Source organism: Blennius ocellaris (genome assembly GCF_963422515.1).
Source record: "Blennius ocellaris genome assembly, chromosome: 22".
NCBI classification, from domain to species: domain Eukaryota; kingdom Metazoa; phylum Chordata; class Actinopteri; order Blenniiformes; family Blenniidae; genus Blennius; species Blennius ocellaris.
Genome location: NC_137671.1, coordinates 13,954,219 through 14,098,397, shown reverse-complemented (window position 1 = coordinate 14,098,397; position 144,179 = coordinate 13,954,219). Strand labels below are relative to the sequence as shown.

At 41.9% G+C, this 144,179-nt stretch overlaps 2 protein-coding genes across 2 annotated transcripts in view; one reads left to right on the top strand and one right to left on the bottom strand.

Moving 5' to 3' along the window:
* ano2b (anoctamin 2b) overlaps window positions 1-52,109 on the top strand; it is a gene marked incomplete at both ends in the record, with an annotated part of 52,691 nt that extends 582 nt beyond the window's left edge. The window contains 26 exons of the mRNA XM_080518697.1: window positions 6,691-6,893; window positions 8,612-8,653; window positions 10,120-10,473; window positions 20,273-20,371; window positions 21,051-21,202; window positions 21,774-21,828; window positions 21,916-21,967; window positions 24,432-24,487; window positions 25,578-25,625; window positions 26,695-26,759; window positions 28,026-28,160; window positions 28,674-28,831; window positions 29,850-29,932; window positions 30,853-30,939; window positions 31,802-31,885; window positions 34,950-35,024; window positions 35,116-35,317; window positions 36,072-36,183; window positions 36,275-36,332; window positions 36,408-36,508; window positions 38,266-38,408; window positions 41,532-41,684; window positions 43,169-43,221; window positions 43,689-43,867; window positions 51,276-51,381; window positions 51,741-52,109. Of these exons, the coding sequence (XP_080374823.1) occupies window positions 6,691-6,893; window positions 8,612-8,653; window positions 10,120-10,473; window positions 20,273-20,371; window positions 21,051-21,202; window positions 21,774-21,828; window positions 21,916-21,967; window positions 24,432-24,487; window positions 25,578-25,625; window positions 26,695-26,759; window positions 28,026-28,160; window positions 28,674-28,831; window positions 29,850-29,932; window positions 30,853-30,939; window positions 31,802-31,885; window positions 34,950-35,024; window positions 35,116-35,317; window positions 36,072-36,183; window positions 36,275-36,332; window positions 36,408-36,508; window positions 38,266-38,408; window positions 41,532-41,684; window positions 43,169-43,221; window positions 43,689-43,867; window positions 51,276-51,381; window positions 51,741-52,109 (3,224 nt within the window). The remainder of the gene's footprint in view (window positions 1-6,690; window positions 6,894-8,611; window positions 8,654-10,119; window positions 10,474-20,272; window positions 20,372-21,050; window positions 21,203-21,773; window positions 21,829-21,915; window positions 21,968-24,431; window positions 24,488-25,577; window positions 25,626-26,694; window positions 26,760-28,025; window positions 28,161-28,673; window positions 28,832-29,849; window positions 29,933-30,852; window positions 30,940-31,801; window positions 31,886-34,949; window positions 35,025-35,115; window positions 35,318-36,071; window positions 36,184-36,274; window positions 36,333-36,407; window positions 36,509-38,265; window positions 38,409-41,531; window positions 41,685-43,168; window positions 43,222-43,688; window positions 43,868-51,275; window positions 51,382-51,740) is intronic.
* A 36,916-nt stretch (window positions 52,110-89,025) lies between these two features.
* ntf3 (neurotrophin 3) lies at window positions 89,026-121,562 on the bottom strand. Its single transcript, XM_080518017.1, has 2 exons — window positions 121,444-121,562; window positions 89,026-90,674 (listed from the first exon to the last, which is right to left on the bottom strand). The coding sequence occupies exons 1-2, from the start codon at window positions 121,459-121,461 to the stop codon at window positions 89,784-89,786; spliced, it is 909 nt and encodes a 302-aa protein (XP_080374143.1). The 5' UTR covers window positions 121,462-121,562; the 3' UTR covers window positions 89,026-89,783.
* Window positions 121,563-144,179: the final 22,617 nt, after the last annotated feature.

Below are 144,179 nucleotides of genomic sequence, written 5' to 3'. Positions count from 1 at the left end.
TAATACATTTTCAACTCATTATGTAATAATGTCACGTTTTGTTATAATGTGCTACATTTTTTAATAAAACATTGTTGCATTTTGTAATAACTTGTTGCATCAACAACAACAGTTATTACAAAATTACTTTTTTATTTTTAAGAAAATGCAATAATTCTGTGCATTATGTTTTAAATCATCAAAATTGATGCCTTTATTAGAAAAGCCATCAGACTAACGTTTAGCGTTCCAGCTCGATTAGGATTTATTTTTAAAAACAAAATTAGTAGAGTGTTTTATTGCTCAGGCCTCAAAAGGAATTGTTCATTTTAATGGAGAATGTTTTTCACAAGCTGGACAACAAAACGTCACAACACATCAAAACGTCACAACACAACAACGAAATGTCACAACACAACAACAAAATGTCACAACACAACAACAAAACGTTAAAACATAACAATAAAACGTCACAACACAACAACAAAATGTCACAATGTAGGGATTTATTACCTCATATGGATCACTATTTATGTTATGATTGGCTATCGATAATGATTAATAATTATCAAAGATAGTTATTAATAATGTTATTGAAATTTAATCTGATCTGTATCAGAACCTCGGAGCACCACCTGTCATAACAGGAAATGATAGCCAACTCAGTTCTATCAGTCTCATAAAATATACTAAACAGTTAATCAGGAATTTGAATTAATAGTTAAATTAATTACAATTACCAGAATTAACAGTAAAGCTTGAAGGATTTTGGAGTTCTTGACACAGAAGAGGTCGACATTTCATTCACCTTTGTGCTCATTAATAAAACAGCAAGTATGATTCCAAAAATATATTTATTAACAATGAAAACAAATAAAACACAGATTCTAACTACCTATGTACAGCTGTGTGTGTGTGTGTGTGTGTGTGTGTGTGTGTGTGTGTGTGTGTGTGTGTGTGTGTGTGTGTGTGTGTGTGTGTGTGTGTGTGTGTGTGTGTGTGTGTGTGTGTGTGTGTGTGTGTGTGTGGAGAGAAAGAGAGAGAGAGAGAGTTGGAGGGAGTGTGTGTGTGAGACGTGTGATGGAACTACAAAACAAGATGGCGGATCACAAGAAACTACATTCCAAATGGAGGTTATCAGAGAGCAGGAAGTCTGTCCTGGGTCTCCACCATGTGCTGGGAACAATAGAAGCTAGCCATAGCATCTGCTTCTGGTGTGTCTCTGCTTAAGGACCATTTCTAGAATGAGTTTATGTGAATGAGACTTGCTCTGTAAAACATCAGGAGTCATCAGATGGTGTTCGGTTATGGTGTGTTGTTGTCTTTGATGTGATATGTGTAGGGTTGCGAGTTAACAAGTTAGTAAAGCAAAGATTAGCATGGAGACCCTGTGTCTGTGGCAGAGCTAACGTTGGTCTACAGGTTGATAACTGCTCCTAATATCATTATCAAAAGAACGCAGTCACTGTAACAGAATCAACACATCTTCATGAAACAGTTCTATCATAGCATCAGGTTTAACTAATCTCAGGTAATGCCCAGTTGTTACCACTTCCTTGAAGGAGTTCAGTTGTTGTCCTTGCTGGAGGGAAGCTGGTGTCTTCTCCTGTAGTTAGCACCTCCTGCTAACTGTGGTTGCTGGTTCTGCAGGCTGAGGAGAAAAAGATGAAGTTGATGTTTCAGGAGTTGTCCTTCTTTGCAGCTCCTGGTTGTCCCTTTGTTCAGACTGAGGAGCTGGTCACTCAGGTCTGTGATGGTTTTCCTGCTCGGAGGAAAACACAAAGAAGTTCTGTGAGGCGTCGTTTCCCTGGTCCCGTCCTGGAGGAACCGGTTGGTTTCCCTGGAGAGCAGACTCTGGGTGCTGGTCTCTGGATCAGGGGAAGGTCTGACCCTCGTGGTCAGGTCAGCAGAGGAGTCGAAGAGTGAAGGCCTCTGGTGCTAGCTGTGTGCTAATGCTGGGTGAGTTGAGCTGCTGGGAAGCAGCTCTTCAGCAACTCACCTCCTCGGAGTCTTCGTTGCAAGAGAGAGATGGAGGCTGGCTGAATGCCTTTTGTTCCACGTGTGGATTCAGAGGTGTCAAAACCTGAGAGCTTCAACCAATCAGTGACTGGCTGATTGCATGGGGGGGAAGAGTCTTGTGAGCAGAAAGGGGGGAGGAAGGTCCTGCGAAAGCCCCCCCACCCTCGGTGTGAAAGACAATCACATTCCTGGGTCAGAATTCATATGTCATGACTGTGTAGCACGACAAACGAAAATTGTCTTTCCCCAGAAATGAACAAACTTTCTGTGGTCCTGTGAGATCCCAACAACAACACAACAACAAAATGTTAAAACACAACAATAAAACATCACAACACAACAACAAAACGTCAACGTTCGATAATCTCAACAAACAGATCGAAACACGATTTCAAAGAGTTTTTGAAACTATTTCTGCGACTTGTAACGCGATTACACACAATATGAACATGAAAGCAGACGAGCCGTCGGGGAAAAAAATCTTTGCAGCTGTATGGCACAGGAGTAATTTGGCCTCGGCACGGGCTAATGACACGAAGCCGAATGAGACGGGGGTTCTGGCACCAGCTTCCGTACAATCAGTGGCGACAGCGTGTGATAAAAGCATCAGCATGTGAGTCTTTGTGCTGCGCCGCTGCCCATTAGCCGTCCCCTCCAAGATGCCCTTTGTCTCCGCCGGTAGAAATTAGTGTGAGAATCCAGTGTGTTGATCTTCATCTTACACAACCGCCGACAGGCTCGGAGAACAGTGTTCATAGGAGGAAGTCATGCGGCACTATACAGATGTCATTGTTTCACAACGTATGACACATTTACATCCATCTCACGCTTGTATGCTGGAGCCGCGGTCGTCTACTTCCACTATCTACACTGTACTGCCAGAAGTATGAGCTCAACTGTACAAACCATGGGATTCAGGTTTTCAAATCACGTGTTATGACTACAGCCATATGACGTCACTCTCAAGACAATCTGGATCATTTTATTTATTTGTATGAATATATGTTGGTAAATATGTTTGTGTTATTGTGCAAATACAGTGGTACTGCAGTGTTTGTATATGAGTGAATCAATTGAGGCTTTTTAGTGTAAATATAAACACATTGACGAGTGGGCGTGAAATGTTTGACCCTTACATGTTGGACAGCGTGTTTCATATTTACTCTGCATGTCTGTCTATCTATCTATCTATCTATCTATCTATCTATCTATCTATCTATCTATCTATCTATCTATCTATCTATCTATCTATCTATCTATCTATCTATCCTTCTATCTATCTATCTATCTATCTATCTATCTATCTATCTATCTATCTATCTATCTATCTATCTATCTATCTATCTATCTATCTATCTATCTATCTATCTATCTATCTATCTATCTATCTATCTATCTATCTATCTATCTATCCATCCATCTATCTATCTATCTATCTATCTATCTATCCTTCTATCTATCTCTCTGTATCTCTATCTCTCTATCTCTCTATCTCTCTATCTCTATCTCTCTCTGTCTGTCTGTCTATCTATCTATCTATCTATCTATCTATCTATCTATCTATCTATCTATCTCTCTCTCTCTCTCTCTCTCTCTCTCTCTCTCTCTCTCTCTCTCTCTCTCTATCTATCTATCTATCTATCTATCTATCTATCTATCTATCTATCTATCTATCTATCTATCTATCTATCTATCTATCTATCTATCTATCTATCCATATCTCTCTGTCTCTCTCTCTCTATCTATCCATCTCTCTCTCTCTGTCTCTCTCTCTCTCTCTCTCTCTCTCTCTCTCTCTCTCTCTCTCTCTCTCTCTCTCTCTCTCTCTCTCTCTGGAGGCAGGTTCCTAGTTTTCACTGATGCCCTGCTTTATATTGATACGAGGGGGATTTTCTCAGTCGTTCGTCCTCCTCCCACACTCACACTGGCGACCTTCCAGTAGCTGGCCGGCCTCCCTCACCCTCTCACCCTCTCACCCTCTCACCTCCGGGCCAACGCGCCGCTGGAGAGCGAGCAGCAAGGAGAGCGAGCAGCAAGGAGAGCGAGCAACGCTCACAAACTGTTGCTGCCGGGTGATTGGTGCTGATTGCCCTGGTGCTCAAAATCACAGAAAAGGTTTTTCCTGCTCTTGACCCGGCTGACGGATCTCATTGGGGGGAGAGAGAGAGAGAGAGAGAGAGAGAGAGAGAGAGAGAGAGAGAGAGAGAGAGAGAGAGAGAGAGAGAGAGAGAGAGAGAGAGAGAGAGAGAGAGAGAGAGAGAGAGAGAGAGAGAGAGAGAGAGAGAGAGAGAGAGAGAGAGAGAGAGAGCTGTCCATGGTACTGAAATGAGAGCGCAGCACGTGGCCTGGTGCGTTACTATGGCTACAGCTGTCTGTATCCCTAAAATAACCACACACACACACACACACACACACACACACACACACACACACACACACACATGCAGAGAATAACCTTTTTACAACAAAAAAACAGCAATCTGTTGCGCCTCCTGGCAGCGGTCAGTCTGATAGAGATGGAGATTATTTGCTTTGTCACCTCTGCTCTTTACACACACACACACACACACACACACACACACACACACACACACACACACACACACACACACACACACACACACACACAGACCCAAACACTTCATTCATATGCATGAAAAAGACCAAATTGACACCATTTCTGGCTGTTTTTTTTTTTGTTGTTTTGTTTTAATTATTATTACGAAAAAGAAAATGGTGTTTGGTTTCCTTGTGTTCTTTGTGCTCTGAGAAGTTGGTTCCCGGCCTTCTTGAATGACTTGACTGACACATGCATCAATTTGCGCAGCGGGAGACAAAGCTTCGACAGGCCACTTTGCATATTTGTGGTTTCAAGCAACACGGCGTACCGACTTGAAACATTGATCCTCGCAGCCAAGAGAGCACGGGAATACTTCAGAAGTAATAATACATTCAGAAGGAAGAGAAGCTGATGCAAGACACATTTATTTTTCTTTTTATTTATTTGCACAATCGTACACAGTTATCGCGGACCCTGTGTGGTGCCAGAAAACAAATGTACAGGTAGTCCTCGGTACTACTACTAACAAAAGATAGATGTTTGATGTATTCTTATCATTTAGACATGAGCTCTGCAACCTTTATCACCAAAAGAGACATTTTTAGGATTTCTTTGCAGCAAATAAAATTTGTCTGGAGCCACGAAACATGTTGATCATCTGAAATGAAGAAGAAACTAAATATTGACAGAAAATGTTCATTACAAACTAAAAACTGATGTTGGATCCGTGACATTTAAAAGCTACAATATTAATATATTTCATGACTTTGAAGCCAATTTTTCCTGCAGATCTTTCTCTCTTAAGCCATTTTAATTATCTGAGCTACGTTTGCGTTTTAGCTATTTTCTAATGCTAACAGCTCTAGCTATACCAGCGGTTTTAACCATTTTGAACAGGTTTGAGTTATTCTACCATCACGATTTTAACGATTTGTTTTGTTTGTTTGCTCAGTGTTTGCTCTGCACTGAAAGCAAAGATATATTTTATAGTATGTACTGGTTTTATGCTGCTCTATCTCCTGATATTAGTCTATGTTTTCTATGACTCTACTAGCCTGATTTTATCTCTATTGCTCAAATACTGGTCTCATTCAGAGTTTCTTTGCCTGATACTGACCTAAACTGGTCTGATTCTAGTTTGTGTTGGTCTATGCTTGTCTTATACTTCTCTGATACTGGTCTATGTTGGTCTGATACTGGTCTATGTTGGTCTGATACTGGTCTATGTTGGTCTGATACTGGTCTATGTTGGTCTGATACTGGTCTATGTTGGTCTCATACTGGTCTATGTTGGTCTTATACTGGTTTATATAGGTTTGATACTGGTCTATGTTGGTCTCATACTGGTCTATGTTGGTCTCATACTGGTCTATGTTGGTCTTATACTGGTTTATATAGGTTTGATACTGGTCTATGTTGGTCTCATACTGGTCTATGTTGGTCTCATACTGGTCTATGTTGGTCTCATACTGGTCTATGTTGGTCTTATACTGGTTTATATAGGTTTGATACTGGTCTATGTTGGTCTGATACTGGTCTATGTAGGTCTGATACTGGTTTAATTATGCAAACAAGTTGTGTTTTGTTCCCTAAAGAGTGAGTTTCATAAGAATGTTCCTTTCGTCCTGCTGCTTCCCACAGTCGATGCTAAATGATTAGCCTCATGCGTAGAAGTTGGTAGAAGTTAGTAGAAGTTGGTGGAAGTTAGTAGAAGTTGGTAGATGTTAGTGGAAGTTGGTAGAAGTTTGTAGAAGTTGGTAGAAGCTGGTAGAAGTTAGTAGAAGTTATTAGAAGCTGGTAGAAGTTGGTAGAAGTTAGTAGAAGTTAGTAGAAGTTAGTAGAAGTTGGTAGAAGTTAGTAGAAGTTGGTAGAAGTTAGTAGAAGTTGGGAGAAGTTGGTTTGACAACACGGGACAAGATGTGAAAATAAACGGAATCGATGCAGCTGAATCATCCGAGGAGCTCAAACGTCTCCGTGTTCCACTACTCATTTCTGCGTCCTGGAGGGATTTCCTCAAAGTACAAACTGTGCTCCCTGTGAGATGAATCACTTCACTCACTGCGGGAAGGAGACTCATACGTTCTGATTTACAGTGTAATGTTCAACACCTTCCTGAAACGACTGTCTTCCAGAGCCATGGTCCACCGGCGCAGGCTTCAGGCGAGTGGCCACAGCGCTCAGCGAGTCCTCCTCCATCCACAGCGACAACCTGTACCACCTGACCCGGGACCTGTCCGGCATGGGGATGGACGCCGTGTGCTACAGCGTCCTGCAGCCTGAACCGGAGCCGTACCGGGGGGAGTGGTGGCATGAGGAGTCACAGAGTCTGCTACAGGCGCCGACAGGACCACAGAAAGTAGGTCCTAACCCTAGCGACCCCCCCCCCCCCCACCCCCCCCCACCCCCCCCCTACCCTCGCCCCACTGCTGAGGACCATGACTTCTGGATATGTGACGGTTCAGGCACAAGCGAGCCGCTTGTTAGAGCGAGAAAGTTAATTGTGTGATATTTCCAGGGCGTGTGCGACGCGTTTCATTAGGTTGCATCACTTCATGAGTTTGCAGAACGCCTCATTAGAATGTTGTTGAATGTGAGTCTGTGCATAACAATGAGGATAAAGAAAGATGTTTATTGTTGAGGGTTTTTTTTTTTTTTTTCAAATTAAAAGCCTTTGAGCTAAGTTGAGTCCAGATGAGGATGATGTGAGTGGAGGTTAGAGGTTTGAGTTGAAAATGAAGCCTGGAAGCTCCACCTTTATTCTCCCCCATTAGAATATTGGGTCCTAGGAGCTGCATTCAGAATCTGCTGTGTCTGTGTGAGCTGGACTGGCTCCGCCCACACATGCCCATCTACGGGAAGAGGAGGAAGTACTTCCTCTCGTGGTGCCATGTGCCAGAGCAGAGCTGCCCGACTGTGGGAGGAGTCAAAGGGGAGGAGCCTACCTTGATTGTGATTGGCTAAACCCCTGATGACATCATATAGGGTTTGATTTCTGATTGGCTGGTTGGAGCAACACACTTTTTAAAACCTGGAACAAGCTATCTATCTATCTATCTATCTATCTATCTATCTATCTGTCTATCTATCTATCTATCTATCTATCTATCTATCTATCTATCTATCTCTAAACTTGTGTAATGAAACTTTTTTCTCGTTGAAACAAAGACTTGACTTTTGCTCCAAAACCTCTCAGTGACACGTCTAGAAGAAAAAGATACAGATGGATGTGATTCTTTGAAAAGTCTTTTTGCAGGCTGCATGAGTGAATTGCTGTACACTGTAAAATATACACACCTCACCTGAGTGCTGTTTGGACTGGACATGAGTTAAAAAATAAATAAATAAACAAATAAATAAATATATTTATATGATTTGGTTTATAATAATAAGAATAAGAATAATAGTAATAGTTATTTAGTTTTATATATTTTATATTTTACATTTTTATTATTCTTTGTTTAAAAAGAATGCATGGGTTTTATATAACGGTTTTCAAGACACTCAAAGACACTTTACATTGCACACACATATATATATATATATATATATATATATATATATATATATAGTTGAGGCTGAGCAGATTATTGTGCGCAGTCATTTTTTACAGTGTGGCGCGCTCCGTGCCAAAAGCGCCGGCGGTGCGCAGGCTGCAGCCTCCACATCACACTGTGGGAGAGAGAGAGGGAGGGAGGGAGAGAGAGAGAGAGAGAGAGAGAGAGAGAGAGCGAGAGAGAGAGAGAGAGAGAGAGAGAGCGAGAGAGAGAGAGAGAGGACCTCCAGCATGTGATCGGACTCCTCCATCACATCCACAGACATGAAACCTGCAGCTGAGTCCACTGTGGACGGAGCTCACTGACCTCAGGGGTCTGGGGTTTTTTTTTTTGTTTTGTTTTTTTTATTTTCCGTGGGAAGGATGATGATGATGATGATGAGGATGGGGATGAAGGCGGTGATGGTGATGACTCCGGCTCCCTGCGAAAAGCGCCAACTTTCACTCTTGCTCTCTTTCTTTTTCTTCTTCTTCTTCTTCTTCTCTGTGGGTCTGTGAAGCGCAACACCATGCAGCTCTCCCCGAGTGACGACAAGATCCCAGTAAGTACCAGAGTCTCTCCTCTTCTCTCAGTCTGTCACACTGATGGAGGGAATATCTACATTTCATCATTTTGTTTGAAGCACATCCTCTCTAGAGTTAAACACATTTCAGTTCCGGGGCAATACCAAGTCCCAATTTCATCTTCAGAGAGTCTGACCGGTAAAAATATTGACATAATAACCTTTAAATCTGTATTTTCACAACACCCAACTATTTAAAACGACTGCAATCTCAACACATTGTCAATTCTAGGGAAATATTCTGGTACAAAATACACTGAAATGTTAAAAAAAGAAAATCTTTCATGGCAGTATCACTGATCTCTTAGGTCTCAATGGTGCATTTTGTTGAAGAGAATTGTTAAAAATGTAAATTTTCCTTTGGAATTTCTACAATTTTCTGGGTGCTTTGGCCCAATTGGAGCCTCTTGTGGTCCAGTTTTTGACCCATGAGCCTTATGCTGGGTTCACGAATGCACCTCTTGATATTACAGCCGTGACTTTAACCAAATAAGGAAAATTCTCGCAGGAAAATTGAGTTTAATTGAACACACACATCCAAGCACAGCTCTCTATTTTATTTTGCAAATGTGTCACAAATGGCCGCAACTGATTTACATTTTCCCAAAACTTTCGCCGTATCATGTCACTAAAAGGGCAGGAAATCATTTAAATTATTATTATTTTTGAAAACCCGTTGAAGGAATGTTTCTATTTACCATTAAAATACTATCTTTTAATAGCTACAGAGAAAATTCCTTCATACATACAGTTTAAACCCATAAGAAGAGATGCTACCACTATACTAAAACTCCTCTGAAAGCAATGTAGTTTTGAGGTTGGTTCCACTAGAGGGTGCTGTTGGTGGTTTTTGTAATGATACATGCACTCAGTGGAAAAATACATGATAATGTTGCATGATTAAATTTTGAATGAGATTAATCACAGGGTTGTTGTAGATTAATTTGGATTAATCACAATTAAATATACTTTTTTAATCTAGATTAAAATGTTCATGATTTCATGTTTCGACAGACTCAAGAAAGAAGAGAATATAAATAATTATTTTATTTCATACACTAGCGTGTTCATTAAACACCTTTAACGGTCCTAAAACTGTGGCGGCGGCCATTACTGTTATTGTCTATCTGCTGAGCACGTGCATGAATCTGTGATCATAGATCTATCAGAGACGAAACCCGTCTTCCTCGTAAGTGTAGAAACTCCCATCATGCACTTGTGTCCTCTGTTTAGTCTCCCTCTCTCTCTCCTGCGGGTCTAAATAAAGAGTGAAGCAGATGACGGCCCACTCTGCTGCTCAAGGTTCTCACTTCACTGAGGTTTTTTTTTTATTTTTTTATTTGAGAACCTGCCAAAAGCCACTTGTGTTCGCTGACGCTGCAGTCGATGTTTAAGTCCATTGAAGCGGTGGTTGCGTAACTCCTCCGCCGCTCTACCCCCGGCAGGTCGTCGGCCCGGCCTCCGGCCCTCACGCCGGCGGCGAAGGTCTTTACTTCAGCGACGGCCGGCGGAAAGTGGACTACGTCTTGGTGTTCCACCAGCGGCGCCACGGCTCCGTACGGTCCCCCGCCAGCACCTCGGGGTCGCACGACCGGCTGTCCATCGTGTCCAACGGCAACTTCCCCCCGGTGGCGGCGGCGGCGGGGGACGCGGCGAGCGTCGGCGAGGTCTTCATGGAGTTGGGCAGCGCCGCCGACAGTGACACCGCGGAGCCCGCCGACCACGAGATGCATCTGATCAGGCAGGAGTTCGAAGCCAACCTGCGGGAGGCGGGGCTGGAGGTGGAGCGCGACGTGGAGGTGAGGCCGCCTCGTCCACGCCGTCTACCGCCGGCTGGTGCCGACGCTCAGACGACGGTAAACAAAGTTATAACAGGAGCTATCGGAGGTTTCTGACCTCCGCCAACGGTCGACATGAACTCCAAGAAATGACATTTTTGTACTCGTTTATTTAGTTTGGTGATTTTATTTCATAATTTAAACAAATAGATGATAAAACAATGTTGTTACCTTGGCGTTGGCTGGAGGGATGGAGGGAAGGTGGAGTTGATGGAGGGATAGAGTGAAGGTGGAGTTGGATGGAGGGAAGGTGGAGTTGATGGAGGGATAGAGTGAAGGTGGAGTTGGATGGTGGGATGGAGGGAAGGTGGAGTTGATGGAGGGATAGAGTGAAGGTGGAGTTGGATGGTGGGATAGAGTGAAGGTGGAGTTGGCTGGAGGGATGGAGGGAAGGTGGAGTTGATGGAGGGATAGAGTGAAGGTGGAGTTGGATGGTGGGATGGAGGGCAGGTGGAGTTGATGGAGTGATAGAGTGAAGGTGAAGTTGATGGAGGGCAGGTGGAGTTGATGGAGGGATAGAGTGAAGGTGAAGTTGATGGAGGGCAGGTGGAGTTGATGGAGTGATAGAGTGAAGGTGAAGTTGATGGAGGGATAGAGTGGAGGTGGAGTTGGATGGAGGGAATAAGGATTTGATGGAGGGATGGAGGGAAGGTGGAATTGGATGGAGTGTGATGGAGGGATGGAGGGAAGGTGGAGTTGGATGGAGTGAAGGTGGAGTTGGATGGAGGGAAGGTGGAGTTGATGGAGGGATGGGGGAGGTGGAGTTGGATGGAGGGATGAAGGGAAGGCGCTAGTGGATGCTTGTTCCTCTTTCAGCACAAACTGGACTAAAACCGACCGTTTTGTGTCAGAATCATGTTTGAGTCACTTGGTTCACATGAAGTCAATGTTTCACTCTTACATACTCTTCAATTTTAATACTTTTTAAAAGTTTCGCGACCCAGAAGTAAAAATGTACTTTTGTTGATCCTGGTACTAAACAACATTTTGTCTCTTCTTTCGAGAATGTCATCAAGTGTCATCGTTCTAATGCTGTCAGATGTCAAACGGGTGAATTCTGCTCCAAACAGTAAAGGTTCCTCAGATAGTTGATCGAGGGACTGATGTTCCCGTTTCCTCCACGAGGGCGTTCCTCTGACGGTTCACACTGTTTCCACACACTGGATTCAAAAGAGAAGGAAAAAAAAGAACCTGTAGTCCTGTAGACCTCATGTACTGCGTTTTGAAGACAAACCGTGACACAGGAAGTGACGCTACGCAGCGCGGGGCTATTTACGGCGAGTGCCCACAGGAGCTAGGAGGAAGGAAGGAAGGAAGGGAGGGAGGAGGGGAGGAAGGGAGGGAGGAGAGAGAGGCTGGAGAAGAAGGCATCTTTTCCCCCATGTACTTCAGAAAGTATCTCCATTTCTATTCCATCCATCCATCCATCAAACTGATGATCATTCCATCCATCAATCCATCCAGCCATCAATCCATCTAAACTGTTGATCCATCTGTCCATCCATCCATCCATCAAACTGACGATCATCCCATCCATCCATCCATCAATCCATTAAACTGTTGATCCATCCATCCATCTGTCCATCCATCAAACTGTTGATCCATCCAACCATCCATCCATCTGTCCATCCATCAAACTGACGATCAATCCATCATCCATCCATCAAACTGTTGATCCATCCAACCATTAAACTGTTGATCCATCCATCCATCTGTCCATCCATCAAACTGTTGATCCATCCAACCATCCATCCATCTGTCCATCCATCAAACTGACGATCAATCCATCATCCATCCATCAAACTGTTGATCCATCCAACCATCCATCCATCCATCCATCGTCCATCCATCCGCCAAACTGATGATCATTCCCTCCATCCATCCATCCATCCATCAAACTGACGATCATTCCATCCATCCATCCATCGATCAAACTGTTGATCCATCCAACCATCCATCCATCCATCCTCCATCCATCCATCAAACTGACGATCATTCCCTCCATCCATCCATCCATCCATCAAACTGTTGATCCATCCAACCATCCACCCATGCATCTATCGCCCATCCATCCATCAAACTGTTGATCCATCCATCCATCCATCAAAATGTTGATCCATCCAACCATCCATCCATCACAGTGAACCAATGATCAGTAAATAAATGTCAAACAGGAACACTCAGTATCAGTGAAATAAAAACGTTGAATTATTCAGTATTTTTAATAAAAATACTGAATAATTCAACCAAAAAAGAAAAAGAAAAAAAACAAACTGCAACCAAATTCTCCTCGAAGTGCTTTTCAACCGTTTCTGTGCCAGAAACCAGAAACGGCTCGTATCCCACGGCAACACTCGCCAAAATGCAGAAATTGGTTCAAGCTGCACCAAACCTGAACAGCGGAGAGAGAAAAAAATACAAATAAAAAGTAAAAGTGTGATGAGTCACTGAGCCTCGTTCCTTCATCCAGAGAGGAAACCTTTCACTGCCAACTTGGACGGATCTGCACTAAAATAAAATACAAACACTGGGGAGTTTCTGGCACCGTCACACATTTGTTCAGGAACAATCTTTTTTTTTTTTTTTTTTTTGAAGCGTGAGGACAATTCAAATTTCTTTTTTCACTCTCTACTGCAGACTTTTCATCTTGAGCCTGTAAAAGCTCGGGGTATGGGAATTAAACCCATAAATAGCATGTCAAGGAAAAACTTTTCCTCCCTTCTTTTCTTATTTAAGGAAATATGTGCTTTTTTTTTTTTTTTTGCATTTTGGGGGTAAAAAATCCAGAAACACTATAAGATTTTTGCTTTAATTTAAAAGAGAACACACAAAAAGTCTATATTCCATCCATTCAATGTAGATTATGACACCCTGATTGACTTTTATTTTGGTAATTCAGCAATTTGTTAATATTATGGCAGCATTACTCAAATACAAGAAGGCTGTTTTGTGGATTTTATCCCATTTGAAAGACTTTTGAAGCCTTAAATTGGTGTGTTTGGCCTTTTTTTGAAGTTAGTTTCCAGTTGGAGGCCGTGGCGTCCATTGACGTTAAACCACACGCCACACACGAATGAGAAACCTACTTCACAACCGTGACCCTTAGTTGTATTTAACAACTTTTGACTCACATCAACATCCCGGATGTGAAAAATATACACCTTATTTGTTTTGTGTGTCTATAAATATGTATTTTATCGGTATTAACGAGTATCTATATTATTATTATATCTATCGAATAAACGCTTCGGGGAAATTCAACTCATTTTGATCGTAACGTGGATTTTGTACGCTTTTTCAGGTTATTAGCCGCATAATGGCGTTTATTTCCACTGTCAAATTTCAGCATTTCGTCGAAAAACAACCCAAAAAAAAAAAAAAAGAAAAGTCTATTTGCTGCAGCCAAATGCAGCTGCCGGGTCTGAATCCATTTACTGATTTAGCCCAAAACGGTTAATTTTGTTTTGACATGTGCAAATTGCGTTCACTCCGATTGTGTTACGTAGCAACCGGCATGTGTGTGTGTGTGTGTGTGTGTGTGTGTGTGTGTGTGTGTGTGAGTGTGTGTGTGGCTGGCAGCCAGTTGGCGGTGCGCCGGGTCTGCAGGCCAGTATTAATCAGATTGTTGACAGTGTGGCCATGGAGCCTAAGCCAGAATGAGATTAGCTGACTGACTGATGGATTCTTATCGAGGGGAATCCAATCCGCCGAGTGCGGAGCAGGAATGCCTACGTCCCAATGAGCCCCGTTTCAATATGGCGGCGGGTCGCCGTAAGCGAGGAGGTCGAAGGGAGTTGCCGGCGTAGAGAGGGAACTAGCGCTTAATCCCTCGCGCGTAATCCAAATGACGAAAACCAAAATCTTATCGGTTGCAGATGATTCAAATTGATGTTTCTGGATGCTACGCTAAACGAGCTAACGGGTGACCGCCGGCGGCGACTGATCCTCTAATTTGAAATGAGTAAACGTTGCATCACGGGGACGGCGCTCTGGCCGGTGGTGTCGCGGCGGGATTAAACCGGACAGACGCTGCTTTTTATGTAATTCGGTGGCGAAACGCCGCCAACTGCTGTTTATGTTGCTTTTAATCTGGATTTGATGGAAGAATGAGCCTCGTCACTGCTGCTTCACTGGAATAACACTGGAGCAAATAAAGTCACATTCCACTTGGTCATCCATCCATCCATCCATCTTCCATCCATCCATCTTCCATCCATCATCCACCATCCATCCATCCATCATCCATCCATCCATCATCCATCTAGCCATTAAGCTGTTGATCCATCCATGCATCATCCATCCATCCACCCATTAAGATATCGATCCATCCATCATCCATCCATCCACCATCCAATAAACTGTTCATCCATCCATACATCCATCCTTTAAACTGTTGATCCATCTATCATCCATCCATCCATCCATCATCCATCCATCCAATAAACTGTTCATCCATCCATCCATTCATCCAATACACTGTTGACCCATCCATCCATTAGGCTGTTGATTCAGCCATCCGTCCATTTATTTATCCATCCTTCCATTCATTCATCCAATAAACTGTTGATCCATCCATCCATCATCCATCCGTAAAGTGGTGTAATGGTATTTGACTTTATCAATATTTTATATTAAAGATAATTGATAATTTCTTGGTCAATCTGACAGGAAAACTGTATATCCATCCATCCATCCATCATCCATCATCCATCCATCTGCTCATTGTATTTGCAAACATAATGAAACACATGAATAGTCATGTGCACACGTCTAAATATCCAATAAATTAATATAACCAGGAAACCAATGCTTGTCTGAAATGAGGTCAATGTTAAAACACGTCTCCAAAAAAAAAAAAAAAATTAAAAATGTAGAAAATGAGAGTAAAAATACACTCAAAATCTGTGAAAGTGCTGAAAGTTTTCCTCTGACGCTCGAAACTTTGTGTATTGCACCTCGATGTAGAAATATAGGACACAAGAGAGAGACGTGTGACAAAACCAGTGTTTTTCATCTCGTTCAGATCCGTCGAATCCCGACGGCGGCGGGATGAAAGAGTGTTAGAGCTCTGACACTCACACACCTTCGCCTCAGTCAGACGGTGTGTGTTTGTGGTGGAAGCGAGTCGTACTTGTTGACTTGCGTCTGAGGATTACGGCGCTGACCTCTGACCTCTGATCTCTGAGGGACATCCTCTTACAGAGCACTATTAATTAAATCAGAGTAATTAAAAAAAAAAGAAAAAAGGTGGAGCTGGGACTTTGAGAGGCCTTCTCTCGTTTGGGGACTTTTAAAACAGAATGAGCAAGATTACGTCTGGAAACTCCTAAAAAAAAAAAAAAAACCCAACTAAAACATATAATCTCTCCACTAAGGAAGCGTATTGCATTCACCTGAAAAAAATAAACATTGATTCTGTTTTTCTGAATTAGTGAGATAATTGCCTCATAATTATGAGAAAAAACAAACAAACTGTGGCTTTGTTTTTATGAGAATGTTTTTTTGAAAAAATTAAATCGGTTCGGTGTTTCTGGATTAATGGGATAATTTCCTCATAATTATGAGAAAAAATTTAATAATAAAGTAATGTGGCTTTGTTTTTATGAATTTATGAGATGTTTTTTGGAAAAATAAAAATCGGTTCTGTTTTTCTGAATTAATGATGAGCCTAATTATGAGAAAAAACATAAGATTAAAAAAAGGTGGCTTTGTTTTTATGAAATTATGAGATAAATTTTTTTAATGCAAATCAGTTGTTTTTATGAATTAATGAGATAAATAACTCAGAATTATGAGATACTTATCTTGTACTTTCTCATACGGAATAACAGAACCGATTTTTCGGAAAACCATTATCTCATGAATTCAGAAACACAGCCAAATATTTTTACTGAGTAATTTTTTCTCATAGATATCTCATTAATTCAGAAAAATAGAGTCCTTTTCTTTCCGCTTCTGTAGTCGGCTGCTGTTTGACAGATGTCATGATAAAAAGTCTTTTTGGAGGTCAGTGCAGACAGGATTCCCCTTTACAGCCTACGTGATAGCGTAGCCACATGCTAGCAATGTTTTTACATTTCTAAACAAGGCGACTCAATTCTTTTCTGAAGCCTACGTGTAGTGCACGGGTGTCAAACAGCTCAGTTTTAACTTGCGTGGGCCGGTGTGGCAAAATACTACCATAATAACCTTTTCTGTAGCATATGGTATATCTGGTATACCGGATCCAAATTACTACAATATCAACATAAACTTAATTTTAATGGCGCAAAATACAGTGAAATGTCCCAAAAAATCTTCTCCTATAACTGTTATTATTGCATAATGGGTGTTTTTTTACGAACTGACCCTGACGGCGTGGCTTAGCGGCGAATGCTAGTTAGCCGACGCCTCGGCTCTCTGTGTGGTGATTTTTTTTTTTTTTTTTTGCTTATTTATTCTGAGCCAAAGAATCCACCAAGATGTGAATTAATTTCTGCGTTTCCTGCTGATCGCACCTCGATAACCGCCCCGCCCTCCCACCCGAATACGCCCCCCGGCTGCGGCCTAGTTACCCCCCCTACTGAGATAAAGAGCTAATTGGAAATCCCTCCACTAATTAACCTTCTCTAGGCTAAAAAAAGGTCTTTATATCTTCAGATTTTTGATGGAAGAACAAGAGGAGGAAGAGAAGACGGCAGGAAGGAGTGCGAGGGAGGTGATTAATGGTGATTAAGAAGGTGAAATTCTGGGATGGGGGGGGGGGGAGAAAATGGCTACAGGAAAGACAAAAGCGCTGTGAACGGTGATCCATCGCTCGTTTTAAATTTTTAATCCAGTCAGCGATGATTCAGGGTCATAAATGAACCTGTTGGAGGATTAAAGATTACGTTTATTCATTCGGTCCCATGAAATACTGAAATATTTTGGCTGTTTCTCTATGGTGGTTTCTATTTTCTCCACGTACTCTGGCTTTAGGTTCAGCTTTAATTTCCACCTCTAACTTGTCTCTCTGCTTCAGCTCCGTGATGGATTAGTGATGTCTGCCAGCCCATTTTGCTTCTGCACACATGAAGAAATGCCGCGTTTCCGATTTATTTGCAAAGATATTCCCAATTTCCTGCCGAAATCGAGGCAAATGTGAACGCATCCGATGTTTTATTTTGGTAATCCGACATCTTTGTAAGGAGGTGGAATCATTAAGAGATTATTTTCTGGTTTTAATTTATCTCTCAAAAATACAACTGTGGTTTTAATGCATTTCTGTTTCCTTTATTCCAATAATTAATTGAATCTGGAGTATTTCAAGTTGTTTTTTAAGGCATTGATGGAGCTTTATTGAATGTATGTGTTTGGTTCTAGAGAGATATTTTATGTTACACATGGCGGGATACTTTAAAGATTATGACATTTTAATATGACAAAATTTTAATTTTAACATATTTGATTCTGTGCTTTAAAGTAGTTTAAAGTTTAAAGTGTCTTTAGTTTTGTAAATCACAATATGGTACAGGTTTATTATACGACAACAACGCAGGCAGGGTTGCCAGATCTCATTGTAAAATGTTCAGGGGAGGGTGTCATCAACAAACAACTCCAATAAGAAAAAACAACAAAAAACTAATAAATATTGGAGTAACAGGATCTTTCGGTAGAGTTTAAGCCACAAAGTTTATTTTTCCTAATCAAGACCTACATTCAGCATTTTGCTTCTGAGTCTCTGAAACAAGTCTCTGTCATCTCGTTTATGTTTTACTTGCAGATTTATTTGCTTATCTTTCTTGTTCTATTGTCAAATGTATTCCTTGTTGATTAATTTTTGATAAAAGTGTCACCCGATGATTGTGACGTAAAAAAAGGTTCGGATAAAGAGGTGCCAAGGTCACTTATACACACTTTAAGAGGGGGTGAAGAGAAGTGTGTGTGTGTGTGTGTGTGTGTGTGTGTGTGTGTGTGTGTGTGTGTGTGTGTGTGTGTGTGTGTGTGTGTGTGTGTGTGTGTGTGTGTGTGTGTGTGTGTGTGTGTGTGTGTGTGTGTGTGTGTGTGTGTCTGTGGGACAAAAGGACGGAGTGGAAGCGAGCGACGGAGACGAGAATGAAACATAAGAGGAGATAAAGACTTGACAGTCGGTGAGTCGGCCAGTCAGTCAATCAGTCGGTGAAACAGTGTATGGCAGCGGCAGAAGGTACGGTAATATGTGGGGTGGGGGGGTGAGTGAGTGAGAGATCTCGGGAGAGTAGGAGTCGAGAGAGGAGAAAGGGAATCGTCTCAGGTTTCCTTCATTCGCCGTGCCCCCACCCACCCCCCCACCCACCACCTCCTCCGATGGGGGGTCTGGGGGAGGGTAGGGTTACCTGGCTGCCGTCCCCCGCTGCCTCGGCTGTCTTTCATTTCTGCTTCCCAGAGGAGCTGCGGTGTTGGTTTTATTCTATTTTTTTTTTTTTTTTTAGAGAAGGAGAGCTTTCGCTCCGGTTAAATTTTGTGTCCCTTTCGCACCAGTACGCTCTATTAAAGCCGGCAATCATCATCATCATCATCAAAAAAAAAACCTGCTAATGCATCTTAATATTAATGCAATAATTACAGTGTGGGCACTGGACCGTGATTCATTAGCAGGACAAGCTAGATGAGTCACAGTCTCATCTTACATATGATAAATACATTAAGTCTGTTTGGTGGAATTGTTGAAGACAAAAAAAACAACAACAAAAAAACAGTGGATGTGACAGGAACAGGCTGCACCAACAACAACAAAAGGAGGAAGCAGCTCCAGGCTTCGCTTCAGGAACACATTTATCTTTTATAAACGCCAGATTCCCGCCTCGCCAAAGTGTTCCAGTGGGTCACAGCGATTGGCGGCACCCGGTGATAGTAGTTTATACCTTCAGAGGGGGGGGGATTGTGTTCACGTGACACTGGTGTACGTGAAGTTTTTAAACCGACTCCCAAAAATAGTTCCTTCTGCTCTCCCGCTTGTAAACAAAAATGGCCGACGCAGTCGTATTCTAGTTTTATCCTCCATATTTTGTTTATTTATGTGCAATTCATCCATTTTCAAATGTTCATATACACAGACACATTATTTGAAGTATATATCATACACTTGTACAGCTATAATATGATATGATGTGTAGACATATGAGTGTTTAACTTAAACCCTTTCAGTTTGTAAAATTGTCAATCTTTGGAAGAAAAATTGATCTTGCTCATTTTATTTTGTTGAACACTGACCGAAGAAATATTAATAATAAGAAAATACAAAAATGTACACACAAAGATATACAAAAAATAGATCATCTATGTATGTATCTCATATTTCTGATTAGCATGTCTGAATCGGGGAAGAAGAAAAACTTCACACAAAAACAATCCAACCCCTTTTCCAATATTTAGTATTTATATATTATAATTATTTTTCTGTATTAGAAAAAACTGTTATATATTCATATCGGTAGTTTAATGGTGGAGACTCCTGATCACATCTGATTTCTCATCAGTCCACTAGAATGTCGGGTTCATTACAAAAACAAGCAACAGCGCCCTCCCGTGGCCCGGCAGACCCATTGGCCTCATGACTGGTAGTTTTATTTTGACAGTCACCGCCTTGTGCTCCCACCGTTTATAACTTAGCTGTCCTCGTGTGGCTTCACTGTAAAAACAACTAATGGAGGGTGAAATTTAACGCACTTGATGCAGGATCTTTTTTTCTTTTTTCACAGATGCACTGAACCGATTGGACGATGAAATCATGACCTCAGGAACTTTGCGTCTTGTGTTTCAGTTGAAGCCCCACGGCCCCAGCTTCACCCGGCTCCACGCCCCCTGGCCGGTTCTGTGTCGAGAGGCCGAGTTCCTGAAGATTAAAGTTCCTACCAAGACGGTGAGACGTCAGGATCAGGACCATTTTTCTTTTTTTCCTTTGACATCGCCTGAAAGTCGTCGTATTTCAAGCTGCTGCGTCGAGCACGGACCACAGGAATCACCCTTCAGGGGGGAACCCGTCAAAGATGTCGCTGCAATTTGACCGCTACTTGGTTGATGTGGCAGGGCGAGGCAGTTATATATATCTGAAGACATTACTGTGGCGTGGGGGGGGCCCCCTAGTGGCCAGTTGACAAGCTCACAATTCATTATTTAAAGGGGTCATATTATGCAAAATTCCCTCTGTCTGATCATCGTCTCCACACCTGGAACGACACCCCAGAAGTAAAGAAAGTGTCTCTCTCTTTTAAAAAGTGTGTTGCTCCAACCAGCCAATCAGAAATCAAACCCTATATAGTGTCATCGGGGGTTCAGCCAATCACAATCAAGGTAGGCTCCTCCCCCTTTTGATTCCTCCCACAATCACACAGCTCTGCTCTGGCACATGGCACCATGAGAGGAAGTACGTCCTCCTCTTCCCATAGATGGGCGTATGTGGGCGGAGCCAGTCCAGCTCACACAGACACAGCAGATTCTGAATGCAAGTCCTAGGATTCGATATTTTAATGGAGGAGAATCAAACTTTGGATAAGGAGTGTGTGTCCTCGGGGCTGATTCTGTGCTCCTGGTTGTTCCAGAGCTACGAACTGAAGGAGGAAAGTGGTTTCGGGTCCAGCATGAGCACCGTGTGGAGGAAACTGAACCAGCCCTTCCAGCCCAAAGTGTCCAACCAGGACCACGGCAGCACCAAACTCCTCTCGCACTGCTTCTCCAGAGACAAACTCCACCTGTGAGACGCACACAGACACCGACACCCTCGGTTACAGAGAACACTTCTCTTCCTGAGCCCACACGCCAGCGATGCCACATGCTGAACACATGATGGACATGCTGAACAGTGGAGTCAGGAAGATTTTACGCCGAGTCATGCTACATGCTACATGCTACATGCAAAAGAGTTTCTGAGCTCATACACCAGCGATGTTACATGCTAAACACGTGTTAAACAGTGGATCCAGGAAGATTTTACTCTGTTGCTACATGCTACATGCAAAAGAGTTTCTGAGCTCATACACCAGTGATGCTACATGCTAAACACGTGTTAAAGAGTGGATTCAGTGGATTCAGGAAGATTTTACTGAGCTGTGCTACACGCTACATGCCACACACTACATGCTAAAGTGTTGCTGAGCTCACACACCAGCAAATGCCAAACATTTATGAATTACTCAGTACTCGGTATCAGCAAGTAGCTAAGTACCCGTGTGTTTTAAAAACTGCTATCGCCTCATCTCTAATTTAAATATTTGTCTTACTTTATAATATTAAAGTGTTTTGACTGCCGACTGTGTGTCTTTCAGGTACAACATCACATCTAAAGACACTTTCTTCGACAACGCAACCCGAGGCCGAATAGTAAGGGTTGTTTTTCCTCTCAGTCCGTTCGTGTGGGTTTGTTTTTTTCTTTACTTTCCGTCTCACGCACCTCTAAATGTTCGGCAGGTGTACGAGATCCTGAGGCGGACGGTGTGCGTCCGGACCTGCCAAACCATCGGTGAGCAACCCCCCCCCCCCCCCCCGACTCCACTGCGACGAGTCTGCTCCGTATCGACTCGCTCAGTGATTAAAGGGATTAAAGTCAGCAAACTAAATCGGGATCCCACATCCTCGCTGACGGAAATCAATGGCTGTTGAGTTTGAGACATGTGTGACGGCGAGCAGCAGAGACCTGCAGCAACACCTCGACTGCTTCACAGCGATAAGTTATTATGTAATTTCCATTGAATCCAAATAGGAAGTAGTTTAACTGCGTGACACGGTGAGATAATATAAACGGTAAATCCACACGCGGAGGCTCGTTTGGTTTCGCGGAGGGAGGATGAAGGGATGATTGTGATGTCCGTCTGCTGGGTTTGATGAATGGAAGTAATTGTAACCAGGAATTCAATGGTTGGATAATTAATTCAACACCTGATTTACTTGCGAATCAGTGGAGCTTCCAAATAACGACGATCTTTCAGGTATCAGTGCTTAACTGATAACTAAACTGAATTTAATTAACTGGAGTTAATTTTCACTCACTACATTTCAACGCAAATATTTGGATTTTTCTTCTTATTACCTTCTTCAAACTATCTACTTCTTTGTTTTTACATCCATGACAGCTAAAGGGGCTAAAAATGATTGTATAGATAATAAATGTGTGTTTAGCATTCATTGTGAAGGTGGCAGTTTTATTTTTCTCACATTTATGTGTCATTAGCCATCTTTTCTGTGTTAGCTAGCACAGATAAATAATGTGATGTTTTATATTAACAAAAAACTAATAATTAAAGATTGATAGTGAAATTATTATTATTATTATTATTATTATTATTATTATTATTATCTTATTTATATAATATGTATTTTGTATTGAATTTTTTTAATTTTTATATTATCATTTCAACCTTTATTGATAGTGTCTGCAAAAAGCATGTCCCTCCATTCCAGCCCTGGTTTCTATTTTATATTCCCCTGTTGGGAAATCAAATTAAATTTAAAATTTTTTTTAAAGCCCCTTTAAGATTAAAAAAAAAAAAAAAAAATGGTGCAAATGGTGCAAAATACAGTTAAAAAATAAAAGTCTCCTATAACTTTGATAGCAACGAGGTTATATATTTCAAATAAATATACATACATAAAGACCCTGTAAATCACGCATGATTCCACGGCTTGTTAATAAAGGCAGTTCAGCCTTGTTTACGACTGTTTTGAGGTCAATGGCGCCGTTTGCTTGTGAGGATTAATTGACATGCAGACGACGGCGGCTGCCTCACGACGCCGCTTCGGTTTCCGGCCGTCGCCATATGTCCGCTTGGCGCCGTGGCGACGGCAGAAGGCCTCGGCCGGCGGGGACGGGCGGAGCTTCAGGGGAGGAAGGAAGGAAGAGCTGCGTCTCTTTACCCTCTATTCTTTCTTTTTCCTCTTTATTCTTGGTGAAGAAGTTCTGTCAAGCACGCACACACACACACACACACACACACACACACACACACACACACACACACACACACACACACACACACACACACACACACACACACACACACACACACACACACACTCTGTTGCTCTCCTCTACAAGTGGGTCATACATCCTGGGTCAGGCTGAGATGAAGCGACGGGCCTCTGGGAGTGTGTGTGTGTGAGAGTGTGTGTGTGTGTGTGTGTGTGTGTGTGTGTGTGTGTGTGTGTGTGTTGGTCATAGCATTCATTTATAGCACAGCTAATCACTGCACAGCGCGCTTTGACTCGCCTGATATTTAATTGATTACCGACTTTGATGAACGAGCCAGGTCATCTGATGAGTGAGTGTCCGGCCTGACATTCACCCGTTGAACCCCCCCCCCCCCACATACACACACACACACTGAAAAAAAATGTAAAAAAAACCTCGCAGTTTCGATGCGCGTAACACATGAGTTTCCGACCCTCATCCATATCTGATCAAATGAAAAATTACGAGTGTTTTTTTTTTTTTTTTCCACGCTGGAGGAAAGATAAACAACAGAAGGTGCTCTTCTTTTAACCGTTGAGCACTTTTATTTCACACCGCCTCCTGGAAGCGTTGCGGTGTGAACCTCGGTCCTCGCTCGTCTGTAGACGCCAGTCGAACCCCAGAACGCCGCCAGCTTTGTTTGCATGCTTGGTTTCATTCAGAATCAGACAATAAGCAAAAAAAACAAAAGATGAAGAGGAATAACTCCATTTGTGTTTTCCAAACACGTCACCCTTCATGGAGGATTCGGTTTCCCCCGTTCATGCTTCTTTTTTTGTAACGTGTCAATCTAATCTTTACAACCTCAGAGCAGACAAAGCCTCATGCCCCCCACGGGATGCCCGGGGCCCCCCCCGGGATGCCCGGGGCCACCCCCAGGCAGGCAGGAACCCCAGGTTTGGGAACCTCTGCAGTAGTTGATATGATGCGGGAGGAGAAACGCCTCCCGACTCCAACCTGCTCTCTCTCTCTCCCGCAGGCATCAGCACCTTGATCGCGAAAGGCGTGTACGATGCCGCCTTCCCTCTTCACGACGTAAGTTTGGCTCCGACACCCAGCCGGTCCTCGTTTCTGCTTCGTTTCTCCTTCAGTCCACATTTAAAATTCTCTTTTTTAAAGGGGTCATATTCTGCAAAATTCACTTTCTGAAAGGTAATAATGGTCTCTACACCTGGAACGAAGAGAAGAAAGTGCGTCTCCTCTCTCCACGGCTTGTTCCAAGTTTTAAAAAGTGTGTTGCTCCAACCAGCCAATCAGAAATCAAACCCTATATAGTGTCATCGGGGGTTTAGCCAATCACAATCAAGATAGGCTGCTCCCCCTTTGACTCCTCCCACAATCAGGCAGCTCTGCTCTGGCACATGGCACCACGAGAGGAAGTACTTCCTCCTCTTCCCAGAGATGGGCGTGTGTGGGGGCGGAGCCAGTCCAGCTCACACAGACATAGCAGATTCTTGAATGTAGCTCCAAGGATCCAATATTCTTTAAAATGTAAAAAAAAAAAAAAATGTCTTTTAACTTTTTTCCCTTTTCTTTTTTTTCTTCTCATTTCTGCTTTTTCTTTTCTCTTAATGATATGATCCAATATTCAAATGGAGGAAAACCAACGAGACCAAGAGGAAGAGTTACCTGGATAATATGACCTCTTTAAAGTACTCTCTCTTTCTTTTCTCCTCGGGCAAATTCACCCATCTTCATCAGAAACATGTTCTGGTAGATGTGGATGATGAGGTTATTTGTCCGAAAAGAAGAAACGAGAAAATACTTATAAACAAAGTAAAGGCATAATTCCGGTGGGGAACAGAAAGTGTACCCTTCTTCAACATACAAACGTGCTGAATTAATCATACTAGCTAAACTGTCAACATGTCGGCCATATTGGACAGGGCAAACACCGAACAGGGGACAAATACACACAATAAATCTGTACATGGTATATTTATTTGACAGGTTGGTGAACAAAATCCAGCAGAATGGGGAAAATATCTCCATTAATCTCATCTGGAATAGAAGATTTATGTTTAAGATTTAATTAAAAAAAAGTGAACAGACTATGCTTCTCGATCTTAAACCTTTAAATCTAAGTATGTGTGTTGAAGTGACGTCGTCTTGTTTCACTGCTCAGGGAGACTTCAGGGTCGTCGGACACCTCGAGGAGAGGAACGACAGACAGGTACACCTCTCTCTCTCTCTCTCTCTCTCTCTCTCTCTGTCGGCCTCAGGAAAAAAACATTTAAATAATAAAATGCTGGAGTTCAGGCATGCGGCGCTCAGCTACATCAGAAGGTGACCTTTAATGGCGTAAAGACAGAAAGGCCCGGCGGCGGCGAGTCGACGGCACCAGACATTTTAAAGTGAAGCAGCCTCGTTCCTCGTTGTTCTAAACGCTGGAGGTTTCGTCTCCTTCCTCTCGCTTCCAGACTCTTCCATCTGGCCGACGCCGTCACAGATTGGAGTTGAACTTCAGTAAACATTTGGTGGGAAGAAAAACAAAAACATTGATTGATTCACTTTTTAAATGAGGCAGCAAACAAACGAAAACTGTAGAAACGCTGGAAGTAGAAAATCTGTTTCAATATGACGTATAAGTATATATATATTTTATGTCGGTTTTACTTATGATCTTCACACTTTTTAAAAACTTTTTTACACTGTTGTATACAACAAGAAAAAAAACAATCACAAATAATTGTTAAAATCTATGAGTGCTCTGTTTGATACAATCTAAAAAAATAATAAGAAAAGACAATAAACAAGTAAAAACTATGCATTTAAAAAGAAATCTTATCCCTTTTAACTCTTCATTTTGTAGTATTCCTATAATGAATACAATCACTATATAATGTAATACACAATTAAATACAATTACATGTCGTACACATATGTAATTATAAATACATACAAACTCAAACGTGTGAATATATTGCACTATTATTTCTTATTTTGAACTATTTGTGTTAATTTGCACTATGATAGGCGCAGCTCTCCAACGTCGTCGTATATAATATAGTATAATATAATATAATATAATATAATGATCTTAAAGGCTTTCTATTTCTATTTCTCTACACATACACGTGCATATATCCCACATAAAGATACAAATCCATGATTTTAACTAGTTATATATTGTGTGTGTGTGTGTGTGTGTGTGTGTGTGTGTGTGTGTGTGTGTGTGTGTGTGTGTGTGTGTGTGTGTGTGTGTGTGTGTGTGTGTGTGTGTGTGTGTGTTCTTCCACCAGGTGCTACACGAGGAGTGGGCCCGATACTCGGCGTTCTACAAGTACCAGCCCATTGATCTCGTCAGGTGACGCCACCAGTTGCTCAAACTCCCAGGATGCAAGCGGAGCTTTTGGCGGCGACGTTTACCGTATTCTCCGGACTATAAGCCGCAACTTTTCCCCAAAAAGCTTTGAACCCCGCGGCTTTTAACACGACGCGGCTAATTTCTGTATTTTCACGGGTTAACGGGCTTCCTGCCGCCAGATTCTACTTCCTCGTGTAGATTCCTGCTGTTTTTCGTCTCTGCTTCTCCAAAGCTCCATCAGCTGACTGCCGTCAATGATGCGTTCAGGTGCGTCGCGTAAACTAGAGCGCTGGACTCCGTGGCTGAGGGATCTTCCTCCTCAGAATCACAATCGGCAAATAACCGATATCGTCACGTGCAACTTTTTTGTTTAACTTTGCAGGTGCGGCTTATATTCAGGTGCTCTATAGTGCGGAAAACACGGTATTTGTAACTGAAACTTGCCGTTTGAACACATGGGGTTATATTTGTGCCAAAATTCTGAGCGAGCGATGGGAAAATTTGAGCGCCAAAGAATTAATTGTGCAAGCACACTAATAGCATTTTGAGGAAATATTTAAATTGCGCAAAGAAAAACTTGACATTGCGCGCATGTTGTAATCCAGGATCATTATCTTTAGTTTTCCTCATTTCTGTTTTCCCTCGCAGTTTGTTTTTCCCTCTTCTTCTTCTTCTTCGTTGGTTATGAGGCACTTCCAGAATCCGAAGTAACCAATCAGAATTCAACGCCCGCCCCGAATTTCTGTGATTGGTGGACAACCGTGTCTGTCACATTTGGGCGTTGCACATTTTGAGCGAGCAGAGGAAGAATCTGAGCGCAGAAAGGATTTTTGAGTGCGCAATGTCAAGTTTTTCTTTGCGCAATTTAAATATTTCCTCAAAATGCTTTTAGTGCGCTTGCACAATGAATTTTTTGGTGCTCAAATTTTCCCATCGCTCGCTCAGAATTTTGGCACAAATATAAGCCCATGATGAACGCTTTGTTTTTCTGCCTTTGGCACGCGTCACACGGTGTCTCCTGACGTCTCAGGTCCTGTCAGTCCACGTTTGGATCTCAGCATTCACGTCGCAGCTCGCTAAGAGGCGGATTGAAGCAGTAAATAGAGCATTAACTCTGTTCCTAATCTATTCCGGGATCAAACCCCGCTGTTGGGATTCTCACACCTGTGTTGCGTGTCGCTTAATTCTACCGCTCTCTCGTGTGTTTCGCCACTGCAGTGACACCACCCCCGTTAAAGCCCGACCTCTGACCTCTGACCCATACAGGAAGTACTTCGGGGAGAAGATCGGCCTGTACTTCGCGTGGCTCGGCGTTTACACCCAGCTGCTCATACCCGCCTCCATCGTGGGGATCATTGTGTTTGGCTACGGCGTGGCTACCGTGGATACTAACATACCGAGGTAAACAACAACAGAGCATTTATTTAGCAGCACCTTCTGGCTCAGTGCCAAATGTCCCCAGGTTGAGTGCAAGCCGTTTAAGGATCGAATAGAAAATATTCATATGTACAAGAGTTAATGGTGAAAAAATGAAATAGACCAAAGCACAACAAATACTGTTTACAGAGTCTTATCGCCACAGGATAGGATTCTAAAACTTAAAAAAAAAAAGGAGATCACTGTCCGTTGCCGTGGAGACGCTCCCCGCTCAGTGCTTCGCGCAGTGACGTAGCGCCGTGACAGGCTAGTTAGCGCCACTATGAGCTAGCGGCTGTCATGCCAACTCGGTTCCGTAAACAAATGAGGCGTTGGCGAAGGTCTGCGCTCTACTGAGTGTAGCTCTAGTATTCTTTATGGGTTTTTTGTGTTTTTTTGGAGTAATGCTTCTGCTATTGCTATATAAATAAACGCTTAAATGTTTTCCGATCCCTCCTTTCTTCCCCGGCGCACCGTCGACGTTCAACACGCCTCCAGTCTGGAAATGTGCGACGAGCGCTTCAACTTCACCATGTGTCCCCTGTGTGACGGCGCCTGCGACTGGCGCCTCAGCACCGCCTGCGGCACGGCGCGGGCCTCGCACCTCTTCGACAACCCCGCCACCGTCTTCTTCGCCATCTTCATGTCGCTCTGGGGTGAGAGGAGGCGCCTCGATTTTATATGAGGGAATTGGAATTTGACACATCGAGAACAAACAAAAAATGAAAAAAATCTGAGGGTTTTTTGTTTTTGCTCAATTTTATGCAAGGTCAGCATTAATAAGCTAAATAGTCCTACATTTGAAAATTCAAGGTTTACATACAGGAAGTAATAATATAGTAGATTTCATATAATAAAAAAGATGAATAAAACAAATATGTGATTTCATGGTTAATGTTGTATATTTACAGGGTAAAACATGTTTTGTTTCGTATTTTAATATTAGAGGGGAGTTTTCTTTTTTCTTTTATTATTTATTTATTTATTTATTTATTTATTTATTTATTTATTTATTTATTTATAAACTGAATTGAAATTGTTACATGATTTTAAATAACTGCTATGATTTATTTTTCAGGCATGTGACATTTTGTGCAATCACATAAATATCCAATATCTCTATACACACACACACATCCAAAAATGTATACACCATTTGATGTTAAAAAATAAATAAATAAATAAATTATATCTTGTGAAAATATATGTTCTACAAACAATATATAATCTATGTTTAATTAGACCCACACATATAAATATCAACACACATACATGTCTCATATATCTGATTAGCATGCCTGAAAAGGGGTAAGAAGAAATTAAATATATATGTATATGTACACTTAAGTAAAGAGAATAAATATGTTGAGGTCGATTGGCTTTTTTTTTTTAAACATTTCAAATACACTGGGGATTATTGAGGTTAAAGGTTTAATATACATATAAAAATATAATTCTTTTATTGTTATTTATCACCTTTGAACGACAAACTAAGCACATTTATTGTTAGAAATAAAGTCCCTTATAACCAGATATGAAAAAAATAAAGTCACAAAGTAAATAAAGCTATTTATTTTTAGTGAGTTTATTTCATTTTGCTGGTAGAGTTTTTGAGTATATTTGATGATTTTCAAGTGAAAGTGTAGCTAAAAGGTTGTTTTTGTGTTTGTGTAGCTGTGTTGTTCCTGGAGCACTGGAAGCGCCGTCAGATCAGCCTGAGCTTCAGCTGGGATCTGACGGGAATCGAGGAAGACGAGGTTCGTCTTGAAAACCACACTCAGAGTCGAAAGGATTGGATTTTTCAAAATAAAAGTGCCAAATTCCGCGCTGAGGTTTTAGTACGACTCGTGGACAAAACAGAAGACTGAGAGATGATTGACGAAGCAGTGGAAGTTAAGATCACTCACTGCTTGTTAACCCTTTAATATCTTACATTTTGTTTGATGTTTTAATTTGAAATAAACTCCACAATTACACGACAATGTTTTCAAGTGAAAACAGAAAAGTTTGGTTGATATGAAAATGCAAGTTTTTGAAAACGGCGGTGGAACTTTTTGACGACTTTTTCGCTTGAAACTGTCGCGTAAACGACGTGTCAAATAACTCATTTACTCAAACAACGAACTGAATCTTCAAAGTAGAATTAAAGTCTTTAAGTCCAACTTGATCTCCAAAACCAAAAAAACAAACCTGGAGTCTTTAAATTAGACTATTTGAAGTATATAGTATAAATAATAATAATAATATTGCTAACATTATCTTATAATAATAATAATAATAATAATACATTTTATTTATAAGGCACTTTACACTCGTCAAACAAATCCAAAAATGCTCCAATAAAAATATATTTAGAAATTGATTAGAAAATGGATACTATAAATCAAAAAACCTACAAATCTGCTATAAGACACAAGTACAAATAAACTCTTCTGGCTGAACACTAAGGCTCTTTAAAAAAACAAACAAACAACAAAAACAGACTTATGACTGTTTAAAACGGCATAATGTCAAAATTTTACCTTTACATTAAAATGTTGTTTACTTGTTTACCTTGCTCCCGCAAATGTTTTCATAATATCCACACCTTTCTTTGTACTAACACAAGAGTTTTTAAACCAGTAAATCTTCATTATGTAGAAATAAAGACACTTGGTCTGCCTCCCTTGCCTCCCAGGAACACCCCCGGCCAAAGTACGAGACCGTCCTCCTCCAGAAGAGACAGCGGAAGCAGAAGAACAAGAAAAAGAAGAAAAAGAACGAGGTGGGACGGATTAGAAAAGCTACTGTTTGAAATGCCCGTGAGGTATCCCCCCCCCCCCCCCCCCCCCGATCTTCCTCACAGAGATGCTTCCCGACAACCAGGCTCCTCATGTCAGACGTCGTCCAGCGACGGGGGACTGATCTAGATTCTCTGCAGAGTCTCTCAGTAAACTGGGTCAGTCGTATCGAGTCCTGCTGGCCCACATAAAGTACAGATACATAAAGTACAGATACATAAAGTAGATCTGCAGCGGTGACAGATGGAGAGTCGGGTTCTAATTCACATGATACGAGATCAAAGCTTCACACTCCCACCGGCCCTTTAAGAACCTGATTATTGGTTTAAAAAAAAAACAACAACAACCAATTAATACATTTTTACATTTCACTGTATTTTGCACCACAACGTCTGTTTAAAATTGGATTCTGGTCGTTTTCTGCGATAATTGTGAAATTTTTATCACGCGTAGTCTGCGCCACGACAAAGAAAAACGTTAAAGGTCCCGTATTATATCGTTTTTCAATCATTTAATTGGTCTTAAAGGTCCAACAACATTATTTTGAAATTGTGTTTCCCTAAAATCCAGCATTTCGAGCTCGACCGACAGCAGACTATTTCCGTGTCTGTACCTTTAAATGCTAATGAGCTCTGTTTGGCCCCGCCTCCTCCTTGTCTGTTTTCCCCGTGTTTGAGGTGATAAAGTAGTTTTATAGGGTAGAGCTCAGATACCTGGGGGAGGGAGAAAAAGAGAATATCCACTGCCAGAAAGAGCGGTTACTTCCCCTCGTGACATCATCAGGGGGAGAAATCTCTGATTCACCTGTGTTGAGCAAGTGTGTAAAATCTACCGTCTGTCTTGCAGCCAGAGAAGCAGGAGGACGGGACAGTGACAGGGAAGGACAGATGGAGGCAGAAACTCCTGTCTGCCATGGCGGCAGGAATACCGGTAACCCCTCCTCACCTCCACCTCCTCCCTCGTTCCTCCTCCTCCTTTCCTTCCTCCTCTCTATCCTCTCCTCTGGTTTCCTCCTGCAGGCTGCCGTCTATCTGTCCTTTCTCCTCCTGTCCCCTCCTCTGGCTTCTTCAGTCTCGACTCCTCAGGTATTTTTAATTTTCACACATCTGAGAGTCGTGCTCAGTTTTCCAAGTCTTCCGGTTGCTTGTATTTCCTGTCCAGTCCAAACTTTTATTTTGTATTGACGTGGAAGTGTTGAATCGTTCTCTGAAAGGCCTGAAGCACAGGATTACTATTTCAACAACCTACCTTCAGGGCGGTTAAACTAACTTTTCTGACACGTCGGGCTTTAAAAATAAAACCTTAAAAGTCATTGGGGTCGTTAGACTCCGCCCTCACGGTCTGTAATTATACCGACGATCAACACCGACGAGCTTTTGGCTCTGAATTTTGTTCTATTGGCAGATTTTTACTGTTAAATTTAAGATCGCAGTATTTTATTTTGACAATTTTGTTCTATTGGCACATTTCCTTTTCTTGATTATTTTAAGGGCAAAGTACCTTGAAATAAAAAAAAAATTCTCAATGTGAGACTGCGGAACACACACACACACACACACACACACACACACACACACACACACACACACACACACACTACACACACACACACACACACTGGGAGTTGGGTTGGTGATTTAATAGAAGTGAAAATGTCGGGTTTTTCCTCAGTGGACGTAATAAAGCCAAATATAACACCTGACCCATTTACTGCCTCTCTCTGAAGGCTGTCTCCACCACACACACACCCCCACACACACACGCGTGTGTGTGTGTATGTGTGTTTGTGTGCGTGTGTGTGCTAATAGACGATGCAGGAAATCCAGAATTGATCTTGCTTACTTTTACACTATTAGGTTAGTTCATTTGCATGAGATTCACTCAATTTTTACGGGTTTAATTAAAAAAATACACCAATAAACACTTAATTTCGTGCTTTTCTGTGGTAAAGACATGAAGCTAAATGGACACACAGACATTTTTATATTTTATATTTTATATTTCCCACCACAATGAGCTTCAAGATCTTTGAAAACTATAAATGTTTTTTTTCTTTTCTAAAGGTCCCAGCAACCTACAGATACATAAATATTGAAAAAACGTCATGCAGAATACATAAATGGGGTTTATTGAGTTTATTTGCTTTATTCAAAACGTCTTCCTAGCGGGACCTGGCGATTATTCTGGGCCGAGCGGCAGTTTTTAACAGTCATCGTCACAAAAGATCGTTGTTTTTAAGGAATTTCCGTTCATATTTACCTCCCAGGAGCTCGTCTGGACCACAATACTGAACTGGTTTCGGGTCTTAGGAGGTGAAAGTTCATCCTTTTTTTTTTTTGCATGGATTTGTGTGGTTTTAAAGCTGGCTGCACCATGCAGTGCTGTCCACTAGATGGCGGTGTTGTACTAACGGTGAAGTGCAGCTCAGAGGTGCAAGTTTTTCAGTTCCACACATTGAAGGTAATTTTCTCCCTCTGAACCCAAAATTATGCCGAAATACTTCTGCTTTGATTCCACATTTTTAATAAACAGTTGGCAGAATTTGATCCTGTAATCATTTTCTACATCTTCTGCCAATAAAGCGGAAAAAAGCCATTTTAACCGAAAACATGGATAATGAAGTCCGTCGACAACGGTTCAAGTGAAAACGCAAAACTTTTGTTGTGTCTTTGTTTGTCCGTTTACGCCACAACGGTGCCCCGAGCCACTGGCAATGCAACTTTTCGAAAACGGTACAACTCCATCTCCGCAGGATTAAGCTAAACGTACCGCTATGAAAACAGGGAAAACGCAACATTTCGGAAACGCTCTGACTATCTCAGTGGAAAGTGGGAAAATGCACATTTTTAAAAAGGGTCCTTTTCCATCACCATAGAAACAGGGAAATATCAACTTTTCAAATATGTTCCTTCTCCGGCTCTGTAGAAGCTGGGAAAACGTAACTTTTTGAAAACATTCCGACTCAGTCTCCATGGAAACTGGGAAAATTTTACTTTTAGAAAATTCTCCGACTCAGTCTCCATGGAAACTGAAAATTAAACTTTTCTAAAATTCTCCGTCTCTATGGAAATGGGAATAATGCAACTTTTAGAAAATGTTCCAAGTTAGTCTCCTAGAGAACCTGGAAAACGCAAGTTTCCGATAATGTTCCGACACCATTTCTGTGGAATATGGGAAAACGCAACTTTTCAATAATGTTCCAACTCAGTCTCCATGGAAAATGCAACTTTTTGAAAACGCTCCAATTCCATCTCTGTAGAGACAGGGGAAACACAAGTTTCTGAAAATGTTGCGACACCATTTCTGTGGAAAATCCAACTTTTTGAAAATGCCCCGATTCCATCCCCATAGACAACTCCATCGTGTTTCTGCCGATTCCATGTAAACGGACATCGTTTTCAAAATGTCAAAACGTGAAATATTTCAAAAGCTTGGCGGCTCAATAGCCTTTAGCAAGCGCCTCCTGTCTGCGGTTGAAGATGTAAGATCTTTTGTTTTGTGTGAGTTTTGAGTAAAAACACCAAATACTTGCTATTCTAGGTGTGGAGGGCTTGTAGAGCTGGGAGTAATAGAGCTGTGCAAACACTGAGGCCTCGGAGTCCATAGGTTGTGCCGTCGTGTCTTTTCTTAGACGAGACAGAAAATGTTCCCATGTTCCTTCCTGGGAAACGAGCTTAATGGATTTAGCCGTGGCTCGTCTGTGTGTTTGAGATTCTATGGAATGAAAACATTTGTTCTCCAAGTTCAGGCTGATGAGCGGAGCTATTGAGCGCCTGGATATCTCTGGATTCTCTCTTCTTCTTTTTTTTTTACATTAGACAGGAGGAAAAGGAACCCGTCCAGTGTTTTTCATTGAAATGTCGTTGGGTTTTTTTTCCTCACTGTCTTTTGTCGTTCCTCCACGGGAGGTCCGCTGGTTTAAAAAAGAAAAGAAAAGACAAGAAAGAAAAGCATTTGTACGAGCGACTGGCAACGTTCCCTCTCCTCCCGGCAGGCCGCCATCGAGAAGCTGACCTGGAAAGACCGTCTTCCTGGATACTTCATCAACGTGTCCTCCATCCTCTTCATGGCGAGTTTAGAAAAGAAACACGCATGTCCTCCGTGAACGATTGAGTATTACTGACGTCCCCCTCCTCTTCATCCTCCTCTTCCTTGTCCAGTTCGGTCTGACGTTCTCGGCGGTGTTCGGCGTCATCGTCTACCGCATCACGGTGTCGGCCCTGATGGCGATGAGCCCCGACCCCGAGACCAAGTCCAACGTCCGGGTGACGGTGACGGCCACCGCCGTCATCATCAACCTGGTGGTCATCCTCATCCTGGACGAGATCTACGGCGCCGTGGCGCTCTGGCTGACCGAGCTCGGTAGGGGGGTCTCCGCTTCCATTCTCTGCCTTTTCAACCTACTTCCTGTGCAGCGACCGCTCAAATAAAAGCACAACTTACAGTCGATATGTCTGTTCAGAACTGCAGATATCCCCTCTGATGCCTCGTATCTTGTACTTATTATTTTACTGTTTTTATGCGCTGTTTTGAAAAGTTTAAGAAATTATTATTATTATTATTATTATTATAATAATATGATGCTCACCAAATGCAAATGTAAGATGCACAGGAAATTAATGGACAATTTAAATGTATTATAATAATAATAATAATAATAATAATAATTATTATTATTATTATTATTATTATTTATTATTATTATTAATGATTTTGAAGAGAAAACAAAATTGTGAGGGGAAACATACCACCTCTTTATTTTTATATTTTTGTGGCCCAAAAGAAAGACAAAACAAATAATAAAATATAATAATAATAATAATAATAATAATAATAATAATGATAATAATAATAATAAGCACACTAGATATGAATGAATTGACTATTTCAATAAATTATTATTATTATTATTATTATTGTTGTTGTTGTTATTGTTATTATTGTTGTTGTTATATAAAGCTAATATGGAAAAAGTCAGTTTTTGCATTTTTGCACCCTGTGTGGCATATATATATATATCGTACATATATATGTACATCACATTGAATTCTAATTCAAAAATCCTCTCTTGTCTCGTCAAACTTCCACGTCTTCTATGATTATTATCGTTCTCCAGAAATTCCCAAAACGGAAACCAACTTTGAGGAGCGTCTCATCCTGAAGGCCTTCCTCCTGAAGTTCATGAACGCCTACGCTCCCATCTTCTACGTGGCTTTCTTCAAGGGCAGGTAACTTGTCCTTTCAAAACAAAAGTGGCATTCGCTGCATCCCCCTCATTGCATTAAACAAACTCCATTTTCTCTGCTTGCGGTCCTGCAGGTTTGCGGGTCGACCAGGGAACTACGTGTACGTCTTCAACGATTACCGAATGGAGGAGGTTCGTCTCGGGAAGCGACCGTTTCGTTTGGACACCGTCGACGGCGTGACTGACGGTTGTTGTTGTCGCCCGTAGTGTGCGCCGGGCGGCTGCCTCATCGAGCTCTGCATCCAGCTCAGCATCATCATGCTGGGGAAGCAGCTGATCCAGAACAACATCTTCGAGATCGGCATCCCGTAAGTGCTGGGACGAGTCTCCGCCGCTCGATCGCCCACGAGCTCCGAGTCCGTCTCGCCTCGCAACTCGACTTTCACCTGCAAAGTCCCCCAGAAAGGGGCAAGAGTTCAGCTCCGTTTATAACATCCGTCACACGTCAGAAGGGGGGCCTTCGGGCGCCGTTTGACCCCCCGTGACCTCATCAAACGCTCGCTAGCTGTTCACGTCCACCCGCCTTAAAGCGGCGTCCACACCTGGGCAAGAGGAGCCGTTAACCTGGGTTCACGCTCCGGGGGCCAGGCGGCTCTTTTATCTGAGGTCGACAGAGACGGTACCTGACCCCTCAGAGGTCCTCGTCTCACCAGCGTCTCGTAAAGAATGCGAAGGACGAGTGACCATAAATCACTTCATTATCTCAGTGTGACTTTCAGTAAATAAGGTCGGAGGTCGTCTCACCGCCTCGCTCACCGTCACCGTCCTTCTACTTTGAATAAAGTCACTCGTTTCTTGACGTCCTTTCAATGTTCCTCCGTCAGTCTGGAAAAGTTCCTGGAACGACGCCCCAGAAGAGAAGAAAGTGTGTCCTCTCTCTCTCTCTCTCTTTTAAAAAGTGTGTTGCTCCAACCAGCCAATCAGAGATCAAACCCTATATAGTGTCATTGGGGGTTTAGCCAATCACAATCAAGGTAGGCTCCTCCTCCTTTGACTCCTCCCACAATCAGACAGCTCTGCTCTGGCACATGGCGCCACGAGAGGAAGTACTTCCTCCTCTTCCCATAGATGGTCATGTGTGGGCGGAGCACAGACACAGACACAGCAGATTCTGCATGCAGCTCCTTGGATCCGATGTTCTAATGGAGGAGAATCAACCTTGAGGACGAGGTTTCTGGCCCAACGGGACCAGCAGGAGGCGCTAATCCTGAGTTTGTCCGGTCAGGACCTTGACGGGAAACGTCTCCAGCAGAGCGCCGCCATTTAGGGAGAAACTTCCACATGTGTATTTTCAGCTTTACACCCCTGAGAGAAGCTCCACTTTATTCTGTTTGGGATTTTTTTTTCTCATTTGCTTCAGAGACGAGACGAGATGAGATGAGATAAACATGTTTGGGGCCTCAACAAACAAACAATAAAATGCAACGCATATTTAAAATGCACTTAAGACAAGTACGGACATGAAGAAAATGTTAAACAGAAATAAGAAACGCTAGCCGATCAAAATGAAAATGTACATACAATTTAATAAAATTTGAATTAAATAAAAATGAATAAATTCAAATTGAAATTAAATAAAATATAGGGAGCTGGTGGCTTTTGAATAGTTTTCCTTTGAGATATGAGAGGAAATCTAACATGGCTCTTTTACTGAAATATAAAAACGATTGCCGTGAAAAGGAGTAGTTTCTCATTCTTTAAATGAGAATGTTTGAGGATGGATGGATGGATGGATGGATGGATGGATGGATGGATGGATGGAAGGGTGGAAGGATGGATGGAAGGATAGATGGATGGATGGATGGATAGATGGGTGGAGGATGGATGGATGGAGGATGGATGGATGGAAGGATTGATGGAGGGATGGAGGATGGATGGATGGAAGGATAGATGGATGGAAGGATAGATGGATGGAAGATGGATGGATGGATGGAAGGATAGATGGATGGATGGATGGAGGATGGATGGATGGAAGGATAGATGGATGGAGGATGGATGGATGGAAGGATGGATGGATGACCACAGTGTCCCACTCACCGCAGCCTGGTTTTATTTGTCCTCCCAGGAAGCTGAAGAAGTTGGTGCGGGCGATCAAGGACAAAGGCTCGGCCCAGAAGGAGAGCGAGGACGAGCGCCCCCCCCAGCAGTGGAACCTGGACTACGCTCTGGCCCCCTTCGACGGCCTCACGCCCGAATACATGGAGATGAGTGAGTCTGCTGGGAACAAAAACACACCGGCGTGCCGTTAAACGCTCCTGCGTGTCACCATTTACATCAGCTGTAGCACGTTAGGGCTCTACTGTAGGGAGCAGCTGTAGGGAGCAGCTGTGCAACAGCGCCCCCTCTGGCCCCTCATGTCATGACATGTTGGGCAGAAAGGATCTAATCTGTGTGGTTTATTTTTTAATATATAACAGAAACATGATGCTCCGGGTCTGTGGAAAAAAGTACAAACTAATCAGAAGTAAGACACATTATCCATGTTTGTATGTCCTGGAGACACGACCGTAATCCTGCAGCTTTAATACAATGATATTGAACTTTAGTCTAACCTCAGACTACAGAAGAACTATTTACTACGGCGGCGGTGCACCGGTGCAGCAGCAGGGCCTCAGAAAAATTGCATTTTTGATCATTTTGGATCTTTTTTTTTAAATATTGGAAACAACCAGCAGTAAACAATGGAAAAAGGTCAAATAAGTTCATAATTGTTTTCATTTTTTTAATCCTTCTTACAGTCAAATCACACACACAAACAGACAAAAAAGGGTCAAACTAGGAATAAATTAATAATAAAAAAGTTTTCATTCAAAAATAAAAAATTTTAATAATAATAATAAACAGTCTTCTAATTCACATTTTGACCCAAAATGAGCAGAAAAGAAGATATTGTGTCAGAGGCTGTTTCTTTTTTTTTTTTACTCTTTCTTTTTTCACAGCTGGTTTTGACCTTTCAGATTATATAATCACATTTCCCCCCCGACAGCTACAATAAATTAGGAGTCCTGGTATTGTTGGGTGTTTTCCAGTTCAGTAGAATAGGTCTTTATACGAGCACACAGACAACAAACGAGGCTTTTTTTTAAGTGTGATGTAAGAGTTGAAGTTATTGCGGCGTCCAAAAGGGCACAGAGAAATAAAAGAGGAAAAAAAACTAAACATTGACTGAAGACAGTTTGAGAATAAATGCAACCTTTTTTTTTAAAATCCTAGTTGGAATCAGGATCACAGAGACTCGAGACTTTTTCCGTCGGGCGTGAAAATTAAAGTAATGTAGCTGTAATATAAAAACACTGAAGCAGATGGGTTTGTATTTTTTTTTTATCTGTGTTTGGGGATTTTTCTTTGAACGTTACAGCATCGACTCAAACACAAGACAAAATGGAGCTGATCTAATGCAGGGCAACATCCAGGGCCGGAGCCATAAAATTAAAATTAAAATTGAAACTCGGGGCCGCACGTGAATCAAAAAGGTGTTTCCAATGGAAAGGAGTCGATATATCAGCAGGCAGGTGATATAATGCAGCAGCCTCGTGTTTCTGACTGTTTCCAGGTGGCTGAAGGAATCCAAGAGCTTTAGAGATGTGCTCTTAAAAAAAAAAAAAAAAAAAAAACTGCATCTGTATGTTTGTTCAACCAGCGAAACAGAGAAAGTTTCAAAAACTTCACAGGTGTTTTTTTGGGGGTTTTTTTTGTGGGTTTGGAGTGGGTGAGGATGGAGGGAGGCGCATGGAGGGATGAGGGAAGGAGGGATGGAGAGATGAAGGGAAGGAGGGATGGAGGGATGACCAGGGTGACGTCGAAGGAGAGGAAAGAGAGTGAATGGATGTCGCTGCAGGGCAACGAGAGGAATGTTAAAAATGCTCTCTGCATGCAAATACACACACACACACACACACACACACACACACACACACACACACACACACACACACACACACACACACACACACACACACACATACACACACACACAGTTGTAGGATTGTTAAAACGTTTATTATTGATTCGGTGCTTGTCTGTACCTGTACAGTTCATTTGTCAACTATAGTTCCTGCACTCTGTGTGTGTGTGTGTGTGTGTGTGTGTGTGTGTGTGTGTGTGTATGTGTGTGTGTGTGTGTGTGTGTGTGTGTGTGTGTGTGTGTTCCTGAGTCGAACCCGTCAACCTCAGCTCAGGTAGATACTCTAACTTGCCCTCTAGCGCTCGCCGGCCCCGCCGTCGTATTTCCTTCCCGGCCGCTCATTGTCTCCGGACGACGTCTCGAGGCGAAGCCGTCAGTCTCGCGCTCGCTGGAAGTCCCCGTTCCCACACTGCTAAAGTTCCCACACTGCTAAAGTTCCCACACTGCTAAAGTTCCCACACTGCTAAAGTTCCCAAAAAGCTAAAGTTGCTTCTTCACCTTCCTCCTGAGGTGAAATGAAGGTGATTCACAAGACATTCTCATCGCTCTGCTGTCGTCCCTGTTTGACTCTCTGAGGTTAAAAAAACTCAACTCAAGGTGATGATGATGATGATGATGATGATGATGATGATGATGATGATGATGATGATGATGATGATGATGATGATGATGATGATGATGATGATGATGATGATGATGATGGCGACCCGTTGAGCTCAAACAGACGTTGCTTTGTGAAAGTAAATTGAAAAATAACACCGGACCTGAGACCTCAAAACTTTGCTTGTCGCGTTTCCACGACAACATTGCTCAGAGCCACCGGGGGAAAAAAACACCACTTTTCGAAAACGGCTTCCAAAAGAGGTACGTTTTTCAAAAAAGGCTCCGACTCCGAAAATGCAACTTTTTTCCGAAAATGCTGCAAGTTCAACTTCTTTTAAATGGTCGAATACACAACTTTCTTTCTATCTATCTATCTATCTATCTATCTATCTATCTATCTATCTATCTATCTATCTATCTATCTATCTATCTATCTATCTATCTATCTATCTATCTATCTATCTATCTATCTATCTATCTATCTATCTATCTATCTATCTATTTGTTTGTTTGTTTGTTTGTTTATTTTTATTTTTATTTTGTATTTGTTTAATCCATTTTCATTTATTTATTTTTATCCATTTTGTTTATTTATTTATCTATTTATCAATTTATCCATTTATATTTATCATTCATTCATTCATTTTTTGCTTCAAGTTCTGTTGGTGGCTCATTTGCTTCCCTCAAGGTACAAGCGGAATTTAGGAATTTGGTGTGTGTGTGTGCGTGTGTGTGGGCGGGGGGGGGGGGTTACTTTCTACAGGTTCCTGCAATACTATGTATTGTGCTTCATGACCTTAGTGTGTACCCTGTGTTCTCTGCAGTCATCCAGTTTGGTTTCGTGTCGCTGTTCGTGGCGTCCTTCCCTCTGGCGCCGCTCTTCGCCCTCCTCAACAACGTCATCGAGATCCGGCTGGACGCCAAGAAGTTTGTGACGGAGCTCCGCCGGCCGGTCGCCATACGAGCCAAAGACATCGGTGAGCGCTCCCGGTGGAGACGCTCGGCCGTGACTCACTTATTGCTCTGAGATTCACGTTCCAGCGACACGAAGCCGGATCTTCTTTTATTTTAATTTGAACAAAGTGCCCTCGGTTCAATAAACATGGCGCCCTTTCTAATGCCGCTGTGATGAAGCCAGCAAATCTAAGACTATTCTAAACATGTCGGGACATGAAGCCTCTGATTAAATTATCCCGTTGTTGCTGGAACCTCGCGTCTCGTCGCTGTTTGCCTTTGAAGGGAAACTCTCGTCTCTTTCTTTGCGTTCCCGGGTTTTACTCGTCGACGTCTGAACGGCTTTAGTGGAGTTCAAAGGTCGTGCTGCGGGTGAGATGAACCATAATCTGCGGCTCCGGGAGGCTTTCTGGAAACTTCAAAACCCCCACGTCAAAACCCGTCTGGGTAACGTCAGTACTTCTACCGCTGTAGATCTATTTGCTGAATTCCGTTAAAGGTTTGTATACGTATGTACCAGGGCCTGCATGAGCCTCCAATCCGGCCAAACCGCCGAGCAAATGTCAGAAACTTCAAAGAGAAGAGATTTTTAAACAAAGCGGACCAACTCTGAGACGTTGCCATAGCAACCTCGTTGATATCAAACCGGCCGCACGCAGCAGCAATGGGAGAAGCTTCCGGGACGTTTCACTGTGTTTTACACCAGAAAGTTGAATTAAAATTGGCTTCATGTTGAGATTGTAGTCATTTTTTTAGGGGGTAGAAAATGTTTGGTTTTGTTTATAGACATTTTCATCACGTACACTCCGCGCCACGGCAGAGGAAAAAAGAAGAAGTTTAAATTCAAAGGTTATCGTGGCTGCATGTGGAACTAAAAAAAAACACCAAAACTTTATTTGTTTGTTTGTTTGTTTGTTTATTTATGTATTTACTTACTTATTTGTGTTTTATTTATGTATTAATTTATTTACCATCAATCTACTAAAAGAACTAAACAAAAAACCAGAGCAATATGTATTTATTTATGTATTTATTTATCAATTATTTAACATGATATTAATTTAAGTTATTAACTTTTTATTGTCTCTTTTCCTTTCTTCATTTTTTAGTTGTATGGTCGAAATCAAGTTTAATTTATTATTATTTATTATTATTTATGACATACTGAATTGAGAGAAAATCAAGCCACGAGTGTGACTAACACACACACACACAAACACACACACACACACCCTCATTATTATTGACTATAATAAAAAAGTACAAAAGATTTCATCACATCCTAACCCCAGTATAGATATATAGATATAGATTCTCAGTCGACGATAAACATTCACTTTGATTCTTAATGTCGGAGCTTCATCACATTTCTGTCGATCGTAACGCGACTTCATTTCGATTATTTCCAACGCCCTCGCAGACTTTTTAAAACTAAATTGTCGTGACGACTGATCCTTCGTCGTTCTGCGTTTCCTCTCACGTTTGCTTTTCTCTGCTTGTCGTGCAGGAATCTGGTACAACATCCTGAGCGGAATGGGAAAATTCTCCGTCATCATCAATGTAAGTGTTCAGATAGAAGACTATTTAAGGGGGGAAAAAAACTGCTTTCTTTAAAGAAATTAAATTTATTCAACCTTAATATAATGTCGTGTTTTGTACCTCACGATCCTTTTTTTCGACACAGTACCAACATCCCTATTTTTGATTATTCTAACATTTTCAGCGTGTAATCCAGATTCCCAACTGTTATGCATTGATTTCACACGTTCCAATTTGGAGTACCAGAGTCTCTAATCTAGAATCTTAACTCCCGGAAAGCTCTGCTTGGGATCTGTACTTGGCGAGCCGACCAAAGCCTCCTCCAACGTTTACTTTTAATACGAACCAGATTTGTGGCGGATTTGAAAACAAGCAGCAGGAGTTGTTTTTTTTCCCTCTCTCTTACAATAATTGACGGGGGGATTGGAGCTGAGCCGAGGGCCTTCAGGTGAATTTATATGGAATGTTGAACGTGTTTCTCTGCGGAGGCCTTCGTCATCTCCTTCACGTCGGACTTCATCCCGCGGCTGGTCTACCAGTACGTCTACAGCCAGACGGGCACCATGCACGGCTTCATCGACCACACGCTCTCCTACTTCAACGTGTCCAACTTCAAATCCGGCACGGCGCCCAACAGCTCGGAGCAAGGCGACATCAACTTCTGCAGGTAAAGAAACAAACAAAACAAAAAAACACTTCTTTTTCAAAGCTGGACACGAAAGTGACGCTTCTGTTTTGGCTCATTGAGCTAATGGTCGTTTTCTCTAATCTGATTAAAACCAACAGATGTGTTCCGAGGCCGTTTTATGATCGGAATAGGAGGAAAATCAAAAAAATTCGAGGCGGTAGAAAAGAGGAATTTGTCTGTTTTGACCTTGACAGAGAAAAACAACATGCTTAGAGAAAGTCAATATAATACTACAATATGTGTATTATTTAACTTCATGAAGGAGCATATAGTTACACCTGTACAGCAACGCATCATCTGTATAAAGAGTAGCAGTGTAGTACAGTATATAGTATCATCTGCATAGAACAGCATTTAGTAACATATATATTCAAGTATCGTCTGCGTAAAATATAATGTAAGTGACATCCAGTTATTATGTAACCTGTAGTAACAGAATAGAATAGAAATTTAGTTATAGAGCGCAGACGTGTGTCACAAGGTACTTAATGGCACAAAAACTGAAGAAAATAAATAAATAAATAAATAAAACAGACATAAGATCATTAAAGTTATGGAAGCAAGACAAACAAACATAGTTATACAAAAAAGTTTTTAAAAAAAGAAAGTATTTGCAAAAACAGCACTTAAAACAGAAAAAATAAATAAATCAGAGATAAGCTCATTAAAGATATAGAATCAATAAAAACAAACATATTTATCCAAAAAAGTAAAAACACAAAGTATTGTCCAAAGGCTACATAAAACAGTATAGAGTATAGTACATATGGAGTAGTGTACTAGCGTACTGACTAGTTTATACATTAGTACTAAACACATTTTCCCGCCGTGTGTCATGAGCCCAGTGCGCCGCCGTGTCGTCCGCGGGAGGAAAAGGTCGCGGAGGCTGGCGCCCGCCGACGGCCGGGGCTGACCTGCCGTTACGTAAGACAGCGAGGAATGACAGACGGCAGAATGCAGCCTTTGTCTCGGCCGCTCGGCGGCGTGAAATCGGGCGGCCGAGTCGCCAGTGAGGGTCTGTTGTGTCGGCGGCGTGTGCAGGCGGCGTGTTCGCCGGCCAATACGTCGACGGTGCCCGAGGCGAATTATTTAGCTCCGTGTCAAAAAGCAGGGGTCGTTTATGACTGTACTTCTGACCCAGAGAGAGAGAGAGAGAGAGAGAGAGAGAGAGAGAGCATTTGCTTTGAAAGATGGATCCATGTGTTGTTTGAAAATATACCTGATATTATTTTTGTTTTTCCTAAAGTCAGACTGTCATTTCAAGTAAACGTGCCTCAAGAAGAGTCTTAATAAGAATCCCTATTCACTTTCACCACTAGGGGGCTCTCTATTCACTAGCTTTTTAAAATCATTATAATGTTTCACCACTAGGGGGCTCTCTATTCACTAGCTTTTTAAAATCATTATAATGTTTCACCACTAGGGGGCTCTATATTCACTGGCTTTTTAAAATCATTATAATGTTTCGCCACTAGGGGGCTCTATTCACTGGCTTTATAAAAGTAGAATAACTTTCCCCACTAGAGGGCGTCTCTCAATCATAAAAAAAGGCAAAATTGTTATAATCTGGTTTATAAACGCTGTATTTAAATGTTTAAAAGTTAACTTTCGGTGAAATTGAATAATAATGAAAAAGAGATTTGTCACCAGCCGCCGCTAAAATACATATATGTATTTTACCAACTTTTCGCAAGAACAATTAACTGGAATTACATAAAAATAATTTTCCAGAAAAGTTTCGTCTTTATGCAGCAATATTCTAAAAACGATAGCGAAATGTGAAGCGTCCTAATAGATACCAGTCAGAAGGTCGTGTTCCTTTATTTATTGGATTGGATTGTGACGGATGAGAGGATGTGGAAGTACAGAGAGAGAGAGAGAGAGAGAGGGGGAGGGGGGGAGGGGGGGTGGAGGTGCTGCAGTCGGACGGATGAGTCGATGGTTGACGAGACAGAATCCAACCACTTGAGCTTGTGAATCTTTAGTGGCGTTTAAAAGCAGCAGTGGTTCAGTGTTTCTGCGTCTCTCGACGTCTCAGGAGACACATGTGACTTCAGACATCGCCGGTTTACAGAATAGTAATCATAATCGACGGTATTTATTAGAAGTAGACGTAAATGGTACTAAATCTAAAAGCCAGCAGCACAGGCCATTGGAGTATAATCTTATAAATCACTACTTTAAATGTCGCTGCAGATTTTCTTGAGGAAATGAATAAATCGCCTCTTTAGACACTATAATTTGTATAATCGCCACCAAATGAGGCCATTACTCAAATGTTATTTTTCTGTCTCTACCAGCAATCTGATGAGAGAAACTTCATTTTCGCTCTTTACGAAGCTGGATGTTATTTTGAAAAATTAAAAAAACAAAACACTAAAAATACCTCGATGTTGCCTCGCGGAGGAACGTCACTCCCATAAACAGACATTCCTCCTTTGCACTGTTGAAGTAGCTGCTGTTTGTTTGTTTGATTTGGAGCGGCGAGACTCTGCAGTAATTCAGAAGTCATTTAAAATTAAATAAATAAATAAAATATGTCAATTAGACCGAGTTTGAGCTCATATGCAAAGATTTTCAATTCAGATTAGAGTTCAGTTTTATTATCCTGAAGCCAAAGACTCTTTTTGAATTATATCCATATAGATGTTATTTTATTTTATTTTATTTTATTATATTTTATTTTATTTTATTTTATTTTATTTTTATTTTTTTTTTATTTTTTTTTATTTTATTTTATTTTATTTTATTTTATTTTATTTTATTTTATTTTGTCTTGTCTATTTATTTATTTATTTATTTAGATTTTTATTTACTTTTATATTTATATTTATATTCATTCATTCATTTTTATGGTTTTTTTTCTTTTTTATGTACAAAAAAAACCTGAAAAGGAAACAAACTGATTTTTTTTTTAAAAACAACGAACATCCACATAAGTAATGCAGAGATCATAAGACTCACGTTAACATTTTCGAGGATTTATTTGTTCCTTTATTATATTGAAAACATTTATTTATTAACCCAAAGACGTACATGAGTCTGTCTGACTGAAACTTTTAATAAATCAAACCTTGACATTTTATTTTTTATTCTTCCTTTACTAAAAGTCTTTGTTTCCACGGAAACGGCAGAAACACTGAAAACAACGGGCGTTTTCATGCGAGTCGATGGTTTTGGCTGTTTTCGTGATGAAACCACACACACGTACCACACCAAATAAAAAAACAAAAAAAAAAACATTAGAATGCGGTTTAAAAACCAACAATATGAGCGAAACCACAAACTCTGGCGGTCCGTTGTGAACGTTTCCCGACAGGAAACTGGCCGTCCTCCCGACGTCAAGCGGCGACCCGGCAGTTATGCTATGGCTTGTTATAGGAGTTATGTCATGGCTTGTTATGTAATGTGTAATTGCTGGTTTCCTCCCGGCGCATCAATGGAAATACTTCAGTTTTCCACTTTGTTGTGGTCGGTTTGACCGCAAGCGTCTCAGAAATGTCACGTATGAGACTGAATGGACTGAATGAACGACTGCAGCATAAAACCTCACATGTGTACTGTGTTCTCACACAGGGGTGCATTTAGAATTGTTTAGAATTCCTGTTAATACTTTCTTCTCATGTTTTCAGTAACCGTGAGCGTTAAAACGGTGTGAAATTAGCGAGCATTAACACAAATGCGTCTCTGAGCCGAACCTGCTGAACCTTCAGCAGCGTCTCGGTCAACTTTTGTACGGAAACTCCATTCATCTTCACGTCTTCTGCGATATTCCAGGGAAAATGTATAAACATCCAGCATGATTTGAGCTATTTCATTATGAAATACTGAGAGGGAAATGTACAGCCCAGGAGGAGTTGAACCATTCATTTAATTTAATTTAATTTAATTGCAATTACATTAAATCTAATTAAATTGAAATACAATATTTAATATCATATAATAATATAATAAAATGTGTGAAAGTGCTTAAAATATTGAATTAAAAAAATCCCGTCTCTCTCAAAATGGTAATTACAGCCTGTAAAGTGAAAAAGAGTAGATGATAAAATATATAATAGAAGTACAAAGAAGGTGGACATCAAGATCTTCAGTACTTGTTTAGAATGTTTGTATTTTCGGAGACGATATGAAGAAAAAGTCTGATGTATTTTGAGGTACGATAGTATTAGAAATAGTTTTTAGAAATCTAAGATTGATCTCAGAATCATTCAAACGGGAAATATTTAGCTGTTTAATTTGATTATATACGTCTTAAAGTCTGTATTGTTCATTGTAGCCTGTGGTTTTTCTGCGTCACGCCACCAAGGCCTCGTTTTATATGCCAACATTTTCAAAACCACGTCCGTTTCTGCGGAAACGCTGAAAAACGTTTTCACGTTGGGCCACTAGGGGGTGTTTGTTTGCATTTGTGTTGAAACCACACAGAAAACAATGAGCTATAAACAACTTGGACATTTGAGATGTCCAAGTTGGATTGTTATTATGGTGACTGTCAAAATAAAAGTTTGTGCTTGTGCGAATCAACTACTTACGCATTTCCCAAACGTTCCACCTTGGGAGCTTTTTTTTTTTTCACTCTCTTATATTTTGGGAACTATTTTCCAAAAGTTGTGCTATCGGTCGCTTCAGTCAGTTTAAAAGAGGGATTAGTGGCTTCAAGGGGTTTTGGGTTCAAAGTAAAATGCGAAATGAGAATAAAACAGGTTGAAGAGAAAGTGGAAGATAAAAACACGCGAGCGCAACACCTGACTGTTGTTTCATATGTGTGTGTGTGTGTGTGTGTGTGTGTGTGTGTGTGTGTGTGTGTGTGTGTGTGTGTGTGTGTGTGTGTGTGTGTGTGTGTGTGTGTGTGTGTGTGTGTGTGTGTGTGTGTGTGTGTGTGTGTGTGTGTGTGTGTGTGTGTGTGTGTGTTTTCTTTGAAGGGTGGGAATGATGTGACCCCTCATAGTCTGTCAATTTATTTCTTGGTCCCCAGAGGCAGTGCGTTGGCAGGAGGGTCGGTCCACTACAACACACACACACACACACACACACACAGACACACACACACACACACACACACACACACACTATAATCTCTCTGCGAGGCCTCATGACAGAATATTGAGTTTATTGCTGCAACGTTCTAACCAAACATGGAGCGACTCCAAAATACACAGAGTGATAACTAAATGTGTGACTCCACCTCAGGGAGCGACTGACACCACAGGAGGGAAGGCTTCTGCTGCGGTCCGACCCGCAACAAAACAAAACAAAAATAAAACAACTACTGGATGAACAAAAGATGAATAGATGGGGAGAGAGAGAGAGAGAGAGAGAGAGAGAGCGAGAGAGACAGAGAGAGAGAGAGAGAGAGAAGAGGCGACTCTCACGGGCAACATTCCTCAATCATGACTGTATAAGGAGAAGCAGCTAGACATCATAAGACTCTGCTAACACACACACACACACACACACGTCTCTGTTGTTTCTATACTGTGGAGGTCAGAGACGACTCGTTCCATCTACTTGAGCATCACAGGGATTTACTGTGTTCATGTCAAAGCCTCCGTGTGTCCTTTAATGTGAATCGTTTGATCTGAACCGTCTCGTTTGTGCTTCAAGAGGCTGAGAGAGTCTGAGATGAAAGAACCTCTCAAAATGTAACGACGACCCAAAATGTAGCGACTCAAAATGCAACGACTCAAAATGTAACGACAACTCAAAATGCAACGACTCAAAATGTAACGACGACTCAAAATGTAGCGACTCGAATTATAACAATGACTCGAAATCTAACAACGACTCAAAATGTAGCGACTCAAAATGCAACGACTCAAAATGTAACAACGACTCAAAATGTAGCGACTCAAAATGTAACAATGATTCAAAATGTAGCAACTCCAAATGTAACAATGACCCAAAATGTAACAACAACTCAAAATGTTGCGACTCAAAATGAAACGACTCAAAATGTAACAACAACTCAAAATGTAGCGACTCAAAATGTAACGACGACTCAAAATGTAACGACGACTCATTGCATGTAAACAATTAAAAAACATTTTCTTTTGCACAGTTTAGTCTGTTGTATCTTTCATTATTTTGTGTTTATTTTTGTGTTTTGTGGTTTTTTTTTCTACTTTTTTATGTTTTCTGTATGTTCTTGTTTAAAATGGACCTGTCTGCAATAAATATTATATATTAATATGTATGAGGCTGTATCTGACGATTATAAGCACAGAAAAGATGAACTCAATTAAAACGGCAAACATTATTTACAGGGAGGAGTTTTGTCCACAGGAAGGACATTTGAATCATTTCGTCTCTTTTCTGAACAGTTTTGCTTGTTTTTTCTTCCATTTTTTTTTTTTTGCTGTTTAGCTCCCTTTTAGAAACTCGTCATTTTAGCATTGTTTTTCTTATTTTAGTTCCTGTGCTTTTTGTTGAAGCATTTCTTTTAATCCAAGAGATAAAGGTCATTTTGAAAATGACCCTGTTGTTTGAATAAAATTAAGATAAAAAGTCTATTTCTTCCTTTGATTGTCGTCGACTGAATCCTGTCCTTTGACGTTTTCCATATGTTGAATGATTGAGCACATCCAAGTGGCTGGACCGTCACTAAACTGTAAAGTGGAGCGTAAAGCAGCTCAGGACCTCTTTAGGTTAAGTAGGAAGGAACAGCTTGCGCTGATCTTTTTGCTGTATTTGGCTTTGCAGCAGGAGGTTCTGGAAATATAATAGTGAAGTTGATGATCTGAACCTTTTAAAGCTCTGGTCTCCGGGGAACTCCAGCACCCTCCATACATCTTATTTTATGATCACGTCTGTTGGCACGGGATTATTAGGAGGTCACATTACCGCTGCGTGCTTTTCATTTTTCACAATAAACTGTCAAGAAAATGTGGCTTTTCCTGCAGACCTCGCAGCATTAAGACAACTCATTAATGCGTGTGCATTATGAGTGCATTACACTGTGTTTGCTACTATTTTTCAATGGTAAATGGATTTATATAGGACCAAAATCTGCCACTTTTTACATTTTTAAGTGAAAATAGAAAACGTTCTTGGCGTTTTAAGTACCTGTTTCCATGGCAACGTTGCTCAGAGCCACTGGGAACGAAACTTTTTTGAAGCTACTGCTTCTGCACACGAGTTTCACTGCCTTTTTTGTTGTAATGGAAGCATTTTACTGGCGGTGTGACTCTTCATCGCCACCAACACCAGTGGAATGTTAATAAATCAGGCCCGTTACAGAGACGAACGGTCCTCCTGTAGATAAAGTGTCAGATAAATACTTGGTAAATGTGTGTTTTCTCACCGGACAGCCTCAGATAAAGCACTTCTTCAAATCGACCGTGCGGTTCAGGCTTTCTAACGTGAAACATGTGTGTTTTGTCGCCAGGTATAAAGACTACAGGGAGCCGCCCTGGTCCGGAGAGGCCTACCAGTTCTCTAAACAGTACTGGTGCGTTCTGGCCGCCAGGCTGGCCTTCGTCATCCTCTTCCAGGTGAGCCCACCCGCCTCTTCTTCAATCTGCGTCTCGCATTTCAAACTAACTTGTGTTACAGAAACACACATTGTCCGTTGACTCGTTACATTTTGAGTCATTATATTTTAAGTCGTTACATTTTGAGTCGTTACATAAACGTAGTAGTAATTTATAACATTATCATAAAAGTTCACATGGAACACGTTATAAATATAACCTACAGTAAAATCATTACTGTTAACATCACCAATAGCCGTTAAAACTCAACACCTGGATTCCTAAAATTCATTCAAAGTATTAAAATATTTTGAAATGAAGATAGACTCAGCTGGACTTGCCTAATTCCGTGCCGGGTTTGGATCCCCTCCCTCGTGCAGAACCTGGTGATGTTCCTCAGCCTCATGGTGGCCTGGGTGATCCCCGACGTTCCCAAGACCATCGTGGAGCAGCTGAAGCGGGAGAAGAAGCTGCTGGTGGAGGTTTTCCTGCAGGAGGAGAAGGATAAGTTCCAGCTCATCCAGAGCCTCTTCGCCAAGGATCCGGCCCGCCGCCCGAGCGGCCGGCCCCTCCCGCCCGGCCAGGGCCTCGCCGCCCCGGGCCGCTACAGTACTCTACCGTCGGCCCCCCCCCCGGCGGCGTCGGGCGACGGGGGGCCGAGGACACGCTGCAGGGCCGCCAGCTTCAGCCAGTTCGGCAGGAAGACGCCCGGGAGCGAAAACGACAGCTCAAAACACACGGCGGTGTGACTCAGGTGTACGATGAGGGTAGGGGTGTGGGGGGGTGTGGGTGTGGGGGTGTGGGGGGGGGGGGGTGTCTCAGGACTGCGGGTCGCCCCGTGTTTGTCGTTGGCGTGTGTGACACAGTCGTGCTGCGATTAAAACGACTTCACTGCTCCCAGTGTGGTTCGGTCTCATGTCGAATGAGTGTGTGTGCGCGTATGTGTGTGTGTGCGTGTGCGTGTGTGTGCGTGCGTGTGCGTGTGTGTGTGTGTCTGTGTGTGTGTGTTCTGTCACGCCGACTGTTTACCCGATAAAGTGTTTTCATTTGTACTTTTTTTTGTAAAGATAATTGATTTATTGAGGCGCAGTCGCTTCATAGCGTAGAGAAGCAATAATGAGCATATTAGGCTGAAGACTAATCTCCCAGGAACCTCCAGGGGGCGACAGAGATGGGAGGACGAGCTCCAGACTGTCGGATGGACTTCCTGCTTTTTATTTATTTATTTTTGGCTCTTTATGTTTTGTTTGTTTTTTGTTTACATATTTGTAGCAGCTACAACATTTCATATTTTCTGTACTTTGTAGAAGAATCAGGAATTTACTTTGAAGCATTTTCAGGCTAAAATCTTGTGTTTTCAACACTGAAGACAGCTGCTGGTCACTGTTTCTCCTCACCTTGGATGAATGGACTGAAGACATATCACCCAATCTAGTCAGAGGTAGAACGACACGATTTGATGATCTGGACAGCAAAACAAAACAAAAAAAAAAGCACTTTTTGTTTTTGCAAATTGTTTAGTCTACTCAGTGAAAGCTTCATGAGCTTTAATATTTTAGAATAGTCCTGCAAGTAAGTGACACTCTGGGATGAGGCTGGATTCATGTTGATTTATTTGGATAGTTGCAGCATATAAACGAACGAACACATGACGTCGTCCGACCGTTTGCTGTTTAAGTTCACCTTAAAGGGGTCATGTTATGTGAAATTCACTTTATAAAGGCACTAATCGTTGGAACGACGCCCCAGGAGTGAAGAAAGTGTGTCCTCCCTCTCTCTCTTTTAAAAAGTGTGTTGCTCCAACCAGCCAATCAGAAATCAAACCCTATAAAATGTCATCAGGGGTTTAGCCAATCACAATCAAGGTAGGCTCCTCCCCCTTTGGCTCCTCCCACAATCAGGCAGCTCTAGAGGAAGTACTTCCTCCTCTTCCCATAGATGGGCGTGCGTGGGCGGAGCCAGTCCAGCTCACACAGACACAGCAGATTCTGAAAGCAGCTCCTAGGATCCAATATTCCAATGGAGGAGAATCAAACTTTGAATACGAGGTTTCCGGCCGGACGGGATCAAGAGGAGGAGGTGAAACGCTGGATAATGTGACCCCTTTGAAGACAAACCCATTTAATTAGATTCTACATGTCAAAGTCAAACATAAAAGTGAACTTCAGTCATTTCCTGTGCGAGAACTTGTCGCTGCGGCGACGCCGTAGCTGATGTCGGCGTTCGTAGCTGAGGGAGTTTCCGTAGGCGAGAAGAGACACGTTAGCCTGTGTGATGATGTCTTAGCGCACATTAAGTTTGACTTCAGTTCCCTGGATGTTTCCAGGCTCATAGCGAGGAAGAGTCGTAGAGTCGTGACGCCGTCGACCCAAACCGGACGCCGTCTTCAACTGTCGTTTCTTCTCGTTCTTCTTCTTCTTCTTCTTCTTGCCAATAAGCTGGAAACTCAGTGTCGTTTCAGAGGCCTTGTTCCTTCTCTCCATCGCCGTCACTCCAGCGACAGACTGTTAAACTCTACATGTTTCATATTGACTTCAGCAACTTGTTGGTAAAGTTGTGTTTGTTATGCCGGCTGTCGTTTCAGGAGAGAAGAGCTCATCTTATCACAGTGTACAAACTACAAAATACAGACTCGTTAGATGGATTATAAAAACATTTTTACGCCTTGTGTGTGGTCTGTTTTGATTTCACTCAGCTAATCTTAAGTTTCCATATAGATTTTGTTGCAATGGAAATGGAAATAAACACGTGAAGCTGCTAGACAGTAACTCAGGCAACTTGCAGGTCCTTGTTATTTGGTACGTGACGAGATCAGAGGGCAAAAACAAACCTGTGTGAGGGTTTGATTTGTTTTACCTGGAGGGTTTCTGGCATCCCGGGAAGAAAAAAAAAAAAAGAAAAGGTGAAGAGGTTGAAGGATTCTTGTGTTTTTGTTCCACCTCAGCTCTACGGGTAGATTTTTTTTTTTTTTTTTTTTTTAAACACAGAAGCAAAGCGAAGTCAAAGGTTCAGAAGTTTTGTTTTCTGTTGGCAGATTCTTCTGGAAAGTCAATTTATATTATAAAGTTAACATAGAACTGACTGTCCTTCAGTTTCGTAGTCAAGACCACTTAACCCGAGACGGCGTCAAGACCAGAACATCCCAAAACCAAGACTTTAAGGGGACGAGAGCGAGTCAAATTCAAGACTTTAAGGGGCCAAGCAAGACCAAGCCTTGAAGGGGCCGGGACTGAGTGAAGACAAAGACAAGGAGTAGAAGACCATGAGCCGGGACAATGCCAGGACAAAGACCAGAGCGTCCAAGACCAACAATTAAAGAAGCCAAGGCTGAGTGAAGACCAAGACACAACCAAGACTGTAAGGGGCCAGAACAAATATCCAAACCAAGACTTTAGGGGTTGAGACCAATTCAAGATCAGAGCGTCCCAAGACCAAGACTTTAAGGGGCCAAGACGGAGTGCAGACCAAGACTAGACCAAGACTGTAAGGAGCCAAGACTAAGACAGGAATACCACTCTACTGAGTCAAGTTCAAGACCAGAACATCCCAAGACCAAGATCTTGAAAAAGCCTTGACACCAAGTCGGTGTCAAGGCTTGCCAGAAAGCCACTGGGATTCCAGTTTATTCTGTTTTTACTTGGATCCACAAACTTCTTATTGCAGGTCTGTATCGAGTAATAACGGAATAAAACTCACAAAGTTTTAAAGTGGAAGAGGATGTTTGAGGTTCAAATGTCAGAAATCTTGATTATTTTAAAACAGAATCTGAAATTTGGTTCTTAATCACAGTGTGAAAGGGTTCCGCTTCCTGTAAGCGTCAACAAGCAGTCAAAGTACTTTTCAGGAGCTGGGAGGACTTTTTCCTCCAAACCCTTCACCTGAGATGAGTCCACCCCCCCTCACGGTAAGGTTTCGTAACAGCGGAATCGTCCAATGAAAGGAATGTGCTTTTTGAAAGAACGGTCTTCATCCCTCCTGTTAATTCCCAGAAATTCCCAAACTCCGCGCCAAGGAGCACCGAGGGAAGAAGCTTCACGTGAACCCGCTAAACTCCGGCCTTTCTAAACGAGAGAAATCATGCAGACAATTTACCATTTCTGTTTTGCGTGACGCTGCATTGGAACAATGTGGGGGGATAAAAACCCAAAACAAACCACAACGTAATTGAGTCAAAACATCACTGATCTTGTTCTGAATTTAAATCTCAAAAAGAAATCCCAGGGGGCTCACTTCGTGTCGCCTGGCGGGTTAAAAGTCAACGTGTTTCTTGCGGAGCAGCAGCAGCAGTTTGACTTCACACGTATCGGCGACGACCGTGTGCGTTTAATCACAAGCTGCTTACACGGCGGCAACATCGAGATTAAGCAGCACCAGATGCTGAGCAGCCGGCGGCGCTTGGTGTGTTCATTGTGTACCGACAGAACGGCCGTGGCACGCCGGACTGCACATTCCTCACATTTAGATTCGTTTATACTCAAACGTATTGGCCTTTGAAGGAAAAAGAGAAAATAGTCTACCTGCTATTTGAGACAAAAATAAAATTTAAAAAATCGTGTGATCTGATGGTGATGTAATAGCAGAACTGGTGAATTTCCTGTCAACTTCTCTAAATCCAGATTTTAACCTTTTTTTATATATATATATATATATTCATCAATCAGATTTGTCTCGTCTGATCTGCAGGATGTGTGCGGGCTTTCAAAGAGGATTACAAAAGCCCAGTCGATGTACGTTAAATCCTGCACTTGGGACCAGTGGCACATAAATATTTGGATTTTCCTGAGGCTTAACATGAGATATACTCAGACTGTAAGCTGATAGTCGATATCACGACAGCACGACGGGACAAGATTTACTTCTGGTAAAACAACGCCGTGATACACATATATGATGTTCATAATGTGGCTTCATCGAACCCTAACCCATCGAACCTAACCCAAGTTCTGATCATATTAGAGAAGTGAAATCTCCCAAAATGATATTCTCTATTTGTCAAAGACTTCTGAATTTGGAATGAAATTGATATTATTTGAAAAAGGTCCGTGGCAAATCCAATACATGTAGAACACAGTAGAGTACAATAAATGAAGATACAGTACTATGTGATGTATAATTTATACACAGAACAATAAACTAAGAAAAAGGAAAAAAATGATGCAGAGGAATTGAGGAAAATTCAATATGGGCACCCAAACGGGGGTAAATCCACTGAGATGGAGGCATCTGAAAGGAAACCGATGCAGCAGCCATGTTGAGTCACAGATGATGTCAGATTGCTCCTTCGCCATCGGTCACAGGACGTTTGATTTACGTTGCAGGACTGAGATCGTCCCTGGATGTTAATGCGTTCATAAATTCAGTAGACAAATCAAAGTTTTGATGGACAGATCAAAAAAAATCCTGAAATGTCGAATATCATGAATGAAATAGTTTGTGAATGAAGTTGTACAATCTGTGGTTAATGTTTTGGATTCTACTTTAACAGATTAAACAGATAGTTTTTGTTTGTTTGTTTGTCTTGTGCATGATTATATAGCTCTTGTGGTTTTCTCTATAAATCCCGGTTGTTCTCGCTCACATTGAAAAAAAAGAACAGTTCCCATGGCATCATATGGTTTGGTACAGATGTGTACACGTTTCCTGCCTCTGGCTAATTCCTGGCCTGTCCTGATTTGTCTCGACGCTCTAGTAACTTCTACTTCAGATAAACTGAGCGACGAATCAACACGTCGGAATAGATGAAACTGAGTAAATGAATTGTGACGTTTGCCAACAAACAAGTGAAAAATAATCCCGGCAGTCTGAGTCTGGAAACTCAAAATAATAATAATAAGAAGAAGAAGAACGCCACAAATACTTTTGATTCATGGAGTGGCGAGGTATGCAGACATTGGCGTTTTTCAACTGACAACACATAAATCCCAGTGTAGCTGGTTCTAAATCACGGCGTTGGGGGTCTGGAGAGTTGGCAGATTGAAGCTGGACGGCGATCGGCGCCATCTTTGATTGTGGTTCAAGCTCAGCAGGGTTACGTCAGGCAGTGTGAAGGTTTACAGACACCTGGTATCCAACAAAGTTGCATAATTTCTAACTTCTTAAAAATTCTAAGAGCTTTCACCATCCGTGGATGCTTGTGTCTGATATAAAAACAGCATTTTAAACAAAAAAATTTTTTTGTTAAATTCCTTTTTACCTAAAAAAATGTTTGGATCAGAGAAAACCATTTCACTCAAAATCATGCATCAGGATTTCATAAATAGCAGGGACAAAGATGTTTCGCACAGGTGTTATCATTTTCCAACAAAAAAATAGCATGCGGTTTTTATTCATCAAAAGTCTGGTTTTGTTCAAAAGAACAAAACCAGACTTTTTCTTTTTCTTTGTTGTTGCAGAAAAGCAGCATTAATGCAATTTCAACATGGATGGAAATGAGGATCTTGAGAGTGTTAATGTTGTCAGACAGAGGCTGCAGAAGGAAAGAGAGACGTGATCGTGATCCTGTATGTCCTCAGGCTCCACTATACCTCGAACTGAAAGTCACATACATCTCATTTTTCTCCTTATGACACACTGGAAACTCCTGTTCCTCAGATCCTCTACAGGACAGTGTATAGTAAGACCTCAAAATTGCTGGCAAAAAAAATTGGGGGGGGGGGGTGGGGGGGGGGGGTAGAGGTAAATGTATAGAAAGACCTCAAAATCGAGAAATAAAAATGTTATTTTGAAAAAAAATGGAGGTAAGGAAGACAATGAAAACCTCCGCTCCCTAGTTGTCTAGTGGTTAGGATTCGGCGCTCTCACCGCCGCGGCCCGGGTTCCCGGTCAGGGAAAACCTTCTAGTTAGTTTGAGAAACCTTGAGGTAAAGCTATAGTAAGAACTCCCAATGGAAGAAAAAAAAAACATTTTGAAAAGAAGTGAGGTAAGGCTATAGTAAGAACTCCAAATTGCAAAAAAAAAATGTATTACAAAAAAATTTAGTCAAGATTGTAGTAAGACGATGGTAAATGTTTCTCCAGGTCCCTGGTTGTCTAGTGGTTAGGATTCGGCGCTCTCACCGCCGCGGCCCGGGTTCGATTCCCGGTCAGGGAATACACATTTAGTTAACCACTGCAACTGATAAAGTATATCTACTCACAATAGTTTATAAGATCAGTGTCCATGAAAAGCTGAGGTCGGGCTATAGTAAGACCTTCAAATGGCTGAAAAAAAATAAAAAAAGTTTGGGGAAAAGTTGCTAAGCTCCTCGGTGGCAAGGCACCGGGAGTGGATGAGATTCACCCAGAGTTCCTTTGGTTTCTGGATGTGCAGGGACTGCCGTGGCTGACTCGTCTCTGCAACATCGCGTGGCGGGCGGGGACATTACCTCTGGACTGGCAGACCGGGGTGGTGGTCCCTCTCTTCAAGAAGGGGGATCGGAGGGTGTGTTCCAACTACAGAGGGATCACACTCCTCAGCCTCCCCGGGAAACTCTACTCCAAGGTACTGGAGAGGAGGGTCCGGCCGTTAGTCGAACCTCGGATCCAAGAGGAACAATGCGGTTTACGTCCTGGTGGTGGAACACTGGACCAGCTCTATACCCTCCACCAGGTTCTCCTGATGGTGGAACACTGGACCAGCTCTATACCCTCCACCAGGTTCTCCTGATGGTGGAACACTGGACCAGCTCTATACCCTCCACCAGGTGCTTGAGGGTTCATGGGAGTTCGCCCAACCAGTCCACATGTGTTTTGTGGATCTGGAGAAGGCATTCGACCGCGTCCCTCGAGATGTCCTGTGGGGGGTGCTCCGGGAGTATGGAGTCCGGGGTCCCTTGTTAAGGGCTGTTCGGTCCTTGTATTCCCGGAGCAGGAGCTTGGTTCGCATTGCCGGCAGTAAGTCGGACCTGTTCCCAGTGCACGTTGGCCTCCGGCAGGTGTGTCCTTTATCACCAATAAGCAGCAGAAAATGGATGGATGGATGGATGGATGGATGGGGAAAAGAATACAAGGAAGTGTAGAGAAAGACTTCAAAATAGTTCAAAAGAAATTGTTTGCAAAAAAGAAATTATCTCAAAGCATTTACCAAAAAATAAAAAGTATCTTCAAACAAATAGAGCCAATGCTATAGGAAGACATCGAAAAGTGTTCCTCCAACTCCCTGATTGTCTAGTGGTTAGGATTCAGCGCTCTCACCGCTGAGGCCCGGGTTCGATTCCCGGTCAGGGAAGACCTTCTAGTTAGTTTGAAAAACATTGAGATAAATCTATAGTAAGAACTCCCAACGGAAGAAAAAAAAAACATTTTGAAAAGAAGTGAGGTAAGAACTCCAAATTGCAAAAAAAAAAAAAAAAAAAAAAAGTATTACAAAAAAATTGAGTTAAGACTGTATTAAGACGATGGTAGATGTTACTCCACCTCCCTGGTTGTCTAGTGGTTAGGATTCGGCGCTCTCACTGCCGCGGCCCAGGTTCAATTCCCGGTCAGGGAATACACATTTAAAGAATTGCCCAGAGTAATTCATAAAGTGTATCCGGGTTGGATTCCTGGTCAGGGAAGACTTCCAAGGTATTATGAAAGAAAAAGAGGTAAAGCTATAGTGAGAACTCCCAATGGAAAATAACTTATTTTGAAAAGAAATGAGGTAAGGCTATAGTATCGCCTCCAACTCCCTGGTTGTCTAGTGGTTAGGATAGTAAGCTATAGTAAGAACTCCCAGTGGGGAAAAAAACATTTTGAAAAGAAGTGAGGTAAGGCTATAGTAAGAACTCCAAATTGCCAAAAAAAAATGTATTACAAAAAAATTGAGTCAAGACTGTAGTAAGACGATGGTAAATGTTTCTCCAGGTCACTGGTTGTCTAGTGGTTAGGATTCGGCGCTCTCACTGCCGTGGCCCGGGTTCGATTCCCGGTCAGGGAATAGACATTTAATTAACCACTGCAACTTATAAAGTATATCTACTCACAATAGTTTATAAGATCAGGGTCCATGAAAAATTGAGGTCGGGCTATAGTAAGACCTCCGAATTGCAAAAAAATAAAATGTAGCTTAAAAAAAATTGAGCCAAGGCTATAGGAAGACAACAAAAAGTGTTCCTTCAACTCCCTGGTTGTCTAGTGTAGTGTTTTTCAACCACTGTGCCGCGGCACACTGGTGTTCTGCGAGATATAGTCAGGTGTGCCGTGGGAAATTGTCCAATTTCACATTTTTTTCTAAAAATCATTTCCTCTCACAGCCGCTGTCAGCTGAGAGAGTAGTGTGTGCAGAGTAATCATGTATAAATACTCTTCACCACTAGATGGCAGCACAGAACGTTGCCGGTAAAATCGAAACTGAAAGAGTCAGTGTGGTTAATCTCCACCACCTGCTCCCATCTTATATCAAAGTACTGTGTCAGTGACTGATGGAGAAGTTTGTGAAAAGGAAGAATGTGAACCAGGAGCTCAGCTCTTCATCCATCAGGTCCAGGTTTCACACTGAGGGAGTAAAAATAAAAAAAAGAAATTGGGAAATACTTTTTTCTGTAACTAGTTGATTCCTGTTGATAAAGCATTGATGAGAATGACTTTATATTGTTAATAGAGGCCACAGACTTTCACATTTTAACATTTCCGGGTGGTGGTGTGCCTCCAGATTTTTCCAAAGAAAAAAGTGTGCCTTGGCTCAAAAAAGGTTGAAAAACACTGATCTAGAGCCTTGGCACTGTCACTGACACAGTACTTTGGTACAAGATGGTAGCAGCCGCAGGTGGTGGTGATAAACCAGACTGACGTCTGTTAAGTTTCGATTTCAACGGCAACGTTCTGTGCTGCCATCTATTGGCGAAGAGTATTAATACATGATTACTCTGCAACACAAATGTTTTTTTAGAAAAAAAATGTGAAATTGGATAATTTCCCACGGTACACCTGACTATATCTCGCGGAACGCCAGTGTGCTGCGACACAGTGGTTGAAAAACACTGTGCTAGAGAAACACATCAGGGGTGGGGGGATAGATGTGTTTAGCAGCCATACCACAGCAAGAGTCACAACACATTTGAAACACACACAACACGGCCAACCCCCCACCCCGGGTCAAAATGTGTATAAATGTGAATAATGAAGCAGAGGGAAGCTGAAAATATCTCCCAAAATCATCAAATTACAAATGAGACATTTCCATGTTGTCAAACAAAATTGGCTTTTATTTACATGCTTGAGTAACAGAAAACAAACAACAGGCTCCCAGAAAATGGCGTCTCTGGTTCACCATCGTGAAGCTCTTCTCTTCTTCTGTTGTTTTGCTTTCTTCTCTTGTCTTCTGGTCACAAACTTCTTTCCTTGCCCCAAATCTGAAAAACAAAATGTGTTTTGTGTTAAACAATGCTGGTTAAACAGCCTATCAACCAAGGTTAGTGCAGCTCTCCAATTAACTAGATATAAAATAAAGCCCATCCAACCGATTCAGTCACTTTCCAATGATGAATAACAGCTTGTCTTGTCATTGAGGTGCTTACTTGGATTATTGTTGGGCTGGTTCTTTTCCGTCGGGTTGGAGGAGCAGTCAGAGGTCGTGACCTTGGTCTCCTCTTTATTAGGTTGTGGTGATCTTTAATAAGCAAGAAGGAAAATTGTTAGCTTCAGTTCAGTTAGTCTTTTTTCTTAAAATACTAAAACTCCTCAGACTGGTAGAGTTTGGACAAATACCTGTTGACGGAGGCTGAAGGTTGTTGTGAGACATGTTGTGCCGGGGCCTGGTCCTGCTTGTTCAGGTCAGACTGACTATATTTGGACCAATATTTGCACCCGGGCCAGGTGATGCTGGCAAGTAGTGGCTCAATATAGTCAAATTCATAAGAGCTGCAGCTGTCGCACTCCTCCAGGGGTTTGCTGTAAGAGTTCATATTGGACGATTAACAATCATTACACTGAACAGCTTGCCAAAGCACAATGATGTTGAATATTTGTAACACTTAGCAGCTATTTCATTGGTCTGTTTGTTTAAAAAGACTCAGAATCATCAGAGATAATGTTTGGACAAAATACCTGTTGACAGTCTCTGCAATGTCCAACTCCTCCAGGTGCTTTTCGTCATTTGAAGTCTTTTCTTCAGTGAAGGTGATGCTGGAGAAAAGAGGTTGAACATACTCATATTCGAAAGAACTGCAATTGTTGCACTCCACCACATGGTTGCTGTTGGACCTGGTGATGCTAGCAAGAAGTGGCTCAATATATTCGTCCTCCTCAGAGCTGCAATCATCAGAAAGATAAACATTACAGGTCATTACACTCAACAGCTTGCAAAAGCACAATGATGTTAAATATGTGTAACACTTAGCATCCAACTCATCATTGGGTCTGTTTTAAAAGACCAAATCATCAGAAAAAGGGAGTTGTGACAAATACCTGTTGACAGTCTCTGCAATGTCCAACTCCTCCAGGTGCTTTGCGTCATTTGAAGTCTTTTCTTCAGTGAAGGTGATGCTGGCAAAAAGAGGCTGAATATATTCCTCTTCCTCAGAGCTGCAATCGTCACACTCCACCACATGGTTGCTGTAAGAGTTCACAGTGGAAGATAAACAATCATTACACTGAACAGCTTGCAAAAGCACAATTATGTTAAATACATGTACCATTGAGCAGTTATTTCATTTGGTGGTGTGTTTAAAAAGACTCAAAATCATCAGAGATAAAGTTTGGACAAAATACCTGTTGACAGTCTCTGCATGGGCTAACTCCTCCAGGTCCTTTTCATTGGTTGAAGTCTTTTCTTCACTGAAGGTGATGCTGGACAAAAGAGGCTGAATATACTCATATTCGTAAGAGCTGCAATTCTCGTACTCCACCACCTGGTTGCTGTTGGACCTGGTGATGCTGGCAAGCAGTGGCTCAATATATTCATCCTCTTCAGAGCTGCAATCATCAGATAGAGAAACATTACAGGTCATTACACTCAACAGCTTGTAAAAGCACAATGATGTTGAATATGTGTAACACTCAGCAGCTACTGTATTGGTCTGTTTGTTTTAAAAGACCAAATCATCAGAGAAAGGAAGTTTTGACAAATACCTGTTGACAGACTCTGCAAGGTCCAACTCCTCCAGGTGCTTTTCGTTGGTTGAAGACTTTTCTTCAGTGAAGGTGATGCTGGAGAAAAGTGGCTGAATATATTCCTCTTCATCAGAGCTGCAATCGTCACACTCCACCACGTGTTTGCTGCAAGAGTTCACAATGGAAGATAAACAATCATTACACAGCTTGCAAAAGCACAATGATGTTGAACATTTGTAACACTTAGCATCTATTGTATTGGTCTGTTTGTTTAAAAGACTCAAAATCATCAGAGAGATGACGTGAGGACAAATACCTGTTGACAGACTCTGCAAGGTCCAACTCCTCCAGGTGGTTTTCTTCAGGTGAAGCCTTCACTTCTGGAAAGAAACCTTCTTGCACCAAGGGAAACCCATGGCTTGTTCTTTCCTTGCCATTTTCCACCTCTTCATGCAGGTCCTTCAGCCCTTTTTCCAGACCACTGATTTTCTCCCGCTTGTCATTCAGATTTTTGAAGTACATCGCTGCAACTCCCCTCACCTCTGCCGCGAGGGACTGTCTGTTAATTGTGGGAGCGCCACTAATGTACTGTAAAACACAAGCAAAGACCATCATTAGACCTGCTCAATTTAATTTTTGCCTCAGTTACCGTAGAAAACGTTATTATGGTCTTCAATCTTCCTGTCATTTCATTTACATCCAAAATTACGTGGTTCTACTAGAATTACTTGTATTTAACAACAACTTACATTCAAAATCTGGACCACTCCGTGAAGCACACTCCCCTCTCCGGTCTCCATCTCTGGAAGCTGTGGTGGGACCGTCAAGTTGTTCATCGTGTTGTCACGACAATCTGCAGCAAATATATAGAATAAAATATTGTCAATTTTTCACACAAAATTGACAATTGGTTAGGTCACCAAATGTACTTTTTTGCATTCAACTCACAGTTTTGACGGAAATAGAGAATGTTGTCTGAAATCAAATCCTTGAGAAGAATCTCGCAGTGAATGAAGTCTTTCAGAGAATCGCTGTCGCGTGTGTCACAATCGCTGGAGAATGAAGAACTGGAAATCGAACTGGAACCTGGAGAGAAACAAGTGACTGCCAACGCTGAACGAAGCTGATCCGGACTGAAAGGAAAAGGCCAAATGGGTTCTATATATCTGCTGTCTGTCCTTTGATGTGTCCTTTGAGGGCCTCAAGGGGCGGGGCCTCGTGAAGGAGGAGCCTCGTGGAGGATATCAAAGGACCTTTTATCACTTTGATCTTCTCCAGTTTTTTAAAGAGCCATTTATGACACATCAAAGGACAGACAGCAGATATATAGAACCCATTTGGCCTTTTCCTTTCAGTCCGGATCAGCTTCGTTCAGCGTTGGCAGTCACTTGTTTCTCTCCAGGTTCCAGTTCGATTTCCAGTTCTTCATTCTCCAGCGATTGTGACACACGCGACAGCGATTCTCTGAAAGACTTCATTCACTGCGAGATTCTTCTCAAGGATTTGATTTCAGACAACATTCTCTATTTCCGTCAAAACTGTGAGTTGAATGCAAAAAAGTACATTTGGTGACCTAACCAATTGTCAATTTTGTGTGAAAAATTGACAATATTTTATTCTATATATTTGCTGCAGATTGTCGTGACAACACGATGAACAACTTGACGGTCCCACCACAGCTTCCAGAGATGGAGACCGGAGAGGGGAATGTGCTTCACGGAGTGGTCCAGATTTTGAATGTAAGTTGTTGTTAAATACAAGTAATTCTAGTAGAACCACGTAATTTTGGATGTAAATGAAATGAGAGGAAGATTGAAGACCATAATAACGTTTTCTACGGTAACTGAGGCAAAAATTTAATTGAGCAGGTCTAATGATGGTCTTTGCTTGTGTTTTACAGTACATTAGTGGCGCTCCCACTATTAACAGACAGTCCCTCGCGGCGGAGGTGATGGGAGTTGCAGCGCTGTTCTTCAAAAATCTGAATGACCAGCAGGAGAAAATCGGTGCTCTGGAAAAAGCGCTGAAGGACCTGCATGAAGAGGTGGAAAATGGCAAGGAAAGAACAAGCCATGGGTTTCCCTCGGTGCAAGAAGATTTCTTTCCAGAAGTGAAGGCTTCACCTGAAGAAAACCACCTGGAGGAGTTGGACCTTGCAGAGTCTGTCAACAGGTATTTGTCCTCACGTCATCTCTCTGATGATTTTGAGTCTTTTAAACAAACAGACCAATACAATAGATGCTAAGTGTTACAAATGTTCAACATCATTGTGCTTTTGCAAGCTGTGTAATGATTGTTTATCTTCCACTGTGAACTCTTGCAGCAAACACGTGGTGGAGTGTGACGATTGCAGCTCTGATGAAGAGGAATATATTCAGCCACTTTTCTCCAGCATCACCTTCATTGAAGAAAAGCCTTCAACCAACGAAAAGCACCTGGAGGAGTTGGACCTTGCAGAGTCTGTCAACAGGTATTTGTCAAAACTTCCTTTCTCTGATGATTTGGTCTTTTAAAACAAACAGACCAATACAGTAGCTGCTGAATGTTACAAATATTCAACATCATTGTGATTTTACAAGCTGTTGAGTGTAATGACCTGTAATGTTTCTCTATCTGATGATTGCAGCTCTGAAGAGGATGACTATATTGAGCCACTGCTTGCCAGCATCACCAGGTCCAACAGCAACCAGGTGGTGGAGTACGAGAATTGCAGCTCTTACGAATATGAGTATATTCAGCCTCTTTTGTCCAGCATCACCTTCAGTGAAGAAAAGACTTCAACCAATGAAAAGGACCTGGAGGAGTTAGCCCATGCAGAGACTGTCAACAGGTATTTTGTCCAAACTTTATCTCTGATGATTTTGAGTCTTTTTAAATACACCACCAAATGAAATAACTGCTCAATGTTACACATATTTAACATAATTGTGCTTTGGCAAGCTGTTCAGTGTAATGATTGTTTATCTTCCACCACTGTGAACTCTTACAGCAACCATGTGGTGGAGTGTGACGATTGCAGCTCTGAGGAAGAGGAATATATTCAGCCTCTTTTTGCCAGCATCACCTTCACTGAAGAAAAGACTTCAAATGACGCAAAGCACCTGGAGGAGTTGGACATTGCAGAGACTGTCAACAGGTATTTGTCACAACTCCCTTTTTCTGATGATTTGGTCTTTTAAAACAGACCCAATGATGAGTTGGATGCTTAGTGTTACACATATTTAACATCATTGTGCTTTTACAAGCTGTTCAGTGTAATGACCTGTAATGTTTATCTTTCTGATGATTGCAGCTCTGAGGAGGACGAATATATTGAGCCACTTCTTGCTAGCATCACCAGGTCCAACAGCAACCATGTGGTGGAGTGCAACAATTGCAGTTCTTTCGAATATGAGTATGTTCAACCTCTTTTCTCCAGCATCACCTTCACTGAAGAAAAGACTTCAAATGACGAAAAGCACCTGGAGGAGTTGGACATTGCAGAGACTGTCAACAGGTATTTTGTCCAAACATTATCTCTGATGATTCTGAGTCTTTTTAAACAAACAGACCAATGAAATAGCTGCTAAGTGTTACAAATATTCAACATCATTGTGCTTTGGCAAGCTGTTCAGTGTAATGATTGTTAATCGTCCAATATGAACTCTTACAGCAAACCCCTGGAGGAGTGCGACAGCTGCAGCTCTTATGAATTTGACTATATTGAGCCACTACTTGCCAGCATCACCTGGCCCGGGTGCAAATATTGGTCCAAATATAGTCAGTCTGACCTGAACAAGCAGGACCAGGCCCCGGCACAACATGTCTCACAACAACCTTCAGCCTCCGTCAACAGGTATTTGTCCAAACTCTACCAGTCTGAGGAGTTTTAGTATTTTAAGAAAAAAGACTAACTGAACTGAAACAAACAATTTTCCTTCTTGCTTATTAAAGATCACCACAACCTAGTAAAGAGGAGACCAAGGTCACGACCTCTGACTGCTCCTCCAACCCGACGGAAAAGAACCAGCCCAACAATAATCCAAGTAAGCACCTCAATGACAAGACAAGCTGTTATTCATCATTGGAAAGTGACTGAGTCGGTTGGATGGGATTTATTTTGTATCTAGTTAATTGGAGAGCTGCACTAACCTTGGTTGATAGGCTGTTTAACCAGCATTGTTTAACACAAAACACATTTTGTTTTTCAGATTTGGGGCAAGGAAAGAAGTTTGTGACGAGAAGACAAGAGAAGAAAGCAAAACAACAGAAGAAGAGAAGAGCTTCACGATGGTGAACCAGAGACGCCATTTTCTGGGAGCCTGTTGTTTGTTTTCTGTTACTCAAGCATGTAAATAAAAGCCAATTTTGTTTGACAACATGGAAATGTCTCATTTGTAATTTGATGATTTTGGGAGATATTTTCAGCTTCCCTCTGCTTCATTATTCACATTTATACACATTTTGACCCGGGGTGGGGGGTGGGGGGGGGGGGGGGGGGGGGTTGGCCGTGTTGTGTGTGTTTCAAATGTGATGTGACTCTTGCTGTGGTGTAGCTGTTAAACACATCTACCCCCCCACGCCTGATGTGTTTCTCTAGCACAGTGTTTTTCAACCACTGTGTCGCAGCACACTGGCATTCCGCGAGATATAGTCAGGTGTACCGTGGGAAATTATCCAATTTCACATTTTTTTTCTAAAAAAACATTTGTGTTGCAGCGTAATCATGTATTAATACTCTTCACCAATAGATGGCAGCACAGAACGTTGCTGTTGAAATCAAAACTGAAAGAGTCAGTGTGGTTAATCTCCACCACCTGCTCCCATCTTATATCAAAGTACTGTGTCAGTGACAGTGATGGAGAAGTTTTTGAAAAGGAAGAATCTAACCAGGATCTCAGCTCTTCATCCATCAGGTCCAGGTTTCACACTGAGTGAGTCAAAATAAAAAAAAGAAATTGGGAAATACTTTTTTTCTGTATTTATTTGATTCCTGTTGATAAAGCATTGATGAGAATGACTTTATATTGTTAATAGAGGCCACAGAGTTTAACATTTTAACATTTTCGGGTGGTGGTGTGCCTCGAGATTTTTCCAAAGAAAAAAGTGTGCCTTGGCTCAAAAAAGGTTGAAAAACATTGGTCTAGTGGTTAGGATTTGGCGCTCTCACTGCCGAGGCCCGGGTTCAATTCCCGGTCAGGGCATAAAACTTTAAAGAAGTACCCACAGCAATTAATAAAGTATCTCCAAACTGCAAAAAAAAATAGAGGTAAGGTATAGTAAGACCTCAAAATCCAGAACACCAATGTTGTGGTGAAAAAAATTGAGTTGAGACCTGCAAATTATTTTGAAAAGAAGTGAGGTAAGGCTACAGTAATAACTCTAAATTGCCAAAAAAAATTCTTGCAAAAAAAGAGTTAAGACTGTAGTAAGGCGATGGTAAACATTCCTCCAACTCCCTGGTTGTCTAGTGGTTAGGATTCGGCGCTCTCACCGCCGCGGCCCGGGTTCGATTCCCGGTCAGGGAACTCACTCTTTACTCAAACTTGTTTAAAAGGTCAGTGTAAATGAAAAATTGTGGTAAAGTCATTGTAAGACCTCCAACAACTTTCGTAACCATCAATAGTTGAAGCTCAGGTCTTGTGACTTTCAAGTCTTTGTCTTTCAAACCTCCAGATCTTTGATCCCTTTAAAGGCTTAATTTGACGTGCATGTGCACAACAACAGGATTCATCACTCTTGGCCTGGCTCACTGAATCCACTCTTGCACATGTGAGCAGGGAGAACAAATCCGTTTTCAATCCATGCCTCAGATTTCCTGGAAAAGTTGTGCCACGCTACAAATGTTTGGCAACACACACACACACACACACACACACACACACACACACACACACACACACACACACACACACACACAGGTAGGCGCTAGTTTGAATTCAAGCAAGAATCAAATATCTGCATATTTTTATTTTGGGTCGACGTCGCGTCTAAATCCTGGTGAGAAGTCGGTCGCCGGCGCCACCTAGGGCAGACTCCTCGTCCAACACCTTCCTCTGGAACGCCTGCCGGAGAGACGAGGAGGAGGAGGAGGAGGGTTGACTTCCGTTTGCATGTTTTCAAATGTCTCAATCCGAAACTCGTTTAACATGTCCGGTCAGCTTGAACTGGCTGAAGAGTTAAAAATCTGACAGCGTTTCTGTCAATTTATTAATTATTGACCTTGTGCACCGGTACGGTTTGATCTATGGCCTCACCCTGAATGCGCGCAGCCTCGTCAGCCGGTCCTGCAGCGCCCCCTCCTGGGTGGAGGTCACCTCGGCGACGTGAGTCCTCCACCGCCGCTCCTTCTCCTGAAACACCAAAAAAATACATAAATAGATAGATAAAATCACCAGGTAACGGAGACCATAGTGGAGAGTTTGAAAAGTGTCGACCCATGAAATTCTTCTTGAGACATAAAAAAAAACAAAAACAAACATCAGTTAAACTTCACAGCTGCAGCGTCGGACATGGAGGGGGAAAAAAAAGAAAAGAAAAAAAGGAAGTTGACTCAGAAAACACCCACAACCCTTCACACCTAATCCTCAATATCTTAAAGCTCAGCAGGATCGTTTTGAAGGTTCCAAAGTTTCCCCCTCCCCCGATATGATAACACAACAGTGTGTTCGTTCTCCAGGGGCGAACGAACGCGCGAGCGTGCGTGTGTGTGTGTGTGTGTGTGTGTGTGTGTGTGTGTGTGTGTGTGTGTGTGTGTGTGTGTGTGTGTGTGTGTGTGTGTGTGTGTGTGTGTGTGTGTGTGTGTGTGTTGTGTGTGTGTGTGTGTGTGTGTGTGTGTGTGTGTGTGTGTGAGAGAGAGATTTTTGAGGTTTGTGTATGAAAGACATGAGATACATGTGAGACGGCCAAGGTCAGTGAACAGCGCCTGTCATCAATTAACATTTCTGTTATGATGTGTGTGTGTGTGTGTGTGTGTGTGTGTGTGTGTGTGTGTGTGTGTGTGTGTGTGTGTGTGTGTGTGTGTGTGTGTGTGTGTGTGTGTGTGTGTGTGTGTGTGTGTGTGGGGAGCTGTAATGTGTCGAGGAAGTTGAAGCGTTTACTTTAAAGTCAGTCAGTCTAAAGAGGAAGACTTGCTGACATGTGGAGTGAAGGTGAAAGCATTTAAAGCATTACCCCCTCGATTACATGAGCATGCACACGCACACACACACACGCACACACACACACACTTTTTCAGGCAAACAAGCAGGTCTTTCTTCCCAAAAAGGCCTTGAACTGAGTGTTTGTGTCTTTTGACTGATTAGACTGGTCATTCCTGGCATGTGTGTGTGTGTGTGTGTGTGTGTGTGTGTGTGTGTGTGTGTGTGTGTGTGTGTGTGTGTGTGTGTGTGTGTGTGTGTGTGTGTGTGTGTGTGTGTGTGTGTGTGTGTGTGTGTGTGTGTGTGTGAGAAAGCCACGAGGAGCAGTAAACTCACGCTCACACTTTTGTCATCGTTGACAAATTGATAAATTGGGCTAATTATTGTCTGTCTGTTACCTCCTCGCACACTCTGGCGGCCATTTTCCATCTGGCCTGCTGCGTGTGTGTGTGTGTGTGTGTGTGTGTGTGTGTGTGTGTGTGTGTGTGTGTGTGTGTGTGTGTGTGTGTGTGTGTGTGTGTGTGTGTGTGTGTGTGTGTGTGTGTGTGTGTGTGTGTGTGTGTGTGTGTGTGTGTGTGTGAGAAAGCCACGAGGAGCAGTAAACTCACGCTCACACTTTTGTCATCGTTGACAAATTGATAAATTGGGCTAATTATTGTCTGTCTGTTACCTCCTCGCACACTCTGGCGGCCATTTTCCATCTGGCCTGCTGCGTGTGTGTGTGTGTGTGTGTGTGTGTGTGTGTGTGTGTGTGTGTGTGTGTGTGTGTGTGTGTGTGTGTGTGTGTGTGTGTGTGTGTGTGTGTGTGTGTGTGTGTGTGTGTGTGTGTGTATGCCTTTGCATGAAATCCCCGGAAACTCATACATGTTCACATGAGTTGAGGTGGGAGACAGTAGATGCACACGTGACTAGAAGCTCCGCCACATAAAAGGACATTTATCACTAAATGTGTGTTTCTTCACCTTCTTGCACTCGTCCATCTCTCTCAGTCGCTCTCTTTCCTGCTGCTCCCTCTCCAACCGCCGGCGGACCTGAGACCAACACAGTACATACCGACATGACACATCACATCGTGGAGTGATATTGTCCTCCTCCTCCTCCTCCACCTCCTCCTCCTCCTCCTCTCACCCTCTCCTCCTTTTTGTCTCTCCAGTCGTCCTCCAAAGCTTCTTCTTCTGTCCTTTCCTCCGTCGCTTCTTGGGAATTCCCCAGAAATGCATAGTCCTCCTCTTTACATAAACCTCTCATGGACTGAGAAGGGGACAGTACAGTGGTTAGATCACCATCCAGCTGTTCACCATCCAGCTGTGGGCCTCATGCTTCTAATTCAGACACACAATCGCATGGAAATGTGTTGCATGTGCAACTCTTCCTCCCAATACAGACTTTGCGATCGTCTTTTCCTCCCTCTTTAACCCAAAATGTTGAGTTTGTGAAGGAAGGTACCGTTTTATTTTATGTTTGTATTGAAACGTGAGATTTCTTGATGAGAATCTTCTCGTTCACTGAAGGTTTAAAGGTGATCGTTTTTTCTTCTTGTTCTATTTAACACGTTTCTCTCTTTGCCTCCACCGCTCTGCTCCACATGTGCTTCACACCCCTTGCCGATAATCGCCCTCTCTCATGAAACGCTTCATTTCCGATCGTTCAAAGGGTCGGTTTTTTTTATCGTTTGCCAGATTCTAAGATGTTTACAAATCAAAGTGCCTCTCAGGCCCCGACATGACAACACGAGATCAGGATACAGTCATTTCCTCGACTATTTAGAGGTTTGCCTTTATTTGGGTCAACTTTGACAATCATTGCTCTCAAATGGCTCCTGATGGTATCGCCTTTATAAATAGGCACAGTTTCGGAGAATCAGATGTTTTCTTGCGATTCGAGCAAACTCAAATATGATCATCTTCGGGTATACGTCCTTTCCCACATGACTAAAACTGCCTTCCCCCACAAAGTATTACTGTGACTCATGCTGGTTAAGATAGGAAAACTCCTCCCCCCCCTCCCTTAAGCGTTCTTTCGCTTGTTTTCCGCATGCTGACATCCAGGGTGACTGTTCAAGTCGGAACGGCCGCAAAGCGGGGAAAACCTGGCCACCGTTCGCCGGGCGACTCGGGCGGTCGACCGACGGTCCAACGAGTTTGAACGATGACACGCGTTTTGACGGCGCCGCCTCTGGAGTCACCAGATCTCCCTTCCAAAAACACAGATTTTACAGATGTGGAACAAATGCGCCGCGGAAATCGAGGCCCGACTTCTGTTGCCTTTTTTCGACGGGGGCTTGTCTCAGAAAAACAATTTAGTTCTGGCCAACGGTATTCTCAGGGAATCATATGCCGGGTCAATCGGCGGCGAGAGATAAATATACCAGTGAGAAGACGCTACTGAAGTGGTTTTGGCGTCGGCCCCTTTTCTTGTTTGTCGAGAACTTTTCTGAAGACGCACCTTCGACATGGGAATTCCCTGAAACCTCTTCTCATGGGCCATCGTCATCCAGGACTGGTTTGCTGTTCGTAACACAGAGATACTGATCATTCAGCTCATGATTTCTCACATTTCTCTATGAAAATGACATTTTGGGGAGTTGAGAGGTATATAGAGGTAAAGCTATAGTAAGAACTCCCAATGGAAAAAAAATATTTTGAAAAGAAATGAGGTAAGGCTATAGTATCACCTCCAAATTGCAAAAAAAAAAAAAAAATATTGCAAGTCAAGACTGTAGTAAGACGATAGTAAATGTTTCTCCAGCTCCCTGGTTATACAGAATACACATTTAATCAACCACAGCAACTGATAAAGTATATCTACTCAAAATAGTTAATAAGATCAGTGTCCATGAAAAATTGAGGTAAGACCTCCGAATTGCAAAAAAATAAAATGTAGCTTAAAACAAATAGAGCCAAGGCTATAGGAAGACAACGAAAAGTGTTCCTTCAGCTCCCTGGTTGTCTAGTGGTTAGGATTCGGCGCTCTCACCGCCGCGGCCCGGGTTCGATTCCCGGTCAGGGAACTCACTCTTTACTCAAACTTGTTTAAAAGGTCAGTGTAAATGAAAAATTGAGGTAAAGTCATTGTAAGATTCCCAACAACTTTCGGAACCATCAATAGTCGAAGCTCAGGTCTTGTGATTTTCAAGTCTTTGTCTTTCAAACCTCCAGATCTTTGATCCCTTTAAAGGCTTAATTTGACGTGCATGTGCACGACAACAGGATTAATCACTCTTGGCCTGGCTTGCTGTTCGTAACACAGAGATACTGATCATTCAGCTTACGATTTCTCACATTTCTCTATGAAAATGACATTTTGGGGAGTCGAGTGCAAAACAGAGAGGAGAGGAAAAAGAAAAGTGAATTACTTACCTGGAGTTTTTCACAAATCGTCACCCAACTAGTCTTGTCTTTTTCCTCTTTGGCGAGTGGATCAATACGTGTATCCGCGTTCTGATGGCTTCATGACCGCCGCTGCGTACGTTCTGAGCTCCTGATGGGTTATAGAGGATCGTGCACAGTGACGGCATGCGGCTGCCGCGCAAGTCATTTCCACAGTGAAGTGACAGAAGTGTCACCGTCTTACTAATAAAAAGTCAAGCAGCCGGAAGAGAATAAATGATAGTTTTGACACTTTTTGAAAAAAAGAAAATAGACCTGTCGTGGTGACATTACTTCATCTCAAGCCGCAGAGAACTTGGTTTGGGTAAAAAATTTAAATAAAACATCAGGAAAAGTAGCTGTGACTTGAGGGAAATATTTGCACATTCAGTTGTTTCTCAGTTTGGATCAGAGTTTTGACACGTCGGTACGAACAACTGGCTTAATTGTTCAATTTATCAGTGTCAGCTGCTGCTGCCGTGCCCGTCTTGTCTATCCATCACTTATTAAAAGGTTTGAAGTGAAACTATTATGGACTGTATCTTTGAAAAAAAGTGACTTTACTGCAGGTAGCGCTGTGAAGATTCTTTCTTTTTTTTTTTTAATTGACGTACAACCTCCCGCTTGCCGGTGTTTTCCCAACCTGGAATCAGTGAAGATCGTGGTGTCGTCTCAGCTTATTAACGCCAGCGGGCCGCTAATAGGGAGCCTGTCAGCCTCGGCAGCAGCCGGGTGACGGATGCACCCGGCAGACGCTCCCTCTCTGTTGACATCACTCTATCACCATGTTGCCAGATTGTTGCTGCAACTGAATCTGTCTGTCTGAATCCACTGTTTCCTGCAGTGACACGTAATCCAATGAAAGCAAAGTCAGGATCTTTTGGGAGTTTGATTGGTTGTTATGGCGCTAAAGTTTATTTTCTCAGGGTTTCAAAATTAATGGACGGTTAAACAATGTTTAATTTATTGGCTTCACGAGCCTTTTCAGTCAACGTCCTTTGGTCCAGAGTTAATAAGAGACCAAAGTTAATAACAGTGACAGCTGTGAGATGAATGCCTTTTAAAAAAAAAAATATATATATATATTTGGATATGAGTTGAACCAGTGTTTGATATTTATACATCACGTGTTGTATAAAGACTCACTTGTATATACAAACTCAGTGTAAATGATGTAACGTTCAGGTTGCACGGCGGCGTCACGGTTCTCACTCTGCTCACGCTGAGACCATTTAATCACAAAAGACATGAATGTTGGGTTTTTTTCTATTCAGCTTGATTGATCGCATTAAATGAGAAAATAATCTGCGTGTTTTTTTTAGCATGTAAATGAAAAATAGCATTCTCCAGAGCCACATTAAGATTTTCACTGACGATCTGACTAAATAGAACAGGACAAACTGAGACGTTTCGATGATGGAACATTTAATGGATCTTTTCATCACTTAAATTAAAGCAGGTTTATCGCACTGGTTTTGTTTGCGTGTACCACAAAGTATTTCCGTCTGTCTTTGTGGACAGTGTGTGATTGCTCCGAGGCGCAGCATATTCATCTGGTCACTCGATTGCCGGAGTCTATTTTAATCGGTGGTTAATCTGGAAACCAAGTCGTCTCCTGCAGGCACTGCAACCATTCGTCTGCGAACTATGGCTTTGTGACGCTTTGCGCTCGTTGCGGAAACACACATGCTGCAGAGATGAAAGCCAGACCAGGACGTTTTCACCGAGTCACAGTCAAAACATTCGATTTGTAAATTCTGCTTCGTGACGCTTCGTTCAACAACGTAACATGTGGTTCATGTGCAGGAAGCGGCTGCTTTGGGGTTCATCTGGGTACAACAAGTAACCGCCATCACAGAACGTCTTAGAATGTAAAATAGGCTTACAAGCAGAAGGGGAACTTGTGGCGCCCACATGAGGCGACGCACTTGTTTTACTTATCGCACAACACAATAACACACAGCTGCTGTTCGTTCCGCACCCTGGGAACCTTTGACCTTTGACCTTTGGGTCCCTGACCATCTCCAACACCCTGTTATCACTCATCACGCCCCCGCCTAACAGGAAACGGGTCCGACCATCAAAGCCTTCCTCCTGCGGCACGGGGGGAATTTGTGAAAACACGGCAAAGTAGACACTGCGCGGATTATTTGCGTGCAATGATTAATGAGGGGGGGGGATTCATCGTCATCCCACAGCGTCGCCACACTTCTCACTTCGCAGAAAAGGAAATCGGGAAACGGACCATATTTGGCTTGTGAATTTCATTAATACCCCCACGGACGCGTCCGTGCCTCAGTAATCCATTTTTAATTGCACATGGTCTTATTTTAGACAATTCATTGACAGACAGTTGTTGTTGTCTTCTGGTTTCTAAACAGTATTTATGGGTACAATGTGACCCAACTTAGTAAGACTGAAGCTTTATTGTGTATTTTATGGTGTATTTCCACTCAGTCACATCCTTTAGCTTATCCCTCTGGGATCATAAAACATCTGGAATAATCCATCCAAGAAGTACCAGTGAGTACTTGCAGAATGCACCCAAAGATTAGACTTATCGTAGGATGTCTCTGAAAAAAAAGTCTGAGAAATTAGGATATTTCCTAAGTGGTACAAAAAAAAAAAGAGTTTGATTGGTTTCTTTATTTAATAGAGGATCAATATCATGGTCAATATCAGTTAATCTCTTCTATGTTCTCTCAAGTGAAGAAATAAAGCGCTAATTAACTTCGTCTGATGAAATACAACATAATACATAAAGGTTTCCAGTAATGTGCTCATGCTCATACGCCTTCAAGCTTAAAAAACACACACACACACACACACACACACACACACACACACACACACACACACACACACACACACACACACACACACACACACACACACACACACACACACACACACACACACACACACACACAATTTTGACTTCACATATAATCTGACAAGGTAACTGCTCACAACAAACCTGAATCCTACAAATCCTCTGCAACTCTATGAGACTTAAGTCCCGTTTGAACAATAATCAGTTTCAAATGAAAATGCTAAACTTTGTCTTTGGGTGTCATATTGAGGTAAAGGCCGTTGGGACTGATTTGAATTCAAAGTATTATACTTTACAGTCGTGACACAATCCCCCATTTAGCACCACATCCCCTTTCAATCTTCTGAAGTGAACTCAGATGTGGTGGGTCTCGTTGACCTGGAGTGACTCTGATCTGAAGCTCTTGTTGAGAGCATGGCGTGCGTTTTTAAACTCTTCATCGAGAACTCATGTTCAGCCAAAAAAAAAAAAGTTTAACTGCTCTTAATCACCAATTCGCTCACGAAGGCACCAGAGCCTCAAAGGGTCGTCGTCCGAAAACTCACTGTAATGCCTCGATAACTTTTTTTTTTTTTTCTCCCGACATTAATGTGTGTTTGTGGGTGGATATCTTAGTGAGTTTATTGTTGGAAACGAACAAAAACAACAAGATAATTCAGTTTGTGAGCCTGTCGATATGTGTTTTGCTGAGCGTCGTCCAAATCCCTGCAGAAAGAAAATACGACACAAAACTATTTGTGCCAAATATACGTGTGCGTGGCTCCATTTCAGAGTGCAATACATTGAGAATTTATAATTGGTGCTTCAGTGCGTTCGGGCTTGTGTTCGCTGCATATTTGAACACGTCGAGTTTGTTTGGCAGGAAACCGACATTTCCAGGAGGCCAGTATTAAGAAGAGAACCTCAGGACAGTTAAAGCACCCAAGGGATGTGTGATTTATGGAATGCAACAAGTCAGCCAGCAGAATATGGTGAAGATAATGTTTTATTTTAAGATTAAAAGAAATAGACTGTAGTTCCATGTTGTACATTGGTTCATGGAGAGACGCCGTAACTCTTACAACCAAAATCAACAAGAAACAAACGTGTGGTATTGTCAGATATATTAAGATTGTCTCACTCCACCTGAGGCGGCAACAAAACAAGAGTTATAAAAAACTATTAGAGATACAAGAACAGCAGCTCAATTCTTCCTTACCTGGATAATGTTATGAGTAGACAATTGCAATTTTCAACTCTAAGGCCTGGTTTATATGACATTATTGACAATAAAATGTGTAGTTTTGAGTGTTTTCATTTCAGAAAAGTTTAGCATTTATATAACAACATTTTGAAAACAATGTTACAACCGAGTTACTCTTCTCCTCACACACTAAACACATTTCAATGCTTTGAGGTTTAACATTCATTAATTTTCTTTTAATATATTCTTCATTTTGATATTTTTTTTACTTAGTAGTTAGATAAATAGTGAACCACAGATTCACCCGTTCATAACAAGAAGCCTGCTGAAGTAAGGCTGACGAGTCCATGGAGGCAAAAAAACGAGGTCAAAGGAGGATCCGAAGCCCCGAGGGCGAGGAAGAACTGCAAATGGAAATACAATGTGGTTTACTTCTAAATATAAATGTCCATTTTTAAACTCGTAAAACTTATAGTGTTATACATTCAGATAAAATAAAGTTATAAAAAAAAAAAAAAGTTTACAATCGCACATGATCAAGCGTGGATATCTTTGAAGCAACATGATGTGTTAAAGCATAAAACGTAAAAATATGTTTGCCTTTCTGATTAAAAAAAAAAAAAAGAAAAAAGATTTATTTTCTTATTTTAAAATTCCAAATACTTTAATACGGAAGAGTATCAGGGCCAATTTTGAGAAAAAAAATTATAGAAAGTGAAAAAAAAAAAAAATCTTGCACTTCTGAGGGAAAAAAAAGTCGAATTTTCTTTTTTCATAATACACTTTTAAAAAAGAAAGTCTAAATAGCTTCTACAGAATGCACTGCCGGCACTTTGATGAAGTGGTGAATCAGTGCAGGACGATGAGGAGCTCTGTGTTGCCCCTTACTGACTCCTTATGGAGTACCAGGGGCACGGATCCCTGAGGCTCATAGGCAATTTCTAATATGTCATTTCTAACATCAGATGTTGTCAGATGGCTTGTAGCCATTTCCACAAACAGCAACGCAGTTGTGCTTCATCTGCATACATCTTTACAATCACTTGGAGTATGTCGGCCTCCGAGAAGGCTGGTTCCTCAAAATATAAATCACCCCGAGCGATGGTTTGTTTGGTAGACGAGCTCTGTGATTAATGAGAACCGCCGCTCATTCGGAGCCCTGAAAACGTTCCTTAGGGCCCAAAACCGTCGCAGCCAAGCTGTGAGAGAATCCAGCGAGGTAGTATTTAGACTCCCCGGGTTGTGACTCCACTTGAAGGCGGACTAAAATAACAATAAGTCAGAGAGTTATGGGAAGAAGGTCTCTGTCCATTTCGCTGAACGCCGGGGCTCCAATTTCCTACCTTGAGAGGGTGACGCAACATGGGAACGAGGTCAGCCCAGGAGAACTCTGCACGCTTGCTGCTTAGCAAGTTTTTTGTTGTGTTTTTTTTAGCTATGACGATTTTAAGATAACAAGCACACGCACAAAAAGAAATAAATAAAATCTGACTCTACGTGAGAGTTAAAAATACCCAAAACACAACGAGGAACATAAAGAAACGACCCCTGGAAGAATAAGTTATAGTATGTAATGCAATTTATTATGGCAATTTGAGACCAAGTGCTCCATCAGAGAGGAATGTTATGAAAACAGATCAATTAATCAAGAGAAAAAAGCAGGTATTTCATGTTTTCTTAATCTGTTGACTTAGTTTTTTATCGTTTTGTACACTTTCCCCTTTAACTACACGATCATAACGACCTTCACCCAACATCCACATCTCATTGTCTACCATTTGTCCAGTGCATCAGAATGCGTTAGCGTATGCCGATGACACCCTTTTTATAACTAACCCAAAAACACATTAATTCGCCCGATTTTTGCTTGTGAAAAACCTGCATCATCGTGTCCCGAAAACAGAGCGGCGCTCAGAAGACCAACCTTATAAATGGCATGAATGGCCTGCCTCGTGTTTTAAGTTTGAACGCTGTTGTTCCTGCCTGCGGCGCCGGACCTTTTATAATGAGATTAACTAAATCAAATGATAAAACTATGACATCTGGCTTATTTGTTGTTGTTTTTTTCATCCTATAAATGAGAAGTCTTCTGATGTTCACAGATGACACTGCAAGCTTCTGTATTTTGTGTTTTGTTTGTTTTGTTTTTCCAAGAGCAAAACTCGATAAACGCATCTCTTGATTGATTAAAAAAAAATAAAAAAATTTAAATTTAAAATTACAGATACATAAATAAATAATAAAATAATAATATTAATAAAAAATTTATAAATACATTTATAGATACATGGATGATAACAAAATAATAAATAAATAAATAAATAAATAAATAAATAAATAAATAAATAAATAAATAAATAAATAAATAAATAAATAAATAAATAAATAAATAAATAAATAAATCAGTGAAGCACATTTTGAGTAATATGAACTAAACTCTTATCACACACATTTTTGTGAAACTTCTTAGCATTTTTAGCATTCAATTCAATTAAAAAGAGAAAATTAATATCAGTTGAATCTGGCGCCAAAGTCTCTGCTGAACAATGTGACCCAGACTGTTTATTTTTTTCCCTTGATTGATCAACATTTCTTTTTATATTTTTCCCGGAAAAGTTGCAGCCACATGTTTGCAATCAAACTGAGAATATTGTGGGTAATTAACATTCAGTGAAAGTTCAAAGTTCAGAGTTATGGTTTACCCCCGTCCTGTGGGGTCCTGGCTCAGAGAAAAACAAGAACATACGGGATTCTGGACCGAAACACTCCTGAATATTCATGTTGTACCAGACGTAAGGGTTCAGGCGGTTCTGCTGATGAACTAAAACTACTAAAATAGAAACCTGTCAGATGGATTTGGTCCCCGGGGACGGACTGAAAGGCTCGGGGGGGGGGGGGGGGGGGGGGGACGAGAGAGAGGAACATTTCTTTTAATTCCTTCTTTGTCATCCTCTCCGGACGAATCACAATCAGAGCTAGGACATGTTTTGGCACGAGCGGCGCAGTAGACATCTTTTCATCGCTGTGGAGTCAGATCCGGCGGCGTGACCGATCGCTTGTCAGGATCTCCGAGCGCACCGCGGGCTGGAAGCTAGTCTGCTCCCAGCGCTGACATGGCGGCGACCTTCGTGAACCGCTGCATCGACCTGACATCCATCCGACCGGGGATGATTGAAGTTCACCTCGGCGACTCTGACCTTATTTGGACACTTTTGGATTCGGTTCTCAGGAACTGCAGTTTGTCCTTCGTCGTAAATATGCTGGATGGAGACGTCAGGAAAAGCCTGTTCCACTGAAAACGACTCCGATAAAGTTGTCTTGTGATTTTTCTTTGTAATATCTCTGACCATGATCTGAGACATTGACCTATGTCAGACTGCTGAGGAAGCACTTTAATATGTTTAGGTACTTCATCATTTGTCTTTATTTTACCATCTTGTTTTTTTGTTTTTTTTATGTTTGTAAACTCGTGTGGTCTTACGTGTGACGACGGAATGGAAAACAGCCTTGTGCTAAAATCCGGTACACGTACTTACGGTAACCCGGTGAACTTAAGAGGCACTTTCCCGTCCAAATAGACAAATAAATCTCTGTGAAGTCGACGGAAATGTCCGATTAAAACACTTCCTTGTTCCAGAGAGGATCGTGGTGACGTGGAGAAACGATCAGGTCATTGGATCTCCATCCTACTGTGAGTTTTCAATTAATTTGGAAATCCCTTTTGGGACGGCTACGGCTTTTTACAGAGAGGAATGGTTTAGTTTTTTTAATAAAGACCCCCCCCCCCCCCCCGCCCCCTTCCAGCTATGGTATATTCCTGTTGTTGATCCAGATATGATGTAGCTGCTGGGAGAGGAAATGAAGATGAATGTTGGGGCCTTAAGTTCCCTTCCTTTCTAGTAGAATTACTGTGCCGTAGTGGCTGGAGAGCAAAGAAATACATTCCGACTATAAACTCTGTGAACCAAATCTCAAAATGATTATAAACCTTTTTTATATTTTCTCAAAAAACAAACAAAACCCCACAGTAACTAGTAGATATTCTTCACTGAACATGACCTTTGATTTGCACTCGTCATGTTCAGATTTCAAGGTTTGTGAAAGAGAAAAAAAAAGTCATCCCGGGTTGTTGTTGTTGTTGTTTCGGAGTTGATTGCTGGAGTTCGACCTGACGGCTCAGACCTCCAACACAAAGGCAGTGTCTGGGACGTAAACCTGAGAGACGCCGCCGCCGCGGTGTGAAACCCTCGTATTTTTCTAAAAACATGGACATCCTCGTCCACACACACACACACACACACACACACACACACACACGCACGCACGCATGCACACACACACACACACACGCACACAGTGGAGGCCCAGTGGGTGGTCGACGCTGCGTTTAACTCCAGATGTTCCTCCTGCAGGTCAGCTTCAGCTGCACATCGGGACATTTTTACCTGCCAATCATCTCAGTTAACTGCATCTCCTCGTTTCCTCCACTTCCTCCTTCTTCACCTCTGATCCTGCTGTGTGTGTGTGTGTGTGTGTGTGTGCGTGTGTGTGTGTGCTCGGCCACAGGCCTCCATGTGGGGCGGCTCCTCTCAACCGCTGCCAAAGTCAATCTCCAACATGCCGAAGCTGAAAAATCCCTTAAGACTTTGAGTGTTTTTGAACGCGCCGGTGATCAAACTCCTGCCAACTCGTTGGCTTTGTCTTTGGTTGGCGCCGCCATCAGCTGCTTCCTGATAGGCCCTCCCATCGCCTTTCCTATACACTTTTCCTTAAGGAAAGGTGTGAGGAGGCTTCCTAAAGGAGTTAAGAAAAGGGACTGTTAGGAGACAGGAGGGACTGTTAGGAGACAGGAGGGACTATTAGGAGACAGGAGGGACTATTAGGAGACAGGAGGGGCTGTTAGGAGATATAAGGGACTGTTTGGAGACAGGAGGGACTGTTAGGAGACAGGAGGGACTGTTAAGAGATAGGAGGGACTGTTAGGAGGTAGGAGGGACTTTTAGGAGACAGGAGTCACTGTTAGGAGACAGGAGGAACTATTAGGAGACAGGAGGGGTTGTTAAGAGACAGGAGGGACTGTTAGGAGACAGGAGGGACTGTTGGGAGGCAGGAGGGGCTGTTAGGAGACAGGAGGGGCTGTTAGGAGATAGGAGGGACTGTTGGGAGACAGGAGGGGCTGTTAGGAGACAGGAGGGGCTGCTAGGAGATAGGAGGGACTGTTGGGAGACAGGAGGGACTGTTGGGAGACAGGAGGGGCTGTTAGGAGACAGGAGGGGCTGTTAGGAGATAGAAGGGACTGTTAGGAGACAGGAGGGACTGTCAAGAGATAGGAGGGACTGTTAGGAGGTAGGAGGGACTTTTAGGAGACAGGAGTCACTGTTAGGAGACAGGAGGAACTATTAGGAGACAGGAGGGGCTGTTTAGAGACAGGAGGGACTGTTAGGAGACAGGAGGGGCTGTTTGGAGACAGGAGGGGCTGTTAGGAGACAGGAGGGACTGTTGGGCGACAGGAGGGGCTGTTGGGAGATAGGAGGGAGTGTTAGGAGACATGGGGGGCTGCTAAGAGACAATAGGGACTGTTAGGAGGCAGGATGGACTGTTAGGAGACAGGAGGGACTGTTAAGAGATAGGAGGGACTGTTAGGAGGTAGGAGGGACTTTTAGGAGACAGGAGTCACTGTTAGGAGACAGGAGGAACTATTAGGAGACAGGAGGGGCTGTTAAGAGACAGGAGGGACTGTTAGGAGACAGCAGGGACCGTTAGGCGACAACAGGGACTGTTAGGAGACAACAGGGACTGTTAGGAGACAGGAGGGACTGTTAGAAGACAGGAGTCACTGTTAGGAGGTAGGAGGAACTATTAGGAGACAGGAGGGGCTGTTAAGAGACAGGGGGACTGTTAGGAGATAGGAGGGACTGTTATGAGACAGGAGGTACTGTTAGGAGACATGAGTCACTGTTAGGAGACAGGAGGGACTGTTCAGAGACAGGAGGGACTGTTAGGAGACAGGAGGGACTGTTGGGAGACAGCAGGGACTGTTAAGAGACATGAGTCACTGTTAGGAGACAGCAGGGACTGATAGGAGACAGGAGGGACTGTTAGGAGACAGGAGTCACTGTTGGGAGACAGCAGGGACTGTTAAGAGACAACAGGGACTGTTAGGCGACAACAGGGCCTGTTTGGAGACAGGAGGGACTGTTAGGAGACAGCAGGGACTGTTAGGCGACAACAGGGACTGTTAGGAGACAGGAGGGACTGTTAGGACACACCTGTTCTCATGTCTCAGTTCGTGGCATTAATGTCGAGGCTCCTGTTTCCTGGTCGTCCGACGGCTCCCGTTGTAATTCCCACTAAAGTAGGTCAAATACTTCTTCTTCTTTTTTTCTTTTTTGCACCGCGGGAGCAAAACAAGCTTCTGATATTTACGATAAAGCGTCACTATAGATCTTCTGTTGCAGGCTCAGTAATCTAATTGTTTCCTTGACTTCTGATTCCTCAGCCCAGATAGTGACCTTAAACCCAAATCTAATTCTTCCATTTTGAAGTGAGACAAATGACTGCTGTCGTTTATTTCCACATGTGCAGAATGGCTTCATAGTTCAGATTTTTCACAGAACATACCTATTTTTGGCCGTGCGTGGCGCCGGGCCTCCCCCAGGACCATATTAGGACGTGCATCTCGACAGAAAGCTATTTTTCATATTGAGGATCCTTTCAAAAAGCTAAATTCAGTGGAATGCCCGGCGCTGGACGGACTGGGTACGACCCGGCCGACTAAAGCGCAGTCCTAATCCCCCGGAGAGTCGGTGCTTATGGCGTGAGAGGACGTAATATGTGTCGGACGGCGCTCCCGCACTTTGTGAAAATCCTTGATCCTGGGAAGCTTTGAGAAATGAGATTAGTCTCTTGTAGTTGAAAACGGGTGGGACGGCTTTTCTGTGTTTAACCTGCTGGTTAGAGCCTCGCGTTAAACAGAATGTAGAATCAATAAGGGCGTCACAGGAACTGCATATTAAAGTACTGGTAACAGAAATGAGCTCCAAACATGTGAGCACAATGCACGGCTGTGTAATTAAAAAAAAAAAAAAAAAAACCTTAACAAATGGCAGCACGATGCCTCGTCTCAGTGTTTCCGCACGATTTTATAAGAATTAAAATGGTTTTAAACGCGCCGACCTGATCTGGCTCCTCGTAGCGAATCACAAGACGGAACCGCAGGAGTCACATTAACAATCGGGATATTTTTATCTCCTCAACCTTGAGTTATTTGAAGCCGTATTATCAGTTTATCCCTCCAACGCTCCAATCAGAAACATTTCCATTAGAATTAATACAGAAAGAATGTGAAGTGGAGATGGTGGCGATTAAAGGGCAGCCAGAGAGTCTCGGTCCCGAAAGGCAGAGCGCCGCCCAGCCTTGGGCTCGTTTCACAATTACAATGTAGACCAGGGGTGGCCAACCCTGATGTAGACCTTATTTCTACTTCCTCCCAAAGCAATTGGTGACATGAATGAATGAAACAATGAACAGTGTCTGGAGCTGCGAAGCTCTAAGGGCCTGTTTCTTACATGAAGTCATCACTTGCCTCGTCATTCATATACCTGTACTTTAAGTTGTACAACTCCATGTAAACTGTGCAGTTTGGATTATCGCTCCTGTAATCTGCTGTGTCAGCATTGAGTACTTCCACCTGTGCATCATCCCCCCTCAATCTGTGTGCACAGCAAAAACCTGTGTTATGTAATAACGGTGCAATATGAAGTAATACACTTTTTACTTATTACGTAATCAAGCCGTATTTTGTAATAAAATTCTTGAACGCATTTTCTGATCAACTTTGCCGAATTTTATAGCAACAGTTATTAGAAAATGTAGGTTAAATGATTAAATGCACTCGGTGGCAGTGACAAGAAGAGAAAATACAAATGTCTGGTGGAAATAATGGCTTTTAACTTAAAAAAATCTGATTTAGTTCCTGCGTTCTACCACCGTTTTCAGGACGGGAGGAAAAGCGAACTGACATAGAATTTTAGGCCAACTTAATTCATTTTTTCTTCATTATTAAACATAGAATCATGTTATAGAACATAGATAAAGGGAAAACTTTATCACATAATGCGCCAAATTATTACATTTTCTTTTTCAAAAAAAGTGGAACAGCCATAACTTGGAATATGTTACCGATTATTACGAAATGCGTTCAAGACTTAGGAAAACACAACCTTTTAGAAAATGGCTGCCGAGATGAATTTTTTTTTTGACAACGCTCCATGGAAACGGCGGGGAAAACGCACCCTTCCTGAAGCGCTGCCACACCTTCACATTTTTCTCACTTTGACTTGGCGAACTGATTATATTTTGATTTTCTTTTTTTTCCTGGTTTTTGAAAAGAGCAACAAGAACAAATGCCTGCTGGAGCGATGCGGGAGGATTTCTTAATGAACCCAAGGAAAGTACGTTTTCTGTGTCCGTCCCCTCTTTATCGTCACAACAGAAGCTCCTGTCGTTGCGCGGAGACGTTTCCTTTCCTTTCGACTCTGGACTTTTCCCTTCGGATGGAAGCGAACCTGCAGTGGAAGGTGCTGTTGAAGACGACTGCTGAGCTCGTCACAGAGTGGAAGATTACCGCCTCAAATCCCGGCTCTGCATGTGTGGACATCCCCTTAAGTCTGCAGTAGAACCCCCCCCCCCCCCCCCCCCCCCCCCCGGGTCGTTAGAAGCGTTGCCTGTGGGGTGGGGAGGCGGAGGCGGCTCAGGCCTGCCCGGGGGGGCGTCGGGGTCACTGGGACTCAGAAAGGTGACGGTTAATCGCCGGAGCGCTAATTCATGCTGTCACCTTTTTGTTTAAGGGATCTGGTGAGAGATAATCATACGGGGGGGTGTGAGGGGGATATGTGTGTGTGTGTGGGGGGGGGGGGGGGGGGGGGGGGACCTTCCGCCGGTCGCTACGGTGACATTGACCCATTACATTCAGCTTAAAGTCAGAGGGACAAGAGGCTCGACGATCCGGTTTGTTTAGAAGCAAAAGGACGTATAAATGAACCCAGAATGTCGACGGCCAGAGGATGGAGATTAAATATTCCTTGTCTCCGGCGCCCAGAGGGGAAAGGTTAAAGGTTGGCCTCGTTTGTGAACCGAATTTATTCAAAGGTATTTATTATTCTGGCGACACGAGGATCTATCTGCGATGCGATGGCCCTTTATACGGCATTTCTGCACAACATAAAAAGTTATTGGGGGTGGAGCGACTGGGATTGGGTCAGAAATGCTGAATCGGGCTGATAATGACGGGCGGCGCCTCGGTTCAGTCCGCGGCAGAAAGAGCGGTTCACGAGGTTCGCTGTCATAATATCGAAGGCGCGGATTGGACGCATATAGAAACTCATAAAAGTTTCATCGAGGCTTTATATAGACTGCACGCTGCGGTTCGGACGTCACAAGAACAACCGAGACGCTTCTGAGGAAGTGAAGTTCCTCTTTACGCAGCAGGAGCGTAACGTTTAGCTCCATAGCACCGCGTCTCCAGGACGACGCACAGCGTTTATCTACCCCGCTCGCTGTGCGTCGCCACGCGCTCTGAGTGTCACACTGCAGATTGTTTGCCACTTATCAAGATGTTAAAACATTTTTCGACATGATGGACGATTTGGCTTGTTTTGGAAGTTATGTACTTATTTTAATTTGTTGCATTTACAGTATAATCTTACATGTATGTTTTTAAAAAGTCTTTCTTGTCAAGTAAAATGTACTTGCCGCATGGGGCAGATTGTTTCTTTTTCAGGTAGTTTCCTTGTTAAATGTGTTTATATCTTATATGTGTGCCATTTTGGTCTTACTTTTGTCCTTCTCATTAAAAAGGAGTCATATCATCACTTTTTTGTAGCTCTTCCTCTTGGTCTGTTTGGTCTAAAAACCTTGTGTTCAAAGTTTCCAGCGTCTCCTTAATTAGATTTGGATCTATTTTGAAACAATAAAGAACTTTGTGACCCAGAATTAAGATCCTGAGTTTCCTTGTAAATTTACCCCCCCCTCCCTCCACAACTTAAATTGCTGTGACTAATATGTGATATTAAGTGTGAAATGCTGATAACCATCGGGGAGATTGGACCCAGAGTTCATCCTGCAGGAGCGTTGTTGCACACAGTGGGATCCGTTGTAGGAAAGCTTGCTGCCTCTTCTGTGCTTTTGTCCTGCAGATAATTGATTTATTTTATTTTTTTTGTCGTCGAATCGGAACGATAGTTTGTTCAGAGTGAGAAACGACGAGTGTCGTGACTCTTTCAGAGTCGCTGCAGTAACAATCCAACTGGGCGTGTGAAACAAAACCTTTCCTATCTTTTGACGAGTTCACCAGGTTCCACCGCAGCTGGAAACCTGGACGATGCAGGTAAATAAGATGGATGGAGAGAATTTGTCATTTGTAGCTTTATATTACTGACACTCAATCACAAACCCATTGCAGGTTCACATGAGTGACACGCGTTCATCAACGCTCTCCCAAACATTTGAGTGTAAAATATACCATCGCGTGGTTTTAACCAGTATGTTGGCGATAAAGAGAAATCACTTGCATAACCTGAAGCCATGATGTTATTAAGTCTAATTTGATCGTAATATTTGTTTTGCCTTATAAATATATACATTTTGTGAGAGATATACAAAAATGTGAAAAAAGTTATAATGACATTTTTAAAAAAATCTATTAAATTCAATTAAATTATATTTAATAATCAAGAATATCAATTGTTTGTTGCCTCTGGTTGAAAAAAATATTATTTAATTTATTAAAATATTATATTTTGTGATAATGTCATTTTTATGCTAAAGTTTTAACAACAAAGACATATATATATATATATATATATATATATATATATATATATATATATATATATATATATATACAAGCAATCCAAATCATTTGGCAGCTTTTTGCTCATTTCTCCTTTAAATGCCTCTGCAGATATGGACAAATATGACATAGACGTGAAGATATAGATATTCTCATGAAAATGTGACCTTTGGCTCTGTCGTTCGCTTTAAATGTGAATCCACCAATGAAATGCTCCCAGCATTAAGAAATAAAAGTTGTTGTTTTTTTGTTTTGTTTTTTTATTAAAAGGAAGAAACAAAAAACAGCTCACGATACCGATGTGTGAGTAAAAACTTGGTGAACAGCGTCAACGTGGTCGGTGGTTAAAAAAAAACAACAAACATTCTCAGTCACTGCCAGCAGGTTCCACAAGAAGCAATTTGGACTTGAGGAGGAACGAATCGACTCGCCGTGCGTCAACATCTTGGAAGTCGTGTCAACTCGTGAGAGCGCAGTGTGAACGTAAAACGTTTGGTCACGAATGTCAGAAATTGAGTGTTTTGGTCCTCGGATGTCTGAACGACTTGGATCTGTAGTAACTGTGAGTCACTACGTCTCCATCCCTCTGCTCTGCAGCCACACAAGTCAAGGCACATGTAAAGTCTCACTGTGAAGCACCTTTTTGTTTTTGCAGCCCGGCTCAGTACTACTGTCTCAAAATGAGTTCGTAGCTCATTTCTTTCCTTTTTTTATAGACTTTTTTTTTTCCTTTTTGAAGACTTCTTTCAATAAATAACAACAAATATATTCATACGTCATATATAGATAGATAAACATGTATAAACTACATGCATTTCATATAATTTAAATAATTTATATGTACACACATGTATTCCCCTCTTCAGTGAGTTCTTTTGGTAACAGCAGTGGCGCCGCGGCCTGTGGATATTGCAGCACATTAATGTGAAACACGGTTGAGACGGACCCATGAGAGCATGGAGGGCGTCACGTAATCCTTTGGCGCCGTGACCGGGGCAGAAAATCCCGTGCAGGAAGGGAGTAATTCCAATCGAGTAGTCCACAAGCGGCGGTTTTCCTTTTACGTCCTGTGACGTTTCCTGGACAAGGCGCACACGCAGGACGTGTCGATGCGTATCCACCTCCAGCCCACCGTGTTGCGGATCTGCGTCAGCGCCCGGACGTACGTCTGCGTCGTCTTGCACTGCGAGTTCCAGTTCTTGTCGTCGATGCCCCTGCAGCCGCCCTTGAAGGGCCGCGGGGTCCGACAGCGCGTTTCATAAAAGTACTGCTTGATGTCCTGCGTGGCACTGGTTTTGATTTTGGCCAGGACGGCGACGGGGTTGCCCCGGGTGTCCACCGCTTGGGTTTTGTCCGTCACCCACTCGCTCTCGCTGTCGCAGACCGAGTACTCCCCCCGGTAGCTCCGGTGCTCGGCGAAGCGCTTCTTCCGCGTCTTGTTTCCCGCCGCCGCCGCCACCACCCCTCCGTCCGGTCCGCCGCTGACGAAGTCGTCGGCCAGGTAGAGCGGCGGCGGCTGCAGCGGTAGCCGGTCGCTCAGCAGCACCCGGGGCGAGTTGTACCGCTTGTGCTGCCTGAGGAGGTCCGTGTCCAACAGCATCACCTGCTGGTCCACCACGCCGCCGCTGCTGCTGCCGCCGCCACTACGGCCCTCCACCCCCCACTGCTCCGCGTCGCCCCGCTCCTCCAAAGGGAAGTTGGCGCTCGGCAGAGGCGGTAGCGTGTCCCGCGGCCCCGGGTCCCGGCCGCTGCCCTGGTGGCTGTGGTTCCCCCGGGTCTTCCCCCTCGTCAGGTCGGCCTGGAGCAGCTGGATAATGAGAGAGTTCAAAGGGTCGGGACTTTGCTGTTGCCCCTGACGCCCGCTGTCCATGTTGGTCGCCTGGATACCATAGAGGTACACGAGGACCATCACATACAGCAGGATGGACATCACTAGATTCACCTGTAAGATCTGCAAAGACAAAGAGAGACATGTTCGTTAGACTTCTGGTCTTCGGACAATTGAGGTTTAGGCTTAATGCTCGTGGCTCGTTGATGCTACGGATACGCATGAAAGCTACTTCCTGTAATTTGCAATAGAAAAATATCTGAATCACAAACTGATATCAATTATATTTTGCCCATGAATACTTATTAAATAAGTCCAGTCTGTCCGCTTCCTCTCATAGCTTCTCACCCGGCCGCACTGCTTCCAGACGTGTAATTCTATATATATAATTCTACGTAATTCAGCCGTCACCTGTTGCCAGGGTAAAGGAATCTGCCTGAAGCCTTTTACATTCAATGCTGCAGGTGTCGAACGCACTGCTGCTTCAACCAATCAGATTTTGAGTTGGTCACTCTGCTGCAAGAATATAGTTGTGTTTTGTCAACCGACAATAGCTGAAGGAGAAAAGAAAGAGATTTGGTTGCAGATTTATTGGCGTTTTCCAGGAGGTCTTTGAATGCACCGCTACTACAAGGTCACTATAAGTTTCACTGCAGGATTCTGAACAATATTATTTACAAGACAGAACGGATTTCAAGGCCCTGCACAGTATCTGTGATGCTCTTTATACTACATTTCTGCATAATAACAAGGCTTTTTTAAAGTTTGTGAGGGGTGATTGATGTTTTTGCTTGAAGATAAACCACAGGTTATCGTCCCCAGCAGTGACATGGTGAGATAAATAGTAAATGGGCCTCTTGCACCTGTTTTGAAGCATGATTCATTACATCCAGTCACTCAAACACGAATCCGTGCAAGGCGATATGTTTTGAAATCGGTTGATTGATCATTCCCGAAGACACTTTTGACAGGCGGACATAAGGAATGATCGCACCTCCAACGTCGAGGACGCGACCCACTCTGCCGTTGTATCAGTAGAGTAACTTTTACCTTATGTGCAAAACTGCTACATGAATTGACTTACCGGGAAAATATTCCCAAAATCCAACATGAAAACAGGATACAGACAATAGTGAATCGTAATGTCTTGATTTAAAAGAGCATGGTATTCCTTCTCAGTCTAACCCGGGAAGAAACAGACATCCATTATGACATTTTTGACATCCCAAGAAAGACGTCTTGGTTCAGATTTATAGGATTCAGTTTGTACTGTGTCAGACTCGAACCCTGTGGAGTCGGAGACACGACGGCCTCCCAGGCTTTGTGGGAATCCTTCGGTTCACTTTCCTCTCAACAATGTAAATAACAGCAGTTTGTGCCTGTGTGTGCGTGTCTTCCGCTGAACAGACACACACACACACACACACGGGTAATGGGAACCGGCATGCCGCGGCACGAACGACATACCACGCTTCCATAAAACAGACATCATTCTGCTCTGGGAGGAACGTGGAGAAAGAGTGCAAAGAGACGGTGATGTTACAGGAAACAATGGATCACGATACTAAATCTGACAGTTCCCTAGAAGGATACGACATGTAGAGTCAATAGACTTTATGAAGCTGGTAGAATCTGCCACTCTTGTTAGGAAAGCCTTGCCACACATTGAAATGGATTCTATTGCGTAACCGCAGTGTACCGACATTGTTGGCTAATTGTAGAGGTACTTAAAAGTCAACATGTTCTGCTTTATGTTTTACTGTCAGGCGAGGCTTCCCAGCGGCCAAAGGGCTCGTCTGCAAGAAAGGACTGGAACCATTTTCTCAGAGATGCAATGAATTCATCAGGAACTTTCCTTTTAACGCTTCAATTGCATTGTGCATTACTTTTACTTCACCGCCGCCACGTTAAGCGTGCAAGTTCAAAGCAGAAGAAGCTCGAGTACTTTTCCAGCTTCCTGAGGATATGTCCTCAGCTCAGATGTCCTGAGCGAATCCAAGCACTTGTGGAAAAGTCAACGCAACAAATGGCACCACAATGCGACCATCGCCTCATTTACACGTTTTCGCGGTCCGTTTTTGCCGCAAGGATGGTCTGAACCCGAGAAAATGCAACTTTTTGAAAGCGACTGCCAAGGTCATCTTCCACGGGATAGAGCTTTAAAATTAGGGGTTTTTTTGTGTTGCTACGTGGACTAGCAAGCGAGCTACAAATGTTTTTGTGGATTTTCTAGCATGGATATTTAGCAGGAGCAGGAGACCTCCCCAAGATGGCGGCGCTGTAGGCACGTCACAGGCGGCGCCCTGAGGAATCTAGTGTTTCGTATCTATGGTGGAATTGTTCAAAATAACTCCCGCCTCTAAAGTGCTGCTTGAGCGCCACATCTGTAGTGAACAGTTCTTCTGCACACGTGCAAGTCGACGGACAATAACAATATAATTGTATACAATATATACACTAGCCGTATTAACAATCAAACTTGTTCGTCTGTCCACTTGAATGTCCGTGTACTCACATAGTATATTTATATATTCATAGTATATTGTTCTCTGCACGTGCGTGTGATTTCACACAAAAAACAACAGCACTTACTAGTGGCTTAACATGATAACTACATTATTTTCAGCGTTTCGGCCCATTATATCTTTTTCTCCAAACTGCCGACGCTACCTTACAGTAAACCCTGGGCGCACCCAATCATCTGCTCAAGTTTAAACCAGTCCCGGCGTCTTGGCTTTCAGCGTTACTTTTTGGAATGAGTGCAAAAAAAAAAAAAAAAACCCCTGTGGTGATTATTTGCAAATCTAGCAAGTGAGACAGAGTAACATCATGTCAGAGATTCTTTCAGTGGCAGATGTTTCATCTCTGCATACCTTCTCTCAGTTATCCCAGGGTCAGGATGTGCTGCAGGGAAGTGCTGCTGAATCCTACTCACCCCCCACAAAAAATGCTCTTTATGTTGATTTTCTTTTTTTTCCGGTCCCTCGAGGAACCGCTAACCCTCGTCTCAAATCCTCATCTTTAGCTGCCGCAGCTTCATTGTATTCATTCTCTTATTAACAACAATAAAAAGCGCTTTTCTTGAGATGACTTGCAAGGACAACTGGCAGCTCTCTTATGTCTGCAGGGTTCCTTATGTTTTCGTAACGTCAAGACCAGGAAAAGAAAAAAACTAAAATTCAGATAGCTAACCTGGCTTTGCTCTTGCTTTTAAACTTTTGTGACGCGACGATCAACTCGGTAAGAAATCAATGAAACTGACGACGCAATGCTTCTCGAAGTGCAATAACTCAGAAAAACAACGATAAACATTAACTTGTATCCAAACCACGCTGTTTACGGAAGTAAATACGGACGCCATGCCGGTCAGCGCCCGGGTTGCCAGATGTGACTCACTGTTTCCAGCCAATACAACGTAAAACCCACACACCTCAATAAAAACCAGCCTGAATCTCAGCCTGTGTAGGAATCGTGTTAAAATCATAAAACTATTATATGTATGATAAAGATCACGCTATGAACACACAAATACAGGAAATAAAGAAAGTTAAAAGGTAAGAGAGTTTGGCTCCGCAATTGGGGGATAGACGCCATATCTGGCAACACGGGACAGCGTGTAGATTAATTTTCAAGTGGTTGTTAAATACGAGCGACAGAATCTCGACATGAGGAGGAGAGAAGGAGGAGAATGAGGAAAAAAGAGAGCAGAGCCATTAACAGCTTTTATTCTGGCGGAGCCGCTTCCCCCGGTGCTTTTCCGTGACGTCAGTCACACGTCGATGGCGAAGCAGTCGCATTTAGAAAATGGATTCAAGTGAAATTGTGTTTGCAAAACAGTGGCGCTCGGAGCTACACGATTTTTTGAGAAACGTTCCGTCGCTACGGAAACGGGTGGGAAAACGCAAGTTTTTGAAAATGCGCCATCTCCATGAAAACGGGGGAAAATACAACTTTTAGAAAAAGCGTCAACACAATACCTCCCTGAAGTGTTGCCTCCAAGTAGTTTAGCGTATTTATTCTTTTTTTTTTTTTGTTTTACCATGTTTGCACCAAGAGGAAAGACGTTTTTAAGTCCCACTCATGCAGTAGCTATTGGAGTTTTGTGTGGTACGTGAAAAGAGCCAAGTTTTTATTTTTCTCCCCATGGAGGCAAAGTGAAGACAGTCTCCTGGATAAACACACTTCACATTACTGATTATGCTGCCAGACCCCAACACTTCAAACTCAACAAGTGTGGAAATGAAGACCTTCCAAGGAGAGCAACTGGAGCAGCCACGGATAATAAAGTGCAGCTTTTGGACGTCGGTATCGATTTGGTCTGATGTCAACGAAACAAAAACCAAAAGTCCCTGCGGGAATAGAAGAGAATTCCAAATTCAGATTAGAGAATAAAAAAATTAAACGAAGAGGAAATATTGTTGAAACAAAGACCGAAGCTGTGCAAAGGTGCACAATGCATGATGTCTCCCATAACTGAACCGAGAAACTACAAAGGTTATTGCCACAATATGCAGGAGGAAGGAGAAATGTGTGATTTTAAGCATTACAATTTTAGTTTTTGTTATTTAACCACACAGAGGAGGATGAAGCACATGTTTCTGTAATTTATCATCAGTCTGACACATTAACACTAATTATTGAGCTTTTTTTTTTAGTACTCCAACTGCTCCTCTGTGCTTTACATATTTACCCTATTTACATCCTGGATCCTGCATCCTTTCCCGTCTAGGAAATATTTGTGAGGAAGTAGTAATTTTCGTAAAACCTTTTAACTAATGAGTAATATAATTTAATTTACCATAAAGAACACGATTAAACACATTTGATCTACTTTCCAGAAGGAGAAGTAGAGTCAGATGTTTTCTTTTTTTTAAATATACATAAAAACAGCGGAAATTCAACTATTTACGTGTATAAACAAGCAAGCATCAGAACATATTTATAGACAACATGTTGACACATTTACTGTGTGACACACTAAAGGGAGGGAAGGAAAACTAACACATTAAATATAGATAGCGTGTACACACATGTAGTACATAAATATTGTATTAGCATACATGTGCATCAGCATGTGCTTCCACATACACACAGTTTAAGCACATTATATTAAGCTTGAGACGTCATTTTTCATGGAATCAATAAACAGAAGTGAGTGAAATCCAGATGAAAACAAAACACAAGTACAAGTGAATCAGAGAAAATTAATCGTACGCTGTGTTTCCTTAAAAGTAGAAAAAAAATCACATCTACTTGAATTTGATGGCAAAACAAAAATGTTGGCAAACTTTTTGCAAAGGAAAAATCTTCATTAACACTTTATCCAACCCGCTGATGCACCACCCACACAAACAAGTTACAATATTCTCATGAAACCTCCTAAATTCTCATAAACATTAAACAATGACGAGAATAATTTATGGATTTTTGAGCCTGAAGCTGGCGATACATGGGACGATGCATTCAGGTGCATCACGTTACTCCGAACTTTCTTTCTTTTTCTTTTTAATCTGGAGATTGAGATTCTTCATTGCTTGTTTTAATGCATTTCTTTCAAAGCTTTAATATATTTCTTTAATAAAGCTTATAAAAGATATAGTCTCTAGATGTAGACTATTGAGCGCATTATAATCAAATGCGCTCAATAGTCTGGAAATTACGGTATACTTTTTTAAATGTCATTTGCATAAACTTTTTTTTTTAGATGCAAAAACAATTGATGCTTTATCAAAATACCAATTTTGTTAAACATAAGAGGTGGATGCTGTGTTCAGAGTAAAGTAATGCAGTCAGCATTCTTGGTCAATAGTTAATAGTTTCAAGGAACAGATTCAAGTCATTGAAAGTCAAAAACGACAGTTATTGGATGTGTGATGTGTTACAAGAGTGAAATATCACCATTTTCTATGTTGAGCGTCGACTTTTATTGTCTGACCTGCATTCAGCGAAGCGCACATTTTACCCGGGCCGCCTGTCTGCGGCTCACTTCACTCCATACAAAGTGTGTTTCTGTGTTTCACGTCCATTTTAAATGAAAGTGTCCCAAAACTGAACCTTAAAAACGTCGAGGAAGCAGGGCTGACCACTTTCTCCTCACGAGTCTGGAAATAGGAACCGAAACGGTTTCTGCAGCGATGAACAAGAAAGATTCATGTTGGCTGCTCGGATTTCTTCCTCTACAGTCTCTCATCACTGCATTAGGATTAAAGAAATAAACATTGATTATGTTAAACCTTGGGCACATTACTAAAAAATGTGCAAATGTGAATGCACTTCTCATTTCTAATCAAAAAGTAAAACTAGAGCTACACTTGGTAGAGTGCAAGCCTTCGTCAATACCACATTTGTTTTGCGGGATCGAGTTACCATCGCTAGCATGATAGCTCATATCGATATTAACTACAGCCACATGTGGCTCCACAGCTAACTTATGACACACAATACAAAGACATGCCATTTGTGTGAATATGTGTGTGTCTATTATTACAGTATCATGGCTACCTGTCCAGGGTGTATCCTGTATTTTTTTCTTTTTTTTTTACGAAATATCAGCTGGGATATTTATGCAATTAGTGAGCGTCAACTTCCTGCACCCAATCAGACCCCATTAGAAACAGGAAATTGGTTGAGTTTCCACCAAATTTTTCTTGGGAAACCCCCCCCCCAAAAAAGCATCCCTATGTATTTCCAAGTAAGCTCACAATTTCATGGCAGAATTAAATTGTCTGATTTTCTCCTCAATTAACAGACATTTTTCTTGTCGCCAAAACAAAGACTCTGCGTCAGAGTGTGTTGGTTACCTTTCGGAGTAGGTTTTATGAGATATGAGTAATGAACTGTGAATTTACTGTAAATTATTGAAGGAGCGGGTCGAGACACGAAGAAGCATCTGAGGCCTCGGGGAGTTTTCAGAGGATTCCTCACATATCACAGGTCATTAGACGAACCGTGGCCCCCGTTTTCAGGACAGAAGAACCCTGGTCCATTTCCAGCCTGCTGCCGTCAGGGAGGAGGCTGTTGTCCGGTTAAACCGATGTTTCCCCACTCAAACGGCGGACCAGCAGTAAATATGAGTAAATAAGAAGTTCACCATGAGCCTCTTGAGTGCGGCGCTTCACACTTAAATGCATAATTGCTCAAAGAAAATGTATTTTTCATGTGACATTTCAGACTCTTCTGTGCTGGACGGTGGACGTTTGGGGCTTTTGGTGCCCCGTGTGAGACACTACTCACTTAAAACGACTGTTGGCTAAATGCTTGTAAAACTGGAGATCATTATTCACAGGAAGTCCTGCTGCCAGAAAATAAAAATGAGTTTTTCATAACTTTGCTGGTTTGTTTCAGGCACATCCACACATCACAGGTGGATTTCTTGCTGTTGAATAAAGCTTTTGCATCTAAATGTATTCAATTTAGTGCAGTAGTGGTAAGCACGGTCATCTCCCAGTAAGAACAGCTCCGGTTCAAGTCCCATCTGGGGATTTCTGTATTTTCTCGGGGTACTTTTCTCTTCTGAAAATGGTTTCAAAATGGCTTAAAGTTTTAGTTATAGTACCTGACACCAGGTATCTTTCTAGAAACGACTGGACCCCGGCCGATTCACATTTCTTTGTTCGGTGGCAGACAAAGAAATCATCATCTTTGACTGTAATGATGTTTAAGATAAATTTAATGCTGCTGTTTTTCAAATTAATCCTGCTACATGAAAGAAGTATCTTTACTATATTTCTCTAAATGTAGAATTTTAAAGAGGACCATGCAGCATGCTCCAAAAATGTACTTGCGCTACACGGTTGCTCTGTACTGCATGAATTTTACAGGGATTAAAAGACACAATATAAATTTGATTAGATCAGATCAGATGAGATATTTCTTATTAAGTACCTTATCTGAGGAATTCCAAACAAAGCTGAGAGTAAACCCCGAAAATCCATGTTAAAACACAATATTCCTTTCCATCGCAGCTTCAGACAGATTCTGAACCGTTCATGTCCACAACAATATTGAACATTTGTCTCGTCCTCGGGGACAGAGGGTGATATTTACCACCAAACTTCCTCTAATAAAACTATCTAAATTAAGTTGTATCATTGCAGCCGCTGCATTAATTGACCCTAACCTTTGACGCTGCCACTGTCATACGTGTCACACTAATACACACAAATTAAATTCTGAGCAGATATAGCAGATGTAACTTTACCTCATTACTTCCCTACTTGGCTGAGCTGCTGCTGAACACACACATTAGGAAATTATCTTGTGATTTATGTTATATATTGTGACTAATTTCCCTATTGGGGCAATAAAAGTGTTCTAATACAACAGATAAGAAACCGTCTAATATTAATTAATTGCACTCTTTCTATATTAGAGATTTAAAAAAATAAATAAATAAAATAAAAATTGTATATATATATATATCGTTGAATAATCATTGAAACTAAGGATGTCAAACAAAAGGACGAATTTAAGGTGTTGGAAAAGTTTTTAGCTGAATTTTCATTTGCAATGATATATTTGTTTTTTTTTTATTATTATCATTTTGAATAAATATTTCCCCCCCAAAAAAGCCAGTGTAAGTTTAATTATTTTGTGAATTATTATGTATAAAAAGGCGCAGAGAGCAGCAGCCTGGCACACGTCAGCTGTGCTCCTCCAACCTCTGACTGAACACTTAACCCCACTTGGCATCGCCGCGGTAACCACAAGTGTCAACAAGCCAACCGGGGCGGAAACACAAGCCAATCCCGCCGATAATCTCATTGTGTCATCGCTGCCATTTGACACAGAATAAAGTCCGAATAAAGTCACCGCGAGGTGTGAATGAGCGGATATGGCTCAGCGATGGCGAAAACCAGACTTGGACCTGGCGTCTTCCTGTCGGTACAAATAGCAGGAGGAGTTTTAGTAATGCTGTTTCGGGTTGACGTGCTTCGTGCACTCGTGCAACGCGTATTCCTGGAAACCCGGATTTGATGCAAACGCACCCCCCCGGGTTAAATCCCTGGGTGCCGAATGGGTTGGCTCTGTCCTGAGAAAACATGCAGACTCAAGAGATCCGTGCAATCAAGGCTCGTTCGGATCATATTTCTACCACTTTTCTCTATCTGCTGGCATCAGTCGCTCCCCGGTGAATCACAGATCATCCAGCGTTTATCTTCACAGCGCTGCGGCGCCGCCAAGCAACCAAACCCCCCGCCCTCCGGTCACAAGACACGACCTTAATAATTCGGACAATTCGGGGTCAATTATAAAAGACTACAAGCGGGCGGAGGTTTGGGGGAACTGTGTGTCCACATGAAAACTCGATTAAGAAAAAAGGAGGATTAGATTTAGACAGATTTAGATAAAGATTTTTTGAGAGAAAACGTTTGTCGTCTCGCCGCCTCTCGAGGCGGTTCTGTTCTGTCTTTTTCTTTTTAATCTGGTTTAAAGTGCTCCCAAGAGCCTATTACTAAACAACAAAACAGTATTATCTAACGAAAGATCGACTCCATTCGTCTAAAAAAACAAAACCCAAGTTAGAGAAGTTACCAAACCCGTTGGCCGTGACGTGTGTGAAAGACCTAATCATTCCCTGACTAAACCGACGTGGGTTGGTTGCCAGGATCCTCCTTTCACCTGCTCGCCACGCTCGCCGGGGCCGCTAATCCTGCTGCTGCCGTAATAAGCAGAAAGGGGGCGGGGCCTCAAGGTAAGTGCAGGGGGAGCAGGTGTGAGGGTACGTTACACGAATGTGCCTGTCGCGTGCAATCTGCCACAGGGGGGGGTGTAAAAAGCTACGGACTCGTGCCCTCTGAGCTTTTAACACCCGGGGGATTGATGCGGATCATCAGCTTCTGGCAGCAGCGTCTCAGCAGGAGCAGGAGTTTTTTCTTTTCCTTGACTGTGTTTGTAGACCATGTGGGGAGTAAAACTTTGGAAATACAAATCAAACAAAACTATTCAGATTTCAACTGTTGTATAAACATCAATATAGAGAGAGTCGGTCTACATTTTATATCAGATCTCCGTATGCTTTATTTATTTTATTGCTGTGAAATATATTTAATAGTGTCGTATAGATGATTGCCAAACGCAAAATGTAACAGTTCATTGTGTAGAATATTAATTGTAAATGAGATGGGATTAAATAGGTTTTCTTCTCCCCGCTGCCTTTCCTGCTTTTGCTTCATGTTAAATGTATGTTGAAATGGAAAGCTTTTACCTGAAATAATTAAATAGTTAAAGAGGCAATCCCATTTTAAAAGACGCCAAATGAAGGAGTTGCAGCAACCATAAAACAGGAATTTATAACGCTGTAGCGCCGCTTTACGCAATAAGTTTTCAACTCATCATGTAATAACGTCGCCTTTTGTAATAACATTCTTGAACACATTTTCAAATAAACTTTGCTGCATTTTGTAGTAACTTGTCACATATTGCAACAGTTAACAACAAAATTAAGGTATTCCATTTTTTTTATGTAAAAATTTTGAGTATTGTGTTTTTTTTTATTTACTAGAGAGTATACATAGATGTATACAAATATGAAAATAGCTATAAATTAAATTAAATTAAACATTTGAATATAGGCTATTGAAGACAGGAAACTCACTGTGAGGAAAGGAAACAGTGTCAAAAACTTGATGTTAGTAAGAAAAGATGAGAAAAAGACTGAGATTCTATCAAAAATGGAAGGAAATGTGCAGCAAAACCCAGATTTTCACTATATTTGAAAACCAACATCTTATTAATATTATATTTAATAGGAGAGCAGGTTAATGCTGTTTTAATATTAATAATAACTTAGTTTCTAACATAATTGACTGCTTTTTCTGCAATTAATTAAAACATAATAAATAATAATAATAGTGCCTGCTTTGCTGTTCATTTTCAAAAAGAATACAATAGTAGATTTTGATTTTAAAAAAAATACAAGACTGGTAATACAAGTAATACAAGAAAATCTGGAATTCAACTAATAATCACTCCATATTATGATGCGTTTATAATTATTTGCACGAGTTTCCATCTAAACATGTGAGCAAAATCAGATCTGCTTTGCTGAGATTATAGAAGATATTTATCCGAGTCGTTTTGTGTTGTTCACCACTTAAGTATTCTGCATTTGATCCCACTTTTACGTGATTTACAAACAAATTCAATGTCAGACAAGAACTCTTCAATACAAATGATTCAATTATCTGTGATATAATTCACGGGTTTTCAATCTAGCAGTATGCAACTGCTAGATTTAAAAAGAGAGAGAGAGAGAGAGAGAGAGAAAGAGTCACAGGAGTACTTAAGCTTTGTCCGGATTGGTTAAGTACACTTAAGGTCAGCGTGTTGGTGACCCTGGATTTCTGGGTAACTGATTAAACTTGAGTTTTGGCCGTGAGGACACTGCCTCTACACTAAGTAGGGATTAACTCCTGCATGTGGAAAGTGCAGACAAAGCTGCATAAAAAAAATATATATCTAAAAAAAAAAAATATATATATATATAACAGAAGGAACGAACACAAACCAAGCAGTCTGATACGAGGACCAAATCAAACGTGTTGACCTGTCCTCACCACCTGCACTCGTCAAACTGTATAAAGTTCCACTGTTGTCGTCTGCGTCTGGTTTTTCCACGGTGGACGCTGCCGGTGGCCGGCGTTCAGGTGATCCACTGACTCCGTTACACAACCGACCCATTCAGCAGAGCAATCTGATTAGTGGCGGCGGTTCCAACGCGGCACTTGAGGTCTTCAGAAGCGGAAGATTTTAAACATTCGGGAAGGAATTTTCACAATTTTTCATGAGAAAAACATTTTCAGGGCTTTCAGGTGGTTAAGCGATATTTGATCAATGATATAATTTGGTTCATAATATAAAATAAACTACCAGACTCCCTCATGGTGCAAATAGAGCTGTTGCCATTGATTGGAATCAGATGTGTTGGAGCATAGAGACATCCAAAACCAAGAAATGTAAAATAAAAAGCAGAAATCTCTTCCATCGGCTCAAGCAGGGATTTCACTCGCTTTGACAGGTTTGGCTGCTGGTTTTATTTTGCAGAAAACAAAGAGCCAGTATAGATCGGTGTGTGTTCACTAATTAAAAATTGAGTGGCAGATTTAATAGCCAAAGCCAGAAATTGTCCAGTAATGGCAGGAAGCCTCAGGAGGATATTACAGATGATGAACGACTTTATTGAAAGAGTGAAGGTTTGGCTTCAAAGTAAAGTTTTTCTTGGGGGGGGGGGGGGGGGGGGGAAACAACAAGCCGTCTTTGTGTTTTCATCACCTGAATAGATAAGATAAGATAAGATAATCACTTTATTCATCCCCGAAGGGAAATTGATTTGTTGCAGCAATCTGGTACCTAGGAATATTATAAAATACAATAGAATAGAATTGATTGAGGTGATTGACGAATTTTCTCGGCTGGAACGCGAAACGTGTTCATTTGGTGTTGTAGTGCGTTTCATAGCGACAGTGCTCATCAGTCAACAACAGAAAAATTAAAATTATCAAACGCAGTTAACATATTAAAACACATAAAACACATTCAAACAACACACCTGTCTCTCCGTGTTTTCTTTTTGTTCATAGATCACAAAAAACACTAAGACCGCAGCCAAACTGTCATACAAATAGCAAACCATTAATCTATTGAATCACAAAATACACATGGGAGCTGCAACCTCCCAAAACACAGATTAAGTCATTAAAGAGATGACATTCAGGCGAGAAAAAGTTCTGTGTTGCTTTTCATCCCCTTAACGTCGAGTTTTGACCCCAACATTCAGAAGCTGAACCGACGCTGCCTGGTTATTTCTGATTGCAGCCCAGCCCCGGAATCTGAATATGAGTCGAGTTGAGGTGGAGAAATGGCGTGAGGCGAACGCTTCAGGCCTCAAGTTTATCACACCCCCCCCCAAAAAAACCCAGAAAACTCTGAACCACAACCACGCCAGAGTGGGACGGTGGCGAGAAGGTCTTGCCGTGCAACAACGTGCCAAACCAGCAAATAATCCCCCCCCCCCCCCCAGGAGGGGATTTTCACCCCGGCGAAGTCTGAGTATTAATACTGTCCAGTGGAGTCCAGATGTTACGGCATGGCGGGGCCCGGCGCCAGAGAGCTCCCGTCCCGTCCCGCCAGGATGGACCGACGGCAAGTCGTGAACCGCAGGAGGAAAGTCAAAATAACAGAAAAGGCTGATCGAGAAAAAAAAAATGAAGAATTCCATTTCTAATCAGAAGTCCTCTTTAAAACAACGTCATGACTCAACTGTTCACTGTGTGGTCCCGAACAGAGTGGAAACTGGCAACAGGCCAGAAAAACTGTTTTATCCATCTTAGATTAAAAACTAAAAACGCACACAAAGAAGAGAAAGTTAGACTTTTGAGTTGGACGGAAGCGGCGCCGGAGCGAGATTCATCTCTGTGGATCAGCAGAGATAAAGACCACGAGAGGGTTTGCTGCTTTTCCACCGATAACGAAATTCCTGTCATGTGCTAATATCGCAAGGCGTTTGATTTGACAGATAGTCAAGGGGTGCCGGTTCGGGAAAACAGCATTAAGTAGAAGGCAGGTCTGTCTTAAGTACCACACTTTGTGCTTCAGTGAGACTTCCTGTTGCAAATACAGCAAATAAACGTCACTGGTTGTGAGACCCTGCGATGCGCCGAGGCCGCTAAGACAGCGCTGATACCCTCCACCGTCCTCCACCTCCCACCTCGCTCTCTCTCTTTTCAACCCCCCCGGGGGGCATTAGGGTAAACGAAAGGGAAGGGCTGAATTCCTATCATAACACGGAATTAGTGTCTGGCTGCCTCCCAGCCAGGTGAGTCACCTGTGCTGAGAGAAGTGCCGCGTCAAGAGAGTGAAAGTGGCGTTCAGGTGGAAAGAGAGAGAGAGGGAGAGAGAGAGAGAGAGAGAGAGAGAGAGAGAGAGAGAGAGAGAGAGAGAGAGAGAGAGAGAGAGAGAGAGAGAGAGAGAGGCTCAGCACCACGATGTGAAAGGAGTCGGATGTCTGAACCAGTTGTTTGTGGATCCTGCATGACTGTAATTACATGCATAGCTACAGGTACAAATTCCTCCAACCTGAACTAACAACAACCCCCCCCCAAAAAAAACGGGTAATTCCAAGTAAAGCGCAATCAAACAGCTTCCCGGGCGTGACGTGAGAGCGAGGCCTGTGATGAGTCACATAAATGTGTTGTAAACAAAAACCAGGGTGTTTTAGTCATGTTCTCGTGGCCACGTGTGCCGAGGGCCTCAGACATTACCTTGTATTATTCAGGGCTGCAAGAGGCGACCGTCATACTGAGAATTGCCGCCAGCGACGAGCGGCGTGCTAAAGAAGGTTTTAAAGTTTGAGCAGGATCAGTAGCGTCGTCGTGCTTAAGGCGCCCGCAGACTCCCGAAAGAACAGCAAGAGGCGGCTCGTGACGTCAAAAAATATTTTTCAGCAGGAGTTTATACTATGAGAAGAAGCTGTCCAACTGGCAGGCCACGCCCCCTCACCACAGGCCACGCCCCCTCACGGCAGATACATTTCTGTATCTTTTCAACTGCGCAGATTATTTCCCCGAGTCTAATGTTTTCAGACACACATTTCTCTGAACTGTTTCAGCATTGAAAGAGAAGGTTTGCCTCCGAGCTGACAGCTTTGAGTGGTGCATTCAGGTGCATCACGTAAATCTGCCCACCCACATGTTAAGAAGCTGCAGGGCTCATATATAGTAATGTTTAAAATATGACTGATACAATCAGTAGCGAGCTGGAATAGTGCATGAGCAGCACACTTTTCTAGTTGGTTTCTAATGCTTCGGCCCGGACGGTTGGCACAGCCGCACAATTTTTTTTAAATGGTGTCATTTTGTTCGGCAGGACCTCGGAGTGCCGAATTTTCTTTATCCTTTGGGAACTGAGTCGGGGCTTTAAGGACCCGTTTACGTCACATTTTCAAGTAAAAACGTAAAGAAAATGTTCTCCTTTTGTTTTCACAACTTTGCTCAAAGTCACTGAAAATGCAACTTTTTGAAAACGGCTCCCGAGGTGGAACTGTTTGGAAAATACTCAGTGTTGTGGCAGATGGACAATAACAATGTCCATACAGCAAGTTCATATACATGGCAGTTTTTTAGATGAGTCATTAGTATCATATAACCAATGTCCATGTACTCACATCGTTAATATTTACAGTGTGTTGTTCTCTGCGGATGTGTGTGTGCTTTCATTTAAAACACATTTTTTTAAAACAAGCAACAACACCAACTAGTGATCGAACATGAAAACTACATTGTTTTGATGTGTGAACGTTGCTGATGGTGGAAAAGAGCTGTAAATTATTTATTTATTTATTTTTATTAATTTGAAGCCTTAAAGCCACGGAGGGATTTCTCTTCAGTTTTCTATTGTCTTCATTTGTGGAGACAGCGGGGGGTCCTGGCAGGAATCCAGACCTCAAAGCTGGTTTTTGTCTGTCAGCGCATGAATCCATTATGCGGAACACGTCGTAAAATATGACGCCCTAATAAAGGTTGTTACCGTCACCGTTACAAACATGCAGGCAAGAGCTAAACCACCCTAATGGGATTTTACCCAAGTAACCTCAGTAAAAATTGAGGTCTTCATGTGTTTTAGAACGCAAGGACGTATAGAGGAGTACATTTAAAACAAAAATCCAAAATAAAAGTGTGAAATACATAAAAATTCAGGTAAATCATTGTAGTATGATAATAGGACCTTTTTTTCAGTGAGGTCAGTTCTATGATTATATTAATGTATAATATAAAAACAAATGCAAAATGCACCACTATGTGTTGATTTATTAAGACCTACTTTATATCCTGATATTATGCACAGCCTTTGTTTTTCTATTTCTTATCTATATGGCCATGCTTGCACATAAACATCTATGTCGTGTATGAATATACATACATATATGTATTATTATATACAGTATATACCTCAAGTCTTTTAGAAAGTGCAGCAATAAGACTTTAAACCTTTAAAGTTTTATTTTTTCATGTGAATTAATCAGAACTCTTTTCAAATTAACGAAGAATGAAACAGTTTTTGTCCTTTTTCGTTAGAGGAAAGTTGCGCGTTTTGAAAATGATGTCGTTTTCATGTGGGGGCCACTAGTGGGTGCTGTCGTCTGAGAGAACGTTCGTACAGACGACCAAGTTGGATTGTTATTATGGGTGAATTATCTATAGACTGGCACCAAAAAAACAAAACTCAACAAGTTTTCACTTGATATTTCATTAATTTGACATTAAAAGTCAAATTGATGCAAATATTTGATGAATTATGTCGATGCTTGATGATTAATTGACAGAAAATATATCATATAATTGCAGCCCTGAAGCTCTAAAAACACTGTTTGCCGTATTTGCCACTCCTGTTTTCTTAACATTCTATCTGTATTCAGCGCTTTGCCAAGAACGTTCAGGCTACTTGAAATCTGTGATGACAAGTTGCGAGGAAAGTGGCTTCAGAAGCAGGTTCGCGCCGCCGAAGCGTGTTTTGGTTTGTCGGAAGCCTCCGGAAAAAAGAAAAAAGGAGGGAAAACCATCCGGTGAGCGAAAGCAGCTGCTCGGTTTGTTGGTCTGCGGGATAAACGAGTGCAAGCGGTTGTTGACACACTCCTGCTCAGTGAAAAGAGAGAGAGAGAGAGAGAGAGAGAGAGAGAGAGAGGTAGAGAGGGAACAAGAAAGCCTCTATCCGTCTCCCTCCTACACAACGAGCCATCCAGACACAACAGTGTTGGATTTCTGTGGCTTTCCTTAAAGAGCAAAGACAAAAAAAAGGGCTTTTTTTCACTGCTGTGATGCAGAATCCATTGTGTCCTACATCTTGACAAGAGCCACTCTGACTGGGTAGGAACTGTGTGATCGGCCCGGCGAGGAGCGGCGTGGCGGCGGACGGATGGTGTGAGAGGGACGGGAAGAGGGAGAGGGTTACGAAAACCAAATCAGACGCAGAGATCAGGGGAGCTAATCCGGTGTCAGGCCTAATAGAATCACAGACACAGGAATAGACTGCAGGGCTCAACAGCGGCTTTGACCTTGCCTCCACGCGCGCGCGTGTGTGTGGTGGGAGTTTCTCCCGGATTATCGGTTTGAGATAGATCTCTAACAAAATGGGCAAGCCTGGTATTAAAGGCCAAACTGCAGGCCTCCCGGGTAAACTAGGAAGTGTGTAACGTTGACTGTTTATTTTGTTGTCAGACACTAAGGGTTCATCCACATGACGAAAAAAAACAAACGATCTTTTTTTCTCCCCAGCCTTCTTCAAAAAACCTCCGTCTACACCTCACTATGAACTGGGCTCAACACGAGGTTTCAGGGCGTGTAGTACACCTGCCACACCTTTAGGGGCGCTGTGACTCACCAAACACACCAAAAATGCAGAAGAAGACAGAGCACATAGACATTTACAAGTCAATGCCTGCTCATAAACCTCTATATATTTCTAGTTCTATAGGTCTATGGCCCTGCTCCTCCTGCTGCTAGCGTTAGTAGCTTCTAGTACACGGATGAACTGATTGGTCCTTCCACCGTATTATAATACGCACTCTTATTAAAGCTAAATAATGACACTCCCTAGAAATGGAAAACATGGGTGCACCTTTGTGTTATTCAAAAAAATAAGAAAACTTTAAACATGAAGTGAACATGTCAAGAATATATATATATATATATATCATATTGTTCTCTGCATGCATGTGTGTGTGGTTTTATTACAAAAACAGCCAACAGCGCCCCCTCGAGACCTGGCATGGTAACTGCATCATTTTCAGTCTGTCTGCCGTCGCCATGGAAACAGACGTCGTTTTCAAAACCATGCAAAGGCAGAGCTTTTCCAAAGCAAAAAATGTAAAACGATTCGTTGTGTGAGAGGGAGTGAGCGGTCACGCTCTAGAAGAAAGAAAAAGAAAAGAAGAAAAAAAAAAACCACATGCTTCATTGATATCCTTGGAGAAACTACTTTAAAGAATTCGACTCACAGTTCCAATCAGCGGACTCGTCCTGACGCGCACGAGTCTCCGGTTTTTATTGTCTCCCGTAATAAAAGCCGGAGTTTATGTGGGGCGGAGAGTTTTGGCGACGCTCCCGCGAGGTGTTGCGATCATATTGCAGAGAACTGTACTTAAAACTAGGAAGCACTAAAAAAATACTGGGACGCGGTACAAAGGAGGGATTAGATGTTACAGACTGTGAGGTCTGGAGGAGATCGTCTCGGCACGTTCAAACATCGAGACTCGCTGAATCAAACCAGAGTCTTGTGAAGTGAGAGTTCGCAATAGTTTAATTAAGTTACAATATATTTGATCATGTGGGGAGAAAAATAAATCGTCTACAAATCTTATAATGTGGCATTGTGAGGGGGAAAAAAACACAATAAGAGGGTACTAATATATCTGTGAATTTTTTCTTCCAGCTCACCTGTCCCACTATGATATTATTCTTCATTTAATTAATTTCTCTGCTTTTCATCAGTCCCCTCAAGTTTCACAGTTTTTCTGCAACATTCCGCTTCTAACATGAAAGTCATGGTGCTGCTCCACAGTGCCACCTAGTGGCCATCACAGGATGTCCCGCTATATAGGTTGCTTCCTTATATAAGCCACATAACCATACAAACAACATGCGGGAAACAAATTCCTGGAGTTTTGTCTGATGCGTCCAAGATGAAATGGAAATCCCCAAATGTACTTGTTCCTACAAAATAAAACCTGTTCACGTGATTTATATGGCGCTACACAACTTCGCTGCCAAACCAGACGACCACAAACCCTTTATGTAATTAACCAATAATTAACTCCCAAACTGTCGAAGATCAAACGAGTGTGAACTGCACCACAAGCATGTCAACAACAACAAAACAACAACAAGCTGATAAAAGCTTGGCTTTGGGTGGGGGGGGTCATGATTTCATTCACAATAAGACCTGCTTTGTTGTTTTGCTCCCTCGGGCGCCATTCCTCATCTGACTGAGGTCCAGAAAGGAGTTTTATTTCCTGACGGAATCGCGTGGTTAAAAAAAAAAAAAGGAAGCGGGAAGTGAAGCCAGTTCGATATATAAATAGATAATTGTTTTAGCAATATCATTTCTTCTGTGCTGTTTGTTTATAATTATGTTTGTTACATTTTATGTAATAAGAGAAACGCCCAACGACTGTATTCTTATGATTTTTTTTTTTTTTTATCTACTTAAAAGTTTTAAAAGATTTAAGTAGGATAAAAGTTCATCAAGGTACATTTGGAGAAAATAGAAGCATTATGTAGAACATATTGAAAATAAAGAGCTAATAATGCAAGAAAACATTTATAGATTAATGTTGCAATCTTGCTTTATGACTGTAAACATCACTGTTTTAAATGGTTACAGTAAAATAAATGTACCTGTGAGCTTCTAATATCCACCACCTTAATCTATTAATTCTTAAAGCGGTCATGTTCTACAAAATTCACTTTCTAAAGGTAATAATCGTCTCCATACCTGGAATGACGCTCCAGAAGTGAACAAAGTGTGTCCTCTCTCTCCCTGGCTTGTTCCAGAAGTTAAAAAGTGTGTTGCTCCAACCAGCCAATCAGAAATCAAACCCTATATAGTGTCATTGGGGGTTCAGCCTATCACAATCAAGGTAGGCTCCTCCCCCTTTGACTCCTCCCACAATCAGGCAGCTCTGCTCTGGCACATGGCACCACGAGAGGAAGTACTTCCTCCTCTTCCCGTAGATGGGCGTGTGTGTGGGCGGAGCCAGTCCAGCTCACACAGACACAGCAGATTCTGAATGCAGCTCCTTGGATCCAATATTCTAATGGAGGGAAAATAAACTTCGAATACGAGGTTTTTGGACCGACGAGACCAGGAGGAGGTGAAAACGCTGGATAAAACCACAGACTCAGACTGCACTGCAATGTGCTTTTAACTGAAAGCACCTTTTAATCAAGTTTATATGCAAAAGCAAGTGTTTACTGCGAGCCGTCCCGCTGCACACAGACGGACTCTGATCCTCCGTCGGTTCTCCACCTCTGTCTAAACTCTACTGACACCGTCTGACAGGGGGGGGGGGGGGGGGGGGGGGGGGTGGAGGAACCGGGGTGACTCTCTCTCCCGTTTGGCTTCACAGCCTCTCCTCCCGCGCAAACAATTCCCTGTTGGCGTGTGTTTATGCCGCCAAGCTGGTCGCTGTATTTACAGCCACTCAGAAACAACAAGTTTGTCCAAACAGAGGCTTCAGATGTTGCAGATCAAAACAACAGAAGAAAGTTGCTTATTTAAGAGACGGTGAAATGATAAATTTGGACTATGCCCGGGATGCAAGGCCACATAATGTTTGTAATGTTTCATACTGGAATTCTTGAAGCATGTCTAATTAAACGGTCACATAGCAAGCTTTCCAAATGGATTCCAGACACAACTTATTAAGATTCAGGAAAGACTGGAGCTTCTAAACCTTTGGCTTGCTGCTGATATTCTGTTCATAATGGTCTGTATGAGGGCAAACAACAACCATATTTGGATTTCCTAAACTGAAGGACGCATGGTCCGGACCTTATGCTTGAAATTAATTACTTGTTTATTCAATTTACAACAAGGGACCATGATATCTTTATAGTTATTAACAAACAATGCGGCGGCCCGATTTCCTCTTAACTGGGTCAGACCGGTAGAATGGTGCAATCATAACTTTTAAATATAAACTTTTTCTTTATTCTGGTGCCGAAAATACGTGATGAAAATGTCAAAACTTTCATAAAAACCAAGCAATTACTCTCAAAAATGGCTACAAATTCAACATAACAAAACTTGCTTTTGAGGTAAAGACGACAGACAATGTGTTTAGTTCCATCGGCTTTGTTCAACTCAGATTAAAATGCACTCAAACGGGGAATTTACAGTCACCGAACCCAGAATCCAACCAGGGCTTTTCATTTTCTTCATAGAAAACTAAGATGAAAACTAAAAAACTATTAAAAAAACAAACAAACCCCAGAGACACTTAAACACTGGAGTTGAACACATCAACCTTCACCTGTCTCCTGATCTCCACCGCCTGAACTGTAAATACTGCCAACACCGTGATTTTCCTCCACAAAACTCACTCTCTCAAGAAACGGGCCGCTGCCAAATAGTGAGACGTTTGTCGTGTTTGTTTCCTTACAGTGTGCCAAAAACTGTTTGTTTTGGGTTTTTTTTTCTCTTTTTCTCAAATAGAAAGTTGTAAAAGTATATAAAGTCCCGCTCTGAGACAAAAGTCTTCTTCATAGAGGAGATAAGATCTGACGTGCAATAATAATGTCAGCTCAGGGAACGCGGCTCATGACAAATCACTATATTGTTCATCGTGTTCAAACATTTGAAGGCTCACAGCCGAGTTTCTATTCCGTTCGTGTCAAACTCTATTGTAATCAGAATACAAAGACAGTCGTGCCTCGTCTGTCCTCTGGACTCTCATCAACTCCCGGGCTTTGTGTATTAGACGTACACAACTAACGCGGCGGCGATCAATAGATGCACGATGTCGTTTGATTCTCTTTGGTGTTGGTTTTGATAATTACTTTACGTAAGTGGAAGGTTCGTACAGCAGCTGCGTCAAACGTCGTGGACGAAACAAGAAGGAGAGACGAGGTTCTAATTAAAAAAGAAAATTAAACAAAAAGAAAATGGTCATTTCAGTTAATGAAGAGAGATGAAAAGCTGAACAGTTGATGGCAGCAGCCATCGCTAAAGGCTCGCTAACTCATAAAATAGCATTGAGCGATCAGCGCTGTACTTCTTTGGCGGGGGAAACACCGTGCTAAAAGCAGGAGGAAGAGGAAGAAAAGAGGAAGACTCATTGATATCTGGTCTGAAGACTTTATATCGGAGTTGCATGTGGCTACTCATTAGCCATGAGCTAACTAGCCTAGCCACAAGCTAACTCGCCTCGCCAACACAGGCTAAAGCGGCAGGACTTCCTCTTTCTGTCTGGAACAATCAATGAGCCGTGTTTCTTCTTTACTTCCTCTCTCGCCTGTGTTTGTTTGATGCGGCAGCGCCCCCTAACCAGCAGGGGTGTAGCTGCAGGACGCTTTCCAGGCGGCTTGAACGAGCCAAATGAAAGGGTGAACATTCTATGACATTTATGAAAACAACACACTGTCAAGTCGTGGCCCGTCATGCTCTCTGCGTCGTTTTCAGCGTTTCTGTAGGAAAACAATGCAGCCTAAATTAAACTATTAACTCTTGTTACTATGATGGTAAAATAATTCTATTTATCCACCCCCCCCCCCCCCCCCCCCCATGTTGTAGGAAATAAAGCAAATACAATTCGGTGGTTTGCGTCGACAACTCACAAAGTGAAGCAGCTGAAAAAAAATCACAACTCGAGTTACAATAGAAAAACAAGATACAAGATTAAAAGACAGGAGCAGCTGATCGATAATAAAATTAGAGGGTTGCTGGATTCTGTAACTGGACCTAATTTCAGGCGTTCTCCCTGCAGACCGCCGGAGGAAAAGAAAGCAGAATAATGAAGAATAACATCTCTATCAACAAACCTCGGAGAGTGCAAAACTCGTGGAGATCACACAGCCCGATGATGGACGGAGCGCAGCGCCGTGCCGTTTCTCAAAACTCACATTTGACAAGTTTTCCAAACGGCAACACAGCTCGGGACACGACGCAGCCCCACGCCGTGACTAACGTCAACTTTTGCTGAATCTCAGTCACGCTAAATATTAAACAAGGTTCTTCTGCAATTTTTTTGGATTCTAGCCAACGTGGTGTCAGATAATAAAGATAGAAGAGAGGAGGAACGGAGGCGAAGAACCAGTCGTAAATCTTGACCAGTTGTTGTTTTTTGGGTGTTATTTTTTCCTGCCTCATAAATCAGTGAATGTCGACACTCAGACACGGAACACATCCTGTATTGATGTCACGGTATCCTTTTCTCTGACGGGCATGAGATAAAAGACGTCCGTCAAATATTAAGATTTTTATCAGTAGATTGAGAACAAGAGTCGATTTTACAATATTAAAAATAATATACATTTCACCCAGTCAGAAGAAAAAAAGTATATCAGTTACTAATTTTGAGTGTATTCTCACGCCGTGTCCTACTTTAAATTTTCTGATTCATGCGCCAGTCGCTTATTCGCCATGTGCGCTAATTTCATAGCGGGTTTTCATTTTGTGTGTTTACGCGACAATTAGAAATGCACATTTTTGGAGAACGTCTCCCAAGGCGGAAGCCCGTGATAACAATTCAACTTTATTAATGTTTATATTGAATTCTCTGCACCGTTCGTTTGGTTTCATTTAAAAAACAAAACAACGGCGGCAACTTGGTTTTCAAAATGTTGCCGTGCGAGCGCAAAACTTTTCTGAAACAAAAACCCCCAAAAAACTTGAAATATTTTCAGGAAGTTTAAACATACATGTGTTACAGTGCGTGGCGGTGTGCTTTTCCCAAAATATGTACTATATATATATATATATATATATATATATATATAATATTGCTTTTTTTTTTTTTAAACAATCCCTGCACGACTACACATTTGTATTGTTGTAATCTTGTCCTGGACACCCAGTGCTTTTTGAGAAGGGAACTAAAATAAACATAACATAATATCAGCAATGTTGGAAAAAGTAGGAAAAATTCAATATTAATATAATGAATATAATGAAACCATGAAAATGATAGTTATCTTTCTTTTTTGTGTATACTGTAAATACTCTAAATAGTATGCTTATAACATCTGTAAATACGTATATATTTCAAATTTTAAACATTGTGAAGTTATTAAGGGTCAGACATAACAAGGGTAAATCTTTTCTGCTCCTTTCGTTCAAAATGTGAACCAGACGTTTTTGCAAAGAGGATTGTTTATTATTTCAATTTTTGCTTTTGAATGAAATCAATTCCAAAAATAAAATAAAGATAACTTTTGTGGTTCTCATTTAATCAGGGAAACGAGTCACTGACATGTGAGACGAGACCAGGTGGTGCTGAACGGGATCCGTTTCAAAAAGTTATTTAAAAGTCCGTGTTGAACACGATGTGATCCTCCGGAGGGGATTTCGCCGGCTTAGAACAGGCAGTAAAAGGTATTTCCTTTGATGACTCCCATTCCGCCATTTTCCCTTTTTTGGCGTTTGGCGTGAAGGGTGAAGATTAAAGTGGGGATCAGTATTATGTCCGGGGTGAGAGTTGAAGCCAGTGATCCGACGAGTCAAGGGGGGATTTGGCGAGAGACTGATAATACGGTTTTGGACACGAGGCGGCAGGTTTCACCCTCGGGCCGCCGCCGCCGCCGCCACATCTGTCGGTTCAAATATCAAAAGGTGGTCATCATTTCCATCCGTCACCTTCCCATTCTCCGGGGGGAAAATGAAGACGGGGCCCGCCCCGGGACCTGAGCTGCCATTTCTAAACCAGCAAGTTACATCTGGAACATGCGAGTCTTTTTATTTGGCCTAAATGTGTGAAAAGGAACGGATCCATTACCGTCTCCTGTATCGACGCCATACACACTGAAGCTGTGTGTGTGTGTGTGTGTGTGTGTGTGTGTGTGTGTGTGTGTGTGTGTGTGTGTGTGTGTGTGTGTGTGTGTGTGTGTGTGTGTGTGTGTGTGTGTGTGTGTATATATATATATGTGTGTGTGTGTGTGTGTATATATATATGGATGCAGTATATTTTTGTTTTTGTAATTATATATTAATATAGCTGTATTATGTAATTATAAGGATATCTGTGTACAAACTAAAGAATAGGTAATAAGAGGTGGGAAATTTAAAGAGTTTTGTACTTTTTCGAACAATGTGCATCTCTATGTTTGTTTTCTGGGTTTTTTTGTACTTTTTCTTTCTTTTGTATGTACAAATAGTAAAAGTTTTTTTATATTTACATGTTCGAAAATAAAAAATTACGTTTGAACGGCGTGTGTCGTTATAGCTGTAAAACGTCAGCTGCACGAGGCGAGATTAAGAGGAAAAGCAGCAGCTTTTCAACAAAAAAACTGTTTTTTTTTGTCTGATAGAAGTGAGATACTTATAAATGAGAAACAACGGTTGTCTGTCAAGCATCTTAAATAAGAATTGATATCTTTAGACGTGAGTCAAACGAGCTTCTCGACCCCGGATCAATTCCATGTGGAAACTGAAAGTTGTGACTGTTCTGAGGTTGGGATTTCTCTGGATCACACCCAAAAACATGTTTGTTAGTAGAACCTGGTGTTTCTGCCTTTTGTCTTCTGTCAGCTGGGATTGGAACCAGCACACTGGAAGTGGGTAAAGCAGTCCAAAAGTTTTCGGGGAATGTCTGTCGCTATGGAAACCGTGCACACAACAGCCATATTAAAGAGTTCTTTTGCACACGCAGGAGTAGATGGACAATAACAACAACAGTATCATGATATTCTATTGGGACTTGGTAGTTTTATAGTCGAGTCTCGTGGAAGAAAAGACAGAAAAAACATTTTATTTGAAAAACAAACTGGAGACGTGTGTCTGTCCCTCATCAGTTGCCCACGGCTGCTGAAATAATCACATTAAATTGCATAATTCTGACTATATAAGGTTGCTTACTGCTCATCTGATTTGATATTTGATATATTGACTTTAATTTTTGACCTTTTTTTTTGTTAAATGTATGAGTTTAGGTGTTGTTTCCCCCCCAAAAAAATCTCAACTTTAATTTTCTATTTTTTTGAAGTGCATGCGTTTATTTTCTTTAACTTCTGAAAAAAATTCTTGACGTCGATTTTTGACTTTGTGTATGCAAAAAAAAAATCTCAACTTTGATTTTTCAACTTTTTTTTTTTGTAGGTTTTTTTTAACCCCTTTCATTTTTGAATTTTCTTCAGTGGCCCTGATACTCTTATTAGTTACTAGGTTGATGCATGATAAATGAGCCTGATTAGACGACGCCATCAGAGATCCGCTGCATCCGAACACAAACGTTATCAGGAGGTCACTTCATGTGGGAATGGAGAGAATGGCTGGAAAGAAAGAAAGAAAAAAAAAACGTCCGGTTTGTTGAGTTGACTGTAAAGAACACGACGCATGAAGGTCCAGACGGAGGATCTGAGGGCGATAAAGAAAACCACTCAGACTACCGGATCAGACCGGACGACGGAAGCGTCACATGACCCGGCTGCTGGAAAAGTCCGAGCCTCACCTTCAAACCACATGATCTTTATCTGCTCCCTCTCTCTCCGGGAATTATGGGAAAGATGACGACAGGAGACAAGCACCGGATCGTTAAGTGTGCAGTTGGTTTTTTGGGGTTTTTTTACGTGGAGGTAAAGAGTGAAAGGCTGCAGGCTAATGGGCTGAGCGTCCTGCGGAGGAGAGAACCCTCGTCTAAGACGTGTGTTTCGCTCTACCTCGCCATAAGAATGCGCCGCGTATAAACACTGCGCTAAATGTGTAAACTATCCGAGGATCGCCGCGGCCGCGGAGGACGAAGAGGATAAACATGTCCTCTCTCACCCCCCCGGGTATGAAGCGTCCACTTCTCACACATACAACTCTATTTAGATTCTAACTATAGACGTTTATTCACCAGATCTTTGAGCTTGACGTCACAACGAACCCCCGGCGCTGCTTGACCCCCCCCCCCCCCCATCCCCCCATCCCCCCACCTCCCCCAGGCCGTCCCACCATAATTGACGGAAATATTTACGAGGAAAGTACTTGAGCAGCACTTGACTCTTACTACAAGGACCCTTTAATGCAAGGAGACCGAAGAGACGCCCGGATGTGTCGTGAGAGTCTGAGCACTAAATCTGAAGATGCTCTCAAACAAAAGTGAAGGAATTCCAGGGACACCGAGGCTCGTCCCAACGTCCGGGGCTTGTAAAACCTTTGCTCAGGCAAGTGAATCATCTTCCCACCTTCAACGGCCTCTAAATATTTAGACTTTCTTTCCGGCAAAAATGAACGTGATCCTCGGGTGAACGCCGATGATGGCGTGGGAAAACACTCGATACAGGTACGTGAAGACCGCGGACGATCACAACCGCTATTTTCTTCCCGAGTCGTGATCCGCATTCTGGTCAGTGACGCTGCGTCTTACCCGTGTATTTTCATTGGATAGCGTCACATAATTCCTCGGGATTCCCTCGAATGACGTAGTTGGGGGGGGTTGGGGGGGGGGGGGGACCTCCCTCGGCGGCGGCCATTTTAAATTCTTCACTTCCGTCAACATTCAGATCGTCACCGGAACGTGTTGAGAACTCACTTCAACTTGAACTAAAATGATGTATTTTTGATTATTTTGACTTTCTAATCCCGACGTTTCTTAACTTTTTATGGTTCCGAATAAAAAGTTGACTGAAGAGGAAGAGGAGGAGGAAGAGGAGGGACAGGATTTGATTTGTTATCGACCAATATAATAAAAATACATGACACACATTTACCATGTTATTAAATAAACATGTATATGGATAAAAAGTGATTAATATAATAAACAAGGTGTGGCAGTAGAAAGGTAGTACGGTGTGGCACCTACAATCTTAATACTATAAAATGTATTTCAGACCAAGAACAAACTTTAAATATATATTATTATTCCTTCAGATTGAAGAATATACAGAGATTTGCCTTCCCTGAAAGTTTCGTTGAGAAATCTGGATTATGAAGGAGTTTCGACGTTTACGGCGGACTGTTCTCTGCATACATGGGCACTTTTATTATATATAAAAACAGCACCCACTAGGGGCCATACATGAAAACTGCATCAGCCTGTGAACAGGTATTATCTTGAAAACATTGCCGTGTAAAACACGGAAACATTCTGGGAACAAAAACACGAAAACGACGCGCTTACAGGAAGAAAATCTGACCGACAGGAAGTGACCAGCTTCTGTGACCAATTTGAAAATAAAACGCAACATAATTCAGTCAAAGATCTAAAACAAGAACAGTTTTACTAGATGTTTCCTTCCTACCGTCGGGATTTTCTCGATCCCTTCGTCCTCAAAACAACCTGATGCTTCCTTACCTCTCAAACGCACACACACACACACACACACACACTACATGTTGCACAAGACGTCTTATTTCAATAGAAAAGTATGTGAGTATTAAGTAATCCCAGTCTTGCAGAGGATTCTGGAGGTTTTTTTTAAAGCAGAATCATTTCATTCCTTCAGGACAAAAAAAGAAAGAGTGGCAGTGTTCCAATTTGGAATATTCAGAATTCCAGGAAAGCTTTTATTGCACTAACACACACTTTAACAAGATAGATTGTACCGATACTACAAAATAAAAGATTAATAGAAGATAATTCTCGTGGTTTGATGAGTTGTTTAGCGGCACACTCGTCCCCAAGCACTGATATTAGTCCTAAATACTGTATTTTCTTTATGTTTGCATTTGCTTTTCTGCTTCTCCGGGTGACATTCGGCTCAATTCTGACACTTTATTCCCTCGTTGTTCAGCTCCTGCAGTTACGTCGTCTTATTTTTCTACTTTCATCTTATCTGTGTTGGGACGAATTTGTACTGCAGAAGGACAAAACATGAGGGGATACCTCTTCTCTGTCGCTCATCTTTCTTTCTTTTATATCTAGATTTTTTTGGTGTATCTTGTAAATTCTGCACTCAGAACGCTTAAAACAGCAGGTTTCCAGAAAACACAGGGAGGGCGGAGGTGAAGGACAACAGCAGGTTCCTCCGGGAGCGACAAGCAGTGACGTGAGGGAAACATCTGGATGAGGAGAGGCACAACGATCCGCCCCGGTCGTCTTTTCTCCTTCAACAGAGACAAGTCGGATCCAACTCCCGTCAATCAAAGCCACGATCAGGCGTCGAAACCTGCTGGATCTCCGACGTCCTCAGACGTCCCTCTCCGGTTCTCGGCCGCTATTCGTTGCACATTTATGATTTCCAGACATTTTCTCAGAGCTTGTCACAATAAATACAAATCATTTGAGCCCCACTGTTATGTAAGCTTATCAATGATGGTTGCTGTTTACTTCAGTTATATCATGTGTAGTTTTGTTTTTTTAAAGGTTCAAAGTTGAATCCAGGGCAGAAGTGGAAAAAGGTTGCAGGGCCGAAAACTGAAAAGAGGAAATTGTTGTTGTTTTATTTTCATTAACTGTACTGAACTTCAGACTTTTGGGATTTTTGCCTCAGAGAAAGACCTTATGTGAAACGTTAACATGTTAGATTGAACCACGTTTTGTCTCCATAAGTTGTATGAAGTTACAAAAAAAAACAAGGTTCTGATGTTGTTTACTTCAATTAACTAATGTTGTTGGACGAGTCCTGCAAGGCAGTTTAAAAATAAAGGCGCAACAAACAAGTACCTCAAAGCAGCGACAAAACTGAATATGTTGTTTAACTATTGTACTTCATGTTCTCACCCTGAGCTCCGCCCCTGAACACCCCCCCCCCCCCCCCCCCCCCAAGGAAAACACATAAACCAACGTTGATGACGTGCCGTCATGCAGCTGCATTGCGAGTTGCACGCACGCACGCACACACGCACAAAACAGCATAAAATTTGCAGAATGAAGCAGGTCCCCTGATTCTTCTCCTCCTTCCTCACTTCCTTCCTTCCTTGCTTCCTCACTTCCTTCCTTCCTAATTTCCCTTGTCCTGCATGTCAAAGATGAGCTCTGCGTCAAATCCGCCGCTGCAGCAGCTGTTCCACTGTACACACACACACACACACACACACACACACACACACACACACACACACACACACACACACACACACACACACACACACACACACACGAGAAACGCATCCGCCACATGCTGACTGAAGGCGCCCGCTGATGCGCGCCATTACGCAAAGAAGTGTCCAGCCCACATGTTCAATGTTCGAAAATGTGAAACAAACGAACCTTAAACATGCAATTTATCATTTTCCAAGTGAGAGAATCCAAAGTTCTTAATACGTGTTTTAAGGTATAACCAGGTGCAGGTGTTGCATGTTTCATACACATACACACGTGTCTTTTTGCTCTATATGTTCTATAAAGATCAATTATCTATGAGGTGGGTTTTTTTTAGGGGGGGGTGGTCCCGGGGCCTCCGTGCGCACCGGCGCGAGCCAGACACGCAAACAGACTCGCACGGATGCGCACGGGGAGAGGAACCGGAACGCTCCGACTCCCAGGTCCCCGTCTGTTTTCGAGACGCGTCCGTCTCTCACGTCTCACCTTTCCACACCCACGAGCGCACAATCAGCGCCCCGCGTTTAGTTTTCCAGAGACGCCCAAAACCCTGAGCCGCGTGCCGGTGCCGCGCGCTACCGGGGGACCGGATGCACTCCCTCCGGACAGACACACACACACACGTCTTGTTAGTTCCAAGGGTGAGAGAATTCGAAAAGTGCACCGGTGTTTGTGAGCCGGTTCGGGAAACACCCGGGTCCTTTTGTCTACCTGTGCGTCAGGAGAGAAAAGGGAGCGCGAGCAGCGAGTTCCTCCACAGCGGGATTCGCCCCGCGGCGGAGCGTCCTGCCTTCTTCTTTCTTTTACCTCATAAAGCTCCAGAAGCACGAGATTATCGGAGAAAACAAGTCCGTGCACATGTCCCCTGGCTCCTCGGATGCGGGGGGAAAAGGTCAATAATCGATCTCCTTGACGCGCATGTAGACAATAAGTTTTTGCCAAATTTGAATCTTAATCAGAAAAGTTCTGACAGACTGAGTTGAAACTGTTTATCTGTACATCTTCAGCAATCTGGGACTTTTTAATGATCTTTTTTGGGGGGTTTTGTTTAACCATGCTGCACTTTATCTGACCTACTGTCCATATTTCTTTAAGTCAAACTCTCCAAACGTTTTATTAGTAACCAAAGGGAAGGAAAGAAAAAGAAAAAGTGCGCTCGGAAGCGCCAGAGAGAGCAAGAGATAAATAAAAATAAAAAAAACAAAAGGTTGGTCCTACCGTAATAAAGGTAACCATAGCATCGGCAGGTTAGTATCCAACAAGGTCGACATGAAGGTGATTAAATTGTTCACAGAAATCCTTTTGGACAAAACTTCCCACTTTGCGAGGTTTGTCGTCTCGTTCCGCGCGTCGCGTCTCTGCGGAGCGGAGCGGAGCTGGGTGTGCGTAAAGCTCGCTCTCTCTCTCTCTCTCTCGTTCTCTCTCGCGCTCGCCCCCTCTCTTTCTCTCTCTCTCTCTCTCTCTCTCTCTCTCTCTCTCTCTCTCTCTCTCTCTCTCCCCCTCAGGACAGATGGCCTTTGGCGCATGTCGCCATAAAGACCTGGACGCACGCGGCGTCTCTATCTCTCTCTCTCTCTCTCTCTCGCTCTCTCTCTCTCTCTCTCTCTCTCTCTCTTACATGAATTAGGACACAGAATTAGTCGCGCGTGCGCGTGCGTGCGGCACTAATGCAACCTTTAGGCCTTTATATAGCGCTGGCTTACAGTTGGATTCCAAAAAGACTAAAAATAAAACGAACTTTTTGGCCTAAAACTTCAAACAGACACAACCAAAACTTCTCGAATAAGAAGAAAGAGAAGATTCATAAACATGGTGAGGAACATGATTACATTACATAACAGTAATTGTTGACGGATATCAAATGGACCATAAAAAGTAGTGTCCAGATAACGGAGACATTTAAAAAGAATTCAAATAAAATCCTTTTAAAATGGAGTATCTGATACCAAAACTGTAATATTACATGAATAGGGTGACTTTTTTTCCACTGCTTATTAAAAATCAGTCTAATTTCTTTTTGTCTCTTTTAACGGACGTTTGTAACGAGAGTTTCATCGTTGTATAAAAACAGACGCAAAAAAAAAAGACGCAATGACAAGTTTCCGTTATAATCGTGTATTTTTTGGGAGGGAAATGCAATTTGAGAAAGTAAATCATAAAATCTAAATCTTATTGCAGAAGTTTAAAAGTCAAATGTGACTTTAAAACTGCCTGAAGTCAAAAATTTCTATATTTAGTCGATCAGGACAAAAATGATCCTAAAGCTTAAAACTAATGATGACTGGAGTTTTAGACAGTCTGATATCAAAACCTGAGGAGAAAATAGAGAGAAGAACTTAAAAAAAGAAGAATTACTTGATCCAAAAATTGAGAATCATCATCTGATCAATTTTATTCATCTATTGACCAGTTTCATACATTTTCTCACCAGTTTTATACATTTTCTAACTAGTATTATACATTTATTGACCAGTTTTATTAATCTTCTCACCAGTTTTATTCATTTATTGACCAGTTTTATTCGTTTGTTGACAGTTTTATTCATCTTTTCACCAGTTTTATACATTTATTGACCAATTAATTTATTTTCTAACTAGTTTTATTCAATTATTGACCAGGTTTATTAATCTTCTCACCAGTTTTATACATTTATTGACCAGTTTTATGAGTCTTATCACCAGTTTTATACATTTGTTGACCAGTTCTATTCATCCTCTAACCAGTTTTCCAACCACACCATCCCTGTACATCAGGGTTCGAATTACAACGTGGCTTTCGGGGGAGCCCTATTTTCCGATCAGACCTCTCAAGTTTGTAGAATAGGTATGCCGCATGTTTTTAGAGCTCCCCCTAAAATTTTCAAATTAGGCTTTCAGGGGAGCTCAGGTCCCTTTCAGGGGAGCCCAGCTCCCCTTAGCTCCCCCGTAATTCGAACTCTGCTGTACATCATCTCTATTCCTCTTCACGCTGCGCGTTCCCGTCCTGGCGATGACTCAGCATTAGTCATACGTCACAAGAGGTCCCTTAATACGTTCAGGCGTCATCGCCGTAAAGCACTCCTTCAATTTTTAATCAGCACAATGGCAACGCACGTCTCCTGCTATTCTCCTCCTCCTCAAACTGTGAACTACTTTCAATTACGTAAACGTGAATTGAATTAAGAAATGATGCTTAATGTTTGAATGATGTTTTAAACCCACAATAGTGTTTTAGTGTTCAGGGGGGCAGAAAATGTAACTCACCATCTGTCTACTTACCTTCCTGTTAATGCATGTATCAGTCACACTTTAACTATGTTTAGCATGTAGCATCGCTAGTGTGTGAGCCCCGAAAGTCTTTAGCATGTAGCATGTAGCATCGCTAGTGTGTGAGCCCCGAAAGTCTTTAGCATGTAGCATGTAGCATGTAGCATCGCTAGTGTGTGAGCCCCGAAAGTCTTTGGTAGGTAGCATGTAGCATCGCTAGTGTGTGAGCCCCAAAAGTCTTTAGCATATAGCATGTAGCATCGCTAGTGTGTGAGCCCTGAAAGTCTTTAGCACGTAGCATGTAGCATCGCTAGTGTGTGAGCCCAGAAAGTCTTTAGCATGTAGCATCGCTAGTGTGTGAGCCCCGAAAGTCTTTAGCATGTAGCATGTAGCATCGCTAGTGTGTGAGCCCTGAAAGTCTTTAGCATGTAGCATGTAGCGTCGCTAGTGTGTGAGCCCCGAAAGTGTTTAGCATGTAGCATCGCCAGTGTGTGATCCCCGAAGTCTTTAGTATGTTGCATCGCTAGTGTGTGAGCCTGGAAGTCTTTAGCATGTAGCATCCATAGGGTGTGAGCTGTGAAAGTCTTTTGCATATAGCATCGCTAGGGTGTGAGCCCCGGAAGTCTTTAGCATGTAGCATCGCTGGTGTGTGAGCCCTCAAAGTCTTTAGCATGCAGCATGCAGCATGTAGCATCGCTCGGAATTTACAAATCAAACCAAGATGGCGGCCGGGTCGCAAACTCTCTCTTTTCTTACTAAAGTATTCAGCGAAAAGTATTTCAGAAAACCCAGAAATGAACTGTGCAGTCGCAGTAGATATTAGAAATACTGATCTCACTCCGACACAGTGGAACGTAGAGATTCTTCTTAGATCCAGGAATGTCAGGAAATAGATAACCTTAGATAACCTTAAACAAGAGCCTTTCCCGACAAACTAAATCCGGATAACCCAATAACAGCAGCCTGATTAGTGTGTTTGCCCAGTAAATACTTAATTATTCTGCGTAAGCGCGACACGCTCCCGTCTTTTTCTTCTCACGGCGACGGGGAAATTATCAACAGTGAGTAATTAATTAATGGGTTTTTTGGGGGGGGGGGTTTGTCACGCCACCATGTTGGACAATTGAACAGGCGGGCAGTGACGAACTTATTAAAATGAGATGAATGAAATGCACAAGGGCTTCATTCAGACGCCTATCGGAAGACAAACACGGCGAGTTAAACACACAAAAGACACGCAGGCAAAGCAAACAAGTGGACTGAGAGGAGGAGGCGAAAGAGAAGAGGAGAAGAAACAGAAACTGAAAAGAAAAGTGGCATAGAAAAACGATCAGCAGGTGAAAAACAAGTTGTATTTGACGTGGTTGATTATTTTTATAATATAATATCCAGTTGCAATGAGCATACATCGGTGGGACAGGCCAAAATATTAATAAATGCATTTAAAGACACTCACTGTTTTCTTTTTTTAAGCAGTTTTTTTTAAGTGTATCTTAATTAAATACAATACAATAATTATAAGATTTGTTTTGTCTGGGAAAAAAAACCCAAACTTGCAGAAAGAGACTTTTAAGCTTCACGAGGAGTGCAGTAATGTTTTGTTTCGCTGATTCTCAGACACGCAGACAAACAAACAGCAGAAGAAGAGTGTGTGTTTATTCGTCTATTTTGTGTTTTTCTAATTCAAAATAGACGAATAAACACACAAGTCAAGTAAAACGGACCAGTGGAAGAGAAAAACTGCAGCCGTGAAGAAAAAAAAAAGAAAAGACAATTTGTTTGCACACAAGAGCAGAAACTTGTAATATCATTTAATCTGGCTATCACGGTTTCGTGGTTCTCGTTACACTGCCCCCTACAGGTTTGGCTGCTCATAGCAGCTGTGAAGCAGGTGGATATGAGGGTCCATGTCAATGAAATAACCTTTATACAGTAAAATGATTAGTTTTTTACTCGTTCATTCACAAAACCGTGACACAGGAACTTTTAAACCACTTTCATTAATAAAAACATGGCAATGTTTACTTAAAGGACAAAAACAGAGATGGCGTTTCATTGCAAAGACAAAGAAGTGTTTCGTGTTCAACGTCCTCAGTTTTACCGACTCACAGGATAAGAAGAGGAATCAGAGGAAGTGATGAAGACGAGGGTGATTATCAGAGCAGAACACTGCATTATTCATGCTGCTCTCTGCAGGGACGGAGTGGAGGAAGGTTAAGAGAAAGTAGGTGAAGGAAGGAAGGAGGGAAGAGCAGGAAAAAGAAAGAAAAGGATGAAGGAGGAGGGGTTGTGGGGGAAATGAAGCTCTGCAGCGGCAAGAGAGTGAAACTGGACAAGAAGACAAGACGGGACGAGTGACGGGACGAGGACAGTGAAGGAGACGGAAACACAAAGTAAATGAAGACGGAGAGAAAGAATTTCTGGATTCAATTCCAGCTGACTGAGGGTGAATTCACTCACTCATGCAACCTCTTCATCCCATCGGGGACATAATGCTACTTAATATAACAATAATTACTCCATAATCTAACATCAAATATAATATGTTTTAAAAATGTATATAATCAAATCAAATCAATAAAATAAAATAAAATATATAACATAACATAAAATAGAAAGCTACATAATATAACAATAATGTCATTGGACCAAGCCAATAAAAAAATTTAATAAAAAATATATAACAGAATAAAATTAAATGCTACATAATGTAACAATAACAAGTCATGTGATAAGATAAGATAAGAATAATATATAATTGGACCAAGTATGTCTACTTGTACAATTCCTCATTAGTGAACTCGTTAGGCTAGAAAATGAATGCTGAAAACGATGCAGTTTGCATTTTTGGATGCTGTCACACACACACACTCACACACACGCACACAAGAAAAACACGCTATAAACAACAGTGGAGTGAACACAGACGTCGGTGTGGACAGATGCTATTACGGTGACTGTCAAAATAAAAGTCCCAGGAGAATATGGACTGGTCATTCCCGAACCGCAGCTTCACATTGCTACGAAGGCCCACGGACAGAATAGAACTTCATCGACTGTCAACAGGAAATCGCTGCGTTTCGTCACTTCAAAGTAAAGTTCCCGTCGCGGTGCAGCAGGTTGTGGATCTGGAACTCCACTAATCGGCGAGTTGACATTAGTTCAGGCCGAACTCGTTCCCGGCTGGAGCCTCTCCCAGTGCTGGACTGGGTGAAAGGTAAGGAAACACCTTACGCTCAGCTAAAATGTCTTTTCACCAACACTACACACACACACACACACACACACACACACACACACACACACACACACACACACACACACACACACCTTCACTTCCACTCTGCACACACAGCTTTAAGAATTATCATTATTTTATACTTCTTAAATGAAATCATTCTTCATCGGCGTGTTTGCGTGTCCACACGATGATAAAAATTAGTTTTATTTACTGAAGGAACGTGCGTGCTTCTTAGAAACACACCATTAGTCAATCCAGGTCAGGTGACCTGTTTTTTTTGTTTGTTTTTTTATTTAGTTTCATAAGAAAAATTTTCGTGCCGACACACGAACTTCCTACATTTCCATCAGCAGATCCGTCGTCACCTGCCGGTCGTCCGTGACGGTGCCTCTGATGACTAAAGGCCGGATCATTCTTCCACATGTCGCGGCAAAAATAATTAGCAGACGACTCAAACTCTCTTTTAGAGATTATCCGCTTAATCTCTGTGTCTTAAATGATATCATGAATGCATTAGTTTGTGTACAGTAGTTCCTCACCGTCCACTGAATAAGCTTCATTTCGCCTTAATTTATCTTTTCACGACCTGTATACTACTTTATTTCCATAAAACTGCTACTGTTTTATGGTTATAGATAAAAATTATGTGAATATACACCATTTTTATCATAAATTATCACTTTTACTTTATTATTCGTCTGTGTAATTTGCAAATTTTACACTTTCTCGAGATTGTGTTCTACCTCATTAAATAACAGTTTATTCTCCATATTTCTGACATTCTAGTCTTGTTTCTGTTGCAGATCCTCGTCAAAATGTACATTTAAAAATACTTGTAGACGTTTTAGTTCCAGGGCGGAGACCGATTTCATCGCGAGTGGACAGGACTGCTTAAAAAAAGAGCCACAATAACCTTTAAAGTTAAACTTCGTATGGTTTTACTCTGTTGTGGCGCAGAGGGTACGTAATCAAAGTGTCTATATTTTCACTAAACCATGAAACCACTGCGTCAAATGACTCCAGTCTCAACATAAATCCAAATCTCAGCTCTGGTCTCACTGAATTTATTTGATTAAATCCATGTTTTCCTTGAAATATTTACAATTGTCTCGGCGGTTTGGCAGAAATCTCCCACTGCGACATGAAATATCCTCATTTGTATACGAAACATGTCGATTCTAATCAAAAACACATGAGATTGTTGCTGAAAACCCAAGACTGGATCATACAGCCATCCATCCATAAATATTATAGAGCCACTAACGTCTCTCCATCATCGTGGTTAAAAAAAACCCAAGAAAAACACAAATTTTTGTCCGGTTAATAAGTACTTTTACCTCTTTAGCACTTCTTTTTGAAGTTCCTGACAGGAGCCGTCATTCCTGCCGTCGTCATCGGTGTTTTTCTCAAACACCACCTCGTCATCTGCAAATGTCAAAACCATCACACCTTCAATTATCCCTGCACAGACTTGCACGGCGACTCGGCTTCATGCAAAGAGCCTCGGCCGTGGCGGCGGCAGCGGCGGCGTCACGCCGGTCAATTCTTCTGGGTTTTCTCTGCAGGAGGAACAGTTTTTGACAGTGTGGGGTGTTTCTCTCATTTTTCTCGCCTTGGTTGCGTCAGCAGCATTTCGCTGGATTGACTTAAACAAAGTTAAGACGGATCCAAATCACACAAGAATTAAATGTGTCATAAGAAGGCCTTTCTGATTTAATCTAAAAGCTAAATAATGAGATTGTAAAAAGATTTCGGTTGCTTTTCGGGTGTATTCATCTTATCTATCTCATATATCTCATGTCATTCTATTATTCTATTTCCTGTATTTTATTGTGTTTTTTTAATGACGCTGTACAAATAAGATTGTTATTCTTATTATTACACATTCGTCATAGAAATGTTTTATTTCCTCAGTTCCTGGTCCCAAGAAAATGGATCCAACACTTTTGATTAATAACATTGTTGGTCATTTTAATTTGAAGGTTCAATCTTTTCAACAACCTCCATCTTCAGTTGTTTGCAGTCTTACATGCTACCTCGTGATCTTTTTTTTTTTTTGCAAATCCCACTGGAGGAAAGCAGGTGTTTGACTTTGACTTTGACCTTTGACCCCTCCCCCTCAGTCACGTTCTGTCACTGTCGATAAAAGTGATAACGAAGGGATTTGATCCCAGGTCAGCGGCCCTGCGCTCCAGGGTTCAGGGTTCAGCGCTGCCAGTTGCAGAGGATTTGAATTAGCGTGCAGCAGATCTGCCACGGATCAGGACGCTTCCATCAAGCCGAAGGTCAACCAGCTGCGAGAAGTCCAACATTTTTCTGTGAGAAGAGGCTGTTTTTTGTTTTGTTTTTCTCCAGCTTTTAAGACTTTACTTCTATATGGTTTTCCCCGAATCCCAAAACACGAAACATTTGAACTTCGAATTTGAATATAATAATCTGATGTGATTCTGAATCGGCGGTTGGACGTATTTCCAGATCAAATCTAAGTGTATTTTTATTAATGACCCAGATGCCTGGTGCCCGGTCGGGTGTCGGACTGTTTCCTGTGAGCGGCGCTTCGTCAGCCCAGCCTGATTCCAGTATTTGTGTAGGTGTTTTGGAAAACATCTCAGCGTTTGGAGATACGGTCCGCGTTGCGTGTCTGTCGGCATCTGCGGACAATTAGCTCGATGGATAGAAATCTGTCTGCGGGGCTCTGGTGGAATTCGAAGGTGGTGGGTGGCGGGACATAAACCACAGGAAGGAGGAGGCTGGAAGGAGTGTTTGGCTCCACAAGAGAAACGGGATTGGGTTTTTTTTGAGGGGGGGGTGGTTTCACAGCTCCTTGGTGGAGGTCCGTGCAGAAAATTAACAGACTTTTCAGCAACGAAAATGTGTATTTTAAATGGGAAGAATGTGAAGGGAGGAAGTGTACACACTTGTGTGGAAGCAGATCGACGACAGAGGTCTGCAACCAGCTAAAAGAAACACAAAAATCTGTTAAAACAGGCAAGATAGCTTGAATTGCCAAAGTAAAATGTGATTAAATACCTCAAATGATTCGTCAAGTCAAGTCAAGTCTCAAAATAAAATAAAATAAAATAAAATAAAATAGAATAGAATAGAATAGAATAGAATAGAATAAAATACAATTCAATAAAATACAATTCAATAAAATAAAATAAAATTGTTAAACCGAAATTATTAAAATTGCTAGTATTGATTTTAGTTTTTTTCAGAAAAGAAAATGGGAAAGTAAAAGATTGAGGATAAGAAAGAAGAAAATGGGAAAGGAATAAAAGGAAAAAGGAAAAAAAACAAGAAAAAGGTGGGGGAAAAGGAAGAAAGAAATGACTAGTTAACGCTCCTCCAACCACGAGGAAACACACAGTGGACATAAATAGTTAAAAAGCGAAAGCGGCTAAAATGCAAAAAAAAAAAAAAAAAATAGCTAAAGTGGGAAAATCCTTGAAACAATTTTTGAAAAATTTGAAAAAAAGAGCTCTAAACATTCCTACAATAGCTAAAAATGTAATCAAACATATCTAAATAGCACCAATGACAGTTTTGGAATATTTTTTTCTTTATTTTAGAGAATCTACATGTTTTGTGGCTGCAGACAAAAATCATTATACAAGTTATTTACGACCTAATTATAAATTTTAATCCTAATTATTGCATTTGTTTGACAATGGGTTAATGGGAGCAGCTCTAACGATCCTGATCGTGACTTCTGTGTTCCAAGGAAAAGAAATCTTCTCTGTCAATCAGTGGAAACTTGAAAAGAGGAAAACTGATGAAAACAAGCCAGTTCATGATGTTTTTAACCCCGTTAACTTTAGTTACTGTTGGTTTCAGTGGTTGTGAGAGGCAGTTTTCATTGATTTGTTTGGTGTAAAACATCAAGAAAACCGAAAACAGGTGAGGCAAGGACAGAGGGAGGAGGAGGAGGAGGAGGAAGAGGAAGAGCTTTTACTGCTGTCTGGATCAGATTTCTGCCCGAGCTTCAAGGGTCAACGCGGAGCTTTTCTACCCCAATTTCAGAAACGAGAAGCAGAAACCGACACGGATCAGCTGGATCCACTCCGACAAACACCTCAAGCGCCTCGAACGCCTCAAAGGCCTCGAACGCCTCGCAGCAGAATGAGGCGATGAAGACTTTAAGGGAGGAATTAAAAGAAAAAGGAAAAAAAAAAAGACGCTGAACGTCAAAAGGCCCAGGAGACGTTAGTCGGCCGTTGTTTGTTTTCCCGCCGCAGAGCGACCGCAGGCGGGGAGACGTACACAAACATGGCGTTGTCACAAACAACAGAGGGAATGTTTCTTTTACAAAGACACGTCCATGAGCAGCCACTCATATGATCTCCCGTTTCCCGCGGGGTGGGGGGGTTGTGTGGGAGGGGGGACTTCTAAAGCATATAGATATAGTGTGTATTTGTACGCGGCGTTTCTAATAAAGCTCCCCTTTGTGTTTGTAATCAGTCTGAATTGTTCCGAGATCCATCCGTCCGTCTGTCAGGAGTTTCTTTTTTTTTTTTTTTTTTGAAGCTGCAGGCCAGACATGGGGGAAAACGCTCAGCCCGCGTTCACACGACAACCTCGCAAGAGAAAAGTTTGACGTTCGTTTCACACAGAAATGGTGGAAAATACGACGCGGGCACGTCACGCCACAAGGGGAATTCGTGCATTTTCAAAAAGTTCCACACACACACAGGCACTCAGTCTCATTTAGCAGCGATACCTGCGATTTTCTAACACGCATTAAAACTCAAAACATCGTGGGAGGAATCTCGAGCAATAAAAATCAGTGGATATGATGTTTTTTGTGCTTCTGGAGTATTTATTTCACAGTGCAGATCCTCAGAGGTGCACACGATACCACAGGTTGTTCAAGAGCAGCAAAGACGACATTAAATGAAATCATTACTACATTTTGTTCGCTTTGATTTTCTATAAATAGAAAGTTGTTCCCTGAGCTACAGACAAAAGCTGCGTTTTGCTCACATTTACGTTTTCTGTGTTAGAAAACGTGTGCGTGTCTATGTCAAAGAAATAAATGAGAAATAATGGCAGCTTTGCTCATCACACCCCCATAATGTTTTTTTTAAATCCATAAAAATAACGATTATGGGGGTGTGATGAGCAAAGCTAAAAAAAAAAAACCTTTAAGACCAATATCATGGAAAAATGTATTGCTCTGGAATAAACACCACAAATGTTAATAACATGATCAATTTTAGTAATAATAACAAAAACTAAACAGCAATAGTAGTATTATAATAATAGCAACAATAGTATATAAATACTAATGGGAAACATAAGTGTAATTGTTGGTATTGCCTAAACTGTATATATACTTGTACAGCTATAATATGATGTGATGTGTTTACATGTGTATTTAAAATATATTGTATATATTTGTATAAATGAAATGTATCATTATGTTTTTCACTTCATTTATTAAGAGGGTTAAGCAGAATAAGTGTTAACTTCAGCTGAGTATTACTTTGGTTTGTAAAATTGTCAATCTTTGGAAGTAAAATTGATCTTGCTTATTTTATTTTGTTGAAGAAATAATAATAAATTTAAAAAAAAACTTGACTGTTTACTGATTGTGTTGTTATCGACACAACGCGATGTTCAGAACCAAATATATCTTTTTGTTCCTCTCCTCCTGCAGCAAACGTTGATTCCAGTTCCACCCTTTATTTACATGCAGTCGGACACACAAGCTGTATGGAGCCATTGTAGCCCAGTCAAGTCCAATATCACGGATCACTAAGTTAAAGCGTGAGACCATGTAGCTGGTCAGAAGGGGGGGGTGGAGGGCAGGGGGGGGGGGGGGTGTAATTCAAAGCTGCAGGTGTAGTTTACCTGTGGTGGCAGCCAGACGGCAGGAGAGCCGCTGCATTAGATCACTGCCAGATAGAAGGAAGGGAGAGAGAGAGGCCTGTGGGGTTTTGTTTTTTTTTATTATAATTTCTGCTTTGTGTGTGTGTGTGTGTGTGTGTGTGTGTGTGTGTGTGTGTGTGTGTGTGTGTGTGTGTGTGTGTGTGTGTGTGTGTGTGTGTGTGTGTGTGTGTGTGTGTGCGGAGCAGTGGGGTTGGATTGCCCAGGCCGATACGGCCTCAGTTCCCATCTGGGAGTAGGACGGTAACAGGTAACACTAGAATAAGTGGCCCTCCTGGAATAAATAATGGCTTCCCTTCACTGGAGAGGGAAACGGAGGGAATTGGGAAAGGCAATTGAAACGCTTACGGAGGCGAGCCGAGCGTCTTTCCGAAGGAATAAAGCGGCTAAAGTTAGTTAAAGTTAAGTTACTTTATGAGAACAAAACAATTATTTTCATGCGCAAAAATTGAAATCGATGAATCGATCAATTCAAACCATTGCCAAGTAATACATCACTCTGAGCCCAAAAAGAAGTAGGTTGGTTTGAACAATTAATATGAAATTATAATCAGCGTCTGTTGCCATGGAGACGCAGCTGTCGACATTCACACGGTGAGAATTTTGCTTATTTGTGGAAAAAGTGAAGGATTTTTACAAACTGAAAAACTTTCTGTACGTCGTCTTTGTTCAAGCATGAAAATAAAAAATCTAATCAATAAAAACAAAGGCCTATTTGTTTTCCGGGGGGGGGGGGGGGGGGGGGGGGGATCAACAAATAACACGATTCAGATGTGAGTCTTTATGTATTTTCCCACCGGGGCCTTAAAGCCATTTAAAGGACATAAATATTAAAAGAGGACCGTGGGAGAACTCCGGGAGGAATATCAAGAATGAGCAACAAAGAGGTTAACAATGGAAGGATGGGGAAGGTTCAAATAAATCTTTTTTGAAGAAATTTCAGACCTTTTTTTTTTCCCCCTCTCATTGTCTCTTTTCTCTGTTTTTGTAGCCACAGTTTAAATTAACAACGAATAAACTGCCACCTGGATTCAATACTGACGATACTATAACGACGCTTAAGGCCAAATATGAAAATAAATTAATAAATAAAGTTTCTCTTTAGTTCAAAGTTCAGTTCACTCTTATGTTTTCTTTCTCATCAGCCTTCTCCAAAAAGAATTCCACACGTCACTAAGAATTGGGCTCAACACGAGGCTTCAGGCCTGTAGTACACATGGAGGCCTTTAGGGGCGCTGTGACTCACCAAACACACCAAAAACGCAGAAGAAGACAAAGCACATAGAACTTTAGAAGTCGATTCCTGCTCATAAAGCTCTATATAACTCTAGTTCTTATAGGTCTATGGCCCTGGTCCTCCTGCTGCTAGCGTCAGTAGCTTCTAGTTCTATAGGTCTATGGCCCCGCTCCTCCTGCTGCTAGCCTCAGACGCTTCTGCATGTAGTCCCTGATTGTTGTGGTTATTTGATGACATCACGGACCGTGGTGGAGGGAAGGGAGAGCGATTACCTCATCTTTCTTCCACGAGCCGGGGTTTTAGAATTTCGTGTTAAAAAAAAACCCTTCTTAAAAGCCGCCTCATGTGGACGACAGGCCAGAAACGGCCCGTCCAGGTGAACCAGGGTTCCTGGTGTTGACGGGCCCGAAAATAAAGTGAAGCTATTCAACCGTCCCGTCATCCGACCGCCGCCGTTATCGGCTTTGTTTTCTCTGTGAACCACAACATGTGTTGGAGTGAAGAGCGAACGCTAATTAAACATTTACGACGGTGGACTTGTGTTTTTGGAGCCACGGCACGTTGTAAACAACCACTAACACAGGTAAAAAAAAAAAAAATTTTTAAAGCTGCCGTGTTTGTTGCGTAAGTTTAAAAGCAGCTGCTCTGGTGAAACTAAATTATATACAAGTGTTTGATTCAGTCTCTAACGTCTGTTTGTGTTACTTTAATGGCCGGGGTGAAAACCGTACCGCTGTAAGGAAACGTGGGCCTATAAAACGTCCCGCTGGTCCTCCGCAGGCATTAACGGCCTCATGAGAAGTCGCTGGCTCTGATTAGGCTAACAAAAAAAACAAAAAAAACGCTCGCTGAGAACGCAGGAAACATACAATGGCGAGGAAGAGGGCGTCTGCCGCAGGAGGCTGAACGTGAGAAAAAAGGCGGCGGCGGACAGGAAGGGTCGGACCGCGTTGTGTGGCCTTCGGGAGTTATTACTGATGTTTTATTTTCTTAAAATAGAGTTGTTGTTTTTTATTGTTGAGAATAGAAATGTAGAATAACACAAGGAGCCGCTTCCCAACGCACAGCGCCTGTCGTTTCGTCCGTCTGTGGCTTCTTTTCTTTTTTTGGTTGATTGATTTGTATACGTCAAAATCCTTTATAAAATCGTTTTTTGGGCATTTTTGTTTTGAAAACGATGCCGCTTTCCTTTTGGGAACTGTTTTTGTTTCTTATTCTATTTTGATGCGATTTGTCAAGTCTTTTTCTTTCTCATTTTAATGTCTGTTTTATTTTCTGAAAACCACCTTAAAAGGGCTACAAATAAATAAATTGATTGTTGATTGGAGAGAAAAATACACTATAAACATCAAAAATGTCGAGCACACAGACATTTATAGAGACAACAGACCAGGATTTCCTTCTGTCACGCTTCTTTTAAGTCTTTGCACTCAGAAATAGAGTAGATAATAGATTTATCACGTCGTCACATCACCAGAGATCACGCTGGTTTATCGTCGTCATTTTTTCCGCCATAGTTGAGATCCACTGAAGAACAGTGTTCTTTTAAAAAAAAAAACACGTGTTCATAGTAACATATAATTACAGTGAGTCTGAACATGTTGAACGAGTCGCGGCAGAACTTTGAAATGAGACTAATTGCTCTATTGATCTGTGTATAAAAGCCGACATCCTGCCGTCGTTAACCCTGCGGTGGATTCCCACTGAGGGGCTGTCGAGGTTGTAATCAGGTTTTTCATGGATCCGCTTGGAGTTTCTCTTTTTGTCTGCGTGCGTATCTATTATTATACAACTTTGTTCCGGTGTTTCCCCGTCGCTTCTCGCTTCATTCAGGACAGGTTTTTACAAGTGGAAGTTTATAAAGTTTATAAGGTCAAAAACTAAGAAGTCTGATATACTTATATATATATATATATATATATATATTGGGAACTGATCTGCTAACAGGAATTGCCACAGAAAATAACACGTCTCAAAAAAATTTTTTTTTTGTTAAAAAAAAAATTGCCTGCGCTTTTAAAGCTGAAGCTGCTTTTATTGTGGCGGGAAATATTTCCTATACTATATTAAAACATATTTTCCTCAATTTTACTGATTTTTTGTGACAGATCATACCCCATATAGATTTTTTATTCTTTTGCGGGGGAGGGGTCCATATGTATTAACAGAAACGCTGATGCGTTTCATAATTTTCTCCAGCAATACTTTACACTCGGGTTTTATTTTGTACTTGTTTAGCTTCTTCTTTAAAGCCTGAGGTATTTAACGTAGCCTGGATAAGAGTTTGCCCATTTTTAACTATTTTCCTTCAACATGTTCGTACAATTGCAACCGAGTTATAGAAGAAATATTTTTATTTTATTTCAAAAATCAATATCAAGTTAACAGATAACCAAAGATATTTCACCACACAAATAGTGAATAATTACAGCAGAACAATATAACCGGGCAGCACGTCTGCAAACGAGTGGGAGGAAGTCGAACTTATTAAATAAATAAGCTGTACTACGTTTCAGACATGGTTATTGTTTGTGTGCGTGTTTGGTGCGAGTATAAGTGTTTGGATGACTACATGAATCATTTGTGTATATGCGTATGTGTAGGTTAATCTGTTTAAAACAGTATAATTGATATCGCTTCCCTAAATTATCATGGAAAAAGCAATGCCAGGTGGTATATATACCCATATCCTCCTGGAACTCGGTACTTTTATACATCGTATACTCACCATCGTTAACGTCTATAGCGCATCGTTCTCTGTACGTGGGTGTGGCTTCATTACAAAAACTGATGACAGCACCCACTGGTGGCCCAACACGGAAACGACATCCTTCCCAGCGTTTCTGACGACTCCGCGTAATTCCTCCGAGACACAAAACACCTGATGACTCAGTCGACAAGCGTCTTTCTCGATGCCGAATGTTTTCTTAACGTCCCATTATCTTCCACTTTGTGTTTTCGGTCTGTTTCAGCTCCAGATAATCTCGAAATCTTTTTTCACCGAGTTTATTTTCTTTGCACTTTTCTTCTGCTTCGTCCCTCCGGAGTTTGCCGTCGCCTTTTGAAGGCAACCTTCCATTTCGCTAACAACCGGTGAAAAGGAGCGGACAGATATTCACATTCAGCCCTGTCATGTGTGTCATGTTGTCAGATTACTTTTCAGGAATTAGTTACTGGAAGGTCTGGGTGCCGCCCAGATTCTCACGCAGAGCTTCCCGGGACCGGTTCTCCGGACAGGCTTACTTTACGACCTGAATTCAGGAAAAATCCTTTTAATCATTAGTTTAATCATCCTGCAGGACGTCACCCATCTGAGTGATTTCAGAGTAAAACGTCTGATCCTTACAAGTTTAAAGAAATAAAAGACGCACGGTAAACTTGCGATGCCCGGTTATTAAACAGATGGGACAATAAATTCAGCTGTGTTTTTAGTTTCCTAAATTTGATCTGAGCTGAAATACTAAAGGAACAAATCAGTTTTGAATTTAAAAAAAATTCTGACGCTTATGTCAAAATGTAAAACGACTGGAAATGTTCAAGTCATTTACACATTTACTGTAAAAGTACCGAAAGGCTTTTTTTTTTTTTCCCCGTTCCACATTGACGAAGGACTAAATGAGGGACTGAACCACTGACGGTGGCGTCTGGAGCGACGGAGGAGGAAGACGGTCGACCACAACAAATGGAGAGCGAGTCCTTAAGGTCGGTGAGTTATGGCGGCGGGTCAGAAGGTCAACGCTCGAGGCGTTCGAGGCCTCGGGAGTGGCGGCTGAGTGTTTGTCATTCCTGTTGGCTGTGAAGGAATTCACACGCAAACACACATGCATTGACAAGTGTGTCGTGTCGTCTCACTTGACTGGTTTGCAAAGCGTGAGACAGGAACTCGACGTGAACCTGAGGCTGGGCTAGACACCACACACACACACACACACACACACACACACACACACACACACACACACACACACACACACACACACACACACACCTCAAAAGAATCATTATTTCTGTAATTTTTGTAAAGTTTTCTCGTCTTATTTCACTTGTTTCAACAATATCGCATAACACTGCCCCCCACAGGTCGGCAGTGGCATCAATCCGTTTGCATGTGTAATCTTTAGGGTCGGAGTAAACGATTATTTTCAAAACGATTATTCGGGCGCTTATTTTATGGAATAGTGGATTATTCTAACAGACGTTGCCTCGGCTCCGTTAGTTGACATTCATTGGTGAACTGACTTTCGTGGAGTGAATCACGATGCTAAGCTGGCAAACGTCAGTCTAATATTGTGTTTCACTTGGAAACGACGAACGAACACAGCGTGATTGAGCTCACACTAATCATGAATTGGCAAACGTAACATTGAACAGATACGTCAAATATCACAATACAATGTGCTTGCTACTGTAGCTCGCAGTGAGATAGCCGTGTTCTGTTAGCTGTAAATTAGCCACTGTTACCATTCATGCCAGCATTATATGCTATTTCCAACTAATCACAGCTGTTTAGCCACGAGCTACTAGCAGCAACCAAACACAAACACAGCTAGCTAGCACCACTGAAGTGCGCAGAGCTCAAGCTCACGTTGCCCAATTGAAGTGAAATTAATTTAGCAAACGTTGGCGACGGTAACGTTACTCACTTCTGTTCTCCGGCGTCACGAGTGACAACGGGACGCCTCGGCTGCAAACGCTCAAGCTATAACGCAGTCGTATGTTATCGCCTCTTTCCATCTGTCAGCCAGCCGAAGCCGAGCACGTCTCGGCGCAGCTGAACGCTCGGTCGGCGGCGGCGATGAGGCGGAAACACTTAAAGACCCTACGGGGCGCAGCTCACCTCCCGCGCAGATGTTTATTTTGACCGCAGCTCCGGGTTGTATGTTTAACTTAGCCGTTTCCTGAAGCGCTGCAAACCTTTTAGCATAAACTGCAGGTGAGATTGTTTCATTTCCAAGAGGTTGGCTGAGCTGAGGGGGTCGGCGTGCTGCTAGCAGCTGTTTGACACTCAAAGCAACACAGTGGATGTACTTTGTAGGTATTTTCTCAGGGATTTGCCCTTTTTTGGGACCGGAGGGGGGGTCTGCGATGCGGGATTGTGGAACCACATGTGGCTCTTGCGCTCCTCGAAGTTAAATGAACCTTGTTGAGTTTAATTAGCTGTGGACAGATTTATTTTTAACGGCTAATGATCCATATTTAGAAAATTATAATGACAAAACTACTGAATTTTCAAAAAAAATAGCAGAGAAAACCTGCTTAAAAGGGTAAAACTACTAAATAAAGACATTTTGAGTGGCTGAAATGTCTCATATTGTGAAGGCACATTGTTTTTGCGTTTGAAAATTATGTAGTTTTATGTTGGGCCACTAGTGGGTGTTGTTAGCCGAGTTTGTAATGAAGCTACTCGCTCGTACTTCAAACTGCATAAATCCAGTAAAACTGCTAAAACTGTTCAAATAATAACAGGTGAAACGACGAAAATGAAAAAGTAATAAATAGTCAACAGTTATGGTGTGAAATTTCAGAAATTATATAAAATATAGCAAAATTATATATACAGGTTTATAAGATGTATTAATGACTTTAGACTCATTTAATTCAGTGGAAAATGGGTAAAAGCAGCTCATTTAATAAAAAAATAAATATTTTCACGCTGTTTATTCAATAACTGTTGTCACTTCTCCACTCAGACATTATATTTAATTGTCGGGTGATAATCTGAAAAATGTTTATCACTTTAACACTCAGGCCTGCTGTGAGAGTTTCTGTAAAGAGGAATTGATGGAGGTAAAACGCACAACAGGGGAGCCACTCTGCCTTTTATTATCCTTCATTATCTCTGGCATTGATATAAAAATGGCAAAAACACTGGTGAGAAAAATGAAATAATAAAAAACTGTATATAATTTTTTGAGAACAGATCAAAACCTGCCAACTGAGATTTAATAAATTATATACTTTTGCAACGTTCAAGGCTAAAAGGTTGGGTCTGTTGTACATTAGTACTTTTTTTACGAGTCCCAACTACCGTGCATGTAAAGCGTATATTTGTGAACAAAGGTCAAGTCAGCAGAAAAAGGCAGCGGGACTGAAATGTTGTGTACGAGTTCAGAAAGTTCACTGGTACGCCACGTTGGTATTTTTCTGATTATTAAAACAGACGAAGTCCAACTGAAAGTAAACCAGCCAGAAGCTTTTCATTGTACAGTTATAATTAAATGGTGGATGGTGAAGAATGGGGGGAGACCGTGACAAGCTTCTCCCTATCGGATTTTGAACGAGTTAAATGTGTACTATATTGAAATTGGTTTCTTATTTATTTTTATTTTCCATCATTTCGTCTAATTTTAATTGTTTCTTCGTTCGAAATAAATAAAAAAATCTAAAATGGTGCCGACAGCAACAACAGAAATCTTTTAAATTAGTTAAATCCGTGATATTTTTGGGGAAACTAAGTAAAAACTAAATCAAAAACTTTGTGTTGTGTTTTTTCGCAGTGGGAATGATACGGACTAAGTGGAACCAGCAGGTGGCGGTAGTGCCGCTTCACGGATGCCAGCTGCCGTTAAACCCAAGAGAAGACGAGGAAGAAGAAATCATAAGGTGATATTTTCAGTCAACTAAATTATAAAACATACAAGCTTTTATTCTGCGAAATCAAAAAAAAATAAACAATCAACCCAATTATCATTTAGTTAATTTCCAGGTTTGAGAGAGAAAAATAGCGAGAGAAGTGAATCGTCACTCCCGTCCCTCCAAACTCCCACAAAAAATATTTGCATCCTGTCGCAGTCCGGAGACGGAGTTAATGAAGGAGTCCCGGGAGGACGACTTCCTTTTTCGTTTCCAAAAACGCCCGACATGCAACGAGCAATCTGCCGATCCCACTTGACCCGCATCAACCCACGACGAGTGAATTCTCTCGAGGGAGTCCCCCTCTAGAAGCCGGTGATCCAGAAAAACTGGAATCAAATGATTCCGTCATATGTTTAATCCCACTTTTACACATTTGGAACGCATGACATTCATCACCTCCAACAAACTGTTCCACCCGACCGACGCCGAAGCATTGATAAACAAATAAGTGCAATATGTTTCCTGCCGTTCCGCAGAGCAACAATGAGGCCGATAATGAGGTGAACGAAGGGTCAGTACTGTTCTTTATCGTGGAGAAATTAGGTTAGAGTTTAATAATCTACAATGGGATTTACAGGGCAGGAAGTTTTTTTTTTTTTTTTTTTTTACTGATGGGTTTTGTATACTAACCCTGGAAGAAAGAAAGAAAGAAAAAAAGTCCATGGGTCATGTGCGGGTTAAAAATCCAATTTATTCTTTGATTTAGATAATCTGTCCTGGTGGAGCGGAACTGATTGGTTTGAATGTGACTCGTATTAATCTGACAAAGTGGCCGCATGTTTCACTCGTCAACGCGCGGAGGTCAGGACATCGTCGCATGTACTGCCAACTCAACAAACTAATTGAATCTACAAACTTGGAGTTATAGATTTAAGTGTTTATTTCTTAATTCCTTTGATTAACTGACCTTGTTTTCTTCGTCATGGAAACGATTTCTCTGATTCTCCAGTCGCTCAGAACTTTATCTCACACACCTGGTACAGTGACATCTAGTGGCCACGGGTGGTGTGTGCGGCATATTTTGATATATGAAGTCACATGACCCCGGAGCAACTAAACAAAGGGTCTGGTAATCTGGAAGATATGGTACATATATCGATTTAACTTTCCCATTTATGAATTTGAATTGTAGGATTTAAGGAATAAATACCGTAATAACACGTCTTTAAGTACTTTCACCACGATATATCGGTTTATTGCGTTCAACTGTTACAGACGATTTTTAGTGATGCTGCCATTAAAGATAGTGGCCTTTGGACATTTTATTACATTTCACACCAGAAAGTTTGATTAAAATTGGTTTTATGTTGAGATTGTAGTCATTTCCAGTAGTAATGGTTTGGTTAATATACAAACATACTTATGACACTCTGCGCCACAACAAAGGAAAAATTTTCAATTTAAAAGGTCATGATGGCACAATTTTTACTGATCCAGAAACTCAAGATGAAACTACTAAATATAAATATAGATATTTTTATTTTTTTAATTTTCAAATTTTTTTTTTACTTTTAAATTTGTTTTGTTTTTTTCATTTTTTTTCAATTTTTTAATTCTTTGGTTTTTTTATGGACATTTTTTTTAATTTAGTTTTTTTTAATTCATTCATTCATTCATTCTAAATATATATTATTTAAGTTATACTTTGTCCTTCCCACCTTTTCAAACATATTGTAAAAGTGGATTGTGTGGAGTGAGCTCTGGATCACTGGATGGCTGTCTCTTTGTTTTTATTCATTCCATTTGTTTCTTTCTTTACATGTGAAATAAATAAATACATTCAATTATTATTATTATTATTATTATTATTATATTGATTTCTAAGATTAAATGAAAGAAAGAGGGTGTTTTTGGAACAGGAAACCACAATGAAATGCTGAAAAGCTTCTTCTGCCAAGAATAAAGTGAAAATCAACCGTCTTCATTTCTTCGTCTTTGTTTTTTGGTTGAGTTATAGTGAAAAGCGTCGTTCCTCGTGTGAACTGTGGCGGTCTGCAGCTTTACGGCAGCCCCTCGTAGCTTAAGGCCAGTTACATTACTGCCGTCAGCTCCGAGGGTCCCGGTCACTGATGGTTTGACCGGCTGCTGCTTTTCTGCCGACATCTCACCCTCTTTTTTTTTTTCTTTTTTTTTTCTCCACACGGCTCAGCTCAAGATGATGAAAAACAGATTTTTCTCTGGGCTGAGGGTTCAATCCGTCCAAAGACACAGATTTCCACCAGTTCCCTTATCAACACTTGTTGAAGGATCAACAGCTATGCAGCCATACAAGGAAACGAAAAATCGAATGATCGATTGCAAAACACTGGCTTAAAAAAAATAAAATAAATAAAAAATACAAGTTAAAGCAGAACGATGCCATTTAATTCCCCATGAAGTCGGTCAAAACTGTGTGAAAACCTGAAAATGAAACCATCCTTTTCAACTCTGACCTTTGGTGATTGCGTCTGAGGTTTGGTTTTATTCTCTCTTACAGATGTGTGTGTGTGTGTGTGTGTGTGTGTGTGTGTGTGTGTGTGTGTGTGTGTGTGTGTGTGTGTGTGTGTGTGTGTGTGTGTGTGTGTGTGTGTGTGTGTGTGTGTGTGTGTGTGTGTGTGTGTGTGTGTGTGTGTGTGAAGACCTGAAAGTGACTCAGGGTCAGAAAATTGAAAGCAGAATTATTGAGTCATCTAATCTCCATCCCCGCTAATCAGTGTGGACAAGCTCTGCCTCGTGCTTTTCACTTTACTTTCACAAACACGCCGCCGCCGCTGCTGCTGCTGTTCGCACACGCCCGACCCCGGGAAGTGCTGTGACTCGTGTGTGTCAGAAAAAAAAAAGAAAACGATCATTTCTCCCCCCCTTTCACCCCCGCAGGTGACCGACCACCTTTACAGACTCTGACCCTGACGAACCACCGCTTCACCCTGTGGCTCGTGTTTCTGCTTCGCATTTTCCTTCCAATTGTTTCCAGCCTGTACCTAAAAAAACCCCAACAACAACAACAATAAAACAATAGAATAAAACTTTTTTTTTTAAATGGCACCATGGAAGGATTTTTAAGTCAAATAGAAGCATTTTCACTTTCGTGAGTGAATATAACAAACTAAATCCTCAAACGGAACGTGGTTTCTGTTAGATAACTCAGCGTTGTGTTGGAAAGAGTTCACCTAGAGCTACACTCGGTAGAGCGCCGAGCACGCTAGCCGTTAGCAATTATTTCATGCAATTCGGGCGAGTCGTTTTTTTGCGAGTAAAATCCATACATGCAATAAATATATAAATGCAAAAAAAATGAAACCTTCTGGCCCAAAGTTTGTTGGCAAAATACATTAACTGGGCTGATAACACAGACTTGATCACATTTCGGGCTTTAAATTCTTAGCTATTATTCTTAGCTATTTTATTTCATCATCGATAACCAACTTGGAAATCCCCGCCAAGCATCAGCAGCTTCTCTTTAAGGTTAAACTTGAAATATTTACTGCACCTGAAAGCCATTTCGCCCATGAATAACAGAGTCTTGTTTATCAGCTGCTATAACCGCCGAGCCACAATCCACATTCTTCGGAGGTTTTTTGGGATGAAGGAGAACCTTTGTTGTGTAACGAGCCGGCCGCCGACTAACAAGCAGTCTCATTGGCGAGTCGAACGCAGGGACGCCCCGTCCTGTTTAGACAGGCTGTCCCGATAAGTAATGACTCGTATCCAGAGGGCAGATAAATAG